Below are 103,957 nucleotides of genomic sequence, written 5' to 3'. Positions count from 1 at the left end.
ATCACCCGTGAAAGGAAGTTGCTTTACAGTAATTGAATTAATCAGGTTAATATAAGATTGGAAAATAAAACTGAACCTAGTTACCTAGAACTTTTAATATTTCACATACTGTTTAATTTGAAGAATTTTGTCGGCCGCCAATGAAACTTTGATATATTTAAGAAAACAACTCCAATCATTTGAAGTTTTGCCAAAACTTTTATGTTAGTGAGGTTTGACCATATCTTTCTTTGTATTATGAAAAAAAAATGTGTAAACTTCAGTTTGGTTTCATTGGTTTAAGGTCATTTACAAATGTAAGGACATGCCAGGTCTAGGAGGTGGAGAAAATCCACCAACCAGCGGTCAGTACCTGGTAACTGCCCCATGTGGGATTCACACTGGCGACCCAGAGGTGGAAGGCTTGCAGTTATATGTCTGGACTTAACCACTCAAAGTACAAAGCAACTTTTGGATGAACAAAAATGTTTGGATGGTGAACTGGGCAACCTGAAAATTTGATTATGTTTGTAACTGAGAATTCCATTGAGGAGGTGTTAAGAGGATAGATTAAAAATAAATAGCTCAGTGATTGAATTGACTATTTGAGTCATGATCTTTATCCGAGAAAGCTTTATGCATGGCCATTAAAGGACATGCAAAAAGTTTTTTATTAAGAACAAGAGATCCCAGAGGGATCTTGGTGCCCACTAAAGAATGATCTATGTCTGACAATGTAAAGATGGATCTTTTCTAAACTTTTTAAACTTTTTCAAACATATACTACACATAAAATTTGAGACAGATCGCTTCAGTACTTTCTGAGAAATAGCAGTAACAAACTTCAACTATCAAAATCCAAGATGGTTCCATGGCGGTCATCTTGTTGATGATTGGTCTCAAATCGCAATATGCACATCTAGGGCCCTACGGGAACCTTAATGTGAAATTTGAGAATGATCTATCCAATACTTTCTGAGAAATAGCGATAACAAACTTTAAATATGAAAATCCAAGATGGCTGCCTGGCGGCCATCTTGTTGACCGGTTGGTCCCAAAACGCAATATGCACAACTAGGTCCTTACGGGAACCTACATATGAAATTTGAGACAGATCCCTTCAGTACTTTCTCAGAAATAGCGATATCAAACTTAAAATATCAAAATCAAAGATGGCTGCCTGTCGGCCATCTTGTTGACTGATAGGTCCCAAAACGCAATATGCACAACCAGGTTCCTAGGGGAACCTACATATGGAATTTGAAGCAGATCCCTTCAGTACTTTCTGAGAAATAGCGATAACAAACTTTAACTATCAAAATCAAAGATGGCCGCCTGGCAGCCATCTTGTTGACCGATCGGTCCCATTTGGTTTGTTTATTTTTACGTCCTATTAACAGCCAGGGTCATGTAAGGATATGCCAGGTTTGTTGGTGGAGGAAAGCTGGAGTACCTGGAGAAAAACCACCGACCAGCGGTCAGTACCTGGCAACTGCCCCACATGGGATTCGAACCCGCATCCCAGAGGTGGAGGGCTTGTGGTAATATGTCTGGACATCTTAACCACTCGGCCCCCCGATCGGTCCCAAAACGCAATATGCTTAACTAGGTCCCTAGGGGAACCTACGTATGAAATACGAGGCAGATCCCTTCAGTACTTTCTAAGAAATAGCGATAACAAACTTTAACTATCAAAATCCAAGATTGCTGCCTGGCGGCCATCTTGTTGACTGATTGGTCCCAAAATGCAATATGCACAACTAGGGCCCTAGGGGAACCTTCATATGAATTTTGAGACAGATTCCTTCAGTACTTTCCGAGAAATAGCGATAACAAGAATTGTTAAGACGGACGGATGGAAGGACAGACGGAAGAAGGGATGACAGATTACCGACAAAAAGCGATTTGAAAAGCCCACCATCATCACTAAAAACTAGGAGAAAACGACCACCCTACATGTCGCCAGTGGAAAACTTCTAACCCCAAAAGGGAGAGCTAGTGGTAGAATTATTGAATTACTTGACCACTCAACAATGGAGAGCCCTCTTGGTTGTTTTGACCACCAGAAATACAAACTATCCACTTGACTGGAGATTATTGATGTTGACTAGTAACACTGTCCACCCAAGCAGGTTAAAAGTGTTGACACAAACCCTGTTTACACCTCTAAGTTACGATACAGCTTAAATACTACACAAATATTGACAACACACTAGAATCGTGACAATTGCCCATGTATAAAAGCCTTACTTCAGTTTCTAATCCACAGAGAAGTTGAAATATTTATTTGTTAAAATTTAAATCTACAAAATTCATTTGATAACAAAGAGACCTACAAGATATAACGGACACCTGAGATTCAATATAGAATAATCATAATGATCCTGGAAACCTTGCATTCAGTGAAAACTAATGTTCTAACTGTAGAAACAGAGACATTCAATTTTGGATATTTAAAATCACCTTTCAGATTTGAAAATATTGTGCAAAAATCATTTGAATTTGAAGAGCTTATCAGTATTTACTTTATCATTTTCCTGACATTAGAAACATTTTGATAAAAACACTGTCATTTAAGGATTCATCAGATTCAGGAGATGGAGGAATACAAGAGTACCCAAAGAAAAACCACCAACCAGCGATCAGTATCTGATAACTGCTTCATTATCCTCCATACTCTTTGGTTACTTAACCTGTTGCTATATCCACACTTGGAATATGTCATAGCAAATCTGAGGGGTATGTGTGCAGCAATAGATGAGCTGGTAGTTTTAGTCCTTTGATGTACATCAAAACCATCGAATAACAGTATGCTGTGTGGTTTTGAAGTTGGGCATCACTGTTCTTCTTCAAAGGAAGTCTATGCAGGCCTGTGATTAGTCTTAACAACAGTGATAGTAACCCCTGGAGTATCGAGGATATTGCTCCATGCCAGTTTCATGCACACTTGCAACCCAATGATGGAGAGCTAGTAGTAATAGATACCAGCACGTCAGAATATTCTTAAAAACCACTTGACCACCACAGCCCCTGAGGAAAAGGTCAACCTTAACCACTTGACCATCACAACTCCTGAGGAGCAAGTCTACCTTAACCACTTGAAAATTACAATCCCTGAGGAGCAGGTCTACCTTAACCACCTGACCACCACAACTCCTACAGAGCAGGTCTACCTTAACCACCTGACCACCACAACTCCTACAGGAGCAGGTCTACCTTAACCACCTGACCACCACAACCCCTACAGAGCAGGTCTACCTTAACCACCTGACCACCACAATCCCTGAGGAGCAGGTCTACCTTAACCACTTGACCACCACAACACCTGTGGAGCAGGTCTACCTTAACCACTTGACCATTACAATCCCTGAGGAGCAGTCTACCTTAACCACTTGACCATCACAACCTCTGAGGAGCAGGTCTTCCTTAACCACCTGACCACCACAACCCCAGAGGAGCAGGTCTACCTTAACCACCTGACCACCACAATCCCTGAGGAGCAGGTCTACCTTAACCACCTGACCACCACAACCCCTGAGGAGCAGGTCTACCTTAACCACTTGACCACCACAACCCCTGAGGAGCAGGTCTACCTTAACCACTTGACCATCACAACCCCTGAGGAGCAGGTCTACCTTAACCACTTGACCACCACAACCCCAGAGGAGCAGGTCTACCTTAACCACCTGACCACCACAACTCCTAAGGAGCAGGTCTACCTTAACCACCTGACCACCACAATCCCTGAGGAGCAGGTCTACCTTAACCACCTGACCACCACAATCCCTGAGGAGCAGGTCTACCTTAACCACCTGACCACCACAACCCCAGAGGAGCAGTCTACCTTAACACTCCACCACACCTACTATCTGACCACCCACAACACCTGAGGAGCAGGTCTACATTAACCACCTGACCACCACAATCCCTAAGGAGCAGGTCTACCTTAACCACCTGACCACCAAAACCTCTGAGGAGCAGGTCTACCTTAACCACTTGACCACCACAACCCCAGAGGAGCAGGTCTACCTTAACCACCTGACCACCACAATCCCTGAGGAGCAGGTCTACCTTAACCACCTGACCACCACAACCCCAGAGGAGCAGGTCTACCTTAACTATCTGACCACCACAACACCTGAGGAGCAGGTCTACATTAACCACCTGACCACCACAATCCCTAAGGAGCAGGTCTTTCTTAACCACCTGACCACCACAATCCCTAAGCAGCAGGTCTACCTTAACCACTTGACCACCATAATCCCTGAGGAGCAGGTCTACCTTAACCACCTGACCATCACAACACCAGAGGAGCTGGTCTACCTAAACCACTTGACCACCACAATCATCCTGAGGAGCAAGTCTACCTTAACCACCTGACCACCACAACCCCTAAGGAGCAGGTCTACCTTAACCACTTGACCACCACAACACTAGAGGAGCTGGTCTACCTTAACCACCAGACCACCACAACTCCTAAGAAGCAGGTCTACCTTAACCACCTGACCACCACAACCCCAGAGGAGCAGGTCTACCTTAACCACCTAACCACCACAACTCGTAAGGAGCAGGTCTACCTTAACCACCTGACCATCACAATCCCTGAGGAGCAGGTCTACCTTAACCACCTGACCACCACAATCCCTGAGGAGCAGGTCTACCTTAACCACCTGACCACCACAACACTAGAGGAGCAGGTCTACCTTAACCACCTGACCATCACATCCCCAGAGGAGCAGGTCTACCTTAACCACTTGACCACCACAACCCCTAAGGAGCAGGTCTACCTTAACCACTTGACCACCACAACCCCACCCTAAGGAGCAGGTCTACCTTAACCACCTAACCACCACAACTCCTAAGGAGCAGGTCTACCTTAACCACCTGACCACCACAATCCCTGAGGAGCAGGTCTACCTTAACCACTTGACCACCACAACTCCTAAGGAGCAGGTCTACCTTAACCACTTGACCATCACATCCCCTGAGGAGCAGGTCTACCTTAACCACTTGACCACCACAATCCCTAAGGAGCAGGTCTACCTTAACCACTTGACCACCACAACCCCTAAGGAGCAGGTCTAGCTTAACCACTTGACCACCACAACCCCTAAGGAGCAGGTCTACCTTAACCACTTGACCACCACAACACTAGAGGAGCAGGTCTACCTTAACCATTTGACCACCACAATCCCTGAGGAGCAGGTCTCAACACTAGAGGAGCAGGTCTACCTTAACCACTTGACCACCACAATCCCTGAGGAGCAGGTCTACCTTAACCACCTGACCACCACAACACCTGAGGAGCAGGTCTACCTTAACCACTTGACCACCACAACTCCTAAGGAGCAGGTCTACCTTAACCACTTGACCATCACAACCCCTGAGGAGCAGGTCTACCTTAACCACTTGACCACCACAACCCCTAAGGAGCAGGTCTACCTTAACCACTTGACCATTACAACCCCTAAGGAGCAGGTCTACCTTAACCACTTGACCACCACAACCCCTAAGGAGCAGGTCTACCTTAACCACTTGACCACCACAATCCCTGAGGAGCAGGTCTACCTTAACCACTTGACCATTACAACCCCTAAGGAGCAGGTCTACCTTAACCACTTGACCACCACACATCCCCTGAGAGGAGCAGGTCTACCTTAACCACTTGACCACCACAACCCCTAAGGAGCAGGTCTACCTTAACCACTTGACCACCACAACCCCTGAGGAGCAGGTCTACCTTAACCACTTGACCACCACAACCCCTAAGGAGCAGGTCTACCTTAACCACTTGACCACCACAATCCCTAAGGAGCAGGTCTACCTTAACCACTTGACCATTACAACCCCTGAGGAGCAGGTCTACCTTAACCACTTGACCATTACAACCCCTAAGGAGCAGGTCTACCTTAACCACTTGACCACCACAACCCCTAAGGAGCAGGTCTACCTTAACCACTTGACCACCACAATCCCTGAGGAGCAGGTCTACCTTAACCACTTGACCATTACAACCCCTAAGGAGCAGGTCTACCTTAACCACTTGACCACCACAATCCCGAAGGAGCAGGTCTACCTTAACCACTTGACCAATAGTAGGTCACAGTGACCTTTGTTAGTGAACATTGAGCTATGTATTAAGATGTGTAGAAGATAATGCTTCCAAGAGTATGTTTTGAAAAGTTGACTGTTGATGCATAACAAAACAAAAGGTATTATCCTTGGTAAAATATTATCTCCATATTATGCATTCATCCCATGGAGTATGCAATAATGTTGAAGGTATTAAGGATCATTTATAATATCTTTTCACCCTAAAGATATATTACTTTAATTTTCTTTAAAACAGTACATTTTACACAGACATAGGCATGTCCTGGAGACACAGTAGGCCAGTTGGTTACACTTGGCACATGTAATCCTGAGCTTACCAACTATACATACAAGGTATCAATGTATTGATCCCCGCTGACATTTCCAAAACAATATCTTATCCCACTTAATCAGGGTCCTGCCCCATCAATAGCTATGTGAGCTCCAAGAATAGGTCCAAACAGTGATTTACATTGATTTCCAATACAAAAATATATCCAGAACGTCCATGATAATGTCCTTTAATTTCCTGTAAAACGACACAACAAAGACATGCCGCGACAATTAATTACCAGTTTTTATAGCATTAGGCCACCTACCTAATGTAAGTTTCATTACAACAAGAATATTGCATTATTTTGTTGCTTCCTCATGAACCATGTTTTAATACCACTGGAGACGGTAATGCAGAGTATATATCTTGTTTATATGACACTAAAGCTAGGAAGTTGGGCGACATATTCCTGTTAACAATTCTGTCAATGTTTCACTAATAATGCTATTGATTTTATCTCTTTCTCTCAATGTTTTATTGCATATTATTGTTAAGTGTTCTGCTAAGTGTATAGCAGATACAATTTTTAAGGATGCTTTATTTATACTATACATTTGTATTTGCAGTTTTACTGAAATCTGCAAATTCAAAACACTACAGAAATAATTGCTACATTGTTGTGCATGTACCACATTTTGTGACATGGCTTTGATTAACATGTATCCTATCCAAAATTGCACCGCACCCAAGCGATCATACTCAAAATCAATAGAAAAGAAAAAATTAATAACACTGACAATATTAAAACTTTATTGATAAGTATGTATATATTGTATTTAGAGGAATTGGTGTACCTTGAATTTTATATTTCATTTACAAAACCATAAAATATGTACCTGTGAACTTAAAGCACTATACAGTACCTCTGTGTTGGGATGGTATGCCATGTGCAATTTAATTTCGTGAAACAGAATGAAAAATCACAAAATTATAGAAAATACAAACAATCAATTTTCAGTTATTCACATCTCGCAAATTTACGTCTCTATAATTGTATGGTACAGAAAGTGCAAAATAAAGTTGTAATTAAATTAATTTACAATACAGCTCTACTTCATGTCTTTTACCACTGGTATCTATCATGAAATATCTTTTAATAAGATATATTTTACAAATTGGTTGTATTTTGGATCAACATCATTCCATAAATATCACCCATAACTTTTCACAGAAATGAGATTTTCTTACAGTAACCAAAGTAAAAACAAACTAAGCAAGATAATCGGAGAATTAACATCATGACATTAATAAAACAATTTTAAATTGAGTCTTGTAATGTTAACAGTGTCCTGCAGTGATGTCAATGCTGTAGCTATTGATGTTAAGCTATAGTGACCTTATAGCACTTAATGTTTGATAAAGAGACAGAAGGATTGTAATCTATGAGTCCATGTTCTTCTCACATCAAAGTCTGGTATATTTCAGTAGGGTAGCACTATAATAGATCATAGTTCATTATACTGCAGTCTCCCAAAACATAAACATGCAACCTTAAGGTCTTATCCCTCAGTTTGAGATATCTCATCTTGCTCCTCATGAGAATGAAAGATGCTACCTAGTGAATTTTAAAATCTGTGACGTAAACTTGAAACATCTTCAAATTTAACGGGGAGTAATGGTATTGATGAAAAGAAAAGACAAAGCCGTGTCATATGTATAACTAATGTTTATAAAATGAAACAAACAACTAATAAGGCCTGGACTTTTTTTTATGAGAGGAACCCTTCGTCTTTGACTTCACCTGAAACAGAACAGAAATACCATTAATATTAATCCATTATCAAATCCTTCATAAAAGACCAATGAATATGTGGTAAAATGCAAACATAGTATAGATTTGTTTTTGTTAAAAAAAATATGCTTCAGTGGTTTAAAAGTGAGTGTCATGTATGTTTGAAACAGATAAGAGTTATCCCTTTGGCTTATTGACCTTTAACCTTTTAACATATGGATAGAGTACAGGTGATTGTCATACCTTTCCATGTGAAGACGAGACCTGACTCTCAGTGACACTAACTGTTCCATGGGGTGTACGTAGTTGTCCATCTTTAGACCACAGACAGAGGTAGGAGTCTTCTCCTCCAGTCACTAAACTACCAGTCTGTTTACAAAATAAAACAATTAATTGAAAATAGTTACCTACAAATATTGAACACTTAACAATGAAGTAAGCACACCACAGCAGCTATGTGTATTCCACTCTCCACTCCTAATCTTTGTCTAAGATTCACATGACTTTGCTTCAAACTGATGTAAGTGACTTTGACTTTGAAATCCTGACCTTGACCCCGTGGCCTTAAATTCTTTGACCTGTCACCTTCAGTTTTATTCTGGCAAACTTGATCCATTATGTCAAAACAGAAATATTCACCATTACAAATGCTAAAAATTGACCTTGACTTGTGGAATAACCATGACTTCATGGCTTCAGGTTAATTAATTTTTATTTTTTTTATAACAAATGTTTCCTATTAATGTCTTTGAAAAGATATTTATAAAATGAAAAATATGACCTTGAACTTTTTGCGAATACCTGACCTTTAATATTTAAGTTGGTCATGTTTTTGCATCATAATGTTGGAATAACTGTGACAGCAGACTTTTACCATTGTCTATATCATGGGCTGGTAGTAATGCAAAGTTTTGTTAAAATCAGCCTTATATCCAAATTTAGAGAAATTAGTAGACCATTCACCTTGTTGTCCCAGTATGTGACCCTTACTGTAGAGTTGTGTCCCTTGGATAAAGTTGTCACAACAGAAGGAGTTTCGCCTGATACATCCACTAGTCTGATGTCTCCACTGTAAATTAATGGTAGATTATCACACATTATATTGTTAAAACTTTGATACTCTAACTTTCTTTTTAATATATTAAAGATGCTCCACCACCGACAGCGCAAAAATGATACCCATCATATTAACAATAATTGGTGTTTAATGATGTACATGTATGTATATGTCTAATTAACACAAAAAAATAATCTAGAATAATTTATTTTAATTTCAGTGAATGCGCAATCAGTACTGCATACCATATAGGACATAGTGTCACAGCAATTTTGTGGGATTCAATTAATTATTTTTAATATTTTAATCTTGAACTAAAATTAGGGGCTCAATTTTCTCAATGGTGGTAATGGTGTAAAGTAAGTAACTTTCTCTGCTCATGCTTTTGATAGGAAAAAAATTACCATTTGTCAGCGGTGGAGCTTCTTTAACGGCACAAGAGGATAATTAAGTTGAACAAAAATTACAACTTAATAAACTTGTGTGTACCTGCCATTAATATTATGATGAGTGTTTCACCTGTTTGTACCTGTCATTATGATAAGTGTCTAACCTGTGTGTATCTGTCATTATGTTGTGTGTCCTACCTGTGTTTACCTGTCATTATGTTGTGTGTCTCCCCTGTGTGTACCTGTCATTATGTTGAGTGTCTCACCTGTGTGTACCTGTCATTATGTTGTGTGTCTTACCTGTGTGTACCTGTCATTATGTTGTGTGTCTTACCTGTGTGTACCTGTAGTTATATTGAGTGTCTCACCTGTGTGTATCTGACATTATGTTGAGTGTCTCACCTGTGTGTACCTGTCATTATGTTGAGTGTCTCACATGTGTGTACCTATCATTATGTTGTGTGTCTCACCTGTGTGTATCTGTCATTATGTTGAGTCTTACCTGTGTGTACCTGTCTTAATGTTGAGTGTCTCACCTGTATGTACCTGTCATTATGTTGTGTGTCTCACCTGTGTGTACCTCAAGTTATGTTAAGTGTCTCACCTGTGTTTACCTGTCATTATGTTGTGTGTTTCACCTGTGTGTAACTGTCATTATGTTGAGTGTCTCACATGTGTGTACCTGTCATTATGTTAAGTGACTCACATGTGTATACCTGTCATTATCTTTGTGTACCTGTAGTTATGTTTAGTGTTTTACCTGTGTGTACCTGTCATTATGCTGAGTGTCTCACCTGTGTGTACCTGTCATTATGTTGAGTGTCTCACCTGTGTGTACCTCTAGTTATGTTGAGTGTCTCACATGTGTGTATCTGTCATTATGTTGAGTGTCTCACATGTGTGTATCTGTCATTATGTTGAGTGTCTCACCTGTGTGTACCTCTAGTTATGTTGAGTGTCTCACCTGTCATTATGCTGAGTGTCTCACCTGTGTGTACCTGTCATTATGTTGAGTGTCTCACCTGTGTGTACCTGTCATTATGCTGAGTGTCTCACCTGTGTGTACCTGTCATTATGTTGAGTGTCTCACCTGTGTGTACCTCTAGTTATGTTGAGTGTCTCACCTGTGTGTACCTGTCATTATGTTGAGTGTCTCACCTGTGTGTACCTGTCATTATGTTGAGTGTCTCACATGTGTGTACCTGTCATTATGTTAAGTGACTCACATGTGTATACCTGTCATTATCTTTGTGTACCTGTAGTTATGTTTAGTGTTTTACCTGTGTGTACCTGTCATTATGCTGAGTGTCTCACATGTGTGTACCTGTCATTATGTTGAGTGTCTCACCTGTGTGTACCTCTAGTTATGTTGAGTGTCTCACATGTGTGTATCTGTCATTATGTTGAGTCTTACCTGTGTGTACCTGTCTTAATGTTGAGTGTCTCACCTGTATGTACCTGTCATTATGTTGTGTGTCTAACCTGTGTGTACCTCAAGTTATGTTGAGTGTCTCATCTGTGTTTACCTGTCATTATGTTGTGTGTTTCACCTGTGTGTAACTGTCATTATGTTGAGTGTCTCACATGTGTGTACCTGTCATTATGTTAAGTGACTCACCTGTGTGTACCTGTCATTATGCTGAGTGTCTCACCTGTGTGTACCTGTCATTATGTTGTGTGTTTCACCTGTGTGTACCTGTCATTATGTTGAGTGTCTCACCTGTGTTTACCTGTCATTATGTTGTGTGTTTCACCTGTGTGTAACTGTCATTATGTTGAGTGTCTCACATGTGTGTACCTGTCATTATGTTAAGTGACTCACATGTGTATACCTGTCATTATCTTTGTGTACCTGTAGTTATGTTTAGTGTTTCCCCTGTGTGTACCTGTCATTATGCTGAGTGTCTCACCTGTGTGTACCTGTCATTATGCTGAGTGTCTCACCTGTGTGTACCTATCATTGTGTTGTGTGTCTCACCTGTGTGTACGTGTCATTATATTGAGTGTCTCACCTGTGTGTACCTGTCATTATGTTGAGTGTCTTATCTGTGTGTACTTGTCATTATGTTGATTGTCTCACCTGTGTGTACCTGTCATTATGTTGATTGTCTCACCTGTGTGTACCTGTCATTATGTTGATTGTCTCACCTGTGTGTACCTGTCATTATGTTGAGTGTCTCACATGTGTATACCTGTCATTATCTTTGTGTACCTGAAGTTATGTTTAGTGTTTTACCTGTGTGTACCTGTCATTATGTTGTGTGTCTCAGCTGTGTATACCTGACACTAGGTTGTGTGTTTCACCTGTGTGTACCTGTCATTATGTTGAGTGTCTCACATGTGTGTACCTGTCATTATGTTGTGAGTCTTACCTGTGTGTACCTGTCTTTATGTTGAGTGTCTCACCTTTGCATACCTGTCATTATGTTGTGTGTCCCACCTTTGTTTAACTGTCATCATTATGTTGTGTGTCTCCCCTGTGTGTACCTATCATTATGTTGAGTGTCTTAACTGTGTGTACCTGTCATTATGTTGTGTGTCTTACCTGTGTGTACCTGTGATTATGCTGAGTGTCTCACCTGTGTGTACCTCTAGTTATGTTGAGTGTCTCACATGTGTGTATCTGTCATTATGTTGAGTCTTACCTGTGTGTACCTGTCTTAATGTTGAGTGTCCCACCTGTGTGTACCTGTCATTATGTTGTGTGTCTCACCTGTGTGTACCTCTAGTTATGTTGAGTGTCTCACCTGTGTTTACCTGTCATTATGTTGAGTGTCTTACCTGTGTGTACCTGTCATTATATTGAGTGTTTCACATGTGTGTACCTGTCATTATGTTGAGTGTCTCACCTGTGTTTACCAGTCATTATGCTGAGTATCTCACCTGTGTGTATTTGTCATTTTGTTGAGTGTCTCACCTTTGTGTTACTGTCATTATGTTGAGTGTCTCACCTGTGTTTAACTGTCATTATGCTGAGTATCTCACCTGTGTGTATTTGTCATTATGTTGTGTGTTTCCCCTGTGTGTACCTGTCATTATGTTGAGTGTCTCACCTGTGTGTACCTGTCATTATGTTGAGTGTCTTATCTGTGTGTACCTATCATTATGTTAAGTGTCTCAGCTGTGTGTACACTGTGTGTACCTGTCATTATTACATAAAGTGTTTAACCTGCATGTACCTGTCATTATGTTTCTTTTTTTGTTTTTTTTTACATATAGTAAGAAAGAGAATCTCACCTGTGTGTGCCTGTTGTCAGGAACAGACTGTTGTTGACATCAAAGCAGTCTACAAGGTAGTCAATGGCATTGTCTCCCTAAACATCAATTAAAACATACACAAATAATAAATTATTCCACACCTAATTTCCTTGTTATTCAATGAAGTTGAAACAAATACCAATCCTTTATACAATCTACATATGACCTTGACCATATTATTGATGTATTTGATCTGGACACAGTTTATTATTGAAAGATATATATGTAGCTCTTTCAAAGTAAAATTCTAGAAAAAATGATATCAATATATTTCTACCTGGTGTAACAAGTCAGGGACAGCACTTGAAAGGTGTTTCAAGAAAAAATAAACAAAGAGTGAATTAAGGAAAATAGGACATCAAATAAGAACTTGTTAAATAGAAAAAGTCAATACTATTACATACTGAATGTCATATAACAAAGGTCAACAGAAAGCCACTAAGATGTAAAGGGTATAAATAACTCAGGTATGAATCCTTGAGGAGATATTATAGCTTTATTGGAAAAAATATTAGTCTAGCAATAGCACAAAATCAATATATGTAATAAACCAATTACTCAATAATGAATGACACTAATTAGACATGATGTTAATGAACAGGATGCATGTCAATATATTCATAAAGTTCACTAAACCTGAAACAGAAACATTCAAGCAAGCCTGAAAAGCAAATAAAAATCATGTACATTTGTAAAGGCAAAATTCCATTACTGCCACAGATATATTTGCATGAAATTCAGACAGAAAAATGATTTGGATCTGACAAAACATATTGATGCCAAAGCCCTGATACATTTAACCATGTTACAAAGTTTCGAGAAAATCTGGTAATATTTGCACAAGTTATTGAACAAAAACAGATAAAAATAGCATTTTTCGTTAATCAAAGGGCCATAAATTAGCCAAATAGGGTCCAATCAAAGTGTCGATCGAATTTGACCAAGACCCTGATACATTTAAACATGTTACCAAGTTTCCAGAAAGTCTGGTAATATTTGCAAGAGTTATTGAAAGGAAACAGATATGGAGGAGTTGATGAAAGGCATCTAATCAGGTAAACACACTACTGAAAAAGCGACTTAGGTAGTTCTAGACAAATATTTCTTTACCACGCTGACAACGGCTAGGGTTCGGCGTACAAGACATCCGACCACTATGTATAATGGCGGACAGTAAGCGAGTCACATTTCATATAAATGTCACTACAGTGGGATTTTCTGGCATATCACAGTAAAATCAACTAATCTAATATCTGTTAGAACCGGTTTGTTTCCGAAATATGTGCAAATTTTAATGCACTCTTAGACTAAATTGTCCCTTTAACTCACAAAAGCATTAAATATACATGTACCTCATTGCTGACTTCTGATGTTATTTCGGTATTTCAAATAAACTTAAGTTTTTGTAAATTCAAGGATCCTTAGAAAAATGTTAATAAAGTGTCATTAAAATTAATAAAGATTACTTGAAAAATCTTCTTTGAACAGTCAATCATATCTTATATATAACCAATAGACCGTATAATTACACCAAAGCTTTTATAGATATGTGACAATTTGAAAACATTATTTTCATACATTTTCAAGAAACTCTAAATCACAGATCTTATTTTATATAAAAAATTACATAATAATTCACCTTTCTATCATGAGATACTCTCCTTGACCCTGAGAAGTGACCTTTCAGGCTTTGACCTGAGTACATGTGGTGCTGGTCTTTTGGACAATAAAAGTCAGATTGAACTATGAACAAAACAACCAGAATTCTATCGCTGCCAGGTAGAACATTAGATCACCCTCCCCACAGTGATGGGGAAATGATACCATCCGTCAACCAACACTGGAATAGTCTCATCAGCAATTGAGAAACCATATCATCCTTCAGGAATGGTAGCTGTTTTATTTCCTACTCATCTCCAAACATTATCAGCAGATTGTTCAAGGTCGTCTGAGAGCTAGATTGGAGACCTCTAATGTTTCATTGTTAATGAAAAATATGCAAGATTATATTGACGTTGGCCTTTTAAACATAAATAACAGCATATTACAACAACAAAGCTTGTCAAGGTCAGGTCAGGTGAGGTCCCCAACCACAAGGTCAGGTGGGATCTCCAACCACAAGGTCAGATGAGGACTCCAATTACAAGGTCAGGTGGGATCTCCAACCACAAGGTCAGATGGGGACTCCAACTACAAGGTCCGGTGGGATCTCCAACCACAAGGTCAGATGAGGACTCCAATCACAAGGTCAGATGAGGACTCCAACCACAAGGTCAGGTGGGATCTCCAACCACAAGGTCAGATGGGGACTCCAACCACAAGGTCAGGTGGGATCTCCAACCACAAGGTCAGGTGGGATCTCCAACCACAAGGTCAGATGAGGACTCCAATTACAAGGTCAGGTGGGATCTCCAACCACAAGGTCAGATGAGGACTCCAATTACAAGGTCAGGTGGGATCTCAAACCACAAGGTCAGATGGGGACTCCAACTACAAGGTCCGGTGGGATCTCCAACTACAAGGTCAGATTGGGACTCCAATCACAAGGTCAGATAGGGACACCAACTACAAGGTCAGATGAGGACTCCAAGGTCAGATGAGGACTCCAACCAAAAGGTCAGGTGGGGACTCCAACCACAAGGTCAGGTGGGGACTCCATCCACAAGGTAAGATGGGGACACCAACTACAATGTCAGATGGGGACACCAACTACAAGGTCAGATGGGGACACCAACTAAAAGGTCAGATGGGGACTCCAACTACAGGGTCAGATGGGGACATCAACTACAAGGTCAGATGGGGACTCCAACTAAAAGGTCAGATGGGGACACCAACTACAAGGTCAGATGGAGACTCCAACTAAAAGGTCAGGTGAGGTCCCCAACCACAAGGACAGGTGGGATCTCCAACTACAAGGTGAGATGGGGACACCAACTACAAGGTCAGATGGGGACACCAACTACAAGGTCAGATGGGGACACCAACTACAAGGTCAGATGGGGACACCAACTACAAGGTCAGATGGGGACTCCAACTACAAGGTCAGATGGGGACTCCAACTACAAGGTCAGATGGGGACACCAACTACAAGGTCAGATGGGGACACCAACTACAAGGTCAGATGGGGACACCAACTACCAACTACAAGGTCAGATGGGGACACCAACTAACTACAAGGTCAGATGGGGACCCCAACTACAAGGTCAGATGGGGACTCCCAACTACAAGGTCAGGTAAGGTCCCCAACCACAAGGTCAGGTGGGATCTCCAACCACAAGGTCAGATGGGGACTCCAACCACAAGGTCAGCTGGGGACTCCAACTACAAGGTCAGGTGAGGTCCCCAATCACAAGGTCAGGTGGGATCTCCAACTACAAGGTCAGGTGGGGACTCCAACCACAAGGTCAGATGGGTACTCCTACCACAAGGTCAGATGGGGATTCCAGCCTCAAAGTCAGATGGGGATTCCAACCAAAAGGTCAGATGGGGACTCCAACCAAAAGGTCAGATGGGGACTCCAAACACAAGGTCAGATGGGGACTAAAACTTTAAGATCAGGTGGGGACTCCAACCACAAGATCAAGAGAGGATTCCAATTACAAGGTCAGATGGAGACTCCAACCACAAGATTTAGAGGGGATTCCAACCACAAGATCAAGAGGGGATTCCAATTACCATGTCAGGTGGAGATTTATAAAAAAAGATGAGGTGGGCACTACTATGATGTTAGACAGATGCCAACAACAAGGTTGGATGGGGATTTTTGATAGTGTAAGTTTAGATTGGAACTTTAATCTGCATTCAGACTCAACAAATGTTTGACTCTATCCATATTACTGGTGATATAACTCCACTTGGGTCTCACTACAAAAACACATACGGACAACTTCCTGATCACAAACAACATTTGTGATTCCTTAAAATAGTGTTGTTAACACGCCTGTTTCTATTTTTGATTTTCAATAAACTATTGTAGTATTTATTATAGCTACATAAACATGCTATTTCCGTAGCAAGGATGGTGGTCACTAATCAGATTCATGTTTTGGTAACTCCTCAAGACAGTCTGTGTATTTCTTTTGAACAACTAGCCATTGTGTGATCTATATATGAAACAAAAGAGAACCTCTGTCTAATAAACAAAAACATTAATAGATATATCATTGTGTTCCTCACATTAGAGTTCTTTCCCTTTTAGGACCGCCACCCACACACATCCTCTCTGAGCTGGTTTGTGATCAAGTTCACTAAGTTAACATGAACTGTTTTGTGTACTGGTAGTCAAAACTAAACAATTATGCTACTGCATTATAAGCTCACTTTCAATCTGACAGTTATATTGATCTTATAAAAAACGTTTTTGTGCTGAAAAGCCATGGTCAGAAAGTAAGTTTTCTGGCTACTTGACTCTTCCACATCATGACTTTGTGACATGTTTTTTTTATAATTTCCTCAATAGAATACAATTAATTGTACAGCACCAGCTGCTATAGATATATTTAGGTTTCCTTATTTGACGCCTAAAGAACTTTTTTGGTCCACAAAACCTGTCTAAACCACAAGGGTATCCTGTACTAGATCTGACACACCCTATATATATAGAATGACATAGCACCATTTTGTAATTAAGATTTTTCACTGGGATGAATGTCTTCAAAAGAAATAATACAAATACTGTAAACCAATGAATATTTTCTCTATGAAAAGAACACATCAAGAAAGCTAGGTTTGTGTCACCTGAGATATAGAGCATTTAGTATGCATGCACTAGCTATGATAATAAAATAGATTAAGTAAGTAGTTCAGATTTCTATTTGTATCTAAAGTTGGTCACCATTACCAACAACACCATACAAGTTACCTAATCATTTCCCTCATAAGTTTCTCTTATCAAAGAATCAAATTCAATACAGAACGCAAAAAGCTGACAGGTCTTTTAAAAATTAAATGATAAATTAAAGGTCTTTCAAGTGAAATAATTTTCTAATGACCTTCGTCAAATTACAGATTTACAAATGACACTCATAGTGACACTGTTCAAAACAAGTTTCATAAACAAGCTAATTTAAACGTGAAATAAACCTAAGATCTGATACCAACATAGATTACTGTGGTATTAACAAGGATTCTGTTAGGTGCTTAGTCTCAATACCTGAAGTTAAATTGATTGGTAAAGTTTCCATGAATGATTTTAAATGTGAAGAATTCATTCCATCATCTTGAAATTCATCTTTAAACATTTGAAACACATTTCTTACCTCTGGTCTATTTTGTCTTTGCATTTTACAGAGTTAACTTGCTTGCGAGTAGGTTTCCACTGTGATATCATTGTTTTGCGAGCAAAACTCACATAATTTAAAAGTATGACGTTACACTCGCATATTCTGTTTTTGCATATTGCAAAGTTATCTACCCTTCCCGATAGGAAATGATTGTGACTTTACGTGTTTATGAGCAAATGGATACCTACCTTCAAGGGAGGTAACCCTGTAATATGCAAAGGCAGAACACAAGACGTCACAATCAATATCTACCTACAGGGGCAGATTACGTAATATGTAAAGGCAGAATACATGACGTCACAATCAATATCTACCTACATGGCCAGATAACTACGTAATATGTAAAGACAGATCACATGACGTCAAATCAATATCTACCTACATGGCCAGATAACTACGTAATATGTAAAGACAGAACACATGACGTCACAATCAATATCTACCTACATGGCCAGATAACTACGTAATATGTAAAGACAGAACACATGACGTCACAATCAATATCTACCTACATGGCCAGATAACTACGTAATATGTAAAGGCAGAACACATGACGTCACAATCAATATCTACCTACAGGGGCAGATTACGTAATATGTCAAGGCAGAACACATGACGTCACAATCAATATCTACCTACAGGGGCAGATAACTACGTAATATGTAAAGGCAGAACACATGACGTCACAATCAATATCTACCTACAGGGGCAGATAACTCTGTAATATGTAAAGACAGAACACATGACGTCACAATCAATATCTACCTACATGGCCAGATAACTACGTAATATGTAAAGGCAGAACACATGACGTCACAATCAATATCTACCTACAGGGGCAGATAACTCTGTAATATGTAAAGGCAGAACACATGACGTCACAATCAATATCTACCTACATGGGCAGATAACTACGTAATATGTAAAGGCAGAACACATGACGTCACAATCAATATCTACCTACATGGCCAGATAACTCTGTAATATGTAAAGGCAGAACACATGACGTCACAATCAATATCTACCTACAGGGGCAGATAACTACGTAATATGTAAAGGCAGAACACATGACGTCACAATCAATATCTACCTACAGGGGCAGATAACTCTGTAATATGTAAAGGCAGAACACATGACGTCACAATCAATATCTACCTACATGGCCAGATAACTACGTAATATGTAAAGGCAGAACACATGACGTCACAATCATGACGTCACAATCAATATCTACCTACATGGCCAGATAACTCTGTAATATGTAAAGGCAGAACACATGACGTCACAATCAATATCTACCTACATGGCCAGATAACTACGTAATATGTAAAGGCAGAACACATGACGTCACAATCAATATCTACCTACAGGGGCAGATAACTACGTAATATGTAAAGGCAGAACACATGACGTCACAATCAATATCTACCTACAGGGGCAGATAACTACGTAATATGTAAAGGCAGAACACATGACGTCACAATCAATATCTACCTACATGGCCAGATAACTACGTAATATGTAAAGGCAGAACACATGACGTCACAATCAATATCTACCTACAGGGGCAGATAACTACGTAATATGTAAAGGCAGAACACATGACGTCACAATCAATATCTACCTACATGGCCAGATAACTACGTAATATGTAAAGGCAGAACACATGACGTCACAATCAATATCTACCTACAGGGGCAGATAACTACGTAATATGTAAAGGCAGAACACATGACGTCACAATCAATATCTACCTAATGGGCAAATAACAATATGTAAAGACAGAACACAGACGTAACAATCAATATCTACCTACAGGGGCAGATAACTACGTAATATGTAAAGACAGAACACATGACGTCACAATCAATATCTACCTACATGGCCAGATAACTCTGTAATATGTAAAGGCAGAACACATGACGTCACAATCAATATCTACCTACAGGGGCAGATAACTACGTAATATGTAAAGGCAGAACACATGACGTCACAATCAATATCTACCTACAGGGGCAGATAACTCTGTAATATGTAAAGACAGAACACATGACGTAACAATCAATATCTACCTACAGGGGCAGATAACTACGTAATATGCAAAGACAGAACACATGACGTCACAATCAATATCTACCTACATGGCCAGATAACTACGTAATATGTAAAGGCAGAACACATGACGTCACAATCAATATCTACCTACAGGGGCAGATAACTCTGTAATATGTAAAGGCAGAACACGACGTCACAATCAATATCTACCTACAGGGGCAGATAACTACGTAATATGCAAATACAAAATAGCATAAATGACTTAAATGCTTTGCCATGTTTTGAAATTAAGAATGGTTGAAAAATTTGTACTCAACCTTTGATTTTACAGTTATTACAGTTATATAATAGTAGCACCCTTCACAATACATATATTTTAAGATAATGCAAGTTTCATCAAGAATTTTTTTCACAGTTTACAAGAATTTTTTTCACAGTTTACAGGTTGTTACTATATATTACATTCACTTCAAGCTTCACTGACAATCAAAGTTCACTCATATTCCATATGACTGTTACTGTAAATACTTCAAAATTTTTGAATGTGTAATGTATCATTTCCACACCTGCATGGTGCATTGAAATATACAATACTTCAGAATGTTTGGCCTTCTGTAAAAAAGCAATTATAAAGTAATTTTGTCATTATGATATTCTAAAGTCTAAATTAATTTCTTAACTAGAAAGATAACCTTGCACATGACAGGAAAACATTTCCCTATTAAATTTAAAACAAAATTTTCCTGGTCCATAACCTCATGTCACTTTACTGAATAAAAGCGTACATTATGAATTTTTTGCATCAATCAAAGCAACATTCCAAGAAGCCTTTTTGGTGAAAGTTGATATATATATGTTGCTTATATCTAATCCTACTTTTAATTTATCTTTTATCCCATTTCAGCTTTGGGACATCTAAAACCAATAATCAAATTAGCAGCTAGTCTTCCTCCAGTGCTAGTAACCTCATGAAACTTTCAAGGTTTTCAAAGTTCTTCAGATATTTGTTACTCAAAACCTTATTTTCTCTACTGCTCAATCGCTCTACATAATGCAGGAATTCAGCGAAAGAGTCAAGAAACCAAACATCTAGTACCCTATCTTGTTGGATTATGTTTAATGTGGGTATGTTTTGGGAGGCTGCTGTGTTAATTGTGTTGCATCTCCTAATCTGGCAGAAATGACACTATAGATCTATTACCCAAATCCTTTTACTCTTATACAAAGTTTGGCCTTTCAGAATCTGTGATATTGTTGATGACTATAGGACACATCTATGTAAGAATCTAAATTATGTTTCACCCCCATTTATGGTACAAATCTTTACACAAGACATTATAACCACAGACAGATTGGTCTCTGCTGGATTTTTATGGCTCAGCAATGACACCTACATATCTGATTATTGATTTACCTCAGATGATACCACCAGTGAAAACGGTGCCACAAAACTTCTAATAAAAAAAATGTCCAAGGTAATAAAAGTTTGCGGGCCATCAAAACAACTATTTATCATAGCACAAAACTTCAAATGAGATTAAAATTGTTGGATTTAAAGTCAAACATCCAATTTATAAGTGTTCACATAATTTATAATCCACAATTTAGATTTTAAATAACCTTTTTTAGGTTTTCTTACAAATGATTAATGTGCTTTTTATGAAAAAATGTGGTATTTAAATTAGAGTACATGTATTGATAAATATTTCAATTTAGTTTCAATACCTGTTTACTATGCTACAAATCAGAAATCATGTGACTTTTTTTTTTTATTTCAACAAGAGCCAATAATCTACCGTTTGCTAATTTCTCCAGCAAACTACGGCCTGTTATTTAAATCTGTGCGATTACTGAAATGGCTGAATCAAAGTCTGCTTTTTAACCATAAATCATTTGATTGACCATGTCGATTCTGCAAGTGTATACAACTATGAACAATAGAATGTATAGAATTCTGACAAACGCTTGGAAGGAATATATGCATTAGGCATAAGAATAATGTTAATTTCCTTAATCTTTCTGAATGTAAAGGAATGTGTCTGAAAAAACCTCCACATGAAGGCCAATATGAAGCTGATCATAGTGTCATTAAATGCTTTAAATTGTTGATTGCAGTCATTAGTATCAATGGCTAGATTAGTCATCGCTAAATAAAATCCAACATACAGCACTAAATATACAACAAATTACTATGTTATAAGTATAATTTATTATACTAATACATGTATTACACACAACTTACAGGAAACTTGACAGGGAAAGAATAATACTATCCTTATCAGGAATCTGTTGTAAGCATGTTGTTATAACCAGGCCCCAGTATCATAAAACAGTCTTAGACTTAATTTTTTGCATAGCCAATTAAAAAATGAACTTTTTGTAATGTCATCTGTGACTGGCCAAGTGTAAATTCAGACATGATCTTGGGGGCCACGTTTTACTGAAAAAAGGGACAGTAGTGACCAGTACCAGAACTTAAAATCAAATGACGATGTAATATTTTTGTGTTTGAACAGTCAAGCTTACAACAACTTAAAACTTGTTTCCTGTACTTTGGTTAATGACCACAATCACTAACTTCCATTCAGCACGAAAATGGTAAACGTCAAGATCTGCTCTCAAACATACATATACCACACAGAAAATGTCAACAGGAGCTGGTACCACGCATGCTAACGTTGGCATATCTGAACAGATTAAAAGAGAGTACACATTGTAATTTAATTATTGTATGTGTTGATAAGAGACTATGGATGCCATGTACGACGGTGTATAATGGGTGCCGTTGTCACCGACTGTGACCTAGAGACAAATAAGTGATATACGGCTAAGGTCAACGCAAGCTCTTTTGTCTGTCATCGCCAACACTTGAGCTATTGTGTCGACTCCAAGAGGTACAAATATTGATGGAGTGTGATGGATTTTAATTCAAAAGCAAAATCAATGCCCTTGTATGATACTTGTAGAATGGAGGTATTGATTAGGTTTATATAGGTAGATTATACAGGTGAAAGACACGCAGGTAGGTAGGTATGACCTCTACTACTTTATATAGGTTCAAAGTAAAAATCCAAGTTATACGCAGTAGCAAATTAACACATGTAGATTAGATAAGAGAATAACATCATTACTTTCTATCTAGACTGGAGATATTAATTGTCCATTACTGATTATGACTTTTTTCATCTTATTATCAAATCTGCCCATCTTTAAAGGCAAAGGAAAATAGTCTTTACAGCCAAGTGGTCATTATACCTTTTTAGCCATATTTGAAAATTTTAAAACATCTTATCAAATTTGACACATAAAACTTTGAAAGAAGGTCAAAGTTATTTATTGGCGGTCAAGGTTAATCATATGAATAATCTTGGTGGCTTTTTATCCCAGAATGCTACATGATCAAATATCACACCCCTGAATATTTTGGATAGTGAAGAATTACTTGAACACAAAAAAATGTAACAACATAGAATGGACAACAAACAAGACAAAATCAACAAGAGATCTCAGAGGGATCTTGGTGTCTACCATGGAATGATCTAACATTGTCCAATCTGATTAAAATACAAATCCTTACCACACTACGATTGATAAGAGGATCTGAAAACATCCCATTAGGGGTCACGTTCAGATGACCTTTGGAAACGGCCAATCAAATTGGCACTGCCAGAATCTTGACTGGGGACGAAATAGTTAGAAAAAGCTGTCCAAACTATTTTTGTGTGTGTAGAAAATGTATGTGATCTAAAGTACACGTGGTAAAAAAGTCATCTGAACATGACCCTTTATTGAATGTTCTCAGATCCTCTATTTAATGGCGTGGTTATAAGAATCTGTATTTTAATCAGATTGTAACATTGTCAAGTCAGACTGAAAATGATATAAACACAACTAGTGACTATTGGGAACATTTTCAGGAAGACACCGCCAGGATATTTTGAGAATAAGCAATAATAACAAGAATTGTTTATGAAGTACAGCTGATGGACAAAATGCAATTTAAATAGCCCAACATCTGATGATGGTGAGCTAATCATGCTGACAGATTTAAGGATGCTTGCAATGGATTAATTGTGAAATTGTTAAATGAGTTGAGTGAAACATATATGTTGACATGTCAATATGTCAAAGAAAGATATCTCCATTCCAGTCCACTTCTAATATCTTTGTATTACATGTATATAGTATAAATAACACACATTTTAAATTGCCCACTAAAACCAAACATTCTGCAGGCTATCTTATTATGTATTCTGTATTTGCATATTACAGAGTTATCTGCCCTTGCAGACAGGTATTGATTGAGAATGTTAACTGGTATGTGTTTTCAAGCTAAACATCATATGGTTTTCAGAGAAAATGGTATGAATTTCGCTGACAAAATAATAAGGCCACAAAGGATACCTAGCTCCAAGGGAAGTAACTCTGTAGTATGCAATGATAGAATAATACTTTCTAACCTCCGTACACAGACCCATGGACTGAAAAAGACCAACACCAAACTTGACATTTTCTATATATTCTGTCCCAATGAGTGGTTTTGGCTAGGTGCCTAACCTTTAGCAGCCAAACAGCAGGGGGTGGCTATTTACCTTATATAGGGGTATATGGTACTGGCTATTTATCTGGGACGGTGGGGGAGTGCCAAACCCGATGACAATCTTGTCATCAAATACAAAAGTTCTTCTGGTTGGTTCAGATCTAGGTGGATACCAGGTATAACATTTTCATTCAAAACACAAAAATCTTCCTAAACAAATAATTCTTTAGAATTTGTTCAACAAATACTAACATTGATTTTTATCACATATGATCTGCTTCACTCAAATTAAACATGGACATAAAATAGAATGTGACAAATATTGCCATATGATAGTAGTGATCATGCAAATTCCAACAGATGATCCAAATTTATATGTTTGATATTCAAATCATTGTAGTGATTGTCAATAACTGATGGAGAAATGCTATGTTGACTGGACTTTAACTGACATTGGATATGGTAGCTGTTTAAATTCCTCATTATCACACGAGTAGTAGATCAATATCAATTAACATTTTTTATACCATATAAAGTATCGCTGCTTATTATTTCCTGGGTGCAGTGTTTACCACAAAGACCTCCTGGCTTCTCAACAGTCAACCAATTGCTATTTAATTATGGAATCATTTCTTTGAATTCTAAATTGTTTTTATCAACACATAGAAGCAGATGCCATGCTATGAAATTCGGTCAAGATTAACCAAACACAATTGAAGCCCTGTACGGGTTCATTGCCATATAGACGCGGTTATTACTGCTTCAGTATTCCTGTACCACATTCACCGATTTATCATTTTAAAATTAGATTTACTTTGTCATCATCGCTATTAAACCCTTTTAATTAAACACTTGAGAGTTTTGACAGTATAATGATTATTCGTTTTCACCCAGGCTTGATATCAAATGTATATCTTTATTTGCTTTGTGAAACACATTATTGTTGGCCTATAAATAGGCTGGACTCTATCTAAACCATCTTTTGTGTTTAAAAGGCTGGTTCAAAGCTTTCAATGTATGAATATTTTACAGAACCTATACTATACATTCCAAAACATTCTATTCAGAGTGCATTTAGTTATACGATGATGTATGGGTATGTCACATGCATATTTTGGTTCCCACAGCTGTCATATTTGATGTATTGATGTACCCAATATGATATAACATCCAAATAAACAGGTACAAAAACATCCATGTCTAGTCAGATGCATAAATTTGCACCATTATATCAATGATTCAGAGCGACTTGATGTTTACCTAGATTTGTATAGTAAGGGTCATAAGACAATGCTTACTACTCTGGAGCCCCTGGGTTTGACAATGCTTACTACTCTGGAGCCTATGGGTTTGATAATGCTTACTACTCTGGAGCCCCTGGGTTTGACAATACTTACTACTGGTACTCTGGAGCCCCTGGGTTTGACAATGCTTACTACTCTGGAGTCCCTGGGTCTACTTCCCTTTAAGGGGGCCTTCATACATTTTGCTGCTATTTTGTTAATTTTGGATTACAAAAGTAATGAATTTTTTACCCTGTAAGTTACTAAGAGTCTCTATCTAGTGTTCAGAGATCCCTGCTTGGTAACCTTTCCCCTTCCCCCTTCATTTCTCCCACCTTCATAATGTCTTCATTCTCAAAAACATTCAACAACCCTTACCCTAGGAGCATTCTGCTAAAGTAAACTTGACCCCCTCCCCAGGGGGAAATCATTCTGCTAAAGTAAACTTGACCCCCTCCCCAGGGGGAAATGTGAGACCCCAGGGTCATATAATTCACAATTTTTGTATAAAGAATCTGACGATATCGACCTTCCCATCTATATACCATTTCCAGAATTTCAGAAAAAGATATTTGAAGTTTTAGCCTATTTGACCCCTTTTGACCCCACCCATAGTGCCCCTTGTGGTCAGTCATGGAAATTTGTTAGGATTCAACGGCCATCTCATACTGATATTTCTGACAACATTTGACTCATTTCCTATTACAAATGACCAAATAATGCTCAAAAATGTGTTTTCCCTATATAAACTATAGTAAACTTAAGGGGGATCCGAGAGACACCATGGTCACAAAATTCACTATTTTTGTAAATGACCTTTAAGACTTTTCTATCTATGAAGAGTATTTAATTCTACCACATCTGTGAGTGGAGAAGAAGATTTTTGAAATTTTAGTCAATTTGACCCCTTTTGGCCCATCCCACAGCCCCCTGGGGGTGGGGACCTTATAATTCACAATTTTTATTGGCCTTATGCCTTAGAAGGTTTGTGGAAAATTTCATTGAAATTGCTTCAGCAGGTTTGGAGAAGAAGTCGAAAATGTAAATTGTTTACAGACATACGACGGAGGACACATGATGATGGACATTAGCCGATTAGAATAGGTCACTTGAGACTTCGTCTCAGGTGACCTAAAAACCAGAATACTAATGTTTTCCCTTTGAATTCTAGCCAATATTAAGATCCATTCTTGAAAATTATTGGCATTTTTTGGTAACAACCCAAACTCCTGTGGCTAAAGCAAACAATTTATCAACAAAAAAGTACCTAACAACCATCAAAGTTTATAATCTATCATTAAGTATGTGATTCTCTTTATCAGTGAATTTGATGTCCCCATTGAACCTTGACTAGTTTATAACCCCACAGAGTGTTCCCTACCAGTTTGTAGCTCTAAATGTTATCTAACCAGTTACATCACCTTTCAAGTCTGTTAATCCAAATGTCACTCAATCAGTTCCATACACGGTAAATCCTGTTTCTCTCCAACTATATACCCAACTTGGTAGTTCCAAATCCTAAATGTAACCCTACTAGCATCATAGCCCTTTAAGCAATGCAAACTTTCAAAACAGTTATTCATGATGTTCTACTACTAGGACTTAATTGTAAAACATTAACTTATCAGTCCAAAAAGTCTACAGTTTGTATTATCCTCCAAAACCTATAAATCAAAATGCTCTATAGTCAGTTCTTGTTAGGAGAATATTTTTACAAATTTGTGGCACATTGCTATGATTGCGAAATTTTGATGAGCATAATATTGAGCATTCGTTGAATCATATAAATTCTGGAAAGACAGATTGCAGTAATTTGAAATTGCTTTAAAACAAATTATCTCGTTTTTTAATTAAATCTTGAATTTTGAACCACATTAATAACCAGTGGCTATACATACAGTATTTCCGTACCAGCCCCATTACCCTGCACTGTTGTCCTAGCCCTGAACTTGTACCTCTATCCATTTTTGTTCAAATAATATTCAGCAGCTCCAAATATTAACCTTGAAATTATGTTACCATACCAACACTTCTTTTTCGTAAAATCCTAGTTTAATTCAACCTTAAAACTCTAGGTAGTGACCATTAATTAATGAAAAAGACGGAACTTCTGAAGATGTGATACATATCTGCCCTTTGATAATGGTTTAAAAGAAAGATTCAAACAAAATTTGTGTTCAAAGTGGTTCTGTTTTAAACTTTAAATAGGAAGAATGAGGACAAGGTTTTAACAGAAGGGGATGATACAGGTATTTAAACAAATAGCTCACTTCAATTCTCATAAAACTATGCTGATAAAAGCACAAATATTTTGATAAAAGTGTGCAACCTTGTTCCTGCTACTGGCCTGGTGTGTCAGATAACGACGTTCCTGTGAACGCTTCCGACATTTACTGCCCAGTGCAGGGCCTGTAAGGATCCAGCACAGAATTCCATCTAGTTATTGGACATTCAAATGAAATAGCACAGACTTGTAGAGAACAATTTGCTTTTTGAATTAAGAAAAAAAAATGAACAAATGTATGTAGACACTTATAATGCTAATAGTCTGGAGCGTTAAGGTGTAAAAAGGGCTCCATGTATATGTCTGTGAAGAAATGTCAGGACATCTGCTATTTTGTTGTGAATATATATGTGGGGCTTTAGAAAAACCTTGCCGCTTGAAGCATATGTTTTATTTTATTATTACTCTAAGATCCTGTTATAATCAAATAATTTTGTAAGTCCCATAAAAACTTTGCACTTCATCCTCAAGCACACTTATTTCAAACATTCCAGCAACTTGAACATTGAACATTTTTACAAGGCTTGGCTCTAGTTTGAAATCCCTATGTCCATATGTTGAATCGATGGAAATGATATCAAACTGAAAGATCAAACTTAATATCTTTTTAATAATTTACATGTGATTTTATCCTCTTTGGAGAAGCATGGGAAATAAAAAGGAGGTAAATACATTATCAACAAACACTTACCTGAACCATAATTTAATGAACAAATGTATGAAGATCAATTTGATTAACAAATGTATGAAGATCGATTTCACTGACATATCCTTCAACTTATCATGCCAGTATTCTTTGTGCGTATCAAGTATTCAGAAATAAAATGGATTTCCAAGGAACAGCTGAAGGCATCAATACAATAACAGTTGTATACAATCCCCCATTAATACAGTATTTATTATGATGGTGTTTATTACATGAAATGTTTATGTAACCTTGAAGCTGTGTTGTTCATATCGATATAACTACCCAATATTAAACGGGAATGATGAATGAACAAAGATTACATATATAGAATCTGTTGTGTATATCTGTAGTGAAATATTACTAATTGGCACTGCCATGCCCTTTATACAGTTCTACCACTGTCAGTCTAACTACCTCAGGGCCTATTGTAGTTAACATAGGTGCCATGTGTCTCACCATCCTTACTCTCCCCCACTCCCTCTCCCTCCCCCATACCCCACCCTCTGTAAAGTCAAATTAAGACGAGCTTTTAATATTTTATATACCACTAGAAATTACCTGTTATGAGAGATTAAGAAGATCAGATTTAGAAACATTCTCTATGACAGAAAAAATCTTGGATATAAACCTTCTACATATGTAGTAACCAGAAATATGAATAAAATGTATATAAATGTTATAAGGTATAGAAACATTCTCTGTGACAAAATCTGACCTCTATATAAAAGCACTAATATTCTTGGTTTTTTCTTATTTTTCAATATGAAGTTTACGATTGTATTTCACGTCAGTTAAGTACAATGTATACAGATAGCATCAACAAATACGCTATCAGTGTAATGATACCCTCTAAAGATCATACAAAATAATACAGACATGACACAAACACCTTTAAGTTCACCGTTATGTACTGTATGACTCAGTGCTAAACATGTCCTACTCCCTAGGTAATGTTATTGTGGGGAAGTTTGGTGGTGCCGTGTTGGTCACCAGGCTGGTTACGGACATCTGACACCTGCGTGATAGTCCTTTCATTTACCATGATCAAGTACCACCAACCATTCTGTGTCTTTACATCAAACAGATCAAGATATTAAAGGACTCCTTTGACAGTGTGTATTCTTCCATGTAATTGGGATATATATTGAAAACGTAATGGTTGAAGAAAACAATATACTAAAGATTAAACACTGTTTTCCCCTCGGTAGTTTGTCTTCACTGGTAAATATTGAGTGGGCTATTACTGATATGTTAAAGACAGTTCTTAAAACATTTTATAAACTTTCTTATACATGACAAATTTATTTCCTATACAGTAGTATCTTACCTGCAGGCTATCTTTTATTTTTATTTTACTACAAGTGTTATATTATATATTCTTTAGAATTACTATTTATTTTGCCATTTTCAAAATCTTTATTCGTAGCCATAAGTTTTGCAATCCTTTTAAAGTCATGGAAAAACCAAATCCTTTTTTGAATATTGTGGTTTAATATTGATTTCAACAAATATTTGGTTACTGTTTGTTGTAATCACGTAACTAAGGTTGGGTTTTCCCTACTGCTGACACCACATTATATAGAACAAGAAGGTAATTTGATCTCAAGACCACATATATAGTATAGCTTGTGTAATCTGGATACCTGTGAATTCCAGTTCCTTCTTTATCATGCCAATAAATCAATTAAACCTGTATAATCTGGAAACCTGACTATACCAGACATACAATGATGTTGGTCTCAGTGACATTCGCCTTAGACAGGTTACACAGTATTACCATAGTTATCATTAATACCAGGTAAATCCCTCACATGGGAGGAGGGCGAAGGCTTAAAGTACAGTTAAACATTAAGTATTTATCATCTCAAATATGTCTAAATTAATAATGTGTGTTAAGCTTCCAATTCTCTATGTCCAAGCAATTGTAAAATGGGTAAGGTATCAATCTTTTACTTTTTACCTTGACCCTTAGTCACATGTTTGAGGCTCATGAGGGTAATTTGCCAAGAGCTGGCTATTAGAAGCCAGTTTCTTTCTGACCTTACCCATCACTAAAACAGCTGGTATATCTGTAATTGACCCCAAGTGACTGTTAATAGGACGTGTACAATTTTTAAACCTGACAATCCTCATCACCACACCCTTTACTGATGTCAGAACAGAGAATGGACACATTGTGCAGAATAAAAAGATGTTATTCTACATAACAATGTGATAATGACTCACTTCAAGACTTATCTGTAGGAACAAGACATATCAAGATCTATTACATGCCAAAACGTTTCTCAGTATAAATACATATTTCTAGCTAAATATATTGTTCACTAATTTGAACTAGTGAAAGGAACTTATGAAAAGTTCCTTGTTTGATTTTTTTCTAATATATATAAAAAGCACAAAATTTCCTTGATAAAATTTTTAAATATCTTTGAAAATTTTAAATGACTACCAATTTTGGTATACGCTGTATATTTTTTGAGATACATGAACCAATGTACCATCCAGATGTATGTAAACCTTAATGAAACCATCTAACATATTATTTTTTATATCATTTGACAGATTTAATGTTTTAGTAATATTTCAGTATTCACAACTCTGTTAAAGTTCTTTTGACCTTCAGTCAAGGTCACTTTGGTAAAGAACCATTGGGTTATAAAGAAAACAATGTTATCTATCCACCACACTTGAAAGTGTTTATCAAATGTTTATTAAGCACACATTTTAATCTGACCTCCTTTGGCACACCCTGATGGACTGTTTACAGACAGAACTTGGCTCTCTTCCCTACTACTCAAAACAAACGAGTGTATAGACCAATATACAAGGGGAGGTGACTCTACCTTAGAATGATGAGCAAGATGGTACCAGTTATCTCCCTTTTAAATCCAAACAACTTATACAATGATTTGGATTTTTTTTTAAACTCAATAGCCACTTTTCCTATATCCCACTACATTGATTCAAAAGTTGATAAATTTTTCATTATCTTTAACTTATCTCTTATATCCACACATGAACATTTTGCACCTGGATGCAGCTTTCAGCTTCAAAGAGAATACAAAATGTTTCCTAATCATCATGTTGCATGGTTCAAGAGAGGGAGTTATAACAGATGACGTGCATATGCGTTTATAAGTTTAGTCTTTTTTATTTACATTGCCAGTGTAGCTAAAGAAACCTTTGAGAATTACTCTTCAAAGTGGCTTCCTGGTCGCCAATGATCGCCTCAATATAGTTCCAGTTGCATTTGCGCAATTTAAATATAGTATCAGTCACTATGTACCTAGTTAACTTCCTTAGTTCACCTTTGTCTATAGCCATATTGGCCTATGTTCTCTCCATATACTGAAGTACTGTGTCAGAGAGTGAGGACATATACTGTCTGTACATCAAACCTGTTTCTATTTGAAATCCATGTAATTTTATACACTAATAAAGAATGAGAAAAAATTGTCATTTGGATTAACTATTCAAGATGAAACTAGCAATTTGATTTCTGATCTTAACAAAACTGTTGTCAGTGTTTGATTCACCACTTTATACACCTTCCCATATATTGTGTTTCCCCAACAGCATGTGTTTATCCATCCTCGATACTCCAGGGGTTCCGATCACTTACGATCTCTACACCCCTGGACTATCTCGTAGTAAAACTGGGGCAACAGAATAGAACAGGTAATTTAGTCCTGTGATGTACATCAAAAGAGCCGTATAACGGTACACTGTGGTTGACTGTGTGGCTTTGAAGTTGGGCGTAGCTCTCTCTGTAGTCTTCAAAGGAAATCTTTGCAGGTCTGTGATTGGTTCAGATCTGTTCACCTGAGCTGCCTTCATTTTTACTATGAGATAGTCCAGGGGTGTAGAGATCGTAAGTGATCGGAACCCCTGGAGTATCGAGGATGGTGTTTATCTCCTACACTTTAAATTAGGTGATAGATCACCTCCACACCAATACGAACCATGTAATAAAGACATATTCTTATTCAAGAAAACATGTGTCCTGGCTATACAGGAATGTAACTGTTAATGGAATTGAGACAGCTTGCTACTTTGTGAAGAAAGACATAGCATACATTGTAATAGTTTTTAATCTTTCTCTTTACCAAGAACATCAAGGAAATACCAGACAAAACAATTTTCGCCTACACTCACAAACCAAATCTGTAAGAAACTTATGGAATAGTTACTGTCGACGCAAGAATAGTGTGAACGGTTTCGGTTGATCACTACATCAGCATTCTGTCGCTATTGCCTGGCAGGCTGGCGGTACACTCTCGATACCTTGGTCACAGTTTTGGTTATGTTATCTCAACGGTGCCGGCAGGTGGCGCTGTTACGTCACACACATGTGTTGCGGGAAACACGTTTGTCAGTAGCTGAGCTACTGTCAAAATGGACGACTTTGTTGAGCATGTTAACCCGGTACTGTCGTTAAATACAATGAGAAGTTAGCCGTTGTTGTGTCCACTTATCTATATTTATGACCTAATACCAGTACAACAACTTGATTTGATTGTTTTTGTCATATTTATTTGATTAATCAAGAGATCGAGGCAACACATTAGCTACAGTAGAATAATAAGCATCTGATAAGAGTGTTAACATTGAATAGTTTGATATTTGAGATTCCGATGTCATACGAGTGTTCTTTTCCATAATATAGACTACGACACAGTTGTTAAGGCATATTAGGCCTACTCCTTTTCCGGCAGTTCCAGTATCCAAGTTAACAGTAATATAACGCTGTAGACAAGTCACAGAAAATTTAAGAAAGAGGTTTAAAACAGATACTAACATCAAGATCATTACTTGTATTACATATTATGTCTAAATTGGCAACACGTGAGCACTGACATTGACTGTGCATTGTCATCTGAATATTGTTGATTCAGTTAATTTTTATTACAGACGGAGATCACCTTTAGAAAGTTGTCTGCAGCATGATCTAGTTAATGTTACACCTGTTTCATCTCGGAAGTATGGTATGTAAGCACAATGTGTTACAAACAATACAGCTGTCGTACATTGACAATACAGTATGTAGACCAACTCCTGTAGATTAAATGAGCATGGTTTTCACAAAAAAACAACAACATTCCTACCATTCCAAATATTTTTGGCATCGTTTTGAGATTAAATAATATTTTATTTGTTTAACAAGAGATCCCAGAGGGATCTTGGCGCCCACCAATGAATGATCTATGTCTGACAATGGAAAGAGGGATCTTTTCCCTGCTTTTCAAACTTTTCAAACACGACTACACATAAAATTTGAGACAGATCGCTGCAGCACTTTCTAAGAAATAGTGGCAACAAACTTCAACAATGAAATCCAAGATGGCGGCCGTGTAGCCATCTTGTTGACCTATCAGTTACAAAATGCAATATGCACAACTAAGGCCCTAAGGGAACCTACATATAAAATTTGAGAGACATCCTTTCAATACTTTTTTTTAAAAATAGCAATAACAAACTTTAACTATCAAAATCCAAGATGGCTGCCAGAACGGCCATCTTGTTGACTGATTGGTCCCAAAACGCAATATGCATATCTAGGGCCCTAGGGGAACCTATGTATGGAATTTGCTTGAATTCCCTTCAATACTTTCTGAGAAATAGCGGTAACAAACTTCCACTACCAAAATTCAAGATGGCCGTCTGTCTTGTTGACAATTCAGTATCAAAAACACAATATGCACAACTAGGTCCCTAGGGGAACCTACATATGAAATTTGAGAAAGATCCCTTTTGTACTTTCTCAGAAATTGTGGTAACAAACTTTAACTATCAAAATCCAAGATGGTCGCCTGGCAGCCATCTTGTTGACTGATCGGTCCCAAAATGCAATATGCACAACTAGGGCCCTAGGGGAACCTACATATGAAATTTGAGAAAGATCCCTTCAGTACTTTCTGAGAAATAGCGGTAACAAACTTTAATTATCAAAATCCAAGATGGCCGCGTGTCCGCCATCTTGTTGACCGATCGGTCCCAAAATGCAATATGCACAACTAGGGTCCTAGGGGAACCTGCATATGAAATTTGAAAAAGATCCCTTTAGTACTTTCTGAGAAATAGAGGTAACAAACTTTAACTATCAAAATCCAAGATGGCCGCCTGTTGGCCATCTTGTTAACCGATCGGTCCCAAATTACAATATGCACAACTAGGGTCCTAGGGGAACCTACATATGAAATTTGAGAAAGATCCCTTCAGTACTTTCTGAGAAATAGCGGTAACAAACTTTAACTATCAAAATCCAAGATAGTCGCCTGGCAGCCATCTTGTTGACCGATCGGTCCCAAAATGCAATATGCACAACTAGGGCCCTAGGGGAACCTACATATGAAATTTGAGAAAGATCCCTTCAGTACTTTCTAAGAAATAGCGGTAACAAACTTTAATTATCAAAATCCAAGATGGCCACGTGTCCGCCATCTTGTTGACCGATCGGTCCCAAAATGCAATATGCACAACTAGGGTCCTAGGGGAACCTGCATATGAAATTTGAGAAAGATCCCTTTAGTACTTTCTGAGAAATAGCGGTAACAAACTTTAACTATCAAAATCCAAGATGGCCGCCTGTCAGCCATCTTGTTGACCGAGATCGGTCCCAAATTTGCAATATGCACAACTAGGGTCCTAGGGGAACCTACATATGAAATTTGAGAAAGATCCCTTCAGTACTTTCTGAGAAATAGCGGTAACAAACTTTAACTATCAAAATCCAAGATGGCCGCCTGTCGGCCATCTTGATGACCGATCGGTCCCAAAATGCAATATGCACAACTAGGGTCCTAGGAGAACCTGCATATGAAATTTAAGAAAGATCCCTTCAGTACTTTTTGAGAAATAGCGGTAACAAACTTTAACTATCAAAATCCAAGATGGCCGCCTGTCGACCATCTTGTTCGCCGATCGGTCCCAAAATGCAATATGCACAACTAGGGTCCTAGGGGAACCTACATATGAAATTTGAGAAAGATCCCTTCAGTGCTTTCTGAGAAATAGAGGTAACAAACTTTAACTATCAAAATCCAAGATGGCCGCCTGTCGGCCATCTTGTTGACCGATCGGTCCCAAAATGATTTGAATAGCCCACCATCTGATGATGGTGGGCTAAAAAAACACCGAAAGCCAACTCACAGAAATGGTTAAAGTAAAGTACCTTTAGCTTCTGTATGTGTAGTCCGGTTTCCTAATTCATACGTTTAGTAGAAACCATTCACACTATTCTTGCGTTGACAGTAAAATGAAACAGATAACGATGAAATGAAAGATAGCCAAATGGCAAAAATTTCAGAACTGCTAGATTTTTTTTTTAATCTCAAAATTTTTATTTTTCCATTTTTAAATCAAAATTGCAAAACTTTTGACCATCAAACAAATGGCTCTAAACATCCTCAACTGAGAAAACACAAGTAAACTTACCGTTAGAGTTTCTTTTAAATCCTTCAATTCCATGACATCATCACCCTATAATTAAAAATTTCATACAACCTTTTTCTTTGTTGTGAAATATTCTTCATCATAAAAATCATGTGTCTGAAACACTTTTTGGTTTTCTTGTTGTTGACATACTTTAGTTCATCCAGATATAATATAATGTACATATTTTTGAGTATATTAATGTAATGTGTGCTATGATATCAACAAAAAATTAATTAATTTCAATTAATTCATACAAAAAAATTTGAATGTGTGAAAATGAGTACAGAATTCAACTCTGTTTACAATGTTGAGTAATCTGTATGTATACAGTGTCATTGTATCTATTTTCACATTGTGTCGAATACATACCTCATTCTGTGTGTCCCAAACATTCATCGTATCAATGTGAGTTAGACAGTACAAGTTTTTTTTCTGTTCACCACACCAGCCAATCTTCGCCTATAACAGATCACAGCCCTTCATTATTTTAAGCCAAATTATAATCTTAAGTGCAAAAATGATTGAAATTAGACCTTTAGTAAATACTTACATAAACAGCAACAATAACAATAGCCCGAGATACTCTGGCCCTGACACCAGACTTAGACACTATGACAGAGAGTGCCTGGTTTAGGGCCAGAGCGTAGTGGTACTCGAAAACCTGGAATAAGCCGACACCGTTTGGTATCGGGCCAGGTCATCTCCGATTCAGGCTACTTACAAAATATTACCACCGAGAATTGCCACTTTCCTTGGTCTTTTCAACAAATGAATAATTTATCTTCTCATAGCCATCCATTTCATCATGAATGCACGTTCTATTGTGTCAACACAGTAGTTTCGTTTTCGCAGCTTTAAAATTCCCTCGTCGTCGTCACCATTTTCTAGTAGTATGCAAATCACCTTAATCTCGACGGATTGTAATATTTGGGTAGATATAACATTCATTTGTTGAATAGACTAAAGTTAGTGGTGCTTCTCGGTGGTCAGTCTGAATCGGAGATGACCTGGCCCGATACCAAACGGTGTCAGCTTATTCCAGGTTTTCGAGTACTACTGCGCTCTGGCCCTAAACCAGACACTATCTGTCATAATGTCTAAGTCTGGTGTCAGGGCCAGAGTATCTCGGGCTACAATAACAAGTGCAGGGCCAAAAGAAAAAAATTCTCAAAACGATTTGTCAAAGTCATAATATAAAGCACATATACTTGACCAAACTCTAATTTAGACTAGCATGAAAACTCTTTACAATGAGTAAAGATTGATATCTACAGAATGGCATTTGTACTCATTATTTTGAATGAAGCTGAATGAAAAGGAAAAAAAAAGAAAAATAAAGAAAAATAGAGAATTGAAAACTACTTGTTTAACAGACTACGTAATTGAGACAGATAAATGAGAATTCCCTTGGTTATCCAGGGCTCGCGCTGTCAGTCGCCATAGGCGCCAATGGCAAATTAGAAATGAATTTGGCGATTTAAAAACAGCATTGGCGAAAGAATAATTTTTCATGAACCCATAATTTTCCTCCCACTACAGACGTTTTCCATACAGTGAAATTCGCCAATTCTAGCCATACACCAGGACAATGGGGCACTTGCTTGATAATTAGGTAGACAAAAGGTGTGAACACTCCTGACCACCACCCAGATCCCAGATCCTAATTGGCTGCCTGGGGCTGTTTCCACCTGGGCTTGGTAGTGTCACACGTGTGTATTACAGCTGAAGTTGATCGATTGGCCACCATAAGAGAAAACAATTACCTGGCCTTTCAATACATTTTGTGATTACAGCTAGTGAGCATTACATCAGAAACAAACACAGCTTACAACTGTAAATGATTTACTCACATTTTTTAATGTTTAATAGGCCTAACAAGTTTAACAACTGTCCCCCAAGTCACAGAGCTCATTCACAAAGTTTGCAATCGTAATGGCCGCCATTTTGGATATTTGTAATAGTAGGCCCAGACCAGTACAACTTCAGGATTTCATAAAAAATCATTTTTAAAAAAATAGGAAGGGATTTTTTTCCCCAGAATTTTTGTGTACATTTAAAAAAAAAAATACATTATGAAAAAAATATTAATGGTAAATATAAATACATTTTAATGAATTAAATTTTAAAGGGCCACTACCTTTCCGAAACGGCTTTTAATTTTTAAAATAGGAATGTAAAACGAGATCAATAATTTTGTAGAGTCGCAGAAGTTATTAACTATACGTTTACTAGCACACGTTATCATCACCTTCAGAACTGTTTAATTAGAATAAATTAAATGTTTTTTTTCATAACGCGGGTCGTTTTATGTTTCCCGCCGTCGTCCTAAATGCCGCACGGTAGTTGACTATCACTAGCGCCAGACGGCAAAAACAGCGAAATGAATCTTCACTGTTATCGTACATTAGACAGGAAAATCTTGCATATGTTCGGTGTTGTTACCTACATCTTAAGCCCATCGATACATTTTTTCTTTTGTTATTAATGTTTTTTAAGAAACCTTTAAATTTTGCTCCGGAAAGGTAGTGGGCCTTTAAAGGCCCATTACCTTTCCAAAACGGCTTTTAATTTTTAAAATGGGAATGTAAAACGAGATCGATAATTTTGTAGAGTCGCAACAGTTATTAACTCATCTTTAATACTACACTCATCCTCACCTTATTTAAATTTTAACTTAAATAAATAAAATGTTAATTTTCATAACGCGGGTCGTCTTATGTTTCCCGCCGTCGTCCTAAATACCGCACAGTAGTTGAATATTACTGCGTCAGATGGCAAAACAGCGAAATGAATCTCCACAGTTATCATTATTACGCAGGAAATCTTGCATATGTTTGATGTTGTTACCTCATCTTAAGCCATGGATAGGCATTTTCTTTTGTTATTAGTGTTTTTAAGAAACCTTTAAATTTTGCTTCGGAAAGGTAGTGGGCCTTTAAAAATATTTTCACATTTTCTCTCTCAAATTAGATCTATATTTTATTATTTCAACTGATACTGTAACAGGTTTGACACTATTTTTTTTTATTTAGTACTTCTGTTGTGATGAAAATTAAGTAAATATTTCCATTCAATTATGCCCAGTATTTTTCATATATATATTTCAATAAAAGATATATAAAATATAAAGGTATTAGTATTGAAATGCATGTTTAATTGGCATTTTTTGCCCTTCTTCTAATCAATATAAAAAATATAAAAAATTGTCCCTGTATAGAATACCCAGGTAGATCGACACGCGACCCGCAAATTTCAATTGGCGAATCCAATTTTTGACCCAGAGCTAGCCCTGGTTATCCACAGAATTTACTGTATATCAAATACAATGAATAAACAGATTTTATAAAACCATAACACATTATAATAGTGATTTGATTGCACAGTAAAGGGTAACTATCAAAGCTAGATTTGACCATTTTAAAAGGAGTCTGCATGACAGATATAAAGATACTGTACTGACCACAGAAGATTCTGAGTTGAGGGTCAGTTTGAGGGCGTCGTCCTCTGAGGCCTCACCAAGGTCAAACAGACACACCAGACCGTCAGTGGATCCAGTGGCCACCCGATCAGGATCGTCAGGGTGGAAACATACCTATTATAAGTAAATAATCATCCTACAGCACAGCCTCATGGAGAAGCATTATAGACCCACATCAATTACCTAGCAACTACCTCACATGGCTTTTGAACTCAATCAGTAGAGGAATAGTGGTAGAATATCAGGACACTCTCAAGAGTCAGCGACCACGGCTCTTTTGAATATACAAATAGTTATGTTTTGTAGACAATAAAGATACATTAAATATTTTGCATATCCATTGATTTGGTCTTTTTTTAGGTCTAATTCATAGAAAACACCATTATATTCATTATTTCCATTATTTCAATTTTCTGTAATTTAATTTGGGTTCATTATTTCCATTATTTCAATTTTCTGTAATTTATTTTTTTTTTTTTAAATATCGAACCACTAACTAGCAGAATGTATATAAACATAATTTTTTTTACATATTTTTCTCTACTTTTGTGTACACAACTACAAAATAAAAAAAAAAGTGAAGTATACAAGGTTTTTATGCACACACAAAAACAGGAATATCAGGTATTATAATGAATGTACTGACAACCTAGCAGATAATATCATGACATGTTAAAATTTGCAGAACAATGTTAAATTGTTGTAAGAACTGGGCCTGTTTTCTCAAAACAGATTTCAGTCAAAAACAAACATAAGTCTAAAATTAATAACATAGATTACAATAATAGAAATAATTTAAAGGCTCACTACCTTTCCAAAACGGCTTTTAATTTTTAAAATGGGAATGTAAAACAAGATAGATAATTTTGTAATGTCATAAAGTAATAAACTTACAGTAAATACTTCACATATCGTCATTCTGAACAATTTGATTAAAATAATAAATAAAATGTTAATTTTTCATAATGAGGGACGTCTTATGTTTCCCGGCGTTTTTCATAAATACCATACCGTAATTGACTATCACTGCGCCAGACGACAAAACAGCGAAATGATTCTCCACTATAATCATATATTATAGAGGAAATCTTGCATATGTTTGGTGTTGTAAGCTCATCTTAAGCCATCGGTATATTGTTTCTGATGTTATTAATGTTTTTAAGAAACCTCTATGTTTTACATTTGGAAGGGTAGTGGGCCTTTAAGTTTTGATTTAAGTTATCGCTAAAGAGCCCCCATCAAACTACCCTGTCTTCTGTCCCTATAGAAACAGACAATAATATTATAAAGAGCTCCAATCAAATTACCCTGTCTTCTGTCCCTATAGAAACAGATAATGATATTATAAAGATATTTTTTATGTTGGCAAAAAACTTGAATTCTTTTTGAGAAAATTTAATAACATTGCAAAGAAATAAAAGTCCTCTTGAGACACCAGGTGTAGCTCGATAAATACTGAGACACCAATTTCCACATTCGCATTGGATTGTAGCCATTTGTCTGTTTCCAGTTCTATTTCAAAACAGCTACAACTATTTAAGGATATACCAGTTTTTGAAGGAATAGAAAATCAATTTCGAAGTACAGATATCTACAGAAAAATCACTAAACTTTGGCCAGTAACTAACAACTGCCTAAAAGGGACATCAAATATGACAGACAAATTTAGCATTCCTAATAAAATGTAACCCACAGTTCAAAACTTACCAGAACATAATATGAGTATCAGAATTTTTATTTTTGGGTTCTGTGCCTGCACACACAACACGGTCATTAGAGTTGATGTCAAAACTGGTGAAAATGTTGTTAGTTTCATCGTAGCCTGAAAATAATCATATGTAAGCATTAAATTATTGAAATCATCGCTTACAAAAAATAGATCAGCTTAAAAACTCTTTTGCTTTTAAAACATTTAAGGTTTACTTGGCAATGGTTTGATAACCAAATAAAACTTCTTTATAATGGTACCAAGGTACACAGTATGCTGAAGTTTAGAATCAGTTGTTATTTGTAGGTGTGTACAATAAAACCTACCTTCGAGAATCTGTACTGGATTCTTCATATTGGTCCTTGTGTCCCAGCATCTGTAGAAAACAAGGTACATTGTTAAGGTGGTTCTGATTTAGGACACTCACACCTGTTACAGTACTATTCTGTATTCAGTATTTGCATATTACAGAGTTAACTGTCCTTGCAGGTGGGTACATATTGCTATGTGATGTTTGTTTGAGTGCAACATCATATTTTTCAGAGAAAATTATATCATTTTGCTCACAAAGTAATGATGTCACATTGATACCTGTCTGCAAGGAAGATTTAATAAGCACAGCGGGAATCTCAGTATCTCATCAGTCCATCATCATTGAAAAGCCATAATTGTCATATAAAAGATATAAAGTCATATTTACATAAACATAACAAAAAGCTTATATTGTAAACAAGCATGTTTTGGTTTGTTAACATTTTTGATATACAGGATCTTAAAAGATTTCATTAGATTTTATGAAACAAGCTTTTAATTTTGCGGGCCTTGCCAAGCAAAAATTAAAACTTTGAGACGAATTACAAAGAATATCAATACCAAATGTGCTGCAAAAACCCAATAGAGGCAAACATTTTGTCTTGCTGTCATCAAAATCCTGACATCAAAAGCAATAATGACCCATTTTCCTAGATATAAAACATGAACATGTGTGTTACACTGATTTCTTCAAGCTACGTATTACTGACCAATACAATAATTGATAGGAGATAAAAATGTGACAAAGTCAAGATCAAACCCTTCTCATTTGTCAACTTCTACTTACTTTATTGTCTTGTCAAAGGATGATGTGTACAGGAGGTGATGCTCAGTCTTTCCAAACTGTATCCCCGATATGACAGCAGTATGGGCTACAAAGTGCAAGGGAAGATAATTCAATAAACTTACAAATTGCAAGGGAGACAACCCATAATATAACAACATTATTCTTGGCATCAAAGTGCAAGGGGAGACAACTCACAATTAAAATCCTCAGATACAAATGCAATTGGAGAAATCTATCCGTATATGATCATTGTGTATTAACCAATTCAGTAATCTATTATATTTTGACAACCATCGCCATTTGGGCCTGGCAACACAATGTGCAAGAGAGACATTTCAACAATACAAAATACAGTTTGTTAATATATATTACTAATACAGCTTATCAACATCATGGTGACTTATACAGTAGACTATCTGGGTTACTATCATATAACTAATAGTGATCAATAGGGAAAACAAAGGCATGTAATGAGGTATCACAATTTCTCACCAGTGACATGCTGTGATCCCTTCAAACTACCACTTCCATAGTTAAACAGTCGGATGTTATGGTTACTACTGGTCGCAGCTATAAGTTTTTCTGTAGAATCACTGTCATAAAAAAATTGATAAAAGCTTACACATGCATATATAGTTAGATGTATCCAGTACATACAAACATGAAAGTATAATTTGTCTCCTTAGGTCTTCATAAAAATGTAAATATCAAATACAGTGGAACTCGGTTAATACAAATTTGAAGGGACCTAGATAAACCTACGAATTATATAAGTGTTCAAATTAAGCGAGTTTTCATGTATACTGACTATATCTTTACTTGGTATAGACTAGTTCCATGTCGTTAAACAATGTGAACAAGAGAGATGTCAATATCACTGATGGTAGTTGCAAAATTATAACAAGAAAACGTAGATATATATTTTGAAATGCTGTAATACGGCAGATTTATGAAAAAGATATCGGCCTGTCCACAAAATCTCATTTCGAGTTATCAGAACATTTTATTTATGATTTTTGGAATTAGTACTTCATTCAATATAGGGCATAGTGTCATAGATTTTTTTTTTCGGGACACAATTAATCGGGTTTTTTTCTATCTTGAAATAAAATAAGAAGCTCAATGGTGGTAATCATGTAAGAACATAATTTTGTGTAACTGAAGAAAAATACTAATTCGTCTGCCACTGTTTTCATAAAGAAAAGAAAATGCCATTTGTCGGCGGTGGAGTAGGTGGAGCATATTTATAAAGTCATAATCAGTTTAATCACAGTATATGAACATATGTATGCGTCACTGTCATATTTTCCCTATATATTCTATCTATTTTTAATATTTTTGTTTGAATTTTCATGATCTCATCTACTGATGAATTTTAACCAAAACTGGAATACTTGTGGAAAAGTGTCTATACTGGAACATTATCAGCTCATAATATTTTGACTGACTATAAGCCTAGTTCAGTTGACAGACCAGATCAACAGCGGAAATATTTAATGGAAGCTACGATAAATGTATTAATTTAAGTAATCAAAATATTCAATGAGAGGTCTTTGACATTTTTAAAGTATTGTCATAGCACAGGGAAGCCTGATTTTTACCTTGTAACTGTGTGCTGCTTGCAACACGTGTGGAGTCAAAACAAATTTCTCAAACCGGAAGTGATACACTAGTATTGGGAGACACTAAATTCCGGAATTTTTTTTAACTGTCATGCAGTACACGGGAATATTGCACATAAAATAAAAGCAAAAATAACACATAATTAATATGATCATAGAGAGTAGTTTAACCGCACATGTATCCAGTACATACAAACATGAAAGTATAATTTGTCTCCTTAGGTCTTCATAGAAATGTAAATATCAAGTACAGTGGAACTCAGTTAATACAAATTTAAAGGGACCTAGATAAACCTACGAATTATATAAGTGTTCAAATTAAGCGAGTTTTCATGTATACTGACTATATCTTTACTTGGTATAGACTAGTTCCATGTCGTTAAACAATGTGAACAAGAGAGATGTCAATATCACTGATGGTAGTTGCAAAATTATAACAAGAAAACGTAGATATATATTTTGAAATGCTGTAATACGGCAGATTTATGAAAAAGATATCGGCCTGTCCACAAAATCTCATTTCGAGTTATCGGAACATTTTATTTATGATTTTTGTCATTCGGACCCAATCTTTACTTCGTATTATCCAAGTTCTTCAAGTTTTCCTAATTCGAATTATCCGAGTTCTTTAAACAAAGATGAAGAGGAATTCGGCCGGGACCGTCAAAGTACTTCGTATTAAACCGGGTTGTCGAATTATCAGAGTTCGTATCAAACAAGTTCCACTGTATATGTAACTTTTGACTTGATTTTTAATTTGGCAGACATGTAATTTATAGAATATATGGAATAGCAATACAGTATAAAAAATGTTTTATCAAATCAATTCATAATAGAATAAATTTCATCAATTTGTATTACTACCATGGATACAGGTTTCATTTAAATTATAACAATTAAACACTCACATATGTTGCACAGCGAGATCTAACACATATATCTCCTTTTGCGATAACTCTGACAGGCCTGCTAATTGAAGTTGAGAGAACAGTCCTGTAAGTTCTGTGTCAGCCATACTGTCTGGCTTTTATCTCTCTGCCTACTTGTCTGTGTCCAGACAGTTCTGTATGCAATGCCACTCAAATAGAAAGGGGCTATTGAGGTACTCCACCCCTATACATAGGTAATGCCTCGATGAATTGTTTCAGTATTCCCAAAATCATGCAGTTCCACAGTTTCCAACAGCAGCTCCTGATATATCTCTCTAAAATATATATTTGGTACAGCTTAATTAAAATATTAAGCCCAGTCTATTATTAAACACATTGAGCATTACCAAAATTTGAGACCTTAGATACTCCACTGCCAACAGAGCATAAATGATACTCGTCATTTGAACACTAAACTGTCTAAATATGTGTCTAATTAACACAAAAATTTACAGAAAATAATTTATTTGCTTGTGGTGCAAGTGGAATTATTACTTCATTCAATATAGGGCATAGTGTCATAGATTTTTTTTCGGGACACAATTAATTGGTTTTTTTTCTATCTTGAAATAAAATAAGAAGCTCAATGGTGGTAATCATGTAAGAACATAATTTTGTGTAACTGAAGAAAAATACTAATTCGTCTGCCACTGTTTTTATAAAGAAAAGAAAATGCCATTTGTCGGCGGTGGAGTAGGTGGAGCATATTTATAAAGTCATAATCAGTTTAATCACAGTATATGAACATATGTATGCGTCACTGTCATATTTTCCCTATATATTCTATCTATTTTTAATATTTTTGTTTGAATTTTCATGATCTCATCTACTGATGAATTTTAACCAAAACTGGAATACTTGTGGAAAAGTGTCTATACTGGAACATTATCAGCTCATAATATTTTGACTGACTATAAGCCTAGTTCAGTTGACAGACCAGATCAACAGCGGAAATATTTAATGGAAGCTACGATAAATGTATTAATTTAAGTAATCAAAATATTCAATGAGAGGTCTTTGACATTTTTAAAGTATTGTCATAGCACAGGGAAGCCTGATTTTTACCTTGTAACTGTGTGCTGCTTGCAACACGTGTGGAGTCAAAACAAAATTCTCAAACCGGAAGTGATACACTAGTATTGGGAGACACTAAATTCCGGATTTATTTTTAACTGTCATGCAGTACACGGGAATATTGCACATAAAATAAAAGCAAAAATAACACATAATTAATATGATCATAGAGAGTAGTTTAACCGCACACAATACTTTATTTACTTCCAGAGTTCATGCTGAGGACTGCTGTAAAATTATTAATCATTAATTTGTTATTATTTATGTCTGAGGATTGACAATTTAGTAAATGAAATTTCAAAAGTAAAATCACAACAGTTACTGTCAAATTTAAGTCATAACTTATTGAAAATCAAACTTAATACCACATGGGTCTGCATGTTCTATGTTATATGCAACAATTTTTGTAGTTAATTATGATTTGAAAATGTTGAATATCCTAAAGATGGAACATATTGATTTAAATGTTGGAAGTGTACTGATGATTTTATGTTTATTTCCATGGACTTGTTTTTTTTAACCGCGAATGACGTCGGGGTTCTTATGACATTGGAGGTCTTTATGATGTCACACTGACGGAGGCAGCGGGGAATTTGATTTGGTAATAGCGATAACAGTTCATTATTACACATTGACTTAAAAAATACAGAAAAACGGAAATTAAAGCATTAAATTACCTTCTTGGGGGATTGATGGTCCAGGATTGCAGACAAAATAATCATAATGCACTAGTGCGCATTATCCAGTTTGTCTGCAATCCTTGCAGAATTATAGGACCATCCATACCCCAAGAAGGCAATTTAATGCTTATTTGGTCCAACCACATCCTCGATACTCCAGGGGTTCCGATTACTTACGATCTCTACACCCCTGGACTATCTCATAGTAAAACTGGAGGCAACAGAATAGAACAGGTAATTTAGTCATACGATGTACATCAAAAGAGCCGTATAACGGTACAGTGTGGTTGACTGTGTGGCTTTGATGTTAGGCGTCGCTCTCTCTGTCGTCTTCAAAGGAAATCTTTGCTAGCCTGTGATTGGTCAAATGTTTTCCGCTGAGCTGCCTTCAATTTCACTATGAGATAGTCCAGGGGTGTAGAGATCGTAAGTGAATGGAACCCTTGGAATATCGAGGATGGTCCAACCATAGGTCTTTATAAAAAAATAGTCATTCTCTACATGAAAAGGATGCTTACCGGTATTTACTTAATTTTAATTATACACCATGTAGAGTATGATTTTTTTCATTTTTATATTCTAGAGGCCTAAAACGTCTAAAAATGGTCAAATATAGACACTCGTGACCAAATAGATAATACATTGTACTGGTAAATATATCAATTGTAATTTTCAAATCCTTGCGCTCACAGAAAAGTTAATTGAGACTTATCCTTTACCTTCCAGATTTTGTTTTGCTTACATTCCATATACAGAGAATTTTGGCCTCTCTACAGCTGGAGTAAATTATCAAAATATTTTGAAAGAAAGTGCATGGTTCCACCTTATTGCATACTCCATGATCAGAAGTTGATGCGCCACTAGCAAAGCAACAGCTAATCTTGACCTTTAAACACAATCCAAAGAACTTTAAAAAAAAGGGATCTGCGTGAAGATAAAGTATGATCTGGTGAGAGGACTACTGAGCTATTGCACAGAAATTGATCTTTTTTAAAACTTAGTGACCTTGTTTGGACCTGAAAAGTAACGGTTATCCCAAGAAAGCACTTTAAATGTGGATAAAGTTCAGTGATCAGGAACCTCAATGCAAAGACTGCTGCTGATACCAATGTCGACTTTGCTTACTGCAGCTAAGTACAAAGACTGCTGCTGATACCAATGTCGACTTTGCTTACTGCAGCTAAGTACCAAGGAATTTAAAGATGCATGTAACTTGAAGGTTACATGTAATGCCATTTTTCATTAATTCCCACTTCCCAACCAAAAAAGTTTTTATACAACAAATACTTCACCTAATACAGAACCAATCAGTTATTACTATTGTTTCACCATTCCTCAAATGTTTGTATGTAACATATTGATAACAATAACAAATATTTGTAGAGTATCATTGTGTTTATTCTGTCACTGACAAATGTAATGTACTATACACAATCAAGCTGACAGACAAAGGGCATGATAAAATTAATATGTACAGAATGAACAAACATCAAAATAATGTAAAAACACAAAATGCTTCTCTCAAAATATAAAGACAAAATCAGACAAAATAAAATAAACAATTGACAACAGTTTTCTATCATAAAATACATTAATAATGATCTACATTAAAACTGTTGAAAACAACTCAATGACTTGCACTATGTTTTCTAAATTCAACATTAAATTTTGTAAGTTCTTTTCATCAGTTAGAGTCCCGTTATATTCAGAGGACTGTATGAGGTCAGTCTATTAGATCCAGTCTTTCTCATGGATAATGTTATTGCTACATGTACATGCATATCCTGCCTCAATATTTAATTATTTATATCTACTCTATTTCTAACCCCCATTGTCCCTGAACTATGAAATGGTATCAAACCATCATTTTCTAAATATTACTGAATTCAAAATATCAGAATGCATATTAAACATTTGACATTTTATTGCAAATCCATTCCTCTTAAAATATTGTTTTGTAAACATCTTCATTCTGAATACCTATTGTGTACATTCAACAAATGCAACATCTGGTACATTTGTTATTGGCCCATCATCCAAGGTCTACTAGTGTCATCTCCGCTTAAAATCAGTTGTTTCCAAAACAATTAATGCCCATCAGAAATTATTTATTTCATTTAACTTATAATTTCACTAAAACTGTATTGCTATGTCAAAATAAGATAGGATATAACATTTAGCAACATTCTCTGAATTAAAATAATCTAAAAAATTTTTTCCCAAATTTTTCAAACCATGAGGTCAAAACATCTAAATTGTAATATTTTCAAAACTAAGACTTTAAAGGTAGTTAAACTATTTAAGACTAGAATTCAGTCAACACAAGTCCTATTTAATTTACATTTAATCTCTAACATTACCCCCCCCCCCCCCCCCCTTTACTAATCGTCTGTCACAGTATTTTATCTCCGTCTTCGTGGACTTTTGCTTCGACTACGTGCACGTGGTGGTCCGCCTCGGTCAGGACGCCGTGGACCGCTACGATCCCGGAATGTGTCCTGCTCATTACCTCCTCTACGGGGTGGGCTGCCACGTCGGTATGGTGATGGCTGTTAATATAAGTAACAATTTTATTATTGACTCCAACAAATCATTGATCATACTTCATCTGCACTAGGTGGAAATCAAAGATCCTACTTCAAATCATCTCTATAAGTTTCCGTTTCTATCTGACATTATATAAATTGATTTTAATTTCCAGGCATTATGGTTAAAATGAAATATTTAGAAAACATCTGAATTAATAGTGTAAATCCTACATACAGGTCTACGTCTGTCAAAGCTGCTGCGGTCACGGTTGGCCGACCGATTGTCTCCAGGAGATTCCCTGGCTCGTATCTTCTCCCTCATGGCTATTCGCTCTATTCTCTCCTTCTCCCTCTGTTCTACCTGTACAAACAACAATGACATTTCAGAATACATCTTGAATGTCCCAATTCGGTCATTTTCATCAAATGTTTTCCTCAAATTTATCTAAAAATGATTAAGGACATAAATGGCCCCACCTCCAAATATAATCTGATGAAATTGGACAAGATGGACACAAAAAACACTTTATGACACCATTTCATGGCGAAGGTTTCATATCCTCTACTTTATAGTACTTATAACACCAACCAAATGGATATCTATATACATAAGGTGATAGTATGTGACCAACCTAACCCTTGACATACATTTCTTACCAAACACTGATGATATGCAAAGCTATTATTTAAGATTCTTAATCATTGCATCACTAATGAGACTAATTCACATACCACGTGATACCTAATTACGTTTGTGTGGGACTAGTTTCTCCAGTGGTGATGGAATGTAACTCTTTGTAATCTTCCCCCTGAAATGATGTTAGCGGAGGATATGATCTTTTGACATCATTCCATCACCAATAGAAACAAAAGTCCTGCACAAACGTCATCAGGTATCACGTGGTATGTGAATTAGTGCTTTTGGCTATAGACATACCTGAGCATCTGTGAGTGGCAGCCAGTATATACATGGTGTGGTCTTTGTTTTCTTAAACAGATCATCCAGAAGTTTAGCTGGTGGCTCATCTTCCACTTTCTTCTCTGGGACAACTAAAAATGCAGCAGGAAAATCACATGTATATGATTTATATATGTAGACAGAAAGTGCCAAAAATGACAATTATACATGTATTAACATAATCAATTAGAATTTATAATTGCTCAATAATCAAAGACTGATGTCAACTTTAGTACCAAAGTTTTGTAACAAATACTGATAGTGAAGGGAAAAAGCCTGGTCAAACTCTCATTGATAAAGATTAATGAGGATTTCATCTGGTCCATGACATACCATCTCACCACAGTCAACATCTGATCTGGGAATGAATCAATGTTCCAATAACATGAAGTCTGACAACATTATGGTCTAATTTCATTCATTTCTTCGCAAATAACCAAACTTTCCATCAGATTTTACATACACCAATACACATGATAAAAGAAATACCCTCACACCTACCTTTCTTTTCGCGCCTTTCTCTTTCTCTGCTGCGTTCTCGTCCTCTCCGAGACCGTCCTGGAGATGGTGACCTCGATCGTCCTGGTTTCCTCCCCGACAGTTCCCTCTCCCTGGACTGACGGATCTTGTCCCGATCCCATTCCCTAATGGGAGGAGCTTTAGCTGCTTCCTCTCTCTTCTTTTGGGCTTCTTTCTCTCTCTTTTCTCTTTCTTTCTCTCTTTTCTCTTTCATTTCTTGTTGACTGTCCCTTCGGACTGCTGCCTTTGGTCCTAGTTCTTTCTGCTTGTGGAATTCAATCTGGAAAGTAAATTGCAGTTAAATTTAACTTCATCATGATGGTAATCAAGGTAAAAATGATACACAAGTATGTGTAAACTTTACAAGGCTTGCTTCATCCTACTCAACAGAATTAGCAAAGTGTTGTGATTTTACAATTTATCATTGATAATTAAGATTACCTCATCTAGTGAAGCAAAATCTAAGCGCAGTATCTTTGGGTTGGAGGATGGCCATTTAGTGTTGTGGAGGGCTTTTCTTGTCTGTACAGCCTGCTCTTCTGTCTCATACTGAAACATAAAACATATCAAATATTAGCTACACACTACACAGGACAACATTTTGTTCTTTCACAGCACCGATAGCATTCCCTCCTACTAACATTCTATGAAAAAGATTTAAATACATTTGAAGCAGTTGATGAAAAATTTTGAATTGTTAATGCAGCAATGGAACATAAGGCTGAAATATGAATTTTTACATTACTGGTACAAAGTGTTCAATATTTACCGTAACATAACAATGAGATTTGATCTTGTCAATCCAAAACGTGGAATCATCAAATGTTCCTGTTCGACTCAGCAGATCCTTCAGCTGTTTAATGGTGAAAGGTCTAACAAGATTTCCTACGTGGATGACTTTACTGACGGGGTTCCGTGGAGGAGAGGGTGACCGCGGCGGTGCTATCGGTTCATCAGTCTCCTGTAGGGGCACGGGCTGGCTGATACGTCTGATTATTTTAGGTTCTATAGAATAAAACAAAACAATAATTAGGTATCATTTTTCGTTAGGGCTATGGATTGTCTAACATGTGGCGATCCGATCCGATCCACGATTCAGGGTTGACGATTCACAGATCGGACCACGAATCACCAGTTAGATACAAGCAAAAGATTCAATTGAAGTAAAACTGTTTTTATTGATAAATCAATAATGGTCTTATATATTGATGAATGTTTGATTGATAATTAAACTATTTTTAGCAGTTTTACATTCCTTATCATTAAGCAATAGAGTTACAGGTGAAGTACAGCAGGATTCAGTCACTGTAACTGTAAAAAAAAATCAAATCATTTGAATTTTGAAATGACGTCATCTAAAAAATACTACTGCACATTAATTACGGCGTGAATCAAAGTCAAACCATCTGTGAAGTGGTACACTGTATATAAATTATCATGGTAAGGCATAAATCACCATATCAAAACATTTTCATTGTAACTTTTATTTTGGTCAAATACAGAAAAAACATTGAGATTATGAAAAAAATGTTTAAAATCTGTAAGAGCAGTTACGATTTAGTTTGGTTCTAGGCCTATAGTTTATATTTTTAATCAGGTAATTTATGATTTTGACTCATAATTAGCCTACCTTTCGTTTTTGACATGGGGTTCACATCTGAAGTACTCAGTAGCCTAATATACTATATTCGTATTTTTACATATTTCCGACCCTTAATGAAAATGAAATTGATAATAATTTTTTACGTCTCTAGAATTCAATAATTATGTTTTATCATTATTATTTTATGAAGAATTCACAACATTGCATCGAAGCGTGGATACGAAAACAACATGTTGCTAGCTTTACTTCACGCAGCTCTTGTGTACTTCCGGTCTACTTCAAAGTGAAAACATCGATGATATTCAGACTTCAGTGTACATTCCTTCACATTTTTGAGCTATGATAGCATTAAAGAAGGTATTATTTTTTTGCTTTTGAAAGATCGCGATCCACAAATATCAGGAGTAACAAATATTTGTATCTGATCTTTTTCAATAATTTGTGAATACTCAAGTACTCGGATACTCGTTACAGCCCTATTTTTTGTTTCTTCATTTTTGGACGGATTTAAATTACTGTAATAATGTACTGTCTATTCAACATTTTGGTTTAAAGATAAAAGATAGTCAAGTCATGTAAAGGTTCATTGTTTCTTTTCTAAAGGAATTTTAATATTAACCTCTAAATCCCCTATTGGGCCCCACCCCTCCTGCCCCCTGGGGGTTAGAGCCAAAATTTATACAAGTTCTGTTCCCCTTCCACAAAGGATGTTTGTGGCCAAATTTGGTTACCCATTATTGCGTTGAAGTAACAAGTTCTGTTCTCCTACCCCCAAGGATGTTTGTGGCCAAATTTAGTTACAATCCATACAAAACTCTAGGACAATTAAGTAGCAATTTATAGAATTTACCTATAATTCCCCTATTGGGCCCCGCCCCCTCCTGCCCTGGGGACCAGAGCCAAAATTTATACAAACTCAGTTCTTATTCTCCCAAGGATATTTCTGGCCAAATTTGGTTACATTCCATGCAGAACTCTATGACTAGTAGCGAATTAAAGGATTTACCTCTATTTCCCCTATTGGGCCCCACCCCTCCAGCCCCGGGGGGGCCAGAGCCAAAATTTATACAAGTTCTGTTCCCCTTCCCCCAAGGATGTTTCTGGCCAAATTTGGTTACAATCCATGCAGAACTCTACGACTAGTAGCAATTTATAGGATTTTCCTCTATTTCCCCTATTGGGCCCCGCCCCTCCTGCCCCCGGGGGGTCAGAGCCAAAATTTATACAAGTTCTGTTCCCCTTCCCCCAAGGATGTTTGTGGCAAAATTTAGTTACAATCCATGTAGAACTCTATGACTAGTAGCGATTTAAAGGATTTACCTCTATTTCCCCTATTGGGCCCCGCCCCTCCTGCCCCCTGGGGGTTAGAGCCAAAATTTATACAAGTTCTGTTCCCCTTCCACAAAGGATGTTTGTGGCCAAATTTGGTTACAATCCATGCAGAACTCTATGAGAAGTAGCGATTTAAAGGATTTACCTCTATTTCCCCTATTGGGCCCCACCTCTCCTACCCCCAGGGGATCAGAGCCAAAATTTATACAAGTTCTGTTCCTCTTTCCCCAAGGATGTTTGTGGCCAAATTTGGTTACAATCCATGCAGAACTCTAGGACAAGTAGCGATTGATAGAATTTATCTCTATTTCCCCTATTGGACCCCGCCCCTCCTGCCCCCTGTGGGTCAGAGCCAAAATTTATACAAGTTCTGTTCTCCTACCCCCAAGGATGTTTGTGGCCAAATTTAGTTACAATCCATACAAAACTCTAGGACAATTAAGTAGCAATTTATAGAATTTACCTATAATTCCCCTATTGGGCCCCGCCCCTCCTGCCCTGGGACCAGAGCCAAAATTTATACAAACTCAGTTCTTATTCTCCCAAGGATATTTCTGGCCAAATTTGGTTACATTCCATGCAGAACTCTATGACTAGTAGCGAATTAAAGGATTTACCTCTATTTCCCCTATTGGGCCCCACCCCTCCAGCCCCGGGGGGGCCAGAGCCAAAATTTATACAAGTTCTGTTCCCCTTCCCCCAAGGATGTTTCTGGCCAAATTTGGTTACAATCCATGCAGAACTCTACGACTAGTAGCAATTTATAGGATTTTCCTCTATTTCCCCTATTGGGCCCCGCCCCTCCTGCCCCCGGGGGGTCAGAGCCAAAATTTATACAAGTTCTGTTCCCCTTCCCCCAAGGATGTTTGTGGCAAAATTTAGTTACAATCCATGTAGAACTCTATGACTAGTAGCGATTTAAAGGATTTACCTCTATTTCCCCTATTGGGCCCCGCCCCTCCTGCTCCCGGGGGGTCAGAGCAAATATTTATACAAGTTCTGTTCCCCTTCCCCCAAGGATGTTTGTGGCCAAATTTGGTTACAATCCATGTAGAACTCTATGACAAGTAGCGATTTAAAGGATTTACCTCTATTTCCCCTATTGGGGCCCCCCCCCCCTCCTGCCCCCAGGGGGTCAGAGCCAAAATTTATACAAGTTCTGTTCCCTTCCCCCAAGGATGTTTGTGGCCAAATTTTGTTACATTCCATTCAGAACTCTATGACAAGTAGCGATTTAAAGGATTTACCTATATTTCCCCTATTGGGCCCCGCCCCTCCTGCCCCCGGGGTGTCAGAGCCAAAATTTATACAAGTTCTGTTCCCCTTCCCCAAGGATGTTTGTGGCCAAATTTGGTTACAATCCATGTAGAACTCTATGACAAGTAGCGATTTAAAGGATTTACCTATAATTCCCCTATTGGGCCCCGCCCCTCCTGCCCCTGGGGTGTCAGAGCCAAAATTTATACAAGTTCTGTTCCCCCTCCCCCAAGGATGTTTGTGGCCAAATTTGGTTACAATCCATGTAGAACTCTATGACTAGTAGCGATTTAAAGGAAATGTTGACGGACAGACGGACGGACGGACGACGGACGGACGACGGACGGACGACGGACGCCGGACGCCGCGCCATGACATAAGCTCACCGGCCCTTCGGGCCAGGTGAGCTAAAAATGTATTTCGATTATGATAGCGTAAGGAAGCGGTAGGACCAATACATCTCTAGGTTCCTCAAGGTATTGTAGCCTTGGGTCATTTAAGTAATTAGAATATTTAAAGTGCAGGACGAAACCACATCAGGGAGAAGAGATTAGCTGATATTATACACCTATGAACAATCAGGTCTCCTGGTTTTGATTGCCTTTACACATTTTTATGACAGGACTGACAAACCTTTTACAGGTGTAACTTCTGTCTGAGTTGTGTCCCGCTCTTCTGTCATCTCCTCTTCACCTGAGCTGCCAGAATCTTCCTCCTTTGGCTCCTCTTCCATCTTGACATTGCCATCTCCATCCTCTTCCTCATCCTTTTCTTTCTTTTCTGCTGCCTCTTCTTCCTGGTCCTTCATTACCTACACGGGAAAATTCTATATACATTATCTCTGACTACCTCCATCTCATACAGGTTAATCCAGGCATGGGTAATCGTAATCGTGTAATCGTAATCGATTGTAATTAATTATATTTTCTCAAGTAATCGAAAGTAATCAGGAATCGAAGGCTATTTCGATTACTTGTAATCGTAATCGATTACAGTAAAATTTTACTGTGTAATCGTAATTACATTCCAATTACTTTTCAATTACATTATACCCATTATGAAGTTGAATTTAGCAGCCAGTATACTAAGTTTAGAAAGTGTAAAGTTCAACTTGTCTGCTGTAGTTCGACTAAAACTGAAGATAAATGTAACAGTGTTTAGTATTGTTTATAAAAATCTTTTTATATTTAGTTTTCTAATGAATTGTAAGGCTCAAAGAAATGTCAAAAGAATTGTCTATACAGGTATACTTTATAGCTAATTTTAAGTTTCACCAGTGTGCCCATGGGCATAAGAGCATATTGTATTAAACAATGGAAAGCATTGTTTCCATAAAAGTCAACAGGTATTGACTAAGATCAATTCAGTTGTTTCAGGGAGTATGTCCTCAGATTTCCAATGAACTTGTTGTTTTAGGAAACAATGAGAAGTCAATTCTATTTGATATTCCCAGTAGCTCTTTTTACCTGTACAGTCAACCAAGATTTATGTGTTTAACTCAGAAGCATAAGTCACATTTTTGCTTTAAAAAAATCCGTAAATTATATACTTGATTAATTTTTATATATTTAAATTGCATTGCATTGTAAATGAAAATTATAAATATAAGAAAAATTACACTACTACAGGTTTCCGCTTTCTCACTAGAAGAATCAAGAATTAGATTTCAGGTTTAAAATATCTACTTGTTGTGTTATACTGTCATCTGCAAAATGCAGGTCATCAATTAACCACATAAGGAATTTTACAGTTAGTATTAATTAAGCGCTTTATACACAGCTGTCATTATAATGGATAGGGAATTATAGATTTGTCAATTTCTGAACGGATGGGTTTATCTTATTAATTGTAATGGAAACATAAGCGATTCTTATTAAAATAACATGCATAGATATGCGAGCCCGTAACGCCTCACTGGTACTTGTAGGGCTCTGCCCACCCCTACTGTTAGTTGTATGATTTTGTTATAAATTTCATATAACAAAAGAATAATGGGCAATGAATAATAATTAAGATAATAAAAAGCATCGGGTTGCACACTTTGTTATGCCATCCTATATTTAACGTATAAATGAATATTTATATGATATTTTGTATATACTTATACTTGTACTTATATATATTGAACAAATAACTATTTATTAATGTAATGTTTACTTTGTATTACTCTTATATTTAAACAAGAGGCCCAGAGGGCCCTGCTTTGTATATTTGTGTGTTATTATACAATACTCATTAAGCAATGACTTTTAATTTTGAATCACATGCTTTTGTAATCTTCAAATACTTTGGAGGCAATAAAGAGAATAATAATAATTATATAAATTTGTTTGTACAATTTCAAATCTCCAACCCTATTAGGATGCTATATTATAAGTGCTCTTCCATTCTAGTTCAGAGAAGAAGTCGTTATCGAATCGAATGTAATTGAAAGTAATTTCAATTACTTTTTGTAAAGTTATCGATTACAGGTCAATGGTACCTGTAATCGATTATTAATCCATTACAGCGTTTTCTCCCAAGTAATCGATTATTAATTAATTACATTTTGAAGTAATTGTGCCCATGCCTGGGTTAATCATCCTTTATAGTTACAGAATAATGTATTCCTGCCGTATTATACATAGCATTATACACACTGCTATCCATCAAATTCACTGTGGAACCTTATTATAGAGAAGACATATATACCATAACCATGCATAATACAAGAAATATGTGTCCAACTGTGTTAGAATGTACATACTTATACTTCTATTAATAGAAATTATTTTTATAAAATGTGCATTTGCTAAGCTGCATAAAAAACCTAGAATCAAACTCTTATTGATTATAATACTGACCACTGTCCGTCTGATCTTGACCACATCTCTCTGATCCTCCTCTTGGTCAGAGATTTTCTCGTCATCATTCCCTAGGTCAAGGACTGGTTCTGACATCTTGATATCAGGTATGAGTCCCTATTAATATACATAGCTACACTTTAACATAAGCTACAGCACGACATCTTAATATCTGATACGAGTCCCTGTTAATACACGCAGCTACATTTAACATTATCTACAGCAATGTCTTCTTAGATACACACCAACGTTACTGTAGAATTACGGGTAAGTGAGTATATTGAAATCTTGATCATTGGTTTGTTGGAAAGTTTTATAAAATACCTGGTGATTTCGAAATCTCATTTACAGAGTCATGAAAATTTGTAAATGAAGATAAGATGCTAAGTGAAGCGGTATCAAGACATTTTTACTATTGGAATCAAAATTACTTTTGAATAATCCTGGCTTTGTTCTTAATTGCCATCAGTGTCCAATACCATATCAGAGATAGGACGAGGAACAAAGTCACACAGACACGAAATAAAAACTCCCTGCTCGTGACAAAGAGGGGGTACAGACCTTTAGGGAGTCTGTAGAGATATTAATGTTTGAGATGCGTTTCACTGGCTTGTTGTCGGTTGATGATCGTGATGAACCCCACTTTCGTTTACGCACTGGTTTCTCCTTCTTGTTTTCTTTCTCAGCATCCTCTCCTTTGTCTTCGTCCTTGTCGCGAGACTCTCGCCCTGTAGGGACAAATATCAACATCATGGTAAATTTGACTTGTCGCGAGACTCTCGCCCTGTAGGGACAAATATCAACATCATGGTAAATTTGTCTTGTCGCGAGACTCTCGCCCTGTAGGGACAAATATCAACATCATGGTAAATTTGTCTTGTCGCGAGACTCTCGCCCTGTAGGGACAAATATCAACATCATGGTAAATTTGCTTGTCGCGAGACTCTCGCCCTGTAGGGACAAATATCAACTATCATGGTAAATTTGTCTTGTCGCGAGACTCTCGCCCTGTAGGGACAAATATCAACCTCATGGTAAATTTGACTTGTCGCGAGACTCTCGCCCTGTAGGGACAAATATCAACATCATGGTAAATTTGTCTTGTCGCGAGACTCTCGCCCTGTAGGGACAAATATCAACATCATGGTAAATTTGTCTTGTCGCGAGACTCTCGCCCTGTAGGGACAAATATCAACATCATGGTAAATTTGCTTGTTGCCAGACTCTCGCCCTGCAGGGACAAATATCAACTATCATGGTAAATTTGTCTTGTCGCGAGACTCTCGCCTTGTAGGGACAAATATCAACATCATGGTAAATTTGTTTTGTCGCGAGACTCTCGCCCTGTAGGGACAAATATCAACATCATGGTAAATTTGCTTGTCGCGAGACTCTCGCCCTGTAGGGACAAATATCAACTATCATGGTAAATTTGTCTTGTCGTGAGACTCTCGCCCTGTAGGGACAAATATCAACATCATGGTAAATTTGTCTTGTCGCAAGACTCTCGCCCTGTAGGGATAAATATCAACATCATGGTAAATTTGCTTGTTGCGAGACTCTCGCCTTGTAGGGACAAATATCAACTATCATGGTAAATTTGAATTCATTCAATAAGGGCTGAACACTAAAATTTGTATTAATGAAATAATCATGAAGCTTCAAAACTTTTCAGATAGAATACTATAACATCATATTTCTGGCTTTAAAGTTTATGATTATCTTCAAATTTTGCCAGAAAGCAATAACATTATATTTCAAGCTTTAAAGTTTAAGTATTCACACAATGTCAAAGCCACCATAGCCTATCATAGTAAGTTTACCTGTGAGTGAGATCTTCTTTGGGGTGATGTCCTGACTGGCACCTGTCTCCTCCTACAACACAACAATAAGGTTTATCTGACCACACTGACCAACAGACACTGGCTATCTACTACATGTAATAAATATCTTACAAACTATAAAATATAGATTTAGAGTCCATACAATGATTTCTAGAGCTAGATTTTTGTCATTGATTATGACAAATACATGTATATATTCTCTAGGCAAGAAACACAGAAATGGCTTTCTCTAAATTATCTAAATCGATATCATCACTTGTCTATAAACATAAAACTACTTTAAAGCTATAAGACAAATTAACAATAAGTCTTGAAACAAATAAAACTGGACTTTTTTTCTAACAACTTACCTTTAAAACAATTTTATAATGGCATTAATATATATATATTTTAACTATTAGAAATTACAACTATATATATACTGTATCTATTTAGTCTAAAATTACTGCTAGCACTGTCAGCAGCTTTTTCTGTGAATGCTGAAATGGAAGAAGTGACATCAAATATGCTCAGTTAATAGTAAAGACGCTTTTCAGAAAAGGATTTTACTTTTAGGAGATCAACTGGCAAATTTAATATCACTATCACACTGGTTTTTAGGATTACATTCAAACAGCTTAATTGCAACTTAACTTTAATTTGAATTCTTAAAATTTAGTTTTTCTTATTAATTTAATTGTAATGTATGAATTCCGCCTTTAAACTTTACAACAAACAATGGAAGATGATGGTTATTTTCCATTTGCCTTATATGATTAAAGTTATTTAAATCTATTTGAGCCCTAAAAACCACTGGGATTATATATATCTGCAACACAAGAAGATTAAAAGCATGTGTATAAATAATCTGAGAACCATGGCAAATGAGCAAAATACCGGCTGGCTGAGGTGTGGTGCTGCATCAATCTACGCTGACAAACATCTCACATGTTGGCATGGCCTCTCAAGCCAGGGGAGGTAATCAGCAAAACCTAGTTATATCGCCATACGGCCTCGGGGTCAAAATCTAAGGGGAGTGTTGTGGGCCTTCACTGCTGTTTACACAGAGTCTTGTCAGTCATAGTTTGTCTTGTTATATGAGAACTTTCAGTAATAGCATGAAAGTTGTTCTCAGTCTTTGAAGAAACACATTAGTTGTTGTTTGAAGAGACACAACATTAAATGGTTGTGATTTAGTCCATCATGTAATGCGACACAACTTTCACCGGTTATAATTTTAGTCCATCCTGTAATGCGACACTCCTGTAGCATGACACAACTTTCGAGTGGTTTGATTTTTAGTCCATCCCTTGACATGATGGTTGTTGATTTAGATTCACAATTTAAGTCTGTTTAAAATTGGCTGTGATATGAATCTATCCTTTGCTTTCATAAGTTGTGAACTTTAATCCGAAAGTCATTTTAGAGTGTTGATTCCATACGCTCAAAATCTGTTATAAAGGAATTTTCTTCAGTCTATGTAAGCAATATAACTATCTCAAATCCACTGTCAGATGATTTAGCATTGACTTATTATTTTCTGTATAAAATCGTGGTGATATTCCATTCACTGACCAAGAACAAATCAAACTGTAGCAATATGGTCGTAGTTGCATTCTAAAAAGGTGTGGGCTGAGCACAAAAATGTCCATCCACGCGAAAGTACAACTTTTATCTTGACAGTTTAATGCTCAGTTGCAGCTATTGGTCAACAATCATGTGAATTTCTTCACAACAAAGCACAGTCAAAAAATAGCCCAAAGAAGATTTCTTGAGGATTTCTTGATTCTTGGATCAATTACTAGTTAACAAACAAACTGGTTCTTTCTTAAGTCTCTGGAGTTTGAACATCCAAACTTCAAGAAAAGTTGTTGACAGCGAGAATGCACGGAATCATGTGAGCACAATGTTACTGTTTGCATCATGACGTTGCTCTCCATAAACTGTTTCTTTGCTAAACTGTTGTAAACACACTGAAGCATATGTCTCAGGCTGTTGCATTCACAATGTCAAAGTAGAAAGAATCAATGGCGATGTCAAAACTTGTGAAGAAGCATCAGTTTTACGAAAATCCCCAACAATTCACCATGTAGTAAGGCACTTAATCATGTTGCAGGGCACTTCAAATGCTTCTTCTAATATACAGTTAGCAGAATAATCCAATGCTTAATCATCTATACATTTCACAGTGAAAATGGTGTGGAATGATGGTTTCCACTTTTGTATATTCAGGAGCTGCATGTTTACGAGCGACAAGTCTAAGTCTTATGAGCAACTGTTAAGAGGTGTCCTTTTCCAACGTTGTTATCAGACAAGAACGGGTGGATCAGGCAAGTATAGCCCTTCATAAGGTCAAAGCCGGGTGGACCAAGGCATGTATAGCCCTTCTTAAGGTCAAAGGTGTGACCACTGGGTACAGCTTCAGACATCTCACGGGTTTACAGCGTTAAGTCAGCCCCATGCCATGTTCCTCTGATAATACTATTTTGTACAGCGAAAAAACCCACATCAATTTTACAGAGAAGGAGCATTGTCTTCAATATTTTAAATATTTCAAATATTCTCATATAAAATGGTCTTTCTTAGATTTCAGAAAGCTTCTATACATGACAATTTTGAATTCTGTATTTTAATTATCTTTCCAAATTATTTTTAATTAATATATTAAGACAAGAATTTCATTCATCTCCTCAAAACATTTACTGATGGAATGGCAGCAAACTTAAATCAAAAGTAAAATATAAGTTTGAAGGGAAGCCAGAGAAGAAACAATAATACCAAGAAAGTAAAGCTTTCAAATTATAAAACAAAACTAGAAATCTTGAATTATATGAAACCATAGTAAAGAATTGCAACTCATGATTTTCTCTGATCATCATTAATATTATTTTTGTACTTTCAAGAATTCATTTCTTTACCAGGAATGTGAGTGGATACTTGCAGACATAGGCAGAAAGATTTTGATAAAAAAATATTGCATGCATTTAATGCCATTCCACTTATTCAATAATAATATAGAAGATCATTGTTTGTATTTTGAAAGACACAAAAACTCCTTCCCTGACGAAGTAGTAACAATAAAATGAGCCAATGTAAACGTACCTTATGATCTAGGGCTCTCTCACTGGTATCTTCTGTCACAATCAAAGCGTCACTACAATATTCCAAAATTATCAATTTACCTGAATTCTATTAAACATATCTAAATTTCTTGAGCTCATTATCTCATTCACCTCTGAATATTCATAACGGACTAGTCTAGTGTTTGATTAAGAATAGCCTAGATGTGTTTTTAGGGGTGATAGAGTTAAAAATATGTAATCATGCTGATTGAAACAAATTATGCTCAATTGAAAAGAGAAAAAATATTTTGTTTTTATACATTCTATTACCGTTAATTTCCTTCTTAAGTATAGAAAAAAAAATTAGCAGACAAAAATTGAACTAAACCCATACGCCTGATCTTCTGAATTTTCCTCTTTCTTCTCATCTGGGGAATCAGTTTCCATCTGTTCAACCTTGTCCTTTGTTGTCTCCTAACCAAAATTCAATTATTATTTATGGTATTAAGTAAACTTAAGAAAATAGGTTCTTCAGCTTGACAAAAAAAATATGAATTAATCAAAACACTTCAGTGTAATTGATTGTCAAATACATGCATTAGTACATAATAAATAAAACGATCTACACTTTTACTCTGATGGAGATGTTTTCCAGTATCAATTATCTTAAAGATATACCAGAGTGAATTTAACAATGATTTTAAAGATCTTATATATATATACTTCAGGGATTAAAACAGTCATCTTAAATGTATACCTGAGGTACTTTAACAGGACTAGAGGATTGTGGAGACTTGGGAGGTGACCGGTCACGTTCATCTGATGACCTGGAGCGAGACCGTGACCTGTTACCATCTGATGATGACGAAGATGACGACCTTGAACTTGCTGGTGACTTCAACTTTTCTCTGGACCTTTGAGGTGAAGGTGACCTCTGTGGTGAGTGTGATTTCTGTTTACTGGGTGGTGATGGTGACCTAGACTTCTCTTTCGGCTTTGGTGAAGGAGATCTTGCAGCCTGGTTGGACTCTGGTGGAGAAGGAGATTGTCTTTTCTGTTTTGGTGGAGAAACTCGAGCTTCTGATCCTGATGATCTTGACCTTGAGCGTGAATGAGAGCTGCTTGATGAACTAGACATGAAAAAATGTTTCCATCAATCTTAACAATCAGTACAAATAACTGTTAGATCATTAGACTTGAATTGTGTGAACAACACAATGTTTTGTAATTTGAAGCTGTAGCATAGAAAAATACAGCTTCACATAATACTAAAATATCTAATAACATATCTCTTGGCTTCAGAATTAACTAATATAAGGAGACTCATTTAACTATAACTTCAACTGAACCCAATAATTTATCAAAGCAGTAAGTAATAAATAAATAAATAAATAAATACAAACCTTGATTGTGAATGTGACCTTGATCTCCTTACTTCTTTCTCTGACCGTGATTTTGACCTTGATCTGGACTTTGATCTTGACCTTGATCTAGAACTTGAACTAGAGCTGGAAGAGCTTGATGATGATGATCTACTTCTTGATTTTTTCTGTTCCTCATGTGCCATTTCAATGTCACCTGACAATATCAATTTGTTCAAGTATTTAAAAACATGTGCAAATATTTTAGTTGTTACTAATTTATAGATGATAAATATCATCGCACAGTTAATTCATTATGTAGAACATGTTTTTAAACATCATCATAAAAGTTGATGGTTCATGACTCATTTTCATATTACAAATTACTGATGCTAGGATGGATACCAGCTACAACAGAAATGTGTATAGACGAGTGGAAGATGAACTTGCTATGAAAATAAGAAGCATGGAAGTGATCCATTAATTGTGAACAAATGATCTTATTCTCTACCTTCAGGTTTTTGTATCTCTCCTTGTTCTTTCTTTCCTTGATCTACCTCCATATCTACAGAAGCTGTTGGTCTCTTCTCTTGTTCCTGTTGGTCATTTGTTACCTTCTGGACACTTTCGGAGTTAACAGCTTCGGATTCTGAGCTTACCTCAGCTTTTGAGCTAACCTCCTTTTCCTTTGTTGTTTTCTCCCTAGAATTTTCCATCTCTTCACTGGCCTTTTCTTTTTCTGTTGTTGAAGTTTCCTGATATATCTCTTTTACCTCATCTGTAGACCGACTTCTACCATCTTCTGTCATCTGCTCTGGTTCAGGTTCTTTAACTTCACGTTCTCGTCTCCAGCGTCGAGATTTTCTAGGAACTTTTTCTTCGATAGCTTCCTTTGGTGGCACTGTTTCTTCCTCCTTTTGGCTTGACCTTCGTCTGGGTCGTTTTCCTATTTCTGTATCCTTTGGTGGATCTGCCATCTGGAATACAAAAAAGATGGAAAATATTTTAAACATACATCATGTCTAAAATCTGCATTCAGTTTTTGTGGAAACTTGAAAATTTGCAACATTATCATAGTTTCACTTCAAAGGACTATGTATGGTTTGTGCCCTTTTTGGCACAAAATGGTCAAATTTTCAAAAATGTTGTTTACTAATCAAATTATTGAATTTCGACCATCACTTCAATTGCTATAATAGTTGTGTATCATTGCAGCTCTAGATGCTATGGTTACCATCCTAAGTTAGCTACAAGAGGCCCATGGGCCTTAACGGTCACCTGAGTTCAGATATAGAATGAAACAAAGACATATAAACACTAAGTGTAATATACTGGCCCTTGAAGTCGTTTAGTGATTTTACAAATTTGACTTTTTTAATCTGTGAAGAGTATTTGCTTCCATCAAACCTGTGCACTCAGAAGAAGATTTTTTGAAATTTTAAGCCATTTTGACCATGTTTAGACCAACCCCTCTAGTCCCCAGGAGGCAGCAAGGACCGATATGGGTGTTAAGATGCTATATCTCAGACTAATAATTCTAATCAATTTTGACTCATTTCCTATGAAAATTCAGCAACTAATGTTCATAAATGTGTTTTTCTTATATAAACTAAAGTAAACTTGACCCCCTCCCCAGGGGGGAAACTAGCTGCAATATTGTAGCTCAAAAGACTTTTAGACAGATAATGATGTCGCCTTTAGAGCTACAATTGGTGCCTATTACTGCTAATGGAGCAAAGTAATAGTTATGCAAACCATTATTAAAACGTTTGCATGCATTTTATCTTATTTGTTTTATATCGTTTACCTACTAGACAATAGAAATTAAACCGTATAAAATATCAAATTCTCAGCTAAACATTATTTTTATACATATACATATGAAGGCCTTTCTGAAGAGAATTTATACCGGAAGTCTTCAAATTATGAATTTGACGTCTTGTGAGCGGTATAGTAGATATTAAGAATGGTAGTTATGTTTGTTTAGGATAACAACATTATGTAAATGCTTGTATATGCGTAAATTAAACGGAAACCTACAACAAAGTATAGAAAATTGTGCCCGAATGATTTTCGGAGGTGTGTTCCACTATGACAGATAGGGACCAATTCGTACCCGGCCAAAAGGTATAGTAGGCCGGGTACGTATATTCGTTCTAGGGGGAAACGTGAGACCCCAGGGTCATATATATATACAATCTTTATAAAACAACTTAAGACCTTTCCATCTATAAAGAGTATTTGATTCTAACATTTCCAGAATTTTAGAAGAACATTTTTGATGTTTTAGTCTATTTGACTCCTTTTAGCCCTGCCCCTCTGCCCCCAGGGAGGTCAGTCAGGACCAATATGGATATGTTATTAAAATGCTATCTCATGTTAATCATTCTAACCAAGTCCGACTAATTTCTTATGAAAATTGAGAAAAATATGCTCATAAATGTGTTTTCTCTATATAAACTATATTAAACTTGACATTCTCCCCAAGGGGAAACGCAAGACCCCAGAGTTATATAATTCACAATTTTTGTCAAGAACCTTAAGACCTTTCCATTTATGAAAAGTATTTGATTCTACAATTTCCAAAATTTCAGAAAAAGATTTTTGAAGTTTTAGTCTATTTGACTCCTTTTGACCCTGCCCGTAAGACCCCTGGGGGTCAGGCATGGAAAATTTCCCCAGGGGGAAACAAGAGATCCCAGGGTCATATAATTCACAATTTTTTGTAAAGGACCTAAAGACCTTTCTATCTATTAAGAGTACAGTGGAACATCCCTAACCGATCATGGTCGGTGCATATAATTTCGGCCGGTTTAGAGAGGGTTTGGTTTGGAGAAGTGAACCGATTACCGATCAATACCATCTGGATTTAATAGATCGGTGGTCGTTTTTTTACACTAGTGTACCGTATGTATGCCTTAGCTAGTGTTCTTTAAAACCGACCGATATTGATTGTTAATGTGAATGTTATCACAAAAGAGAGAATAATACGTTTAAAAGGAATGGATTACAACAATCTTGACTTTGTTACCGCTTATAAACGAAGTTTAGTTAGTGTTAGTTGCGTGAGTGTTCATGGGGATGTTCTCGTCTGCACTAACCTAAGTTACATACGGCCGATCGCTTCCGGTTACGTCAAGAATCAAATTATACGATCTAATTACATGATGATCAGTCGATGCCAGTCATTTTCTAAAACAATACATTGCTTCGGCTTCTTCATACAGATAATTTACGTTATCTGACAACTACATATGTAAATAAAAACCCGCATGATTTGAATATGAAACTTTCTCTTTATTACTAGCTCTGCTTGTTTTCCTACAGTAAACAAACCGTGTGCATGTGGTAGACCTTCTATTATTAAATAATTACATCACCATCTCGACATGGCATGCGACAACTATGGTACAGGTACGTGTGTATTTTACAGTCGGTTGATCAGACCTCAATACAATCTATTGGTGTCGCTCAGGTAAGGCCGGTTTTCAGAATTGGGAGGGATCAGTTTTGGGAAGTTTTATATACTATTAATAAAGAGAAATTCATTCCGTACATGACATCCATGTTCAGTTTCTAGAGGTGATTGGTTTTGAGAAGGTTCGGTTACACTGTATTTGATTCTACCACATCTGTGAGTGGAGAAGAAGATTTTTGAAATTTCAGTCAATTTGACCCCTTTTGGCCCCTCCCACCAGGGGGTTGGAGACCATATAATTCACAATGTTGATTGGACTTATACCTTAGAAGGTTTGTGCAAAATTTCATTGAAAATGCTTCAGCAGGTTTGGAAAAAATGTTGAAAATGTAAATTGTTTACGGACATACAACGGACGATGACAGACAAAAGGCGATTAGAATAGGTCCCTTGAGACTTCGTTTCAGGTGACCTAAAATTGATATCGATTACTAATATAACAAGAGGCCTATGGGCCTTAACGGTCATCTGACTATTAGTACAATACAACATAGTCGTTTAAAGATTTTAGCCTATTTGACCTCTGTGACCTTGATTGAAGGTCAAGGTAATTCATTTGAACAAACTTGGTAGCCCTTCATCCCAGCATGCTACATGCTCAATATCAGTACCCTAGGCCTGCTGGTTCTTGAGAAGAAGTCATTTAAAGATTTTATTCTATTTGCCGCCCATGACCTTAAATGAAGATCAAGGTCATTCATTTGAATAAACTTGATAGCCCTCCATCCAAGCATGCTACATGCCCAATATCAGTACCCTTGGCCTTCTAGTTCTTGAGAAGAAGTCATTTAAAGATTTCAGCCTATTTGACCCCCGTGTCCTTGAATGATGGTCAAGGTCATTCATTTGAACAAACTTGGTAGCCCTTCATCCCAGCATGCTACAGGCCCAATATCAGTACCATGTGCCTTCTGGGCCTTGAAAAGAAGTTGTTTAAAGATTTTAGCCTTTTTGACCCCCATGACCTTGAATGAAGATCAAGGCCATTCATTTGAACAAATTTGATAACCCTTCATCCAAGCATGTCAAAGGCCCAATATCAGGTCTCTAGGCCTTTTAGTTATTCACAAGAAGTTGTTAAAAGGATTTTAGCCTATTTGACCCCTGTGACCTTATATGAAGGTCAAGGTCCTTCATTCGAACAAACTTGGTAGCCCTTCATCCCAGCATGCTGTAGGCCCAATATGAGTATCCTGGGCCATTTAGTTCTTGAGAAGAAGTCGTTTAAAGATTTTAGCCTATCTGACCCCTGTGACCTTGAATAAAGATCAAGGTCATTCATTTGAATAAACTTGATAGCCCTCCATCCAAGCATGCTACATGCCCAATATCAGTACCCTTGGCCTTCTAGTTCTTGAGAAGAAGTCATTTAAAGATTTTAGCCTATTTGACCCCCGTGACCTTGAATGAAGATCAAGGTCATTCATTGGAACAAACTTGGTAGCCCTTCATCCTACAGGCCAAATATCAGTACCCTGGGCCTTCTGGTTCTTGAGAAGAAGTCGTTTAGAGATTTTAGCCTATTTGACCCTTGTGACCTTGAATGAAGGTCAAGGTCATTTATTTGAACAAACTTGGTAGCCCTTCATCCCAGCATGCCAGAGGCCTAATATCAGGTCTCTAGGCCTCTTAGTTACTCACAAGAAGTTGTTTAAAGTATTTTAGCCTTTTTGACCCCTGTGACCTTGAATGAAGGTCAAGGTCATTCATTTGAACAAACTTGGTAGCCGTTCATCCCAGCAACCTACAGGCCAAATATGAGTACCCTGGGCCTTCCGGTTATTAAGAAGAAGTCGTTTGAATGAAAAGTTTACGCACGGCGCACGACGGCGGACGGTGCATGATGACAATAGGTCATCCTGACCCTTCGTGTCAAATGACCTAAAAATGCATTTGAGGTAACTAAGCTATATAGGATAACCCCATCAAAGTGACAAATGACAGATGAAATTCAAACTGTAAACATGTGCAAGTGAATGATGGTACATTTCTGTATGATAAAGTTTAGGAGTGACATGTTACCTGAGCATGAGGAGGTGGTGGTGTTGGTGGTGGAGGGGGAGGAGCTTTCTGTGGTGGAGGAGAAATAGGCAAGTTTGCACTGTTCTGACGCTTCCTTGGTGCAGGTTCAGGAATTGGGCTCTCCTCAGGTATGCTTGGCTCCCGAGATGACATTTTCTTTGGACTTTCACCAGGCCGTTCATCTTGCGAACTCTCAGATTCTTCTTCTGAAAATAAACATTTTTAAGATTGAATGCAAGTATATAATAATGGTGCAAAAATTGGTAGTTATTACTTGTAATTTTATGAGTTGCCAGTTCCGATTTGTTCTTACGCCAAACCATTTTGAAACTGATTTTATTTAATGATGTCAGTGGCATAAAAAATGTTTTCATTGCAACTACAAATCTCTGATCATTATGACTGAAAACAAACCTGAATATCGCTTCCTTGCCTCTCTCTCCACTACTAGTATCTTTTGTTGCTTTTCCAGATATTGTTTAATAAATGCATTGTTCCCAGTAACCTCATCTTCTTTCAGCTGTAACAAGCATCAACAATATGAAACATAAAATTTCATTGTTTGTTAATATTTTTTTATAATGGTTTTTATACATACAGTCTGGGTTAGTTTTCAACAAACTGTAGCAATTTTTTTGTAAAATTTTATTTCAAATATAATTTTAAATAAAGTGTTATTTAAATGAACTACTTTTAATTTTAAGTTATAAATCTTTATTCAAATTATTATGGAAAATAAATATAAAGTTATTCAAATGTAAACAAACCTTGCTGTTAGGAGCTTCATCTGAAAAAGCAACAAAAAAAATTATGAATTAATTTATTACAATCAGATTACAATCGTACTACCAAACTATTGTAACATATTTCCATTTTACTTTGTCTATATCCATTCATTACACATAGTTACTGGATTCTTAAACTGGACTCAAGATATTTTTTTATTTATTTACTAGAACTGACTAATATAATATAACTTGTGTCATTTTTTGTATTTATCGTATAATTTTACATTTATTAACCAACCCATTAGTATGTTTTATTCACAAGAGAACCATGTGATAGATTAGCTATTAATGGCTAAGTGTATACTTAAGCAATAAACAGTTACCAAATTGTAGTATATAGTCAATATGAATACAATTTGGGTGACAGATAAATTGAATGTCGCCCGTTTGCTAAGATGCTGGACGATGTTTCAAGTTATGACGTTTTAATTAATTTGGTATTTGGAAAGCGTCCAAATATTAATTACTGCAATTTCAAATGTTTTCGTCTTGATTTTCATTTTAATTTCATTAAAGCCAACATTTTTAATTTAAAGTTTAATTATTTTGAATACAAATCCTATGTGATGATAGGCTACTAGCTTTGTTTATTGTTTACTGGCGGCCATGTTTGTTACATTGTTTGTATTCCTACACAGAGACCTCATCACTGTAAATTGCAAACATACTCTCATATACTACAATTTGGTATACTAGTGGTATATAGGCGAATGCAACACGGAATGTAAATATATCAAAATATTGCCTTCTTACCCGATTCATTTATTGGCTGTTGCTGTAATTTTTCCAATAGCAGTTGCTAAAATAAGAAAATTATAAACATGTAAAAAAGTGTTATTCAAATCACAATTCACTATTTATTTATGAACTGATTAAATAGTTTATTAATATATTTTCCCACTTCTGGTATACATGTATGATGTTTTCTATACCTGTTATTATCTTCTCAATGTAAGGAGTAGAAATGATAGGACCAGTATTTGGCCTTAATTTTTTAGGCCGAAAAATATTAACTCTGATCCAAATCAATCTCATATCAATAAATACTCTCATACTTGCCATTCATCAAAACATAACTTTTTATAACCATGCACTCGATGTGCTCTACCTATGACGTCATCAAATTGATGATTTTCCTCTTCTTGCCAAATTTTGCTAGAAATTCATCATCTTTAGGTTAGAAAAGGCTTGAAATGGATTTGGCCACCTCCTTGGAGCAACTTTATATTTTGCATGGATATGCGTAAATACACGATACACAGCGTGTGAAAATCTCTTTCTGCTCCACGAAGGCGGCCACATTCATTTTTAGAGAAAACCACTCAAAGTATGATTTTTCAAGGATTTTTGTGAAGAATGGTGGGAAACTGCATGTTGATGACGTCATTGTGAACATAATTGGCACATGCGAGATATTTTCGGGATGTAATGAGTTAGCAAATGTATTCAACTGTTACATGGCAAAATATGTTGTTCTTTACTGGAACATTAATTTTGGGGGCCATATTCGAGTCTACCTAAAGCCCCATTATGTTTTGGGGTGAAAAAATATCGTCATAAAGTACCAAACTTTGCTGAATAGTAGAGCATATATCCTTATGAAAATATCTGCTAATAAAAAATGCCCAACATTTCCATGTTTTTAAAAAACAATAGAAAACCCCTCTTCGGAGAGGGGGAAATCCGTAGTTCCGCCCCAGAGCCAAAACAATCTAGTACGCATGCGTAGGCACAAAAAAAGTGGAATTTCCCTAACAAACTTCAACATCGTGCATGGCGAACGCACTGAAGACTCGCCAAATACCATGTACGTGCCAGCGAACACACATGGGTCCGTTCATCACTACTTGCACGTTCCTTCAAACAACGACAATTTAGCGGTCAAGTTGCATCGCTCGATCGCGATCGACTGCACGTTACGATCCCACGCATTCCACGCGTGGGACCTACAAATACATGTTGTACATGCATGTATTTACATGTAGTTTCTATATAAAACTAGGCTAAAAACTATTCAAAAAGTGTTTGTTCTTGAATGGAAAGCAAGCAATTAACAAAATTATAATTGCAATGGTATTTGCTGATCTTATGTATTTTGTAATAAAGATTTATAGATGCCTATAGGGTCTAATCTAGCTTTGTTGAAATGTACATGGAAACCGAACACACGTTTGTGTACATCGAAACCGAACACACGTTTGTGTACATCGAAACCGAACACACACGGACGTTTGTGTTACCTGATGAGGTCTCCCACGGGATGACTCGCCAAACTCGTAAACAAATGAAAGTAAACACAAACACGCCATGTCGTTACCTGCTATATAGTACATACATACGAAGTCTGGAAAACCTACATGTTCTACTCCATCGCAGACCGATCGCGAGCATGTACATGAAACTTAGACCAGTGTTTGAGACAACATGTAGGGTCAACGACGATATCGGCATTATCGGATATATCAATGACAAGTGATCATGATCATGAATTACTAACTGAGTACAATCCACATAGTAGCATAAGATCATTATTATGAACTTTGTAATTACTACATGCAAAAACATATATACATAATATATGTTTATGCTACATGTAAAGATACATGTATATGAACCACAGGTGTTTGGCTCTATAGACTTTTTTTCTCTATATATGATATATACATGTACAAATGTATATGTAATACTGTGTCAATATATAAAGAGAGAAAAAATGTCTATAGAGCCAAACACCAGTGCATGAACCACATATGTAGGCCAATGTGATTCATTTTATCTCATAATTCATTGCATGCACGGGACAGGAAAAGGAATGCATGTACAAAATGTAGAATAGTTTGGTTTGATTGAATAGTACTAATTAAAAAATGGAGTATTAAAACCGTCCGTTAATGATTTCTATGATGGAAAAGTATACCAAAACAGCTAAAGAAAACCTGGATCAGTCCTTCATTAAAAGCAGAGAAAATGGGGAAAATATCCGTTTAAATAAGACTGGTAAAGTCCTAGCAGGCATCACGAACTTATTTTTTCTCACATATTTTATACAAATCGAACTTTTCCTATGAAAACAAATGGGCTGAATGCTAATAAACATAATTCACGTTCAGCGTAAAATGGAATGCACACTCGTGAAATTAGAGAAATTTCAGTTTCAATTTCCTTTTCCTTTTTACTACGTACATATAAGAATTACGTACCGACGGCAAATGATAGTCCACCAGGTAGTATCAAGGGTCAAGATAATATATGTTGTGTCTTTTTAATGATGAAACTCCAATAGTCTGACAATATTTATATCCCCTTAGTTCACTCTAATACTGACGTTTGTACTAATATAAATGCGAGTCTTTGATTAGTTTAATTCGCTCCGTGTACATAAAATTGTAGGCCTATATTTAAAAATGCCCATACGATAATTAGGACTCATGCACCTGGTAATCACTACTTGATGTATATAATGATCCTTTTCTAAATACACGAAACGTAATCGAAAAACATTTAATCAGCAGTTAATTATATAGAAATGAAATCTCGACAGGTATCGGTATATAGATACAACATACAGATTGATGTATCTCGACTAGCGTCGATTCGAGTGATCTTTCATCTACATGTGTATGTACATGCATGTACTATCACATATTTCATAGACGAATATCGTTATAAAAATACCCAAAGAATAAATAGAAAGCAGTTATAATACATGTATATATAGTAAGCTATTCGTCCACCTCTTTACATATGTTCTAAGTATTTAGATATACTGTGCTCTCCTTACTCTCAAATTATGAATAGATTAGTAGCATCATGGTATTTATTTATCTATGTATAGTTTTGGATTAATACTGTATTTATCTTAAATTATTACACGAGAGGAAAGAAAATCAACCGATCATCACCAAAAATGACACGGCCACATGTTTATATTTGTACGATAAAATACCCCATATGGTGCCCCATGTATGCATTTCACTATTTACATCCACTATTTTTCGATTAATACGTATTTTGTATTAAGCTTTATATAAACTATATGTAACCTTTGACAGGACACATTTATAATCTGTGGAATCTAATATGTATCATATACTAAACAATTATAGAACATTGTATTGCTCACCGTTTCCTCAAAACTGCCCTCTGTCTCGGCCATGCGTGTTTTGTTTACTATATCCGGGTATCGAACACATACGTATACACGAGGTATTTTTAACTATGCAAATCAACCCGTTCTATTTTAAGAATTCTTTACTAATTGATTATTGCGTAATTATCTTCATTGTAAAGAAACCAAATGAAGAACCTTTCATAAGGGATGTTAATGTATATTTTTAGCAAAGTTTGGTGAAAGCATAATGGGACTTTAACGTACCTTCTCCTTTGATGTTTATAACTGTTTTAATACAGTTTCAGTTTAAAAGTCTCTCTGCACTGTCAAATTTCAATATTATATATTCCGTGTTTTTCACTTCCTTTCATTGAATTTTCCTGATTACATTAAGTGATTGATTCTAAATTAAGATGGTATATAAAAAGTTACCTATATATAATATACTCTTTCAGCTCATGATTTTAGTTTTCCACTATATACTTTTTGAGAAAATGTCCTATTTATAGAAAAAATTTATATCATATTGTAAAATTGCAATAAAAAGAAATTCATAGACCAAAGATATAACTATAGTAGGCAATAAAGCAAAACAGTTGCATTAAATTAGTTTTAGACCACAAAAATGTATTATTTAAGTTTTCATGTGGTCAATAAATTGCAATAGTAGCCAAAACAAAGTTAATTTATATGACAGGTTTTTAAATTGGATAGATCGCCGCAATTTCGCATCACTAACTGCCTTGGCCGGTCAACCAGTTTCTTGACGCATACCAATATTCTCGCCTTCCAATTGTGCTCCATTCTCTAAGATTCTCTAGAACATTTCCACGCATAGCCAATACAAAGTATAACTTATGATTAGATGAGAAATACTTGCCATGTCTGATTTTCCTACAGACTTGACTGTAAAATATGGGTACGTTAACATACCAATACAAGTATGTGATGGGCAAAGAACTGTTCAAAGTTTGCAACGTGTTAAATTGGTGTTGTGTATCATATTAGGCTACAACTGTCAACTTAACACATATCAATTGTGGTGGAGCCTAGTTAGGAGGTTAGGCACATATGGGCAACAGTCCTGCAATTATTTTAATAGTTACCAAAATGTAGGATTATGTGAAATGAAAATGAATAAAGACTCTTTTCTTTGTGCATGAATTAATGAATTTTTGTCTTTGTGCATGAATTAATGAATTTTACTGTCTTAATTTGCCATAGGACAGTTTAGGTGTTTTCCACTGACTAGTGTTTTGCCATCAGGGAAATTCAGTTCAAATGTCAGTCAATTGGGTTTTAACCGTATGCTATTATCAATAGCTCCATAGTAAACAAATGGGGTGATTTTTTGTGTGATTTATACGAAAATTTAGACAATGAAGTTTTTTCCCCCTTTTAGAAATAATGTAGAAGGTTATACAAAGTGATAGTGCCATGTAACAAGTATGAAGCCAGTGTTTTTCCTGGGCATTTTGGGAAATTGCCACCTGGTGAAAATTGGGACATTTTGTGCATTAAAAGTATGAAATGAAAAATTTTAACGGTGTTTTTATGGAAATTTTGGAGAAGGTAGAAATAAACAATTAAAAACAATGTCTTTTTTGTTTCGTCAAACAAAATAGGCCTACAGTTGTAAAGTCAAACATCTTTTAAAATTACTATAAGTACTATAAACGTTTTTAAATGTCATGAAATATCTAAAGTTTTCAGAACCTGCACGAAGGAAATGCTAAACAGGAACTTCTGTAGGAAATTTAAATATAACGCTACACAAACAGGATACAAAACCTAGACCAAATATGAAAGACTGCAATATGATCATTTGATCATAGTTATTAGTTCTAATATAGTCTATGATCTCAGACAAAAACTTAATGTCGCTTTGACAGATGTCTCTTGATCCTTCTGAACATCAATTAAAACTGTTCAAAGAGCTCCATGTCTATATGATATCCAGCTAGTGATCTTATTTAATTTTGTTTCCTGTGCATGGAATAAAATAAACTTCAAAGTTGACAGCCAACAATAGGTGAACAACACGTGTATAGTTCAGGACCATAAAACCATGTTAATGAATCAATAATTGTAACCTAACTGTTTACCACTGTCTCACTGCTCATAACAGAAAATAATAGTTTTAAATTGTTACTACATACCCAGAAGTGTGTCCCAATAGTTATAAATAATATATATGTTTCTAGCTCAAAATATGGCCAAAGCAGACATCAAAAACATGTTTTCATTTTGGACAAACTTTGAAATACGGACATTAAAGCCAACATTATACACATGTACACAGGAAGAACCTGCGAGTATGAGTTATAGACTTTGTAGACTTAAAACCCTATACATATATGTGACATTTGACAGCGAATATTTTCCATGTTCTACAGCTAAAGACTACACTTAACCAAGTCGTTCACATGAAGAGTAGGGAATTTGTAGTATCAGACAGTCAAAAATTTACATAATATTTAACCAGATACCTATTATGCCCACTGTTGGTGGGGTTATTGTAGAAATCGTGGACAGCTGTTTTAACTAGAACCACATAATGAAATACAAGGGAGTAGTTTGTGTATATGATAGTATTGGGGTACAAAGCTGAGAGCCTGCTTGGATCGTTTGAAGTAAAGGAAGCCTGCCATTTGTACAGGAGGCAGTAACACACATTATACCCAGTTTCTCACTACCAACACATGTTTGTTATAAGGCAGAATCACTGCTACTGTTATATACAAAGTAATCAAATCATCCTCTGATTTAAATAAAATCAAGTTCTGTCGAGAGACCTTACATATCAAAAGCTATTTCCATCCCTCCCATCTTGTCTGAGAATTATACCAGGGGTACCTATATATCTTCAAATTGGCATCAACCAACAATGTAGGATTGATAGGCGGAGAGAGAACCAAATGTGTTTAGGTTACCGTGTAAATATCAACTGATATATCTTGATCTACTACAAACTGCTTATGTCATATTATGAAGAACAGTTGTCTTCAAAATAAAGTTGAAGGTGACTTAAAGGTAGCAATCAATGAAGATGAAAATCAACACAGAAAAAATTGTTGATATGTTTTACCTTCATGATATCCAAATTAATTTTTCCCTAAGTGATGATTATGTTAGAAATAATTTATATGAGAATAGATACAGTAGATACTATTTAATAGTTATGAACTATGAAGAGTAATTTATGGGAACAGGTACGGTAAAGATACTTATCTAAACCTCAACTGAAACCTAAATAAAACTGATATCCCCCAAAGATCTTTATTCACTAGCCTCTGAAGTGTACCCACCCACCAACCTAAATCCCAACACTGCCTCAATTCTCTTCCTAAGGAGATCTATAAGTAGCCTACTTGACTCGGCCTTCCTAGCTGAGGGAGGCAAAAAAATATCTGATTTCTTTGATAGATACATGCATTTTTCTCCTCTCTGATTCAAATATTTCTTTTGAGGAGAAATATTACCAATATCAAAGGAATCTTTTCTCAGTGTCAGTCAGATAAACATCTACATGGTTGGTTTGTACAACCAGCCATCACCTGCCCCGCTGATCTAAGTATAGATGTATGGAGACTATACCAGGAATTCGGATATTGACTTTAACCCTAGTTCAGTACAGTGTAAGAGAGTCGAAAATACAGCAAGACCTGGATCCACTTGTACTAACATTTCAAAGACAAAGAAAATCTTCAGCAAATTGCACTGTCTATTGAAAATATATGGATCACTTGAGGAAATCTCTGTCTTCGAAATGTTTTACACATGAGGACCCTAAGACCTCAAAACAGACTGGGATTCCAGTCCAAGTCCTGGACATCAAAACAGACTGGGTTTCAAGCCCCAGGTCCGCACATCAATACAGACTACCTGGAACTCTGGTCTCAAATTTCAGCCCTCCAAATTTTACAGGAATCTCTGACCATTTGAGCTGTAGTGTTCAATTACATTTATCATCTCTCTCATTTGAAAATGGCTATATACATGTATAGTCAACACGGAAGAAAATGAATCTGTGTTTTGAAAGAAAGTATAACAGTAGAGGAGAAAATGTAATGACCAGCCATATCGGAGTTTGAACCCAGTACTTTCCGACAATAGCCAGTTGTTATACACTAATTGAGCTACCTGATCAATGATGATCAAGTACTTTTCTACCACCATCATGGATATATTGGGCACCGGTTCTGTGATAGAAGAGTAGAAAATGAAGTGTCCAGACTGGTGTTCAAACCCGGGACCTACTAAAAACAATAGTCAGATGCTCTAAACATGGAGCTACCATACCAGGTCATCAGTGATCATCAACCCCACTACAAAAGTAACAATAATACTCCAATTAATATGTATACATAATCATGGAGTATGAATCAGATTCATATATATATATCTATGGTGTATATATAATTTACAGCAATAGCCCATCTTTGATATAGTTGCCAACATCTTATGAAGATAAGTAAATACACTGCCTTTTAACTTGAACACTTTCTGTGCCTTTGAACCTTGGGTATAGACATAAGCCTGTGGAAATGTTGAGGAGGGAGGCAACCCTAGATCAGCAGTACAAAGGCATACCTGGCCTCTGTATACAACAGCTGAAGCCACTACACCAACCCAACAGTATCTAGTTAATTTCACATGGCGTAATTCCTCAATTCCACAGCTTCCTCTGTCAGTTCTTATGTTTGAAAACCATAAACCTCTGTATGAATGTGCTACAAACAGTACACACAAACGTTTGTTTGGCTGTCAGGGATTCCCTCTGATCTTTCGTAATCTTGGCATACATTTTCACAAACATAAATACTTTTCATAATAATCTGCTATAGGAGCAAAGAAACGAATGCCATTGTCCACTGAAACCTTCATATTCACAACACAAACAATGTATAATTTTGACTAATAAAAGACAAGATATGCTGCATCAAGATGAGATTGTACAATTGTGTACTGGCAGGATAAAACACCAGAAATATTTCAATGCAGAACTTGATGGCACTTAAAAGTTATGAAGGGCCGGAAACTTGTCTGTAGTTTCAACCATATCAGATCTCATGCTGGTATGGAGGGTCAAAATCTTTATAGCAAACATTTTAAACATGTACTGCAGTAATTTGTTTTTAACAAAACAGACGAAAAAAATGTGAATTTTTTTTTAAATATTTCACTTTAACATTACAATGTGACCTTCAAATGTAACAGCTACTTAATACTACAACACTGTCACAATCCAAGGTGAACACCTGGAAAATCTATTTACCAACCAAGGCATTACTTTGTAATAATATGATGTTCTGTGAAAAAGAAAGACTTCAATAATATCCAAATACCACATAGGCATATATATCTGTGAAAAAAAAACGTGTAGGAAAAACTTTCCTGGCACTCTGGGATAAAACTGCAGTCTCCTGTGTGAAAATCCCAGAGCAGGGATCAAACCGGAGACCCCTGTGTGACAATATACCTGTGTGGCAATTCCAGACATGGTCATCATCGGTAATCTTAAGCGGAAGAAGCATGCTTCTTGGGCAGTGCCATGGACCATGCTTGTCACTGTGAAGAAAGCTAAATGGATGATATCATATGATACATCCTCAATCTCCAACAGTTATGACCACAAGATAGTGTACGTGATCGTAACAATAACAGAAAGATAGATCCAACACCATTCTTTTAACTCTGAGTACGAAGAACAATCCATTTGTAAAAATCCAACACCATACATACCCAAGATCTATACTTACTAAAAAACAAAATGGATTTTGAGAAAGAGTACTTACAGAAATGGATTGGTTGAGGTTGTAGTTAGCCAGGTTGAAGCCTGTTGTCTTAGTCTGTTTGAGAATCTGTTCCTCTAGGGCTTTGTTGAGTCTAGCATTCACCAAGAAACATTCAGCTACAAATAAACAAACAACTTCGGTAAACAGACTCTTATAATCTATAGAATACAATACCTGGTATAAGCTCAGTGATTAGAATTAGCACCAGGAAATGTTTGGATTTGAATTAGCTAGTATCACTTACCAACAACAGTTCCAAATGGATGGGTTAATTTCAAGAGTTTGACAATTCTTAAAAGGGGCCATTAACAAAGAAATATGAAGAAATTTCCTGAAGCATAGGGGTCACTTTCAAAATTTAGGTGCCAATGGTCAAACGTCAAAGTATAACAATTTTTTTCTTCAAAAAGTGAAAACTTTTGCATTGATCAACCCTTGCCCAATGGCCACACTATTAAGAGAACCAGAAAAATGTATTGTCATTCTATCGTCTGCTCGACTCACTTGCATATCAATGTTGTGCTGTAGATAGGGGTAGCAGGAGAATATGGGGGACAAGAGGATCAGAAAATTATTTGGTCAGACCAGATTTTAATGTTCATCCTTGGAAAACTTAAAGGGCAGATGTTCATCAACTGATTGAGTTAACTCTATCATCAGCATCACCGTAATTACAATATTGACTGGCCCAATTCAGAATCCTTGTCATTAGCTAGTACTTGGTCACCTCTTTTATCATTCCAGTATGACTGGAAATATTCACAACACCTTGCAATAAGTCCATACATTGGTCATGGTGGATATATGCATATTCATAAATAAGAATGAGCAAGCAAAAAATAAAAATTCAAATCTACATTTAAATTGCGTACTAAAAGAAATAGTTTAATTATGCTATAAATCAATTTTATAATGAAACTGTTACATCCATATCATGTTATGTGAATTTTAGCACATAGACATTGTGGTATTTCAGTTGGAATTAATATCCGTGTTTAAATAACAGCTGGGTCGGACTTGCCAACCTCCACTCCACCACTACATGAATATACTACACGTCTACAAAGCCAAAAAAAATATCTACACAAGTATAGATTTCATATATGATATAATTGATCAATTCTTGGTACCATTAGTTTTGTTCAAAGGATATCTATAGAGAGATTACAAACCTATAGTATGTAAAAGTTCACATTTTTTTTCAATTTACTACAAAAAAAATTTGCCAGAAACATGTAGTAAAATCCACCATTATTATCACAGTAACATCTAAGGACAGTGTTTTTGATTGGAAATAATTAGCATAGTCAAAAAAGCTGTTAGCTAGCAAGCATGGTCTAATTAATCATATTTAATTTCACACAAAGATAGAATGCCTAAAGGTTTAATAATTCAATCAATTTTGAATATCTCTCATTTTCTGGACACGTACAGTAGAGTACTAGGGATCTCTCTTGCCTCCAGCTACAGAGGAGAATTAGAGCCTCTAATTATGTAATAACAGGCTGCATCATTACCCTAACGTGTCACCAATGGGATGTATTCATGTCCTTATTCCAGTACCACACATGCTGTCCGCCTGCTGGCCCCCAGGGAGATTTTCACACTGATACATGCACAAGTTGGTCTAATTATGAAGAATCAATCAAACGTCCACACGGCCCAGTTACCATGGTGATATGAATTTTTCTTGGGATTCTCTTCTCTAACATCAACTTGATGACTACTTAGCTCATCTCATCTGCTTTTTTTCTTGTTTTAGCAAAAACTTGTCGCTTTCAATTAAATTGGTACATGTAGATATAACTTCTTATTAATTTTTCTAAAGAAAATTACACTTAGAATAACGGAACTCTTATCAATTTTTTAACGAAAATACATTTAGAATAACGGAACTCTTATTAACTTTTTAACCAAAATACATTTAAAATAACGTTAGTTATTCTATGATTTATAAAAGAGGAATGCATTGGTCACTTACTGATGTGCCATTCTGAAGATATTAACAATGCCATGGTTCTCACTTGGAGGACATTACATAATTGACCAATATCGAAATGCTATAGAATTGTCAGAGAACTTCCAGATATCTTTTTTTTATTTTTTCAGACACGTCTGATTCAACTGAAATGTATCCTATTATACATGAAACATAAATCTATTCAAGAAAACTTAATTTGAAAAAAGAATTAACATGATATGATACATAATGAGTTGCTGCAGTGTATATGGTCTATAGTATAGAGTAATGGTGAATGATCTCTGTAGACATGTGATTACTAGATTAGACAAACACCTGTGTAAATACCTGTACAGGTAGCAGACAGGTAACAATCATCAATTTACATGCTACAATTGTACCAAAACACATCTATAACAGCCCAGTATAGGGTATATACATCAAACATTGCCTACCCTCCAGCCTACCCGGCCCATTCTACCCAGATTTAATACATCACAGAGCACTGGGGTAGGCGGATACGTGTAACAGATGATGTTAAAGCTGTGCCCCTCCATGGTACGGTACCTTGTAATTAGTGGTCACCTGAAACCCATGCAGGTACACAGGTGATAATTACACTATCTCGCACATGCATGATGCATCATTTGTTCTGTTTTCAAGTAGGTGAAAATTTGCTTAGAAAGATTGCTCTTGACAAAAAAACAGAAACTGTCAAATAAAGCTTTTGTATCTCCTACAAGCTCCAAGTGCTATCGTGTTTCAAAAATAAAATCAGAATGTTTTTGTTCTTCAATTCTAAAACATTTTATAGTTTTACTTTTTAATAATCCTAGGTCTGTTAGGGGAAAATTGCGGGAATATTTCCAAACCAAACTCTGGATCTGTGATGTACAATATCATCCTTCATTTCTGGCTTATCAAAAGTTTGGAAGACTTTTACTACAGCGACCCTGGTAAAGGCAGAAGTAAACTTGTAGAAGTTTTGGTACTGCAAATATTTGATTTTTAATGTGTTTTACAACCTAGTACATACACATGTGGATTTTGTTCAAATTCTGGGACACCAGAACTAAACAAAAATACCACACACTAATTGAGTAAGGCGATACCCATGTGATTACTCCACACACTCTATACTTATATAATTATAGTGTATACACTATTGACGATGGTAAGCAAACACCACTTCAAATACTTAGGAGTCAAAGTGAAAAAAACCCATTAGATTCAGATATAGGATGAAATATCAACTGACCCTATAGAAAAAAACAAAGCTCACAGTAGATAAAGTAGGGATATATTTTCAGGTTGAAAGAATTTTGGAATTATTTTAAATCAATGAAATATCACTTTACAGATTATCACAATTTTTTTATGAGAAATTATCTCAACTGCAACAATTCTGGGGCATTGCAGTTGACCCCAAATCAATTTAAAAGTTGAATAATTAAGAATTGCTAATGAAATAATATTATCTAGAGCAAATAAATCAAAAAGCATTAAAGAGGTTTTTTTCCAATTACAAATGCCCTATTAACCCCAGTGTATAAATTTACTTCAATTTCTTATGCATGTGTATTTCTTTATAAGGGTAAATACATACATCGATATATATATCTAACAAATTAAATCTACCCAATTATACCTGGTACAAATATATTACATACAGATGGACCTCGTTAATGCAAACTCATTTATATGGAATTACTAAAAGTGTTTGTTGCTCCTACCAAACTTTTCAACTTATTATCATGGTGACTGTGGTATCCCACTACATGATAAAAAGGCTCAACTTTATTTTATAGGTCCTCCAAGCCTCCAAGTTTACGCCACTTGGTGATGAATTCACAGATCTTTGTACTGAGGATTAGTTATGTACCTGTTGATCTTCAACCCTATTATCCACAAGTTTTACATGGAAGCCGAGAAACAAAAGTGCAGGAAGTGAGAAAAGCCAGGAAATCTACCTACCTTCTGGGGGTTCTTTAGTGCGACACACTGGGCAGGCATACCAAGTTTCCACAAAACAATACCATGCAACAAAAAGGAATAACATACAGGTCAAGGTTATAAGGCTTCACATGCAAGGGTCAAGGTCTAATAGAATCTTACATGGGTCTGTCCAGTTGAAAGGGATATCTAAACCTGAGTGAAAGATTTTGGCTTGTCAACCGGAGGCTTGCCGAAGGTTAACGGCCAAAATCTTTCACGAGGGTTGAGTATCCCTAATTTCCACTTGATAGACCCATGTTGGTTTCTTTTTCTCCCATACTAGTAGAAAAAGATGAAATTCCAGTTTGTTTCCAGCTTTTTCATTGTGCCATTATGCAGGAGCGTCGTCATGCGTCAAAATTGATGACGTCATCTACAAAGCACGCCGCAATTACGCTGCATGTATTGATAACTTAACGTAATTGTCTAGCGCGTGTGAGCTGCCTTACACCCCCGTGTAAGATAGAGTTATCTTTTCCCTAGCAACCACAGAATACCCCTGTGAAGTATTGGAGAAATATATATCTGTGCCAAGGTCATATTGGTCAAGGTTTTATAAGTTACCCATATTCTTCTTGTGTCAATGACATATAACTAGGTCAAGGTCACCACTAGAACTTAAATGTGAGAATGAAGGTAAAATGAATATAAAGAAATCATGCAATGACATTCATAATTCTGAAGGGGATGATCACATATAAAGTCATCGGGGTGATCAGAGTTAATAACTATGATTCTAACACTGACTTTGAACCCCACATGTAATACCTCTATCCCTATTCCCATCCTCTTCATTCCTACTCCTATTCCCATAACACTGAATTTGAACCCTCACAAGCAATCATCCACTTCCTTTTCCATAGCCCCGCCCCTCATACTGAATTTGCACCTTCACAAGAAATACCCCTCAGCCCCACCCCTAATACTGAATTGACACCGTCACATGTAACCATCCATCTTCCCTGCCCCTCAGCCCCACCCCTATCAGTGTATAGCCATCTATCTCCTCCTCATGCACCACTAACACTAAATTTGAACCCTCACATGTAATTACTCATCTATACATCCCTATTTCAACCCCATGGCCCCCATCCCTACTGGTTCTATATTACAATAGATTGTACACACAACAGCAAAACATCAATATGCATGCAAAAATTCAATTTCCTAATAATGAAATTAAAATTCATGTATTACTTTCTATTAAAATGCTTGTGATACATATGAAGATACTACAGGTACATGCATAATGCACCTACATTTTCACCTGGGCTTCAATAAAATATATGTAGCTTTTGATGAAAAGTATGATTGTGTATTACCAATGCAAGACATTCTCAAATACATTGTATAAGTTTAAAGGATACATTTGATATTAATTTTATGTAAACATAGAGATAACAGCACATGTAAAGAAATAGCACTTCAATAGATACAATGTACATTTGAAACATCAATACTGTATTGTATGTAGTGGTAATACACACTCGGCTGTTCATTGTGTGTAAACATTAAAAGTAAATGACAGGTAAATAGGAATCCCTGTTCTTTTTCTATAGAACATGTGTCAGAAAAAAAATCACTGATAAGTGGGAGAAAAAGAACTTTGCAATTATGCACAGACGTACAAAGAAAACTGATACTTCAAACGAAACTACCTCGCCTAAAATGCAGCATGCATGTTAACTTGGAATGGAGGATATCTGTTTGATGTTTGAAATCAAAGAGAAAAGGTACGTTCATAAAAACGTATGGCAATAACCGATACATGTTAGGGAAAATGTCCATTATCAACTCGGATCCCGAATGGGATCAATACAAAATTGGCAATTCTTTGGTATTTAAAGCTCAGGGGCACCTGTTTTAGAGGTAAGCTGACCGATTTTTAGAACCCGCTCGGTTAGTATGGTAAATTTTACATCTAAGTGATATAAGATTGTATATAGGTTAAAAAGGATCCGATAGGGATCTGTCAAGGTACCCCTTTCAGCTCGAGGTGGCCCCTTGACCGGTCTGCGGACTTAACATGCCCCGGTGTTCACCCCTGGCCCAAAAATGGCCCAATGGATTTAGACTGTCCGATACACAAGGAATGGGATCGCTGCGAAGTGTACGGGGTAATATTGACAACTTACCATGCTTGCTAGCTTGTTTCCCCATCTTTGCATGCTGTTTCCATCAAAGTTTTAATTCTGTACAAGAATCCCAACACAATTTTGACGAAAATAACACAGTTTAAAGCGGCTATCTCCCACAATTTTAGTACAATCCAGCGCGATCCTTCCACCGTAAACATGTAGCACATGAGTCTAAACACAATGTTCAAGCGGTGGGCGGGACCGAAAGGCGAATCTACAAACGGTGATTGACGGCTGGGCGAGTCCATTACTTCAACTACTTTAGGGACATCACGTCATTTGAAATAGTGAAAATAGAGTGATATAATATAATTTAGAAATATATTTCACCCTTTTTATCTTTTAAAATAGCAACCTATATCTATTTCAACGTTTCGATTGCTTTTCTTCGGTAAAAAAGCGACAAAATATCAAAATAATTTGTCAAATGACTACCGATATCCCTGCACATTTCTATACCGAATACACTATGCTATTTTCTCTTTGATCTCTGGTTCATAGCGATCTGCTGTACGATTTTATTGGTTAAGCCAGTCGACTATAATTCTCTTTGAAGTTGCCGCTAGGTAAATAATATTGCGATATTTAACTATGATATGAAGTCAATCTAGCAGAGAACGTTGATGTGATCGAAACAGGACGACCAATCGCTATGATGGCTGAGAATGGCAAGCGTATTTTTATGACTCTGGTTAGATTGGTTGAGGTTTCTAGTCTACTGAAGATATATCATAGTCTGCCCAGACATCAATGGCAACGTTTTCATACATTTCAGGTTAATGTCGAATGATACCAGTCTGTCAAATTTTATCTTATCTCTACCCGGGTTATTTTATTCTCTCTTTGATAATGTAGACTAAACATGTAAACAATTTGGAATATTGAAGTGTGTGTATTAGAAGTGCTCGACTTTGTACTTTGTTTAGTGTAGTAAAAAGTAGAGTACAACAGGAAATAATCTTTATAGAAATCAAAGATATCCACGATTCAAATTAATTGTTTCATTAAACAGATATGTACTATACAATTTTGAGTATAGTAGAATGTGTATTAGAAATTGTCCACCTTACACAGTAAGAGATAACGTTAATATTTATAGAAACCAAACAATATACATATATCTACGAATCCAATTAATCGTTTCATTAAACACGCATTTTTGTTGAGTCAGAAACATATTTCAAAAACTGTGGTTAAGTACAGTAAAAGTACAATATTCTTTATAGAAAGCAAGGACATCTAGGTATCAAATTAATTGTTTCAATTAAATAACTATACAATATAGACTACAATGGAGTCTGAATGGGAAGTGTCTCGATTTTACATTTAATTGGTAACTGTAAATTGTACATAACAACACGACATAGTCTTTGTAGAAATCAAAGACATTAACGTATCAAATTAATTGTTAATTGTTTTATTAAACAGGTAGATACATTATATAATATAATATGCATAAGAAGTGTCTCCATTTCACACTGTGAAGTGTTCACTACAGCAAGATACTACAAAAATATTTCTACGAATCAAATTAATTGTTCCATGAACAGATACATTGCATCTGTATGTATGAGAGATCAAACTTGCTGTGTTCAAGTACATCTGTATGTAAAAAACGAAACCTATGTTTATCTATATATATATAATATCAAAGAAACGCAATTTAACTAAGCATGAAAATTTATTGACTCGTGCCCTATCTGGGACTCGAACTCACGATCTACGGCACCCAATCGCCTAGCCAAACATGTACCTGCGCCTTCAACCACTGCGCCACATCAACATCCCCATGCAAACAATGTTTCTATGACGAAGTGACAGTCGGTTCGATATGCTGACATGATCACTGTGGACAAATTAAATCTTTGGATCAACAACACATAGTGAATTTTATACATTGTGTTTAGTAAATATTAAATATCAAAGAAACACAATTTAATAAAGCATGACAATTTATTGACCCGTGCTCTATCCGGGCCTATGTATATTATAATATATATATTTCTGGTAAAAGTACATTTAATTGAAACTCAGTGAATCATCAAATCATGTGATATCATTGATGTAAACGTACATTATTGAAACAATTTTTAATCAACTCGAATTTATACACATATACATGCTCTTCTGTGTGAATTCAACTATGGATAGATACCGCCAAAATCAGCATGCATTACATGTAATACCGTAAATGCAAAGATTAATATGTTTGTTTTAAGTTACCGGTAAAACAATCGAATACGTAAATCGTCAAAATGAACCTAGTTACGGTCGAAATAATAATACTATCGTCAAACTAGGAATAGTCTAATATGCCTCATACTTCCGTAACGAAATGAGCACGATGTAAGAGATCTGCATTCTAGATAGTCACCAGTATTTTGAGAGTGACCAACAAACGTGTTTGATATGACATAGCAACATTTGTTCACAATGTTAATGAAGTTAAACATTCAAAATTGTTTGATAAACGAGTTATTTCAAATGTTCATCATTTTGCCGATTTTATTATCGTCATCAATTCTTTAAAGTGAAGCTGTGAAGTTCAGTCCCCTTTCACCTGCTGTATATATTTCCTGTTTCAGATAAGTCTGTTTTAAGACACTGTGTCCTCTCGAGTTCCAAACCATTGTCATGTCTGTATAATCATTCGATTTAACACTAAAGCATTTCATCTTATTGCTAAATGAAATATTCTTTATATGTGAAGTTATTAAATCCAGTCAACACACAACAAATATAATTCCGACAACGTAACTCTTTTTTTTATTCTTTTTTTTATGTATCAGAGAATATTCTCCATAGTGACTTCGTTACTGTAAGACGAAATAAAAATAATTGACATTATTGGTTTCCATGTAGCATAGTAAGTGAAATGAAGGGATATAACTCAGACACATCGGAATGACAGAAAATAAGTGTCAACGTCAGATCAAGAGCTTATGTAGTAAGGAATAGCCATTGACAATCCAATGTAACCAATGTGCTACGTTGATGATTGTATTTGAACTTTTGATAAATGTTTTTTTTTGATTGGTACAATGATGTCGGTTTTAATCCGTTTCGTCTTGTTAGCAAATCTGTAGGAACAAAGATTGAACATTTCATCTTCTGGATTTCACAGGTTAAATTAATTAATCAACGGTCATCGCAATTACTTCATTAACAATGTAACATGCAGATAAGACGTTATAATTGTACCTAGTGTCCCCATTGCATGATCGTAAAATTGACTAGATTTATATTTTCTTTTCTTTCTAACATCTCGTTTCAACAGAGCCTCTAAGTTTCGGCCTTGAATTGAGCGTTCGCTCTAGCGTGGAACCCTCTGAATTATCTGTCCCCTAGCCGAGACACACCATATGATCTGCTCCTGCTTAGCATAAAGGGAATGGAACGACTGGTTTGCCCTTTGTCAGTCTAGTGTGACCGGATGGGGTGTACTGTCCGGTGTCTCTGGCGGCGGCAAACTTCAATGAGAGCGCACTATAAAATGGACGAGTGTTTCCACTATTACGAAGAAGCACCACGCGAGCGTCATCCTCGATACTCCAGGGGTTCCGATCACTTACGATCTCTACACCCCTGGACTATCTCGTAGTAAAACTAGGGGCAACAGAACAGAACAGGTAATTTAGTCCTGTGATGTACATCAAAAGAGCCGTATAACGGTACACTGTGGTTGACTGTGTGGCTTTGAAGTTGGGCGTAGCTCTCTCTGTAGTCTTCAAAGGAAATCTTTGCAGGTCTGTGATTGGTTCAGATCTGTTCACCTGAGCTGCCTTCATTTTTACTATGAGATAGTCCAGGGGTGTAGAGATCGTAAGTGATCGGAACCCCTGGAGTATCGAGGATGCGCGAGCGTATGCTTAGGATGGTAATGTCTCTTATATATATTCTGGTAAATGAAAACTTTTATGTTTTGATACCTGACTGTGGATCTCAAGGTCTTATCTCTTCTAACGTTTTGGTCATTGAAGAGACAAAATGTGTTCTGCTATTCCCTACACCAACGTAGGAGGACGTGACACGGTCAGTCTAGAACAGAAACATACACAGCTCCATCTTCACCAAGGAGATTACCTCCCCTACTTTTATATCAACACCTTCCCTCATATACAAATGCACACTTATACTTACTACATGTTCTTTTGCATCTAAAATAGTCTTCGTTCTAAACACACAATACATACGCTGACATTTTGTTCTTCATTGTCATCTAAGGAGGTCATGCTATGGGTCAAGTGTGTCTTTTTACGACACTTTCCAACAACTGGTAGAATGTGCTAAATTCATATCATCAACGTTGGCGATATGAATAATGTCAATGATGCGCACTTGAGTAAAATGAAATCTCGACATTCCTTGCTCATATAAAACAACAGTTGGAATGCACTTTTAGAAGTTATTGTTACCCATGCTTTGAACTATCTTACATCAGGGTCGTTTTCGATTTTATGGTTTGACTGGTTGGACCTAGCTGTTCGTTTAGGAAGACAGATCTGTTGATTTTATATTGTTTTCAGACGAGCATTGACCTAGTGTTGGTGGAGGACAGCTGGAGTACTCGGAGAAAAACCAGCTGTAAGTACCTGGCAACTACCCCACAATGTCAGAAACGTCGTTCTATTTATTGGAATTTAAAATTTTAGCTTTATTATTTGATTAGCTAATCTGTTTGCTCCCCTAAATCCTCCACCATGTAATTATTTATTCGTAAGCTAATTTTATATTTCATTATGGATAATCTTTACACGTATTTTCATTTTCAATTACCTTCTCGCTTGATTTATAAATTATAAATGATAAACACTGACTTCATATCTCATCGCTTATAATTGGTGAATAGTATTAAATACATTGTCCGACAAATGCAATGTAAATCAAAACCATGATTTTTTATTTCCTTTTAAACGTTAAGTAAGGCGTCACTTGTTATTTCTATACTAACTTACAAAGAAAGTTATTTTTGCGATTAAAGACAGACGATATATTTTTGTCCTGTTTTAAAAATTCATTTGTCTATAGACGAGCACATAAAACAATATAACAACGTTTATGAGGTAGGATTATATATCATTATTACACTTTGTTAATCAATCACAAACATCTACTGACAGTATCCTCTTTGTATCATGTTTTATAATCCAGCTTCTCAATGCTATCGTTATCTGAAATATTATCATTATACGAGTGTTGTTGTCCACGTAAAAAGATAAATGCTGCTGTACTGTAATTTATATTCTCTTACCTTGGACGCTTAGCTCCTGCAGCAAAAATAAAGTTTAAAAGTGAACATTATTGTGCTTGCGACCAAGAATAAAACAGGTATGATTTGTCTTCGACATAGCGATGAACCAACTGTGCAGGATATTTAATGCTGAGATAAAAGGAGGGAATGGTGACAAGGAAGTACATTTTCAAGTTTTCAATCAACACTTTTTTGTTTATACAATAACAAATAACTGACATCAAATAACTAAATAAATGGTGACTGAAAATGGGTTTCCGTAGTTTTGCCATATTCTCTTTTCATTTTAGTTTTATTGTTTAATAGGTCGTTGACTACTTGATATATTAAATCAGAATGTAAACAAGTTTATGAAATGTTCATCGTCAAAAAATCTCAGCTGGCTATACTCATTTTTCTTCGATTTTTTGGGTAAATATCGCTGTGATAAGATGATTATATTAAATTTTCAGATAGGTGAAAGAAACTCGTATGTGGTTCAAAATAATATAACCGGAAATGATTAAGGCTGAAGGACCAATCCACAGAACGTTACCAACAAATCAAGGCCTCAGATGAGATTTAAACCTACAGTAACATGTGGCATTTAATGACGGCACGAATCCATACTATATCCAGTTATTGCTATCTGTATCAAAATACTAATACGTTGCAAAGTGCATAATTATGTTTAAACATATAACTCTTTTGTTCTCCGTTCAATAGATGTATAATGTGAATTGAAATGCAGTTTATCAGCACGTTAAAAAACCTTCAATATCATTTATTCCTATTAAATGTCCCATCTTATCTACAGTATTCAAATATTATTTAGTTATTTTTCACAATAGATTTGCTATCAGGCATCGATCAATAGAACTGAACATTAAGGCGAGGTTTACTTGTGATGTTGATCTATGATATCCCCATCCCGCCCAATAACACGTGACATTTAATTACATATATTGATATTTCACAATTTTAATACTGTTATTAATGCTGTGTAAAGGAATATTTTTCATTGCCTAGGACGCTGATATTTAAAGTAACACTTTATGATATAGCTTTTTTCTAAATCATAACTAGAACTTAATAACTGTATACTAAATCACTTACTTAGTAAGCGTTTTTAAATCACTTAAGCGTTGGATTTAATGTGTTTAAATGTCATTTAAATACTAACGCGGTATAAAATATTCACTCACTTACATTGACCTTTTTCCTCATTTTATATTTTAGGGTTTTCTGCTCTTGTTGGAAGATCATTGTGTCATTATTTTGTTTGTCTTTTTTCGTCTAACCTATGACGTTACGAATACTTAATGAAACAATCGACAAATCATAATCACAATAGTAGATACTTAGTAACATATATATGTTTTACATGTAAACACAAAATACATCACCTTGCACATTTAAAATGCTGTATCCTTCGATTTCCCAAACTTATTGACTTTTTTTGTGCTGTTCTATCCCACAAATAAGAGAAATGACCAGTCAATTATTATTTTTAAATGTGTTAATATCTGTGTCCTCTATACGATTCATGGAATATATCAAATTTGAATTTAATTTAGTTGATAAATGTTTACTAGTAAAAGAGTCAGTAAAACCTATATTGATTACTGATTGATTTTGATTGATTCTATTTGGAACAGTGTCTAGTCAGTTTGAAACACGTGCACGCGCGAAAATTAGTTGTATGCTAAACTAAGACGCTTCATAGTGGTTTTTTTTTGTAATACAGCGTTTCCTGAACTAATGGTTTGTCAAAAATACATTATTCTATTCTACAGCAGACACGAAAAAAATGGAGAAATTAGACATGCAGCACACGCGGAAGTAAAAATGGAGAAGACCATCACCAGGTGTGACCATATTTCGTTTCTTCACATTCTTCTCTCGTTTCATTGATTCTGAAACAGAATAGGAGTTTCGCAAAGATGTCGGCATATTTTTAACCAGACACGACATTTCCCTGTATTTAAGTTACCCAATAATTCTGTTTTGTTGACATATTATCCACATATCGATAGGTTTTATTACACAACATCAAAGCATGGCAATAAACAATTAGGCTCATGAGCAACAGCATGCAGGTTAATTGACACCGTAGGCTTTCGGAGGCACATATGTAGCAGAAGGGACGTAGGATGTGGTTTCCATATTTTCATTAATTTTAGACATAGATGCAAAAGAACTGTACAAAATTGTCAATTACTGACATAAAACATAATTGCAGGTTAGACCTCTTATTGATTACGATGTACTATAGTAAACAATGGTAAAACTACAAAGTATAATAGTGTATGGAGACTTATAACACTGTACGCCAGGAAATGTCCGTTGTTTTAAAAAAACTACAAAGTATAATCGTGTACGGAGACTAACACTGTACGCCAGGAAATGGTCGCTGTTTAGAAAACTACAAACAAAGTATAATTGTGTACGGAGACTTATAATTCTGTACAACAGGAAATGTTCGTTGTGTAAAAACGTTCGTTGTTTTCGTGGTCGCAATTGAACCACAAATATAAAAACAACTGAATTTGATTGATATGCTATTTCATTATTTTTTTCGCAGTGAAATATAAAGTTTTTATTGTTAAAATAAGTGTTATTTTTCACCCCAGTGAAAATTAAATATATATATATATATATATTACGTGCATCTTTCCTATTTATTTTATATCATTAATTGTTGCAGCATAAATATGTGTTACATTAGATTATGTTGTTTTTCATGAAAATATGTGTTCCATGTATGTACGGAACTTACTTAGAAAGCGGGAAAATCGCGGCTGACGGACACTTGGATATACTTCGCACTCGTGAAAAACATCATACTTTCCACCCTACTCGATGTAATATAACTGTGTTATTCATCAGAACACAACGGATAATTGCATCGATGGCTATCAACGAATATTTCTACCCACCAATTGATACCAATGTCCCTAAGACACAACGAATGTACAAACGATTATTTCGTGTTATACGGTAGACTACATTGAAACTAGAACAAGCTGTTCTGGGAAAGTAAGCGTTGACTACTTCCCCCAAAACACCTGATATACATTATAAAAAACTAAGATCTTGACACTTGACATACTAATAAAACAGCATGCATGTCTTTAGCAACATCCCCAGCGAGATCCTGTCAACAACCTTTGTTCTTCTCCAATTGCATTAAAAACTAACTGCTATTTAAGATCGACAGGCTTGAGGGAAAAGTAAAAATCAAACAATGTTTCAATGGCATATTCTTTTACCAATTCCAATAGTCCTTCGATATACTTTAACTTCCTTTTTTGCACCTATTTGTTTGAAGAATGGTAGTAATACCTCCATTAAATTTCCAATTTCCATCACGTTTCTTTCATTCTGTTATCCATCAAATATATCACAATGTCTCTGGCATGCTGAATTTCCTTTTCACACATTCTAATACCAGTACAATACTTTATCTTTTTCCTTTATGTCGATGCCAATCCAGTACTTCACGTGTTATCATGTATGCCACCATATGTGATTTTTATAGTTCCGTAATATAAGAGCATATTTTTACATCTTTTGATGTTTATAGTTATATTTGTTATTTATTAACAATTAATACAAAATAAAATAAATTATAGCAATTGAATAATTAAAGACTTAAAGATAAGAATGTTTTAATACGGTTTCCTATAATATATGTATTGAATACACACATATGTAGACCATTGTTTATTAACATTGGCAAGGATAACTTTCAGGATGTAATTTTCGGACAAACATGATCAATGTTATTTCGTTTACACTCTACAGGAGTTGCTTGTTTACATAAATATATATTTAAAACAACTAATAAACACTGTGTTCGTCATAGATTCGTGAAAAAGGAAAACGGCACCAAGAGCAGACGACTATAGTGCTATCACCAAAATCAACCAAACATACATGTATCTAGAATATATCATGAAATTAGCAATACAAATCTAAGTCACAGCGACGTTAGCAATACAAATCTATGTAACAGCTCCGTTAGCAATATAAATCTATGTTACAGCGACGTTAGCAATATAAATCTATGTTACAGCGACGTTAGCAATATAAATCTATGTTACAGCGACGTTAGCAATATAAATCTAGGTAACAGCGACGTTAGCAATACAAATCTAGGTCACAGCGACGTTAGCAATATAAATCTATGTTACAGCGACGTTAGCAATATAAATCTATGTTACAGTCACGCGACGTTAGCAATATAAATCTATGTTACAGCGACGTTAGCAATATAAATCTAGGCAACAGTGACGTTAGCAATTCAAATCTAGGTCACAGCGACGTTAGCAATATAAATCTATGTTACAGCGACGTTAGCAATATAAATCTATGTTACAGCGACGTTAGCAATATAAATCTATGTTACAGCGACGTTAGCAATATAAATCTATGTAACAGCGACGTTAGCAATATAAATCTATGTTACAGCGACGTTAGCAATATAAATCTATGTTACAGCGACGTTAGCAATATAAATCTAGGTAACAGCGACGTTAGCAATACAAATCTAGGTCACAGCGACGTTAGCAATATAAATCTATGTTACAGCGACGTTAGCAATATAAATCTATGTTACAGCGACGTTAGCAATATAAATCTATGTTACAGCGACGTTAGCAATACAAATCTAGGTCACAGCGACGTTAGCAATATAAATCTATGTTACAGCGACGTTACGTTAGCGAATATAAATCTAGGAACAGGACGTTAGCAATTCAATCTAGGTCACAGCGACGTTAGCAATATAAATCTATGTTACAGCGACATTAGCAATATAAATCTAGGTCACAACGACGTTAGTAGTACAAATCTAGGTCAAAGCGCAGTTAGCAATATAAATCTAGGTCATAGCGATAAGCTGCAATATAGCTCATACAAATCTAGGTCATGGCAACATCAGCAGTACAAATCTAGGTCAAAACGACATCAATGTTACATCCCCAAGTGTAAATGGAACAGTGATTATGAGCTACAACAAAGTTGCCAGTACACCTTACACTAATAATCAGAAGGAAATGTTTAATTTTCTTAAAGTGGCTGGAGTTCGATGATTTATTAGTATTCTATCCAATAAAAGGTTTATAAGACGTTGCAGAAGGTTTCTGTACTTGCTTTCTACAAAAAATTCAAATTCGGGTCTGTATAAAAGGGACATAGAAAACAGACATACCTGAAATCTACTGGAACACAAAATAACATCAGTAACGCCAAAGTTGTAGTTCCAACTAGCCTTTGCAGAATATGCATTTTGGTCGTGAAAAGTAATCAACTTAGGAAAAGTCACTTATATGCCGAAGACTGGCCATTACATAGAGGGACAACAGGTCTATTACTAGAATGTGCTATGGTAAGTAAAGTTTCGTTATCATCCAGAAAATATAAGAAATTTTGGTGTTTAAAATAAAAAAACTGATTTTACGAACAAGATCCTAACATCTTGAAACTAGTTCGTCATTGCCTATAGATCAGCGTTTATTGAACAGATCCCTGTAGAGTACACGGACAACAGTTTGTGTGTATGAAACAGAGCACATTGATGTGGTCTAGAAAGCCATCGATCCATCTGTCTCTTTATTATAAACTCTAAAATCCTCTTTAATTAAACACAATTGAATGTCATTTATCCGAAAGATCAAACACTTTAAAATTAATTCATTAAGAAGCATAGTCATAAGTCACAGCCCGTTTCAAACAATTTTCGTTTTAACACATTTATGTATTATTTTACCGAAAACAAAGGGTAAAGCGCTTTTCATGAACCGGAGTGTTTGGACAAAACGAACACAACTGTTATTGAATCATGTAAAACAATGACGCTGCCACGTCACGCGCTCACGCACGTGTCACATTGTTACCGGAGAAGCACCAACACGTAAGGCGAGAGATGTCGAAGACAATTAGATGTAGAACAATACACTACTATTGTCAAAGCCTACTTCACCCTACTCATTTTCGCCTAAAGAACAACGCCTGTCTTCTGAAACTTCCACAGACATTTGACAACACCACAGCCAATATTTGTGAACACAAAGACAAGTTGACGCAGCAAAGACGAAGTGTCCCTTTACTAATAATTTCTTGGCGTTTATTGGTAATGTAAAAATCCTTTAAAAACGAATACATAAATCTTTCCTTGTAGATATAAGTGAAAGGTCATATAACAGTAGTAGCATAATGGTAGTTTGTTACTACAATGTAATACTGTAAACGTGAAACGGGGGGGGGGGGGGGGGGGGGGGGTTCCCCGCGTGTATTATTTTGTACATGTATGAACTTTTTTTGTTAAAAGTCTAAACGTGTATTTATCACGAAAATAACAACATCGCGAAAGATTAATTAATACATGCGATTCGCGATATTAAACACTAACACACTTTGCTTCATTTTGGAATTCAATATTTTAAAACATGTTCATCAGAGAAAACAGTATTCAATACAGTAAAACATGTAATTTATTCGTGAACACAAAACTGTTTCCAAGAATCGCGGAACCAAGCGACTATGTCTCCGAGTCCTGATTAATAAAATCTCTTTCATCCTTTGAAATAGAAGTTTGCAGTATTTAAAGGAAAACGCCACTCTTTCAATTGTAAGAAAGTAATGTTATTAAAGCAATGATGGCATTTAATAAAAAATGTCGACCATATAGAACTGCAATTAGCGACTGGAGAATACCTCTTTTGATTTTCCTTCTATGAAATTGATAACACTCCAACTTTTAATTAAACCTCAACCTCAGATCAGACTTTGATATCGCTCTCTTGTCACGACAACAACTTTCTATGTCCCCGTTTGAAGTGTTCCGTGCCCGCCATCACTAGAATGACCACAGTAACACCACGCTTTGTCGGTGCCTTTGAAGTCAAGTCTCCCTCGCCATTGTCTTAATTTCACAAAACAATCAACCAAGTAGACTCTTTCAACGTCAAACGGGTTTTAAATCTATGGTGATTTTCCTCAATCTCGGCCTATATATTCGTTAATAAAACCATGTTCTCCATTTACAAGCACTAGACGTACTGGTATACATCACGATATTATCGTAAACTTCCACATGAACGACGACAGGAAGAAAGGCCTGGGTACTCCTGTTAGTGTTTAAAAGGAGATACTTTCTTTTTCCTGTCTTGGAACTCTGGACATCAAGACATGTTGTGTTAAATATTCCCGTTACTCGGTAAACAAGCAAACGGTACGGCTCATAATTCATCATCTTCACATTCACTGCTTGTGTTATATAGCACATATAGGCTTTACACTTTATTTAATTGGGATGAATCTAACGTGTATCGTTTATGGACAGCTTCAAGGAGTGAACTGAGGAAGGAAGGCCCTGTCGTAAATAATCGCGAAGTTGCTCGCGACCTTGCAAGAGAGAATTGCCTTAAGGTCGCTGGCCAAATCACCGGGTGATTGAAAAGGTTTCATTAACGCAATCTGATATCGCGCGATGGTCAATTGAAAAAAAATGCCTCCTACTTTTTTCGGCGTTCCTTTTACCTAATTAAGGCTGACTAAACAACAACCAATAACTACAGGTCCTGACATGGTATGGCCATATTTCGTATACTGCCTTCAATATAGGTCAAACAGAAGAATACGTAAAAAAGACCATCAAAATGGGGTTTACGAAGTTTATCGGAAACGGCGTTTCACAGTACACCAATCAGAAGCGGACCTTCGGAAAAACCAGCTTTCTCTGAATAAAATACTGTTAAAGATCAAAGGTTATTGACAGTTTTCAACAGAACAACAATAACCGATAAGCATGACAAGTCAGTCGTTGGGCATTGCATTAAATGCTTAGTGTGATTTACTTCAATAGTTTATATTCTTTGGCATGGAAAATTTAGAATGCAGTATATGATACGATATGACATTTTCTCGAGTATATTATGGCACTAAACAAACTTTATTTTTAGCATACTAGTAATCTATTTTTATACAATAAAATTAATATAATACGTTAGATCGGGTAGCACCAATGACGAGTCATACACTAAACACCATTACCGACGAGTTCTAGAAAGATGAAGTTTTGGTGTCCCTCTAACATGGACGACACAGAAGATGATAGTCATTCCTACAAGTAGACAAGATAGCTGTATGATGACGCCAGTGGCACGAAGGGATCCTACAAGGGCAATCACTGGAAAGTCTTAGGGACAAGATAGCTGTATGATGACGTCAATGGCACGAAGGGATCCTACAGGGGCAATCACTGGAAAGTCTTTGGGACAAGATAGCTGTATGATGACGTCATTGGCACGAAGGGATCCTACAAGGGCAATCACTGGAAAGCCTTAGGGACCAGGGAGATGTATGATGTCTCCAATATCACTATAGAACCCTACAAGTGCGATGACTGGCAAGTCTTTGGACAAGGCAGCTTCGTACAATCCACAAATGTCACCAAGGAGCCCTACATAAAGCACATATCTCATAGAATCGTTACAGGTTAACGCCTTCCTTGTGATGGAAAGGCAGCATTTTTTTTTATTAACAAACTCCAGAATCCTCAGTTAACAGAAATCATTCACCGAGAGCGAAGTGCATTCTCGGCGCCTAAGTACGTTGAATGATGTCTTTGCAAATTTCAAGTTCTTTAGCTGGAATTTTAGGTGTTAAAAGGCCAACAAAGATATGAGAGTATTTTCCACAGTCTTTTTCTAAATCTTATTAGAACGGCTATATTGCATTGTATCTTCACGTTTATGATATACTGAGTAGGGTTTTCATTGCTCCAAGTGTTTAGTGATCAATGGAAAAGTACTGCCTATACAATACCAAATCCGCATACGCCCTAAAGGTAATTATTTTAAACAAATATTTTGTTTTAGAAACAGATAGTGCCCTTTCATTTAATCTTCATAAAATCTTTCGTCCTTTCACATAAACACATGTTTTTAGTCAAATGCATTACATTTCATACAAATCTTGAATGATTTCTCACAAATAAATTTGCTTTAAAACAAATCACCCGAATCCATTTCATCCGATTTATTAACAAATTTAATGTAAGTGTTAAAATATTCAAACAACTCATACTAGACAGTTATTTTTGCACACTGATAAATGTTGTGTCAAATCAAAGCGCTTTTCATACATGTATATAATTGCAGTTCGTTATTTTCAACAGTAAAATATTAAGAGATGTTGTTAAATCTATTCATAGATTTTATACCATTCAATACAAATGTCAGCTTCTTACAAGCACGTTTTCCTGGAAATGACACACAACAATGCAATGAAAATACTGTTATAAAATGAGATTTATAAATGACAGATAGGTATGCTTTTATTATATATACAACATGAAAGCAACCATATAGAAGATGAAAGAAACCCTCTTATGTTTATAGTGAAGATATCGGCATTCCGTGCTTACCTCCCTTTGAAGTTTTGTCGGACTATAATGGGTAGAATATCAAAGCTTCCTTTACTGGAAACGCCGATTTTTAAGTCATAATGAAATAAGCGTTCATTGCAGTCTGGCGAATTGCGTCTATTATCAATGATCAGAGCCATGTAAAAGGATTAGCGTAAAAAACAGCATGCAAAGAACATCAAAACAACCCCGTCTGAAAAGATTTCCTTCTGTTTTGTAGAACTTTAAAATGTTACAAGTAGACAAAAAGGATATGTTACTATTTGCGATTATTGTATTGCAATGACGACATACGTATTAGGATACGGGTGATAGGGTTTTTTTTTATCGCGGAGTAAATGTTAGGGAAATATAATCACAAAACGGAAAAGTGGGGGAAATCTTTTATCCCTAATGTAGCTTAATCACAGCACTATGGAGACTTGATGTATGTTTTTTTTACCTGGATCAATATCTGAAGTGAGTTTTAATCTACTGTAAAAATAACTGCTCAGTATTACAAAAATAGTAGGAAGGTAATAAATCAATTTCCATGTTGCAAGACCTGAGAGGAACAGTTGTTGTTAGAAAAACTATCAACGTAATATAACACAATGCGTAATATTAACTAACCTCTATTATTAGTTCAAAATTAGCTAAATGAATATTTACATATGTAGATATGAGTTGGTGGCTTTGCCTCTGTGAGGAAGTATCAAATAGGTGAACATTTCTACCATTATGAGGAGACACGTATAGACTACACAAACAACAAGCACACACACACAGCATTTTACATAGACAGACAGTTCTCGGAGGACTTCAGGTGTTACATAGAAAACTGAGCCTAATAAATCAACCAAATATCCACCAACACAATGAAAAAGTAACTGTTACCATTATACAATTACTGATGTCATTAACTTCAGTGCCTTCATTAATATTATAGCAAACGTTTACAAAACTCAACATAAATCACTAGAGTCCAAATAAAATCGTAAATATTAATAGATATCTTAGCAAATGTTATGCACTTTTAATATAACGTTTCTCTTACTGGCGAATACATTTATCATCATTGACAAAGTTAACCAAAGCAAACGTTTCCATGACTGACAAACAATTAAACACGACTGACAAACAATTAAAGCAAACCTTTCTATGACTGAGTAACAAAAATTTAAAGCAAACGTTTCCATGACTGAGAAACAAAAATTGAAAGCAAATGTTTCCATTACTGAGAAACAAAAATTTAAACCATCTGTTTCAATTGACTAACAAACATCAAACGTTTCTATATCAGACAAACAATTACATTAAACGTTTCCAAGACTGACAAACAATTAAAGCAAACGTTTCTAAGACTGGCAAACAATTATAGCAAACGTTTCCATTACTGACAAACAATTAAAGCAAACGTTTCTATGACTGGCAAACAATTATAGCAAACGTTTTCATTACTGAAGTTTGCTATAATTGTTTGTCAGTCATAGAAATGTTTGCAAGCAATAATAGCAAACGTTTCCATTACTGACTTTCTGCTCCTGCTCAGCATACAGGGGGTGGGACGACTGGTTCACCCGTTGTCAATATAATGTGACCGGGTGGGATGTGTTGCTTGGTGTCTTCGGCGGCATGCTTCAGTGATAAAAAAGGCAACAGTTCCCTTCTACAAGAAGACACAACATGAATATACCGCAGTCTCCCAAAACACGCATCTCGCACTACATACACGCAACGCGCTGCATACATGGGAGGCCGTCCTTACATGACCATAGCTGTTAATAGGACGTTAATTTATCAAACAAACAAACCATTACTGACAAACAATTAAAGCAAACGTTTCTAAGACTGGCAATCAATTATAACAAACGTTTCCATGACTAACACACAATTAAAGCAAACGTTTCTATGACCGACAAACAATTAAAGCAAACGTTTCTATGACTGACAAACAAGTAACGAAAACGTTTCTAAGTCTGGCAAACAAATTATAAAGCAAACGTTTCTATGACTGACAAACAAGTAAAGCAAACGTTTCTAAGTGTGGCAAACAAATTATAAAGCAAACGTTTTTAAGTGTGGCAAACAAATTATAAAGCAAACGTTTCTAAGTGTGGCAAACAAATTATAAAGCAAACGTTTCTAAGTGTGGCAAACAAATTATAAAGCAAATCTTTCTAAGACTGACAAACAAAATTTAAAACAAACGTTTCTATGATTAAAAAACATAAAGTACTATTTATATTACTTGCAAAGTTAAGCAAAACAAACATTTTAGGAGGTTTTACCTCTAGTCAGACACCTATGTTTTTTGAACTGGGTAGAAACCCCACTGGTCATGTGGTCATGGGTAATTGCCAGGTACTGACCTTTGGTCAGTGTTTTTCACCTCTCAGGTTATTATGGCTTTCCTCTGACTTCTGTACTTGAAACCTCTTTGAATGTCATTGAATGTTAACAGGAATTTAAGTAAAACCCCCCAAAAACCCAACCACATTACAACCATAACCCAACCACATTACAACCATAACTGTAAACAACCTGCTCAGATCACCTCAACCTCAGATAAATACACCACAAACCACATAATTATAAAACAACTGATAATCGCCATGTAACTTCACCTGCAAACGAACCAAAACACCACACCAGGAACAACAGCTTCAAACAATACCACATCACATCACTTTACATACACTGTAGAGTCCTAGCAAAAACTTCAAGAATATTCATAGTTT

At 36.1% G+C, this 103,957-nt stretch overlaps 3 protein-coding genes and 1 long non-coding RNA gene across 4 annotated transcripts; 1 reads left to right on the top strand and 3 right to left on the bottom strand.

The window, feature by feature from the left end:
• The first annotated feature begins 2,576 nt into the window (after positions 1-2,576).
• On the top strand, positions 2,577-6,088 carry LOC138316643 (Kruppel-like factor 18). The gene is made up of 7 exons (XM_069258317.1): positions 2,577-2,718; positions 3,007-3,189; positions 3,352-3,776; positions 3,913-4,254; positions 4,338-4,760; positions 5,095-5,583; positions 5,666-6,088. Exons 1-7 carry the CDS (start codon positions 2,577-2,579, stop codon positions 6,086-6,088), a joined length of 2,427 nt encoding a protein of 808 aa, XP_069114418.1.
• Positions 6,089-7,133: 1,045 nt separating this feature from the next.
• On the bottom strand, positions 7,134-46,381 carry LOC138316642 (WD repeat-containing protein 89-like). The gene is made up of 14 exons (XM_069258316.1): positions 46,310-46,381; positions 45,224-45,519; positions 43,186-43,286; positions 42,694-42,778; positions 41,921-41,970; positions 41,594-41,708; positions 41,120-41,147; positions 39,869-40,000; positions 36,778-36,867; positions 36,409-36,453; positions 12,822-12,898; positions 9,102-9,207; positions 8,382-8,507; positions 7,134-8,147 (listed from the first exon to the last, which is right to left on the bottom strand). Exons 2-14 carry the CDS (start codon positions 45,328-45,330, stop codon positions 8,094-8,096), a joined length of 1,116 nt encoding a protein of 371 aa, XP_069114417.1. The 5' UTR covers positions 45,331-45,519; positions 46,310-46,381; the 3' UTR covers positions 7,134-8,093.
• A 1,993-nt stretch (positions 46,382-48,374) lies between these two features.
• LOC138316641 (apoptotic chromatin condensation inducer in the nucleus-like) lies at positions 48,375-74,728 on the bottom strand. Its single transcript, XM_069258315.1, has 20 exons — positions 74,696-74,728; positions 71,326-71,371; positions 70,552-70,571; positions 70,199-70,304; positions 69,785-69,990; positions 64,796-65,261; positions 64,327-64,501; positions 63,681-64,053; positions 63,318-63,397; positions 62,964-63,015; positions 59,862-59,913; positions 58,600-58,766; positions 58,039-58,155; positions 55,829-56,006; positions 51,773-52,008; positions 51,445-51,552; positions 50,986-51,283; positions 50,464-50,576; positions 49,762-49,887; positions 48,375-49,547 (listed from the first exon to the last, which is right to left on the bottom strand). The coding sequence occupies exons 1-20, from the start codon at positions 74,726-74,728 to the stop codon at positions 49,401-49,403; spliced, it is 3,099 nt and encodes a 1,032-aa protein (XP_069114416.1). The 3' UTR covers positions 48,375-49,400.
• Positions 74,729-80,478: 5,750 nt separating this feature from the next.
• LOC138315505 (uncharacterized) lies at positions 80,479-86,776 on the bottom strand. Its single transcript, XR_011207504.1, has 3 exons — positions 86,572-86,776; positions 84,416-84,442; positions 80,479-80,597 (listed from the first exon to the last, which is right to left on the bottom strand). It is a non-coding gene; the product is annotated as an uncharacterized lncRNA (long non-coding RNA).
• Between the last annotated feature and the right edge of the window lie 17,181 nt (positions 86,777-103,957).

Source organism: Argopecten irradians, chromosome 2 (assembly GCF_041381155.1).
Source record: "Argopecten irradians isolate NY chromosome 2, Ai_NY, whole genome shotgun sequence".
In the NCBI taxonomy this organism is placed as follows: domain Eukaryota; kingdom Metazoa; phylum Mollusca; class Bivalvia; order Pectinida; family Pectinidae; genus Argopecten; species Argopecten irradians.
This window is presented reverse-complemented; position numbering and strand designations above follow the sequence as displayed.

Excerpts from the sequence above, each read along its gene's own strand:
- LOC138316642 (XM_069258316.1), bottom strand. The coding sequence starts at position 45,330 with ATGGCTGACACAGAACTTACAGGACTGTTCTCTCAACTTCAATTAGCA. Across the intron at positions 40,001-41,119 it reads GACAGGGTAGTTTGATGGGG|GTATGTTTCCACCCTGACGA; the intron begins GCTCTTTAGCGA and ends TACTTATAATAG. Across the intron at positions 12,899-36,408 it reads ATTTAAAAGAAACTCTAACG|GGAGACAATGCCATTGACTA; the intron begins GTAAGTTTACTT and ends ATTGATGTTTAG.
- LOC138316643 (XM_069258317.1), top strand. The coding sequence starts at position 2,577 with ATGGAGGAATACAAGAGTACCCAAAGAAAAACCACCAACCAGCGATCA. Across the intron at positions 2,719-3,006 it reads TGTCATAGCAAATCTGAGGG|CCCCTGAGGAAAAGGTCAAC; the intron begins GTATGTGTGCAG and ends TGACCACCACAG. Across the intron at positions 5,584-5,665 it reads TTACAACCCCTAAGGAGCAG|GAGCAGGTCTACCTTAACCA; the intron begins GTCTACCTTAAC and ends ACAACCCCTAAG.
- LOC138316641 (XM_069258315.1), bottom strand. The coding sequence starts at position 74,728 with ATGGCCGAGACAGAGGGCAGTTTTGAGGAAACG. Across the intron at positions 63,398-63,680 it reads GTCCTGTTAAAGTACCTCAG|GAGACAACAAAGGACAAGGT; the intron begins GTATACATTTAA and ends AATTTTGGTTAG. Across the intron at positions 58,767-59,861 it reads AAAGAAGATCTCACTCACAG|GGCGAGAGTCTCGCGACAAG; the intron begins GTAAACTTACTA and ends TTGTCCCTACAG.